We start from the raw sequence: 102,209 nt of genomic DNA on the forward strand, positions 1-102,209 counted from the left end.
ACTGACGGAGGTCTGGGAGGATTCAGCCTCCTAGCTCCTCTGAGGAACGGGATGACTAAATCGTTCCTTCCTATTGACTGACCGGACGCTGTTTCAGAAAACGCCGCGATGGCCGCCACATAAACTTTGAGCGTGGATGGGGCTCTGCCCTTATCCAACAGCTCCTGTAGGAAGGAGAGGACCTCCGTCACCTCACAACTAAGGGGTGAATAACCTCGAGCTGTGCACCAGCTGGAGAACACCACTTCGAGGCATACAGACGTCGTGTTGACGGAGCTCTAGCCTGAGTGATGGTATTTAGCACTCCCACTGCGAGATCAGCGGGTAACCGTTGAGCGCCCACACATGGAGGGACCACAACTCCGGTTGAGGGTGCCAAATCGAGCCCCTGGCCTGCGAGAGGAGGTCCCTCCTCAACGGTACCGGCCACGGGGCGACATCTGCTAACTGCATCAAATCTGGGAACCATGGTTGGTTCTTCCAAAGAGGTGCTACAAGCAGTATTGAACATCTCGTTTCTCTCACCCGTTCTATCACCTGCGGAAGGAGGGAGACGGGAGGAAACGCATAAAGCGGGCAGCATGGCCATCTCCGTGACAGCGCGCTTTCGTTCTTGGAAAAGAACGCGGGGCAGTGAGCGTTTTCGTGGGACGCAAAGAGGTCCACCTCCGCCATGCCAAATCTCTCCCACAACAGCCGGACTGTTTGTGGGTGTAGAGACCATTCGCCCGTAGGGACATTACCTCTGGACAGCCTGTCTGGACCCAGATTCTGCAGTCCAGGCACATGCACTGCTCTCAGCGAGCGCACGTTGCGCTGAGCCCAAACCAGGAGGCATTCCGTCAGCCTGCACAGGTTTCGGGACCCGAGACCGCCCTGGCGATTTATGTAGGACACCACGGACATGTTGTCCGAACGGACTACGACGTGGTGATCCTTGATATGGGGACAAAAGCGCGTCAGCGCGTTCTCCACTGCCAGCATTTCCAGGCAGTTGATATGATGGAGCTTTTCCCGTTCTGACCATAGGCCAAAGGACGGTCTGCCTTCGAGCAGCGCTCCCCATCCCGAAGTGGAGGCGTCCGTCGACACCATCTTCACACTCGGGGAAGTCCCCAGGCTTACACCTGATCGGTACCAGCCGTTCGCTGTCCAAGGTGCTAGAGCCGCAACACAGCTCTGATCGACCTTGAAATGCAGCCGGCCAGACGCCCACGCTCTGCGCGGCACCCGAGCCTTCAGCCAGAACTGCAGGGGGCGCATGCGGAGCAGGCCCAGCCGCAGAACCGGAGATGCTGAGGCCATGAGACCCAGCATCTTTTGATAGTGTTTGAGCGACATGGTCGTCTGACTGGGGTTCAGCGAACTCTTCGCCCAATTGACACTGAGGCCGAGCTCTTCGAGGTGATCGAGTAAAACGGCCCTGTGGTCCACGAGCTCCGCTCGTGATCGGGCCAGAACCAGCCAGTCGTCCAAATAATTCAGCACTCGTATGCCTCTGAGTCTGAGAGGAGCGAGCGCTGCATCCATGCACCTCGTAAACGTACGAGGAGCTACGGACAAGCCGAATGGCAGGACTGTAAACTGGTATGCCTGGCCCTCGAAGGCGAATCTCAAATATCGCCTGTGGTTTGACGCTATCTGTATTTGAAAATACGAGTTTCATCAATGCCTTGTTCAGCTGTCTTAGTTCCAGTATGGGCCTGAGACCCCCGTCTCTCTTGGGCACCAGAAAGTATCTGCTGTACAGCCCCCCCTCGCTTTGAGCTTGAGACACAGGCTCTACAGCCCCTTTGCTCAACAGTTTTGATATTTCGGCCCGAAGTATGTGTGCTACTTCTGTTTTGACCGTAGTTTCGACGCGCGCTGAAAAGCGCGGTGGGCGTCGAGAAAACTGTAGCGAGTAGCCTCTCTTTATAATGCCTAGCACCCAATCCGAAACCCCTGGAAGCGCTGACCATGCATCTGCATGAATGGCTAAGGGCTGGATGCGAAGCACGCTCTGTTGACTGGGCAACGGCGGCGCTCGAGTGTGCTGCGCATCTGAGGCGGGGAGCGCGCTGATCACAGCGGGCAGATCGCTCTTCCTTGACCCCGTTCCGGCGCCTAACCGACTGGGGGGAAGCTGAGCGGGTCCCGTGGGACTCGATATATCTGCGAGTAACCGTGGGCTGCATGTGTGCACATTTACCACTTTCAACTCGCTGTCTGCCTGTGCAGAATGTACGTGCACGGGCCTCGTTTTTACAGAAGCCCCGCACCGTATGTGACATAGAGTATGTGGGCACTGGGAAGTAGGCACGTTTACTATGCGGCGCGCTCGACCGATCTGTGTCGATCTTATGTGCGCTAGCCCTGTGTGCAGGGCTGTGCTTACATGTGGAGATGGGCACTGGGTAGTGGGCATCGTCACTGCATTTATAGCACCATAGGCCGTGGCCGGACGAGCGTGCACGGGTTTCGTTTTTACAGAAACCACATGATGCGTGTGACATAGTAATTGTGGGCACTGAGGGTGGGCACGCTTACTATGCAGTGTGCGCGACCGACTTGAGTCGACATTATGGGCGCAGGCCCTGTGTGCAGGGCTGTGCTTACATGTGGAGATGGGCACTGAGGAGTGGGCATCGTCACAACATTTATAGCACCATCGGCCGTGGCCGGAACACCAGAAAAAGCACTCTTTTTGTGAAACATCTAGGTAGCCGTGATAACGGCTTTTGTGTGCAGGCAAGCGGGCACTCGTGCAGGCTTGCACATTGCAGAAGTCACTGAGGCAGTCACAACTCTTGGAACTGCAACAGCGGCGCGCTTGGGTGAGAGCTCGGCCGCAGCGGAACTCGAACACCGGCGCTTTCCCAGCAGTGCTAGGATGCTTTCGGGGCTTCGGGCTTCACCGCAATCCTCTGCCACGGCTCCCGTGGCGCGGGGCGACGGCTTGAAGAGCGAGAACGGGGTCCCGAGCTGCGTTGCTGACGCTGTCGCGATGACGCAGCAGGAGGCGGTGGGCGTGACTGAGAGCTCTGTGGGGCCGGTCTAGAGCGGCTAGCTGCAGAACTGGAGCGCTTCGGCAAGAAGTGCTTGAACGCCTGCGAAGCTTTCTGGTCCTCGGCAAATCTCTCCACAAACTCGTTGACGGAAGATCCGAAGAGGCCGGCAGGAGTTAGCGGCGCGTCAAGGAATGCAGCGCGCTCAGACTCCTTGATGTCAGAAAGCGTCAGCCACAAATGCCTATCAGCCACCGTAGCGGAAGCCATAACCCGTCCCATGGCCTGTGCAGCGGACTTAGTAGCGCGGAGGGAGAGACCGAAGCACTCCTCAGATCCGCGAGACAGATCGCTTCAGATCCCATCTCATCCAGCTTGCGGAGAAGATCGCCCTGGAAAATCTGCAGCGTAGCCATGGTGTGTAGCGCAGACGCAGCCTGCCCAGCAGCAGAGAATATCCGTGCGAGCAGCGATGAAGTCATGCAGCAGGCTTTGGATGGCAGCGCCGCCTTAGTCCGCCGTCCAGCAGAGGGCGGGCAGAGGTGCGCTGCTATAGCCTGTTCCACCGGCGGAAGTGACAGGTAGCCTCTGTTCTTAGCACCTTCCAGTGTGGAGAATGCTGGCGAAAAAGATGAGCGGATTCTCGCCGAGAATGGAGCGTCCCAAGCTTTCGCCACTTCTTCGTGAGGCTCAGGAAGAAAAGGAGCGTGCTTTGAGCTTGAGGAAGAGCGCTCATCCGGAATATAGCTACCATCCAGCCGGGAACGTGAAGGGGGTGCTGGTGCAGACCACTCGAGGCCGAGGCTCGCCGCGGCCAGCGAGAGTACACGCATCAGCTCCTTGTCGATATCCCCCCGTCTGCTGGGCCTCTGAGCAGCGGGCGCGAGATCCACGGAGCTCGCCCAACCCTCACTGCCCGAAGCAAGCAGAGAGCATGTGTCTTCTTCCTCCGACGCGGGCCTGAGATCCACTTCCTCAGATGACGCGTCGGCAAGCAGCGAACGCTGAGCATCGGGAAGCGATGCAGGGGAGGCCGGCGAAGCGGAGGGAACCGGCGAGCTCGGCCGAGCTGGAGGCTGTTCTGGTAGGCGCTGCGAGCGGCGCTTCTTACGGCGCTGCGGCGCAGCGGATGATGCAGGCTTCGAGAAGGATGCCAGGCGAGTCCTCAGAGTCACCATAGGCATTAACTCGCAATGAGGGCATCCGCCGTCAGCGAGCGCGAGCGCTGCATGGTCCTCACCCAGACAGGAGACGCAGATGACGTGACAATCTCCTTCGCTGAGCGGGGCTCTGCACGAACCGCACGAGGGCATCTTTATAAAGACGCAGCTCTTTTGTGAATGTGCGTCGCAGGGCAAACACACACACAGGATATAACAGAACAAGGATGTAAAGGATATGGGCGCCGGATAGTGCAGCAGGAACGGCAGCGGAAGGCGGCGATGCCAGCGGCTTCAGGATGGCTCGTCCTGCTGATATGCTCTTCCAGACGGCGCTTGCTTCCTCGTGATCCAGCGATGCGTGAGCTTCGCTGAAGAGATGAAAAATCAGGTGAGTCAGCCTTTTCGAGCTCCTTTTATAGGTTGGGCCACACCCGTTTCGGCGGGAAGTGGCAAGAAGGGCGCGAAGCGTAACATAATTTGTTGTTATGATAAAAAAAAAATGTGTCTCTTCATCACTACAGGTCTGATGTGGTTCTGGTCACGTGTTTGCTTTCCATGTTTATGCTGTTACTGATTGTTGCTCTTGTTGCCATAACCTGGAGGCTGTGAAAGAAGCAGAGTGAGTCTCATAAATTAATAAATAGACATAAAATATATTTATAAAAGAGATAAGTGACTCGAGAGGCATCCAACCAGTTCATCGTCTTGATGCAAACACATTTTGACCACAGACTGATTAGACTGACCAAACAGAATCAAGCATTCCAGAGCACTGAATAAAATAAATAGTATTTGATGCTATATGTGGATTTTATTCATAAACCGCTGTTAGGTCTAATTTTGGTTTCACAAATAATCTATCAGTGAACAGTTCTTAGAAGAAGCTTTTGAACATAAAAATCAATAGAACATGTTTTCACTAGAAATATCTTTTTGTGGAATTGAAAGATTCAATGGATGTTAATAGAGTAAAATATCATGGGATTTAATCTTCATATCTCACTTTGACAAAGAGAGGACAAATTAGAGAAGGTCATTTTAACAGCACCAGAAATACAGTAAGTATTTTAGGATTTTATTAACATACTCGTGCAATCCAGAAGTCTTCAGAGAAGAACACATTCACCCAAAACTCATTAATGTTTACTGAGATGCTGATTGTCATGTGTGTTTGTTCACAGTCTTCTGCCTCGGTGGATGATAATTCAGTGATTTACAGTTCTGCGATTACCTTTCATAAAACAGTAAGTGTCTCCTCTTGAGATTTTTGTTAAAGTGATGTGCATTATTGACCGGGATTGTATGTGTGTCTAGTTAAAAAGTAAAAGTTGTTTGTAAATGACTATTTTTGCACATCCATTATGTGACACTTGTGGCACTGAAATGACACACTAAGTGTTGTGATGCAGAAAATGAGATTCTCAGAGCTGATCTTGTTTCTTCACAGCCTTCATCATCAGTGAATCCAAAAGCTGATGTGATCTACAGCTCTGTGAAATAAACTCTCCCTGTGAGTTCTGAATGAAGTTATGAGAAAGTGGAAGCCAATAACTGTAAATAATTGTGAAGTTTCAGTGCTTAACATATGTAATACTGTGAAAGCAAACATAACTTTGGGGGTTACTCACAGTAAATGCAGTTTTGTTAGTTGCAATGAAATAGTTTTTTAAAATAGGTATATATTTAATATTACATTTAATTGTACTTTTATTCGTTTCAATTGCACATAAAAAAAAATTCTGCATGAAATAATTTATATACCTTGCTTGCACACTTTTTAAATATATTTCCTGTATGTGAAGCGCCATCTGCTGGACATTTTTTTACCTCTACATAAACGAGCGATATACTGTAATTTTTATGCATTTCTTTGTTTGTTCAATATATCCTTATAAACATTCATTAAAACACATAGTTCATGCAGTTTTTGTGTCGTCCAAGAATCATCTCACATGTGTGATTTTTATTGTCAGTAGGCTATTTAATATATTTTTTAACATTTTAGCTTTAGTTCTGAAATGGATTTGTCACATCTGAACATCCTGAACTTCCACAATCAGCATCTCTTTACACTTATGCACAATAATTCCTTTCATTATTTGCCATGGTAACCAGTGCTGGTTATAATGTCCTATAATTATGTGTAGGTTACATCGATTATCAGTACATTTATGCTTTTTTTTTTTTAAACACACACACACACACGCACACACACACACACACACACACACACACACACACACACACACACACACACACACACACACACACAGGCTATGGTCTATCACATTTAGCAGCTTTCTTAGCAAACAGAGTCATAGTAACTTTAAATCAATACAGAAAAGCCTACGAATCAGTGACTTTGTATTTATGAAGATGATTCTGTCCACAGAGAGTTAGCTGGTTTAACAAATCGTCCAACTTATTTGATCCTGAGTCCCAAATAAAACCCGGTAGGCCTACTTTCAATATTTCAGAACTCCTAAAAAACAAGTGTGGGATTGTTTCAAGGTTCAGAATGTGCATCGTGAAGAGCGCATTTGTAACTAGGCTATGTGCAAGGCTTCCAGGATGTATTTCACTGCTAGTAAGTTCAGTAAACTCAGAGTAGCCTGCTTTCCTACAAAGGACTCACTTCAGTGAAGAAGATGCTGCTTTTTAGAAAATGCAATGGGGAGTGACTGTTTTGTTTAGTCAAATATATGTCTCCAGTCAATCAGCAGGTGTTGTCATATGCCTGAGCAATTGCCCTGGGAAGATTGAGACTTTTCAGTATGATGCTTGTGATCATTGCTGCTGTGGATAATTGTGAAGGTATTTTTCTGATTTTACTTAGCCTAATGTTTAAGGTTAACAGTGGGAAAAACAATATTTTGTTTCTAATATTACAGTATTTGTTACACAGCTTAAATTTAAATTTCATAAAATGTTTGTACTAACTGAATAAACAACAACAAAAATAAAAATAATATAATAATAAACTTTTCAATCATTTTGTGAATCATTTATGTACAACCAGCGATTAGGAGTGTGAACAAACTGCCAAATCATGTGAATTCAGTAAATGAAAACTCGTTATGTCATAATGTTTTGAAATTGTAGTTTTTCTCCATGGGCCCATCTGAAATATGGTTAAAGCTAGAACTAGGGATACAGCTGCGGCTACTGGGCATGCTCACATCAATATAATGTAATTTTTTTATTTCCTGTACACTGTACAACAATAATTACTTTTTTTGTATTATGATAAGGGATGGGTATAGGGTTGGGTAGGTATGTTAATCAAACAAAATCAAATAGGTAGGAAATGTAATTTATTGTTAGTTTCCAGACGTAACTGTTTCCCATTGCCACACTAGTATGGGTATGGAAGGTAAATGTTGCCAAAGGTCCTTAAAAGGAAAGCATGCCATGAAATTTGTCCTTGTCAACACACGCTGTTTGACTGTGTTAACACAACAACACACTGTTTGAAATTATATATATGTGACACGTATGCAAAACACGTGCATCATGTTTATTCCTAAAGGATGTGTATATATGCAAACATTAGGTGTTATATTTGTTTATGAGGGATCATACAACAGTACATTGTTTGTGATGTGTGTCTTGTGTCACGATTTGTCATGTCTTATTTAGTTGTTTAGTTCAACGTTCTTTCTCAGGAAGAAAAATCTTAACTGACATTGTAATATTAATTCATTTACTCTAGCACAGTAGTACTTTGCAGTTCAAAAATAAACTTCTGTATGTCTGGTCACTAGTTCCTATGTAACAGATGACACAATTTAGTATTTGGCTTGCTTCTAAATAAGTGATAAAAACCAGTTTAAAAAGTTGTACAAAATTCACACTCATCTTTGCCAAAATAAAATATGCAACACCTGGGGCAGTCTTGTGGACTTATTTCCTGTTGTTTCACACACTTTCCATGACCCCAAGAGTAGTAAAGAGTACTAATTAATAACACTTTCAGTAAATCCTTTGAAACTGGTTGTTATTCATGTTTGGATTGAGTTTTGGTTGCGATTAGACCGTTTTTGACAGCCTGTGTCACCAGCACATAGAAACAGAGGATCATTTGGTTGATTCAAAGTGTCATTTCAGTTAAAGGTTAATTTATCACATTATTAATGGCTTTTGCTCATATGACCAAGTACAGACAAAACAGATCATTTAAATTCAGAAGCATCAAAACTTCTGACAGCAGATGAAATTTTTTTGATTTGTGACCAGAACATAACATTGCTTGAAATCTAGAGCAGGGGTTTTTCAACTCTGGCCCTTGAGGTCTGCGTTTAGCTCCAAAATCACCTGTCTGAAACTTCCTAGTAATGCTGAAGACTTGATTAGATTGTTAAGGTGTGTTTGATTAGGGTTGAGCTCTGCAGAAAAGTGGTCCTCAAAGCAGTGGAGGAACCAGGATGATTTCACAGGGATGGCCACGGAGGGGCTAGAAACCAGTCTGGGGTGGCACAGAAATATTCATTATTTCAATATATAAAATGTGTTTCACTGTAAAGTACAAGACTGTTTTAGTACCTAAAACAAAACTGCATACAATTAATTTCTAATTAAATGTAGTTGATATATTTGTGAATTAGGTCAAGTAATGCTGAATGAATATGACAATTTTTGTTCTTTAATGTGATGCATATATAGCATGTGCATGCACATTTTGCAACTTTAATCGTCTTTTTGGTAATTTCATGACTTAACTGACAACAGAACTAGAAATAGTATTTTGTGTGTGTGTGTGTGTGTGTGGTTTATTTATGATAAGCAACCTAGAGTCTGTGGCTGTGAAGAGCGTGCGCCCTTAGCACAGTACGCCTGACAGGACAAGAAAGTTTGTTTTACTGACAGTTTGTTTGACTTGCTCCTGCCGCTGAGGTGATGTTAAAGTGCGCATCTGAAAAGTGTCCGGTTTAATGTGGTCGTCTTAATAAATGCACTTCTTATCAAGAAAAAAAGAGACAAAAACTGCAGTTGTGAATGTGGTGGGGCCAAGCTTGGTCACCCCTGGCTCCGCCCCCTGATCTAGAGTCTATCCTCAGCTTTTAAAAAGATGGTGCAGTACATTATTAATATGTTAATAGACCATATGAAAGGAAAAGGGAAGTACAGGAGTTAGTACAACCACATTCATTCACATACAACTCATATACAAAAAGAGAACCTTATACAATGGCTGCATACACGATGACAAAAATATTCTACATTTCAGTCAAGTGTTGGTTCATTTTAGGTGAGAATTAAATGTTTTGCTGTGTTTGTTACTTTAAGTGATTTATTGTTAATCCTAGACATACTGGTGTGTGTGTTGTTTGTTTAGGTGTTGAAAGCTACAGCGGTTGCTCAGACCATGTATTAACTGTTCAATGTCAATGTCACCTTTATTTATATAGCGCTTTAAACAAAATACATTGCGTCAAAGCAACTGAACAACATTCATTAGGAAAACAGTGTCAATAATGCAAAAATGATAGTTAAAGGCAGTTCATCATTGGATTCAGTTATGTCATCTCTGTTCAGTTAAATAGTGTCTGTGCATTTATTTGCAATCAAGTCATGGATATCGCTGTAGATGAAGTGTCCCCAACTAAGCAAGCCAGAGGCGACAGTGGCAAGGAACCGAAACTCCATCGGTGACAGAATGGAGAAAAAAACCTTGGGAGAAACCAGGCTCAGTTGGGGGGCCAGTTCTCCTCTGACCAGACGAAACCAGTAGTTCAATTCCAGACTGCAGCAAAGTCAGATTGTGCAGAAGAATCATCTGTTTCCTGTGGTCTTGTCCTGGTGCTCCTCTGAGACAAGGTCTTCACAGGGGATCTGTATCTGGGGCTCTAGTTGTCCTGGTCTCCGCTGTCTTTCATGGATGTAGAGGTCCTTTCTAGGTGCTGATCCAGCATCTGGTCTGGATACGTACTGGATCCGGGTGACTGCAGTGACCCTCTGATCTGGATACAGACTGGATCTGGTGGCCACGGTGACCTCGGAACAAGAGAGAAACAGACAAATATTAGCGTAGATGCCATTCTTCTAATGATGTAGCAAGTACATAGGTTGTTATGGGAAGTGTTTCCGGTTCCGGTTTACCTAATTAATGCAGCCTAAAAATCCTTTAACGGATTTGGATAATAAAAGCATATTCATATGTTATGTGTATGCCAGGTTAAAGAGATGGGTCTTTAATCTAGATTTAAACTGCAAGAGTGTGTCTGCCTCCCGAACAATGTTAGGTAGGTTATTCCAGAGTTTGGGTGCCAAATAGGAAAAGGATCTGCCGCCTGCAGTTGATTTTGATATTCTAGGTATTATCAAATTGCCTGAGTTTTGAGAACGTAGCGGACGTAGAGGATTATAATGTAAAAGGAGCTCATTCAAATACTGAGGTGCTAAACCATTCAGGGCTTTATAAGTAATAAGCAATATTTTAAAATCTATGCGATGCTTGATAGGGAGCCAGTGCAGTGTTGACAGGACCGGGCTAATATGGTCATACTTCCTGGTTCTAGTAAGAACTCTTGCTGCTGCATTTTGGACTAGCTGTAGTTTGTTTACTAAGCGTGCAGAACAACCACCCAATAAAGCATTACAATAATCTAACCTTGAGGTCATAAATGCGTGGATTAACATTTCTGCATTTGACATTGAGAGCATAGGCCGTAATTTAGATATATTTTTGAGATGGAAAAATGCAGTTTTACAAATGCTAGAAACGTGGCTTTCTAAGGAAAGATTGCGATCAAGTAGCACACCTAGGTTCCTAACTGATGATGAAGAATTGACAGAGCAACCATCAAGTCTTAGACAGTGTTCTAGGTTATTACAAGCAGAGTTTTTAGGCCCTATAATTAACACCTCTGTTTTTTCAGAATTTAGCAGTAAGAAATTACTCGTCATCCAGTTTTTTATATCGACTATGCAATCCATTAGTTTTTCAAATTGGTGTGTTTCACCGGGCTGCGAAGAAATATAGAGCTGAGTATCATCAGCATAACAGTGAAAGCTAACACCATGTTTCCTGATGATATCTCCCAAGGGTAACATATAAAGCGTGAAGAGTAGCGGCCCTAGTACTGAGCCTTGAGGTACTCCATACTGCACTTGTGATCGATAAGATACATCTTCATTCACTGCTACGAACTGATGGCGGTCATATAAGTACGATTTAAACCATGCTAATGCACTTCCACTGATGCCAACAAAGTGTTCAAATCTATGCAAAAGAATGTTGTGGTCAATTGTGTCAAACGCAGCACTAAGATCCAATAAAACTAATAGAGAGATACACCCACGATCAGATGATAAGAGCAGATCATTTGTAACTCTAAGAAGAGCAGTTTCAGTACTATGATACGGTCTAAATCCTGACTGGAAATCCTCACATATACCATTTTTCTCTAAGAAGGAATATAATTGTGTGGATACCACCTTTTCTAGTATCTTGGACAGAAAAGGGAGATTCGAGATTGGTCTATAAGTAACTAGTTCTTTGGGGTCAAGTTGTGGTTTTGACTGGAGGATCTGTCACCATCCCATGTTATTATGACAAGAAATACACACAGCAGAAGAAATCCTGGTTCTCAGAGATTGATCAAACATACACATACACAAACACAACAGAGCAGAATCTGTCAGTAATTGATCATCCTGATCAGAGTCTCTTTACTGTGACTATGAGAAACCTGCAGAACAAACACAATGGAGTTTATTATTGTGTTGTGGAGACTGGAGAACAACCACCCAAGACAATATATGAGCTTTATCTCAAGATTCAGCCTCAAATTCAAATGTCAAATTCTCTGACCTTACACATGTATTTAATAATCGCAAATAAATGTTGTATATGTTTGTGTGTGTGTGTGTGTGTGTGTGTGTGTGTGTGTGTGTTCAGCTCCTGATGTGTCTGTGGTGAGCAGCAGTGTATCTGGACATGAAGGTGGTGATATCAGTGTTAAGTGTTTCTACAGTTCTGGATATCAGAATAAGGTCAAACAGTGGTGCAGATATAAAGATCAGAGATGTTACACAGTGGGGAGGACTGACACATCCCAGAATTCATCAGTGTAGATCAGAGATGATGATGGGAGAAGATCCTTCACTGTGTTGATGACTGGACTGAGACGGACTGATTCTGGCTGGTACTTCTGCTCTGCTGGAGATCTGCAGGTTCCTGTTCAGCTTACTGTAACTAAGGCAGAACCAGACAAAGAGAAAGATACGTCAGTATTCAAACATTTCTCATAGAAGTTTTTTCAGTACATCTGTATTCTTAAAATAAAATAAATGAATATTCGATATATATTATGCTGAAATACATTAACAGAGTTGAATTAACTTGGTGAATGTTTATTTCAGATTTGTCTTATTTTCTGGTTCCTTTTATGCAGTTGAATTAGTCCCACATCTTTTTTGGAGCTCTTTAAATGAAAAGATTTTAAAATGTTTCTTTATTTCTCACAGAGATAATAAACTCCTGACTGTGTGGCTTCCAGTTTCAGCTGCTCTTCTGCTGTTATTGATTCTGATCAGTGTTTTCATCTGGAGATGGAGAAGAAGACCCAGTAAGTTTGACCTCCAATTTTGTTTGTTTGAAAATTCAATTCATTCCATGCCATTTTATCTTTGATTTCAGCAGCACAGATGCTTTATACAGCATATTGATTCTGATAATGTCACGTTATTGTTTCTTCTTGAAGAGCAAGAACAAGACCAACACCAAGACATCAGAGAGATGAACAGCATCCCCACTACTGACACAGTAAGTCCTTTAATTTAGGAGAATGTAGTTATTAAAATATTTGTGTCATTTATCATCAATATCAGTGTATTTTTATAGTTTATCTAAATTGCTTTGACAATTTTCTGAACTGTTTCATGGGATTTTAGAGCTTTTAATATTATTTGTCCGTAAACTAGTAACTCGCCCAAAAATATTTAATATATGCTTCAAAATCTAAAAATAGTAATTGTGTCAGTAAATTGGCCAATGCCACCAAAATGATTGTGTTTATTTGTCATCAGCTGTGCTGTTCAATATGTTTAGATGTTTTTACAATATTTCATTTTTATTGTATGTTTTGACTGGCTGCTTAGTATACAAAAATAGTCAGTTATGCTATAGAATATGCAAATCAGAAACACATCATGGCAGGTGTCATTTTGCCAGCAAGGCAAATTTCACATTTGCATGCACATTTTTACACATTTCTTCCTGAACTCACATATCGTAAACAGGAAATTAGCCACAAAATGACATTAGCTCTATATGCTTCCAAACTTGTTTCATTTGTTAAGAAAAAAATAAATTAATACAGAAACCAGGACAGAAATGAATACTGATTGATATTACTAAATTCATGAATATTGATAGATATTACTGAATTCACGACAAATGCAACAAACTTAATGCATTTTTGTCACATATAAACACACTTGACAGTAAAGCATTGATTTTGAGCTATAGACTCCTGGAAGGTTACTGATAATAAATTCTGTCATAATTTCCTCACCCTCATGCATTTCCAAATGACTTTTGTTCTGTTGAAAACAAAAGAAGATTTTGTAGAATGTTACCAAATAATTTTTGGTAACCCTTGATTTTCTACTTTATGGACAAGCATTTCTTGAATTCCTCTCATGTTTCACAGAAGAAAGAAATCTATACAGGTTTGGAAAGGCATGATGTTGAGTCAATTATGACAGTTTTAATATTTGGGCGAATCTTCCTTTAAGAACTTCATTATTTATAAAAAATAAAGACTGATACTTCTATTTAATCAGGCCCTTTTTGAATTAACATTTTACTTCAGTTAAAATTCATCAGAACTAAACATCTAAAAAGAAATAAGTTGCTTAGAATCCAACATTTTTACTGACTAGGTTTAGGTCACAAGAAGTAAACCCATAGTCCTCATTACCATAGTTATATGGGCTTTAAAATAAATATTAATAAACTATACAAATTTGTAGTTAAAAAAAAACTAAATATGAAGAAACTACAAACACCTTCTATAGCTACAAACATATTCACCAATATGTAATAACAGTAACATTTTGTAATAAATACATTTCTGCCAACACTATTTGTCCAGTGTTAATAACTTCAAGTTAAATTACTATGGTGCTGAATTTACATGTGATGGCCCTCATTATGAAATAATGTTTAAAATTTGGGAAGTGTATGACAATTTCACTGAGAATCAAGTAAATGCATTTAGTTATTGTGCAAATTGTATAATGTGCTTACTCGTTCACACATGTGTCAACACATGTACAGTTTCCTTAAATGAAAGATAATTTCAAATCTGACATCTGGCAAGAAACTATTTGTTCAGAGATCTGAAGGTATTTGCTTTGGAAGAAATAGTATATTCTTAAGGCCAAAATGATCAAAAAATAAAAAAGACTCTCTTTGTCTCCCTCTTCTGGTTAACACAGGGGCTAGCAAAAACTGGGATTGACCTAGAGATGTGTTATCAACCTTGAAGCAAATCCCCCAAAAAGAGCAAAATATAACAAACCAATAATAATAATAATAATAATAACAATGCATTTTTTTTTCTTCTGCTCAAATTCATTGGGCTGTTGATTCATTTGTTGATTTTTTTTTTTTTTGTGAAATGCAGATCTACTCTAAACCTGAAGACCCTGTGATATACAGCACTATAAATGATGAAAACCCAAATGTAAGTAGACCAGACATACCAGTAAATTAATGAAATATTAGACATGAATATATCATTAAACAATCTCTTTCTCCACAGGATGCCAACAGAAGCATAACCACATACAGTACTATTGATCATGTTCCTGGGAGAGAAGCAGTAAGTTTCACAGAAACATTAGCATTTTTTTATCATGTGTTTATTCTGCTGGCATTAAAATTGAAATGATCTCACTCTACCAGAAGCCTCCAGCAGGTGGAACAATATACAGCTCTGTGACTCCACACCAGCAGCACCAGTAAGAAGAACACAGGAAACCTCTGACCAACAGAAGGGGTGGGTGGGGTTGCTTAAATTCACAGACACAGACAATGTATCCACTTTTTATTGCACATTAGTTGTGACCTTTTGACCTAATATATATATTTTTTGAATAGGACCCATATGAAATGATGTGAGGGTCAAAATATGAAAGCATTATTGCATTGAGCTGCTTTATTGTGGATTAAAAGACCTCTCCTGAGAAAATGGGATTCTGTTTTAAATTATGTATAGTTTTAATTTCTATTTAAGTGTCTGTTTCATTTCTTCATTTGCAAAAATCATGTTCAGCTTATTTGTGGAATTTTCTGCTTGTGTCTCTGCTTGTGTTAATAAAAACAGCTAGCTGTAAATATACGCAGCAGTCATTAAGCTTATTAGTAAGGCCTTCATTTGTATGCTTTTATTTTGATTATTATTCTTTATAGCATTATACATTATTTCAGGTCTGTCTTTTGTGAGTGACCAGTGCATAGTTTGTATGTGTGTTTAGACTGAGTTTCTGTTGCATGCGTAAAATTAATTTTTATTTGCAAAATCACTGTTAACTGATACTAATACAATTAGAATGAATGTAATTGAAGAATAGTTTCTCAAAAGGTAAAATGATCACATATCATCTCAATGATTTTGACTGATAAAATGTAGTATGTTAACCCCCCCCCCCCCCCCCCCACACACACACACACACAGATCCCCCTAGTTAAACAAAAATGTAAATAAAAGTGTGATATAAATGAAAGAAGAAGAGCAGGGGGTTCTCAACTCTGGCCCTTGATGTCCACTTTCCTGAAGAGTTTAGATCTACATGAACCTGCCTTTAACTTCCTAGTAATCATGAAGACCTTGATTAGATTATTAAGTTGTGTTTGATTAGGGCTGAGCTAAACTCTGCAGGAGAATGGACATCGAGGGCCAGAGCTGAGAAACTTAAATGGCTCAAGAGGTTTCAGTGCTTCTGTATAAGAGGGTGAAAAAGGGAAGTGAAGCAGTTACTACAAACATAGTCAAACAACTCAAGATACAGGAAGAGAAACTTAGACAATGGCTGCATACACGAAGATAAAAATATTCTACATTTCAATTGGGTTTTGGCTGATTTTGGGTGAGTATTTAATGTTGTGCTGTGTTTGTTTTTTAATGGATCATGTTTATAATTGCACATTTTATGCTAAACTGTTTGTGTAGCTTTTATTGTGTTTTATGTGAAGACTGAAGAAATTAAGAAGTGAATCATTGTTAATTCTGGGCGTAATAATGGTTTGCATGTTGTTTGTTTAGGTGTTGAATACTACGATGCTTGGTCAAACCATGTATTAACTATTTATCCTGGAGGATCTGTCACCATCCCATGTCATTATGACAAGAAATACTCACAGCAGAAGAAATCCTGGTTCAAATTCTCTGACCTTACACATGTATTTAATAATCACAAATAAATGTGTGTGTGTGTGTGTGTGTGTGTGTGTGTGTGTGTGTGTGTGTGTGTGTGTGTGTGTGTGTGTGTGTGTGTGTCTTTGTGTCCAGCTCCTGATGTGTCTGTGGTGAGCAGCAGTGTCTCTGGACATGAAGGTGGTGATATCAGTGTTCAGTGTCTCTACAGTTCTGGATATCAGAATAAAGTCAAACAGTGGTGCAGATATAAAGATCAGAGATGTTATACAGTGGGGAGGACTGACACATCCCAGAATTCATCAGTGCAGATCAGAGATGATGATGAGAGAAGATCCTTCACTGTGCTGATGACTGGACTGAGACTGACTGATTCTGGCTGGTACTACTGCTCTGCTGGAGAGACACTGTATCCTGTTCACATCACTGTAACGGAGGCAGAACCAGACAAAGAGAAAAACACGTCAGTATTCAAAAATATCTCATTGACATCTCACCTCTTCTCCCTTGACTTTGTTTGCCTTTCATTCTAACAATCATTTCCTCATTGCCTTTGTGATTTTGCTTCTCTGTGTTTTTGTATCTTTGCAGAAGTGAATCAGGACATCACAAGAATAATTATAATACAACTAAAGTCTCTGGCAATCCACAAAAGTACTACATCTGTATTGATTAAAATAAAATAAAGATTTTACTAAGGATTATACTAATGAAATACATTCATTAAATAATACAGAGTTAAACTAAGACACTTGTGGCACTGAAATGACACACTAAGTGTTGTGATGCAGAAAATGAGATTCTCAGAGCTGATCTTGTTTCTTCACAGCCTTCATCATCAGTGAATCCAAAAGCTGATGTGATCTACAGCTCTGTGAAATAAACTCTCCCTGTGAGTTCTGAATGAAGTTATGAGAAAGTGGAAGCCAATAACTGTAAATAATTGTGAAGTTTCAGTGCTTAACATATGTAATACTGTGAAAGCAAACATAACTTTGGGGGTTACTCACAGTAAATGCAGTTTTGTTAGTTGCAATGAAATAGTTTTTTAAAATAGGTATATATTTAATATTACATTTAATTGTACTTTTATTCGTTTCAATTGCACATAAAAAAAAATTCTGCATGAAATAATTTATATACCTTGCTTGCACACTTTTTAAATATATTTCCTGTATGTGAAGCGCCATCTGCTGGACATTTCTTTACCTCTAAATAAACGAGCGATATACTGTAATTTTTATGCATTTCTTTGTTTGTTCAATATATCCTTATAAACATTCATTAAAACACATAGTTCATGCAGTTTTTGTGTCGTCCAAGAATCATCTCACATGTGTGATTTTTATTGTCAGTAGGCTATTTAATATATTTTTTAACATTTTAGCTTTAGTTCTGAAATGGATTTGTCACATCTGAACATCCTGAACTTCCACAATCAGCATCTCTTTACACTTATGCACAATAATTCCTTTCATTATTTGCCATGGTAACCAGTGCTGGTTATAATGTCCTATAATTATGTGTAGGTTACATCGATTATCAGTACATTTATGCTTTTTTTTTTTTAAACACACACACACACACGCACACACACACACGCACACACACACACACACACACACACACACACACACACACACACACACACACACACACACACACACACAGGCTATGGTCTATCACATTTAGCAGCTTTCTTAGCAAACAGAGTCATAGTAACTTTAAATCAATACAGAAAAGCCTACGAATCAGTGACTTTGTATTTATGAAGATGATTCTGTCCACAGAGAGTTAGCTGGTTTAACAAATCGTCCAACTTATTTGATCCTGAGTCCCAAATAAAACCCGGTAGGCCTACTTTCAATATTTCAGAACTCCTAAAAAACAAGTGTGGGATTGTTTCAAGGTTCAGAATGTGCATCGTGAAGAGCGCATTTGTAACTAGGCTATGTGCAAGGCTTCCAGGATGTATTTCACTGCTAGTAAGTTCAGTAAACTCAGAGTAGCCTGCTTTCCTACAAAGGACTCACTTCAGTGAAGAAGATGCTGCTTTTTAGAAAATGCAATGGGGAGTGACTGTTTTGTTTAGTCAAATATATGTCTCCAGTCAATCAGCAGGTGTTGTCATATGCCTGAGCAATTGCCCTGGGAAGATTGAGACTTTTCAGTATGATGCTTGTGATCATTGCTGCTGTGGATAATTGTGAAGGTATTTTTCTGATTTTACTTAGCCTAATGTTTAAGGTTAACAGTGGGAAAAACAATATTTAGTTTCTAATATTACAGTATTTGTTACACAGCTTAAATTTAAATTTCATAAAATGTTTGTACTAACTGAATAAACAACAACAAAAATAAAAATAATATAATAATAAACTTTTCAATCATTTTTTGAATCAGTTATGTACAACCAGCGATTAGGAGTGTGAACAAACTGCCAAATCATGTGAATTTAGTAAATGAAAACTCGTTATGTCATAATGTTTTGAAATTGTAGTTTTTCTCCATGGGCCCATCTGAAATATGGTTAAAGCTAGAACTAGGGATACAGCTGCGGCTACTGGGCATGCTCACATCAATATAATGTAATTTTTTTATTTCCTGTACACTGTACAACAATAATTACTTTTTTTGTATTATGATAAGGGATGGGTATAGGGTTGGGTAGGTATGTTAATCAAACAAAATCAAATAGGTAGGAAATGTAATTTATTGTTAGTTTCCAGACGTAACTGTTTCCCATTGCCACACTAGTATGGGTATGGAAGGTAAATGTTGCCAAAGGTCCTTAAAAGGAAAGCATGCCATGAAATTTGTCCTTGTCAACACACGCTGTTTGACTGTGTTAACACAACAACACACTGTTTGAAATTATATATATGTGACACGTATGCAAAACACGTGCATCATGTTTATTCCTAAAGGATGTGTATATATGCAAACATTAGGTGTTATATTTGTTTATGAGGGATCATACAACAGTACATTGTTTGTGATGTGTGTCTTGTGTCACGATTTGTCATGTCTTATTTAGTTGTTTAGTTCAACGTTCTTTCTCAGGAAGAAAAATCTTAACTGACATTGTAATATTAATTCATTTACTCTAGCACAGAAGTACTTTGCAGTTCAAAAATAAACTTCTGTATGTCTGGTCACTAGTTCCTATGTAACAGATGACACAATTTAGTATTTGGCTTGCTTCTAAATAAGTGATAAAAACCAGTTTAAAAAGTTGTACAAAATTCACACTCATCTTTGCCAAAATAAAATATGCAACACCTGGGGCAGTCTTGTGGACTTATTTCCTGTTGTTTCACACACTTTCCATGACCCCAAGAGTAGTAAAGAGTACTAATTAATAACACTTTCAGTAAATCCTTTGAAACTGGTTGTTATTCATGTTTGGATTGAGTTTTGGTTGCGATTAGACCGTTTTTGCCAGCATGTGTCACCAGCACATAGAAACAGAGGATCATTTGGTTGATTCAAAGTGTCATTTCAGTTAAAGGTTAATTTATCACATTATTAATGGCTTTTGCTCATATGACCAAGTACAGACAAAACAGATCATTTAAATTCAGAAGCATCAAAACTTCTGACAGCAGATGAAATTTTTTTGATTTGTGACCAGAACATAACATTGCTTGAAATCTAGAGCAGGGGTTTTTCAACTCTGGCCCTTGAGGTCTGCGTTTAGCTCCAAAATCACCTGTCTGAAACTTCCTAGTAATGCTGAAGACTTGATTAGATTGTTAAGGTGTGTTTGATTAGGGTTGAGCTCTGCAGAAAAGTGGTCCTCAAAGCAGTGGAGGAACCAGGATGATTTCACAGGGATGGCCACGGAGGGGCTAGAAACCAGTCTGGGGTGGCACAGAAATATTCATTATTTCAATATATAAAATGTGTTTCACTGTAAAGTACAAGACTGTTTTAGTACCTAAAACAAAACTGCATACAATTAATTTCTAATTAAATGTAGTTGATATATTTGTGAATTAGGTCAAGTAATGCTGAATGAATATGACAATTTTTGTTCTTTAATGTGATGCATATATAGCATGTGCATGCACATTTTGCAACTTTAATCGTCTTTTTGGTAATTTCATGACTTAACTGACAACAGAACTAGAAATAGTATTTTGTGTGTGTGTGTGTGTGTGTGTGTGTGTGTGTGTGTGTGTGTGTGTGTGTGTGTGGTTTATTTATGATAAGCAACATAGAGTGTGTGGCTGTGAAGAGCGTGCGCCCTTAGCACAGTACGCCTGACAGGACAAGAAAGTTTGTTTTACTGACAGTTTGTTTGACTTGCTCCTGCCGCTGAGGTGATGTTAAAGTGCGCATCTGAAAAGTGTCCGGTTTAATGTGGTCGTCTTAATAAATGCACTTCTTATCAAGAAAAAAAGAGACAAAAACTGCAGTTGTGAATGTGGTGGGGCCAAGCTTGGTCACCCCTGGCTCCGCCCCCTGATCTAGAGTCTATCCTCAGCTCTTAAAAAGATGGTGCAGTACATTAGTAATATGTTAATAGACCATATGAAAGGAAAAGGGAAGTACAGGAGTTAGTACAACCACATTCATTCACATACAACTCATATACAAAAAGAGAACCTTATACAATGGCTGCATACACGATGACAAAAATATTCTACATATCAGTCAAGTGTTGGTTCATTTTAGGTGAGAATTAAATGTTGTGCTGTGTTTGTTACTTTAAGTGATTTATTGTTAATCCTAGACATACTGGTGTGTGTGTTGTTTGTTTAGGTGTTGAAAGCTACAGCGGTTTGTCAGACCATGTATTAACTGTTCAGACTGGAGGATCTGTCACCATCACATGTCATTATGACAAGAAATACACACAGCAGAAGAAATCCTGGTACTCAGTGAAACATACACATACACAAACACAACAGAGCAGAATCTGTCAGTAATTGATCATCCTGATCAGAGTATCTTTACTGTGACTATGAGAAACCTGCAGGACAAACACAGCGGAGTTTATTATTGTGTTGTGGAGACTGGAGAACAACCATCGAATACAATATATGAGCTTTATCTCAAGATTCAGCCTGGTAAGACATTTTGTAATTGTTTTAATCAAATTCAAATGTCAAATTCTCTGACCTTACACATGTATTTAATAATCGCAAATAAATGTTGTATGTGTGTGTGTGTGTGTGTGTGTGTGTGTGTGTGTGTGTGTGTGTGTGTGTGTGTGTGTGTGCTCAGCTCCTGATGTGTCTGTGGTGAGCAGCAGTGTATCTGGACATGAAGATGGTGATATCAGTGTTCAGTGTCTCTACAGTGGTGCAGATATAAAGATCAGAGATGTTACACAGTGGGGAGGACTGACACATCCCAGAATTCATCAGTGCAGATCAGAGATGATGATGGGAGAAGATCCTTCACTGTGTTGATGACTGGACTGAGACGGACTGATTCTGGCTGGTACTTCTGCTCTGCTGGAGATCTGCAGGTTCCTGTTCAGCTTACTGTAACTAAGGCAGAACCAGACAAAGAGAAAGATACGTCAGTATTCAAACATTTCTCATAGAAGTTTTTTCAGTACATCTGTATTCTTAAAATAAAATAAATGAATATTCGATGTATATTAGGCTGAAATACATTAACAGAGTTGAATTAACTTGGTGAATGTTTATTTCAGATTTGTCTTATTTTCTGGTTCCTTTTATGCAGTTGAATTAGTCCCACATCTTTTTTGGAGCTCTTTAAATGAAAAGATTTTAAAATGTTTCTTTATTTCTCACAGAGATAATGAACTCCTGACTGTGTGGCTTCCAGTTTCAGCTGCTCTTCTGCTGTTATTGATTCTGATCAGTGTTTTCATCTGGAGATGGAGAAGAAGACCCAGTAAGTTTGACCTCCAATTTTGTTTGTTTGAAAATTCAATTCATTCCATGCCATTTTATCTTTGATTTCAGCAGCACAGATGCTTTATACAGCATATTGATTCTGATAATGTCACGTTATTGTTTCTTCTTGAAGAGCAAGAACAAGACCAACACCAAGACATCAGAGAGATTAACAGCAGCCCAACCACTGACACAGCAAGTCCTTTAATTTAGGAGAATGTAGTTATTAAAATATTTGTGTCGTTTATCATCAATATCAGTGTATTTTTATAGTTTATCTAAATTGCTTTGACAACTTTCTGAACTGTTTCATGGGATTTTAGAGCTTTTAATATTATTTGTCCGTAAACTAGTAACTCGCCCAAAATATTTAATGTATGCTTCAAAATCTAAAAATAGTAATTGTGTCAGTAAATTGGCCAATGCCACCAAAATGATTGTGTTTATTTGTCATCAGCTGTACTGTTCAATATGTTTAGATGTTTTTACAATATTTTAATTTTTATTGTATGTTTTGACTGACTGCTTAGTATACAAAAATAGTCAGTTATGCTATAGAATATGCAAATCAGAAACACATCATGGCAGGTGTCATTTTGCCAGCAAGGCAAATTTCACATTTGCATGCACATTTTTACACATTTCTTCCTGAACTCACATATCGTAAACAGGAAATTAGCCACAAAATGACATTAGCTCTATATGCTTCCAAACTTGTTTCATTTGTTAAGAAAAAATATTATTAATACAGAAACCAGGACAGAAATGAATACTGATTGATATTACTAAATTCATGAATATTGATAGATATTACTGAATTCACGACAAATGCAACAAACTTAATGCATTTTTGTCACATATAAACACACTTGACAGTAAAGCATTGATTTTGAGCTATAGACTCCTGGAAGGTTACTGATAATAAATTCTGTCATAATTTCCTCACCCTCATGCATTTCCAAATGACTTTTGTTCTGTTGAAAACAAAAGAAGATTTTGTAGAATGTTACCAAATAATTTTTGGTAACCCTTGATTTTCTACTTTATGGACAAGCATTTCTTGAATTCCTCTCATGTTTCACAGAAGAAAGAAATCTATACAGGTTTGGAAAGGCATGATGTTGAGTCAATTATGACAGTTTTAATATTTGGGCGAATCTTCCTTTAAGAACTTCATTATTTGTAAAAAATAAAGACTGATACTTCTATTTAATCAGGCCCTTTTTGAATTAACATTTTACTTCAGTTAAAATTCATCAGAACTAAACATCTAAAAAGAAATAAGTTGCTTAGAATCCAACATTTTTACTGACTAGGTTTAGGTCACAAGAAGTAAACCCATAGTCCTCATTACCATAGTTATATGGGCTTTAAAATAAATATTAATAAACTATACAAATTTGTAGTTAAAAAAAAACTAAATATGAAGAAACTACAAACACCTTCTATAGCTACAAACATATTCACCAATATGTAATAACAGTAACATTTTGTAATAAATACATTTCTGCCAACACTATTTGTCCAGTGTTAATAACTTCAAGTTAAATTACTATGGTGCTGAATTTACATGTGATGGCCCTCATTATGAAATAATGTTTAAAATTTGGGAAGTGTATGACAATTTCACTGAGAATCAAGTAAATGCATTTAGTTATTGTGCAAATTGTATAATGTGCTTACTCGTTCACACATGTGTCAACACATGTACAGTTTCCTTAAATGAAAGATAATTTCAAATCTGACATCTGGCAAGAAACTATTTGTTCAGAGATCTGAAGGTATTTGCTTTGGAAGAAATAGTATATTCTTAAGGCCAAAATGATCAAAAAATAAAAAAGACTCTCTTTGTCTCCCTCTTCTGGTTAACACAGGGGCTAGCAAAAACTGGGATTGACCTAGAGATGTGTTATCAACCTTGAAGCAAATCCCCCAAAAAGAGCAAAATATAACAAACCAATAATAATAATAATAATAATAACAATGCATTTTTTTTTTCTTCTGCTCAAATTCATTGGGCTGTTGATTCATTTGTTGATTTTTTTTTTTTTTGTGAAATGCAGATCTACTCTAAACCTGAAGACCCTGTGATATACAGCACTATAAATGATGAAAACCCAAATGTAAGTAGACCAGACATACCAGTAAATTAATGAAATATTAGACATGAATATATCATTAAACAATCTCTTTCTCCACAGGATGCCAACAGAAGCATAACCACATACAGTACTATTGATCATGTTCCTGGGAGAGAAGCAGTAAGTTTCACAGAAACATTAGCATTTTTTTATCATGTGTTTATTCTGCTGGCATTAAAATTGAAATGATCTCACTCTACCAGAAGCCTCCAGCAGGTGGAACAATATACAGCTCTGTGACTCCACACCAGCAGCAACAGTAAGAAGAACACAGGAAACCTCTGACCAACAGAAGGGGTGGGTGGGGTTGCTTAAATTCACAGACACAGACAATGTATCCACTTTTTATTGCACATTAGTTGTGACCTTTTGACCTAATATATATATTTTTTGAATAGGACCCATATGAAATGATGTGAGGGTCAAAATATGAAAGCATTATTGTAAATAAGTTCATAACTAGCCTGCTTTGCTGCTTTATTGTGGATTAAAAGACCTCTCCTGAGAAAATGGGATTCTGTTTTAAATTATGTATAGTTTTAATTTCTATTTAAGTGTCTGTTTCATTTCTTCATTTGCAAAAATCATGTTCAGCTTATTTGTGGAATTTTCTGCTTGTGTCTCTGCTTGTGTTAATAAAAACAGCTAGCTGTAAATATACGCAGCAGTCATTAAGCTTATTAGTAAGGCCTTCATTTGTATGCTTTTATTTTGATTATTATTCTTTATATCATTATACATTATTTCAGGTCTGTCTTTTGTGAGTGACCAGTGCATAGTTTGTATGTGTGTTTAGACTGAGTTTCTGTTGCATGCGTAAAATTAATTTTTATTTGCAAAATCACTGTTAACTGATACTAATACAATTAGAATGAATGTAATTGAAGAATAGTTTCTCAAAAGGTAAAATGATCACATATCATCTCAATGATTTTGACTGATAAAATGTAGTATGTTAAGATGTTTCAGTGCTTCTGTATAAGAGGGTGAAAAAGGGAAGTGAAGCAGTTACTACAAACATAGTCAAACAACTCAAGATACAGGAAGAGAAACTTAGACAATGGCTGCATACACGAAGATAAAAATATTCTACATTTCAATTGGGTTTTGGCTGATTTTGGGTGAGTATTTAATGTTGGGCTGTGTTTGTTTTTTAATGGATCATGTTTATAATTGCACATTTTATGCTAAACTGTTTGTGTAGCTTTTATTGTGTTTTATGTGAAGACTGAAGAAATTAAGAAGTGAATCATTGTTAATTCTGGGCGTAATAATGGTTTGCATGTTGTTTGTTTAGGTGTTGAATGCTACGATGCTTGGTCAAACCATGTATTAACTATTTATCCTGGAGGATCTGTCACCATCCCATGTCATTATGACAAGAAATACTCACAGCAGAAGAAATCCTGGTTCTCAGAGATTGATAAAACATACACATACACAAACACAACACAGCAGAATCTGTCAGTAATTGATCATCCTGATCAGAGTCTCTTTACTGTGACTATGAGAAACCTGCAGAACAAACACAATGGACGTTATTATTGTGTTGTGGAGACTGGAGAACAACCACCGAAAAATATAACATACGAGTATCAACTTTTCATTCAGGCTGGTAAGACATTTTGTAATTGTTTTAATCAAATTTCAATCAAATCAAATCAATGTATGTCAAATTCTCTGACCTTACACATGTATTTAATAATCACAAATAAATGTGTGTGTGTGTGTGTGTGTGTGTGTGTGTGTGTGTGTGTGTGTGTGTGTGTGTGTGTCTTTGTGTTCAGCTCCTGATGTGTCTGTGGTGAGCAGCAGTGTCTCTGGACATGAAGGTGGTGATATCAGTGTTCAGTGTCTCTACAGTTCTGGATATCAGAATAAAGTCAAACAGTGGTGCAGATATAAAGATCAGAGATGTTACACAGTGGGGAGGACTGACACATCCCAGAATTCATCAGTGCAGATCAGTGAGGATGATGAGAGAAGATCCTTCACTGTGCTGATGACTGGACTGAGACGGACTGATTCTGGCTGGTACTTCTGCTCTGCTGGAGAGACACTGTATCCTGTTCACATCACTGTAACGGAGGCAGAACCAGACAAAGAGAAAAACACGTCAGTATTCAAAAATATCTCATTGACATCTCACCTCTTCTCCCTTGACTTTGTTTGCCTTTCATTCTAACAATCATTTCCTCATTGCCTTTGTGATTTTGCTTCTCTGTGTTTTTGTATCTTTGCAGAAGTGAATCAGGACATCACAAGAATAATTATAATACAACTAAAGTCTCTGGCAATCCACAAAAGTACTACATCTGTATTGATTAAAATAAAATAAAGATTATACTAAGGATTATACTAATGAAATACATTCATTAAATAATACAGAGTTAAACTAAGTTCTGGTAAACATTTATTTCAGATTTTTTTTTTCTGGTGCCTTTTATGAAGCTGAATTAGTCCCACATCTTTTTTGGAGCTCTTTAAATGAAAAGATTTTTAAATATGTCTTTATTTCTCACAGAGATAATAAACTCCTGACTGTGTGGCTTCCAGTTTCAGCTGCTCTTCTGCTGTTATTGATTCTGATCAGTGTCTTCATCTGGATATGGAGAAGAAGACCCAGTCAGTTTGACCTCCATGTTTTATTTGTTTGAAAATTCAATTCATTCCATGCCATTTTATAATTTATTTCAACAGCATTCAACAATTCTGTTAATGTCATATATTATTGTTTCACCCTTTTTTTAAATGAAGAGCAAGATGAACAGCAAATCAGAGAGAGAAATGGCAGCAGAAACATTGACACAGTAAGTCCTTTCATTTATGAGACCTTTGGTTTTGAAGATGTTTTTATGACAAATGTTCAATTGATTAGGCTAATTTTTCAGAACACTTTCTAACATCGCTAAGTTACATAAAATGTAAGTGCAATTTCAGATTTTCTTCAGAGGACTTCAGAGTTATATGTCCAGAAAACATTTAATTCATGCTTCAAAGCCCAGTTATTGTGTCAGGTTTTACCCATTTTATTTTTAGTGTACTTTTATATTGACACTGAATGCTTATTATAGTACTCAAAAATGTTTTTCTACCTAAATGATCACAGATGCAAACACGAAACACACCATGGCAGGTATTAATTTAAAAGTAGGACTGTTTCCAGGAATAGCCATACTTACCCAGTTAAAGACTTCATCACTTGCCACTGTACAGTCGATTTTATCCCTGCTTTACATGTGAATAGAAAATTAACATTTAACAAGTATTTGCTCTTTTGTACATGTGCAAAAACTTGTGCAGAGATCATTCAATATTATGAAAATAAAAAATCATATTCAAGAATCAAGCAAAAAGCAATTGAGAAATATGTAACACTCCATTTGTCTCCCTCTTCTGCTTAACACAGAGGTTAGAAAATGCTAATATCCACCTAGAGAGGTGACACCATCAAAACTAATCAGAAAATATTTTAGAGCTGAATATTATTCCTTACTTCTCATATTATCCATGGAACCTATATTAAATGTACTTTTATCAAATGAGTCGTATGTTAATTTCTTGATTTTTTTTTTCTGTATTGTTTTTTGTGTGAAATTCAGATCTACTCTAAACCTGAAGACCCTGTGATATACAGCACTATAAATGATGAAAACCCAAATGTAAGTAGACCAGACATGCACTGATATATTGAAATATCAGACATGAATATATCCACCATATTTACAATCTCTTTCTCCACAGGATGCCAACAAGGACATAACTACCTACAGTACTAATGATGATGTTCCTGGGAGTGAAGCAGTAGGTTTTACAGCAATATTGGCATTTTATGTCATGTTTATGGTACTGCTGGCGATTAATTTGAAATGATCTCACTCCTCCAGAAGCTTCCAGCAGGTGGAACGGTATACAGCAGTGTGGCTACACACCAACAGCAACAGTAAGAAGAACACAGGAACAGACTCTTCTGACCAAGAGAAACAAAATCAGCAGCAGAGAAATGTTATTTTTAATTTAATTTAATTTGTATTTTTTGGTAGATTTTTGGTTTATACACTGAATCCACTTATGCAGTTGACTTTTTCCTCTTGATTCTCATTTATTTACATTGGTTGTGAACCGATTAGCAAATATATTCTTTTGAACTGATGTGAGGGTAGAAAAGACCTTCAATCAACATATTAAAATAACTCTCCTGAGAAAATGGGATTCATTTTAAAAGTATTTAGTTATAATTTCTCTTTAAGTGTTTCTGTTTAATCTCTTCACTGTAAAAAATAAATAAATAAATAAAAACCTTCGCGTATTTGCAGATTATTTTCCTTGTGGCTCTAGAAACCAAGATGGCGCCGCACATGACTGCTTCAGTGCTTGGCTCTCCAGTGATGGTACTGTTTGTACTGTTTTTGTTCGTTTTTCCTGTATTTTGTTTAACAAACACGATCAGTTTCACCAGGGATGAACTGCTGAACATTCGGCAGAACACACCACATGATATTTTTCCGGATTTCTATTATACAGACGTTTTACTGAACATTGTTATCGGAGGAGCAGCGGCGCTGATCAAACGCTTCAGGACGCGCAGGCGGGGAAAGCGAGCTGGAGCGCTCGTCAGACTCAGGAAGCGCGGATTTCGAACGCCGTTGCCTAGCATCCATCTCGCAAATCTCCGCTTTCTACCCAACAAAACGGACGAACTCCTTCTGCTCTCTCGGACAAATAAGGATTTCTCTCACTCTGCTGCTCTGTGTTTCACGGAAACCTGGCTGAATGCCGCCATACCGGACAGCGCACTCCATCTGCCGGGCTTTCAGCTGTTCAGAGCGGACCGCGAAGCAGAATCAACGGGGAAATCGCGCGGCGGCGGGACATGCTTTTACATCAATGAACGGTGGTGTACAGATGTAACTGTGTTAAAGAAGATGTGCTGTCCTGATCTAGAAATGCAGTTTGTCAACTGCAAGCCGTTCTATTCGCCGCGGGAGTTTCACTCGTTCATTCTGGTTAGTGTTTATATTCCTCCACAAGCTCAGCTTTACAGAAACTCGCTGATCAGATCACAGACACAGAACAACAACACCCGGACTCTGTTTTAATCATTCTTGGGGACTTGGGGACTTTAATAAAGCCAATCTCTCCCGTGAACTGCCAAAATACAGACAGCATCCCAGATAGCAAAAAATATCCACACGGCTTCTTTTTGCCACCGGCGGCTATAGGTGCGTCCCGCTGGCGGGGATGAAACGTTTGCCGCCGCCGGCGGGCCGACTGCTTCATTTTCTTTGGCGGTTGCCTCCGTCTAATGGACTGGCGGCAAGCCGCTTTGAAATACAAGGATTTCTACTAAAATCGACCAGCAGCCATGGTTATGTTTTTAGTTGGGAGTTAGAATGGAAGTGGAACTGACAGCATTTTTTTTTACTACTTTTCACATTTGAAGCGATTATAAAATCATAATAGCCTATATGTGAATTAAATCCCATATTAGTTTTTTTTTTAAAGCCATTAGGGTTTATTCTTGACTCTTGATTCCATGATAAGGTAAGGTTTAGGAAATGACATTTAAATTACTCTGAAACTCTGAAGCGATAGATAGAGTAGCCTAATAGGCTATATGTAAAATTATTTTATGCACTTAGGTGAAAATTGTTTACATTTCTTTGATTTATGCACAATTGAGACATACATAAACCAAAAATAATTCCTTTTGTAAAACTTACTTGGCAATAAATATATTTCTGATTCTGATTAGGTTTTAAAATAGATATTTAATTCATGGTATGAACAATTTAGCTGAATAAATTGATGAAGTTAGACTTTTCACTAATGCCTGGCTAAATCAGTGAACAGTGAAAGACATCTGCAACATGGCCAAAATCTTGGGTAGGTCTATACTTTATAATTTTTTATTCATTTGCAACCATGGTAATAGCCTATCATAAACAGGAAAATCTCTGTTTTGACCTGATCAGAAGGATAAACTAAAATCTAAAATCTCCTCTGGTTTCACAGCTGCACTGGCAGATTTATGAAATATTTAGAAATATTTCGTCTTTCTGCCATTCCAGGAAATGTCGTTTTATGTCTTTCATTTTTTTCCAACCTCGATTATTTTATATTTGTTGAATTTTTACATGTATAAGGGATTAATTTGCAATTGCGACCTGTACAAATGTTTAAGACAGTGTCTTAAAAAAAAAATCTAAACACATTATAAATGTTTTTTTTGGGCGGAGCTAAAACGGTGGCTCGATGACGCACTGGAGCCACTGAGCTCCTGGCCCCTCCCCAAACAACATAACTAGCACACATTCATTAGTTCGCTGCTCAATCGCGAGTTTCTGTGGACTACCATCGTTTAAGTAAGTACATGTTTCCTTAACGCAATATTATGTTTACATTGTTTTTAGTTTATCTTTGTAAAATCTGTAGTCACCTTTGTTCTTACCTTACTAGTCAAGCTAAAGTAAGTTAGCCTTGTTTACAAAGTTGCCGCCATGTTACAATTAACTTTCTGTAATAGCTACTTTGTTTCTTCCAGGCGTTGAGTTTTTCTTTTCTTCTAAGATACGTATGTTTATACGAGTGTGAGTACGTATTTGTTTTAAGTTAGTTTTGGTCAGTCGAATTTGGTCAGGAATCCTGTGTGTTGCCAGATGTTGAAGGGGTTCTTGCTGTCATGGACCGCAACTAGTGCTCGTTGGCTTTAAAGCAGGGCACTCTCCTGCATTCTTAACACACCCTGAGGTGCACACGAACGCATTTAGAGTGTCTGTAATGAGCCGATTTCGTGTATGAGTAAAGAATGCTATGACTGCAACTACCATCATTTAAATTTTCATAAAATTCTGAAATTATCGTACATTACGGGATTTTTTTCATTATTGATCGTACAGAGGTAAAAATTATCGTACAAATACGATAATTATCGTACGTCTGGCAACACTGAGCAGTAGGTAGCAAAATCTACGACAAGACTGATCAATATAACTTGTGTTGTTTTCTAACTAAACAGAATGATGATACCAGTAACGTTAGGTTGTTTTCATTTGTTTGTTCCAACACGCACGCTGCTAGTCTAGTTCAGAGTGTTAGCTAACACATGCTGTTTCGCCTTTTTTACACTGTTCAAGCATGTTGAAATTTGTCTAGCTTCAGTACGTAGCCAAAGCTTTACATCTAGTGTTTTCTTACAAAACTAACGTTGTATATAGGTTGTTTAAATGATTTTGTTTGTCTGAACAAGTAGCTGCTAGTCCAGTAGCTAGAGTGAAAGTGAAAAAGTGAAAGTGACGTGACATTCAGCCAAGTATGGTGACCCATACTCAGAATTTGTGCTCTGCATTTAACCCATCCGAAATGCACACACACAGAGCAGAGAACACACACACACTGTGAGCACACACCCGGAGCAGTGGGCAGCCATTTATGCTGCGGCGCCCGGGGAGCAGTTGGGGGTTCGATGCCTTGCTCAAGGACACCTAAGTCGTGGTATTGAAGGTGGAGAGAGAACTGTACATGCACTCCCCCCACCCACAATTCCTGCCGGCCCGGGACTCGAACTCACAACCTTTCGATTGGGAGTCCGACTCTAACCATTAGGCCACGACTTCCCCCAAAAGTGGCTAGCAATTGTTAGCTAACACATGCTGTTTTGCCTTTGTTACAGTAACTTACACACTAAGGGTTAAGCAATGTTGCTAGTTACGTTACATGTAGAAATGTAACTAGCTACAGTAGGTATCCAAAGCTTTACATCTAGAAAGACTTAAGTATAACTTAAATTATTTGGTGTTTTCTAAAAAAGCAGAATGATATAGGTTGTTTAAATTATTTTGTTTGTCAGATCCAAGTATGCTGCTAGTTCAGTTCACAATGTAGCTACAGTGACTAGCAAGTGTTAGCTAGCACGTGCTGTGTTGCTACTGTACTTCTAGGATTTAAGGGGATTATGATGAGTTATATTTATCTGAAGTTCTGTACTTTTTATGTTTGAGGACAGTGCTGTTCACTTGAATCACTACACTGAATGAGTACATTTTATTTTTTAACAATTTCACTGTTCCACGTTTGGCTGATCTCTTTTTTTTTTTTTTTTTTTACAGCATAGCTACTGTATATTCCTAACGTTAACAATGTAGTTCACATTTTCTTGCAGATACCTTGACCGGAGCATAACTGGTTAACTTCACACAAGAGACCTACTGTTGGACAATCGTTTTGGCTTTAAAGGTAAATGCATTGTTAGTTAGGGTTAGGCTAACCTTTACACCTCATGTTCTGTGCGAGTTCAACAGGAAGCAACGATCCATGGAAGATGTTGAGCGTTGGAAAGCTACAGAATTCAGGCAGTTCCTCTTGTACACTGGACCAGTCAGCTTAAAAGGCCTTGTACCAACTCAAGTCTACAACAACTTCATGCTGCTTTCATTTGGCATCACCATCCTACTGAATGTGTCCCTGTGTGCTGACCTTGCAAACTATGCACACAGAATATTGGTTCTCTTTGTTGATCACTGCAGCAAGCTTTATGGAAAAGAACATGTGACATACAACATGCATGGATTGGTGCACCTCAGCCAAGATGCCAAAAAGTATGGTGTCCTTGATAACATCTTGCACGAGATGCTTCCCATTTGAAAACTTCCTGGAAAATAAAGACATAGTTGTTATACAGAATGTCGGCATTGATGAAATGGAAAACACTTTGCTCATCTACAAGAGGTTCCGGAACATGGTCGATTTCTTCACTTACCCTGTAGAATCTTCCAAGCTAAGCATTTTTCATTTATCTGGCCTATCAGATACACTCCACTTTACCCATATAGCAAATGTGCAGAAGAAATATTATCTTCTTCCTTGCCCGGATGGAAAGGCTGGTTTTCCGTTGATCCACTTGTAAAAATGACTGCTTTTTTGAAGGGGTGAGAATTTAATTTATTTTGCCTGGAAATTAATTAATTTTTACTTTATGCACGTTTTTCTTCTATTTTAGATGCTGTTTGCCATTGTTCAGTTTATTGATGAGGAGGATCAGCCATTTGCAGTGGTTCCGCAAGTGTGGCTCAGCGAGGGCATGTGCTATTGGCCCCCATTTAACCTCCGCAAAAAAGACAAAGGCAACAATTTAGCCATCCGCTGCACGCCTCCACACAGCACCTGGGAGAAACATCATTTTAAGTTTATGAAGGGAGCAGGTAAATGGTTCTGACTTGTGCATTTGATTTTCCTGCTTTTCATCTGTGTATTTTCTTTGTCTGTTTATGGTGGACAACCGACTTTCATTCATTATTCCCTGCTCTAGAATCTTGGCAAGAGGCGATGAGATATTTGGTGCGCTTCCAAACAGGTTCTAGCGTTGAAACGACGGACGATGACAAGAAGAGAAAGAGAATCTCAAATTCCAAGTACAGACCCCAGGCCTCTTCTGATGAAGAGGAGTCTAGTCTTCCAGATGCACCAGCAGTGCTGTCGTTTGGACAACCTCTTTTGAGCTTTGAAAACATTGTTCCTGGTAACAAGGTTTCAGTGCTGCCCGATGCTCCAGAAGTTGCATCGATTCCAGAAAACCAGGAAAATGTTGTGCCATCTGTAGACTTCAGAGGTGGTATGTAAAATTGCTGTGATGCTTGATTTGTGATCCTGCCACTAAACTATACCCTTTGTTAGATTTTCAAATTTCTGTTTCCTCATTCTCAGAACCAGGTTTCTCCCCAGAAATCCAGACTCCACTTCACAGAGCCAAGAGTTTGAGTACAAGTAAGTGATGTTATTTGTGACGTTTTTTGTCTTTGAAACTATTGCTTCTATTTAAGATAAGGAATCCTTTAATCATTATCTTTTTTTCATTAGGACACTTGACTGGTTACTCGCCGCAGCAGTTTCTGGATGAAAGGTGTCGAGGTGTGTTGTACATTACATTAGCATTGCACAGTTCAATTATAGTTTCATTACTGAATATGCAATACTCTGCACTGAAGTTAAAGCTGTTATGTTTGCTCTTCCAGCTCCTCAAGTACTAAGCTTTACACCCCCAGCAGCAAATTTACCCTGGCAGCATATTGGTGAAAACGCTGGAGGTATGTAATATGTTGCGCTAAACTAAGTGTTCCATTTTAAGTCCAATTCATTAAATGTATGCAATAACTTCAAACATATTTTTACGTCAATGATTATCAATAGGAGAAAGTCATCGCTCTGTATTTGGCCCTTGGACTCCCCTGGCATCTCGTGTACAGCATGAAGTTTTCAGCTATGAAGGTATATTTTAGGCTTATGTCTTAGTGTCCAGTGTTTTAAAAGTATTGAAAATAGTGCCTTTAGGTGTTTTTTTTTTGTTGTTGTTTTGTTTTTTAATGTAGATTTCCAGAGACTCCAGAATGAAAAACAAGCCGTGATGGATGAGAACCAAGCCCTTAGGGAGGAGAACCAAGCCCTTAGGGAGGAGAACCAAGCTCTGAGGGAGGAGAACCAAGCTCTGAGGGAGGAGAACCAAGCTCTGAGGGAAAGCACTGCACAAGCAGGTAAGAACATGCACAAAAAAGTCAAACTTAGGAAAGAGTACGTGATGTATGTACAAAATTACCATATGCCTTTCATTTTGTAGCTTCGGATGACAGCGGCTCACTTCAAGAGCAGGTGAAGCAAGTTGGGACAATGTTGAAGACGTTTGCTCGCACTGGGCAATCAGGTACAACTGGCAAACAACACCTGTGGTTGTTGGTTTAATTCCCACTGGGGCCACCTATACATGTAGTAAACCTAGATTTAAATGTCATAGTTTAGTAGTTGAGGGACCAGGACTGACTATTATTTTATTTAACCCCTGTAGGTGCAGATCAGACCTTAATGCTGCGACGTCTTGGAGAGTTTGGCGATGTTGTGCGTAGCATGGACAACAAAATGGACACTATGCTGCAACGTTTCAGTGCCAATGTGTCTGTTGGAGAGTTATCCCTGCCAGGGGATCTGTTACTCCCCCTAGACACCCAGGAAGATTTGGCATTGCTTGACAACAGTTTGAGGCAGGATAAAGAGCTCCAGGAACGATTTGTAAGTGTGCTGATTTCGTTTATAACTCCTTTTCTACAGGAGCCATCCGGAAGAACCCGGCAACCCAGGATGCCACTGATGAAGCCGTCCAGGTTAACGTTACGCGTTACCTGAAAGGAGCATCTGACCGTGAAGGAGAAAAAAGGCGCCGCACAGCTGAGAGGGACCCACAGCCGACCCCTTAAACCTAGGCTGACTACTGACACCCCAGCATCACTGACAGCTGGAACCCTTTCTTTATCCTGCAGTCCGTAACATCAAGACCCCTAAAGAAGCCAGAAGTGTCAGACTGCACTCACCCAATTCACACTGTTCACTGTATATATTATCATAGTGCTTAACTCTTATTATATTGTTAAATATACCTTGTAAATCCTTGTGCCACAGGTCAGCATTCCAGTTATATCTGTTCTACTACTGTTTTTACCTCAGTATTTTATATATATACATATATATATGTGAAGATGTTTATCACAGATGCAAGAGACATCTTGTACCCCAGGTCAGCAATGCCATTATAATGGTCTATTCTACTCCAGAGCTTTATTCTAAATTATTACCACTTATCTTATTGTTAGAAATGGCTTGTAAATGTGATGTTATACCTGAATTTTTTTGGTGTCCTGCACATTCTTTGGTACCAGATATACTCATTACTTATGTTTACTGGTAATTCTTTTCATCCCAGAGCTGACCTCTTTATATTATTAACAATTATTGTAAGTGTTATAATTTGCTTGTAAACTAAGGCTGTTTTTTTAACAATTTAATTGGAAACCTGCATGTTCTTTTGTGTGTGTGTGTGTGTGTGTGTGTGTGTATATATATGTTTTTTTTCTTTTTTTCTGTTATTTATATTTCAGTGATCTGACATCATGTTTCAATGACAGTTACTGTACTTTGAAATGTGGAAATAAAACTTTAAATGGAAATTTGTCTGGTTTGATCAATCATTATTCTTGATAAACTGCATGATATATATATATATATATATAAGCGGCGACCGATCGCTCGAAAATAGCGTTTGCTTCCGACGGGCCGCGGAAGGGTCGCCTTATAACGGCGGCGGGACCCGCGGAACGAAGGCGGTAGGAAGGCGGCTGTCGCCGGCGTTGCACCGTCAAACGTGTTTGCGATTACGCCATTCTGACGCTTCTACTGCCGCCGGAGCGCCGCCGGCGGTCCGCCGACTCATTGCTATCTGGGATGTTACATGTCCCACCAGAGACAGTAATATACTGGATCACTGTTACACCACAATAAAGGATGCATATCACTCTGTTCCACGAGCAGCTTTGGGACGTTCTGATCACTGTCTGGTTCATCTTATACCGACCTACAAGACTGAAGTAGTGATGTGTCGTTCGTGAACGAATCGTTCTTTTTGAACGAATCTTTTAGGTGAACGAATCGTTCTCGTTCACGTAATCCACTGACTCGTACTTCTCGTTCAGTGAAGTTCCTCCCTTCACAGCAGCGCGGCGCTATAAGCAGCGCATGCGCAGCTCAGTGAACCGGGTAACAACCATTTCATCCTGTCAAAGAATTACTCAACCTCGAGCCAATAGCCTTCCAGTATGAGATGTGACAGAGTATGTGATTTGTTGAATGTAGTGAACGAATACGCCCTTAATGAACAGTTTCATATGAGTCTGAACTAGATCTGGAGATCTTATCGTTCGTGAACGAAATGACTGAACTGGTACCCATGTCGTTCGTGAATGAGTTGAATGAGCTGATACATGTCGTTTGTGAATGAAATGAACTGGCACATAGCTTATCTCGTTCGTGAACGAAATGAATGAGAGTAAACCGGGTTAGTCTGCCATTTAGCATGTCAATCTCGCAAAAATGCAAAGCGCAGTTAAGTACTGTACTGTGCACATACGCTTGTTTTTATATTTAGCAACTCCACGTTTAATCCCCGATTTATGAATGTGAATATATAATATACAAACTGTCTGACCAAACAATTAAAATGCTAATTAGGCAAGAAAACCTTGTGCTTTGTTCATCTGAACAACTTAATTAGACTTTATATATTGAATGCGATTATACACACATTTTAATAAAGCCAGATCAGTTTTTGTAACAAGTGAATACGTTCGTTGACTTAAGACAACACATAATACATTTTTTTTTGCCATCTGCTGGCTTATTTTGTGTAATATGAAGAAATGGTCACTGAACGAATCAGTGAACGATTCTGAACGAATCATTTTGGTGAACGAACTGAAAATGAACGAATCTCTAAAAAGAATCATAATTTCCACCACTACTGTGAAGAGATGGACCAGCGAAACAGAGGAGGATTTACAATCTTGTTTTGACATCACTGATTGGCGTGTTTTTGAAGCTGCTACCACCGATCTGGACGAACTCACAGAGACTGTAACATCCTATATTAGTTTCTGTGAGGATATATGCAAACTCAGACACCTTCGTCAGGCCAAAGAGGATGCCTACAGAAATGGGGACAGTGTCTTGTACAATCAGGCCAGGAACACACTGAACAAAGAGATTAGAGCGGCTAAAAAGACCTACGCTAAAAAGTTGGAAGACCAGTTTACTTCCAACGACTCTACTTCAGTTTGGAGAGTACTGAGAGCCATCACAAACTACAAGACACCACCCCCTTGCACTGAGGCTAATCAACGACTTGCTAACGACCTGAATGAGTTTTATTGTAGATTTGAAACCCCCAACACCCTCTCTGACCATCTCCCTACACAACCATTAACACCTCCTGCAATCCCCCTCTCCATACCTCCTGCTCTTCAAATCTGTGAAGATGATGTGCGCCAGGTCTTCAAGAAAAACAAAAGAAGAAAAGCACCAGGCCCAGATGGCATTACACCAGCCTGTCTGAAAATCTGTGCTGACCAGCTGGCCCCCATCTTTTCACAGATCTTCAACAGATCTCTGGAGTTGTGTGAAGTGCCTTCCTGCTTCAAACGCTCCACCATAATCCCCATTCCAAAGAAACCCAAGATAACAGGACTAAACTGGTTCTGGCTTATCTGAAGGACATCACTGGACCCTTACTGGACCCCCTGCAGTTTGCGTACCGAGCAAACAGGTCCGTGGATGATGCAATCAACATGGCATTGCACTTCATCCTGCAACATCTGGACAAAAAAGGGACTTATGTGAGGATCCTGTTTGTGGACTTTAGTTCGGCTTTCAACACCATCATCCCAACAACCCTCCAGACCAAACTGACCCAGCTCTCTGTTCCTAGCTCTATCTGTCAGTGGATCACCAACTTTCTGACAGATAGGCAACAGTTAGTGAGACTGGGGAAATTCATGTCAAACAGCTGCTCCACCAACACTGGTGCCCCTCAGGGATGTGTTCTCTCCCCTCTGCTCTTCTCCCTGTACACCAACGACTGCACCTCTAAAGACCCCTCTGTCAAGCTCCTGAAGTTTGCAGACGACACTACAGTCATCGGCCTCATCCAGGACGGTGACGAGTCTGCTTACAGACAGGAGGTTGAGCAGCTGGCTTTCTGGTGCAGTCTTAACAACCTGGAGCTGAACACGCTCAAAACAGTGGAGATGATTGTGGACTTTAGGAGAAACCCCCCTGCACTTTCCCCACTCACCATCATGAACAGCACTGTGGCTGCAGTGGAGTCATTCAGATTCCTGGGAACCACCATCTCTCAGGACCTGAAGTGGGACAATCACATTGACTCCATTGTGAAAAAAGCCCAACAAAGGTTGTACTTCCTTCGCCAGCTGAGGAAGTTTAACCTGCCACAGGAGCTGCTGAAACAGTTCTACTCAGCCGTCATTGAGTCAGTCCTGTGTACTTCAATTACGGTCTGGTTTGGTTCAGCTACAAAATCAGATATCAGAAGACTACAGAGAACTGTTCGGACTGCTGAAAGGATTATTGGTGCTCCCCTGCCCACCCTCCAAGAACTATACACATCCAGAGTGAGGAAAGGGCTCAGAAAATCACTCTGGATCCCTCACATCCAAGTCACCCCATCTTTGAACTTTTGCCATCTGGCTGGCGCCTCAGAGCCGCAAATACCAGAACAGCAAGGCACAAGAATAGTTTCTTCCCCCAGGCTGTCTACCTCATGAACAGTTAAATGTTTCCCACTTAAACTTATGCTTATGCAAAAAATGTGCAATATCCTTATATTTATTTGTTACTCCATCCTAGAATATTCCTGCATCTCACTCAATCCTATTCCATTATCATTTATAACACAATTGTTTATACACTTATTTATTTGCCAATTTGTAATTCTCCTTTTTCGTAATGTTTTTTTTTTTTTGGTCTGTGTGTTGTTGTCTCTGTGTACTGGAAGCTTATGTCACTAAAACAAATTCCTTGTATGCGCAAGCTAGGGGTGTAACGATTCACTCGTTTTCTCGATGCATCGATTACAAACCCTGACGATTCATATGCATCGATCTTGAAACATGATTTTTGAATCGTGAATCGCCGATCTTGGACAGTAATCGATTCAAAATGCTAAGAATCGAATGAATCCCGATTTCTATAGCGATTCAATGCTTTCAAAATTTATACACATTAAATTACTACACGCACGAATTAATGGAGACCTTGAAGAGTGTTCGTGAATCGTGCCTCTTATCTGTCCTTCACACGCTCCACTGTTTACCGCCTGAGACTGTCACAGGATTGCGCTCGCGCTCCGTTCGTCTGTGACGCAGCTGACGTGTGATCTATAGGACTTGTGGCCAGTAATGCTAACGTGAAGTAGTTTCACTTTTCTGTAGTTTGTCAATGGCTCTCTGCATCTTACCGACGGAGTTACCGGAGCCGTCGACAGCTGTATTTATTGCATGGACGGAGCAGGGGTGCGTTCTCCGAAACTACCTTAACGCTACGTCGTTCTTAAGTTGTACCTTAAGAAGTACCTTATCGTTAATACGTGGTTTCCGAAACCTTCTTAGTTAAGTATACCTTCTGTAAGTCATGCGTTCGTAAGGTTGGTCTGGAGCGCTCTTAGCTATACCTTATCGCTGCTGACGGTTCATACCGCTAGTGGCCACCACTACGCAAAAAGATTTTTTACATCGCAGTTTAATTACACATAGAAAATTTTATATGAACTTTTAATATAAAATCTGATTTAGAATTAAAATTACATTTTTACTTTACTTTAAAATTATACACATAAAATACTTAAGTTGTTATAGCCTACACCCCAGTGTATGGAAGTGTTTTCATTAATAAAGTTTCCATACACTAATGGTTGTTAGCTTTTTTAATTACTATCCTAAGGCACATCAGCTGGCGAACCATTTGACAGAAAAGGCTTAGGAGTCTATATAAAGAAAGATGAGTTTACACAAACTTTATAGCTATGGCAGCGAGACAGCGAGTACTTGTTTTAAATCAAAGACGGCGGCGTCCGCGGAGCCAGTTAGTGTATGTCAACTACTTTATAAGAGAACATTTTAGTCCACTGACTACCATGTCAGAAGAGACCATTGTAAAAAAAAAATTGCCTGCCACGGGAGCAAATTCTGCAGCTCTTGCATCTTGTTGGCCCAGATTTGTCAAGACAAACTCGACGGAGCTACCCCCTCAGCCCCGAAATTCAGCTGCTGGCGGCTCTTCGTTTTTATGCTGTGGGGAGTTTTCTGGAGGTTGTTGGGGATGGATATGGGCTGAGTAAGACCTCAGTGTGGCTGGGCGATCTCTTTTTACGGACTTTTTTCCCCGACATAGTGAATGTCGGTATGTCTCTCATGTTTGCGCTTTTATTGAGGAAATCATCCAATTACACAAATGAGCGATTTACGCCAATAATGTGATACGGCTGGTGGATAATCAGCATACGTTGTGGAGAACATTAACACACTTATGGCCGTGAGGGTTTGGGATTGTACACTTGCTAAATTATAAACACATACTCATATTTATTTCTGCATGTACGTATTTCAATAAGCCCCCGATAAATGCAGTTTGTACTATTTCTAAAACGCTTCTTTATAAAGAACATTGTTTTCTCAATACTTTACCTATACCGCTGTGAAGGAAAGAGCGCACAATCGATCATCGAGGCGTCGATATCAACCTATTCAGCACCTCCACCATGGACAGCAACTGCTAAGGTCGAACTTAAGAAGGTTTACCTTAAGCAACATCCTAAGGTATAGTTCGGAGAACACACGTAGCAAAGGTATACCTGTAGTTAAGGTGTACCTTTTGAGTATTCGTAGCGCGCTAAGAGACAACGTTATCGGAGAACGCACCCCAGAAATGTAAGTGTCTAAATCATACGCACAGTTCCACTGAATGATAAATGTGTTTAAACAATGCGGATGAACCGAATATACGAAGGAAACTTTTAAAATTAACCACATCATTAACAACGACCTTGAAATAAGAGCATGAGATTTATCTGATAATCAGATGCATGAAAGTAGCCTAGCGTTTGTTTCATTAGCAAACAGACATCTGGCGCGTTTTCTCTCAGAATCATTCGCTGATGGAGAGGAAAAGTTAAATAGAGATGAAGACGTTTTCACACTGAAAGAGAAGCGATCTCGCTCTCATAGACGTGCCAGGCTAAATCTGCAGCTAAACTGAATAAAAGCAGAATGAACTGATGAAACCCACAAACAATTTATGAATGATGCAGTGCTAATTGACATTTATTACAGTACAGAAACTATAAAGTATATTTTCTACCTTATTCTGTGCAGAAAATTTAAATAATTGCTAATTAAATGTAGCCTAGTATATAAAACAATCATAAAATTGCCATTAGGAAAAAAATATCGATTACAAATGATTGATTATTGTCCAGCAGTGTATTTGATTTATTACAGCTAATTAAAAGTAATTAAAAAAGAAGATAATTCCTTGTAAAAAAAAAAAAATAATAATAATAATAATTATTATTATTATTAATTTTATATAGGCTACATACATAAAATGATTGTATTTGACATTTCTGTCACTTCTGAAATTATGGCTACGCCCCTGGTGTGACAAAATGTTAGCTTATACATAATACTCTTTAAGCTCTTTTTTAAAAACTTGGCTTACATACATTTTTACGTATGCCATGTCGCATCATTAAACTAGCATTTAACAATGGACAAAAGGTTTTTTTTTTATAACCTATGGTTCTCTAACCATAAATGCTACTGTAATTTGCCCCCTGACTAAGCATTTAAAGAATTTAGTAGAAGCATTTAAATAATCCCATGAATGCACTTAAAGAATGCAGAATCGAATCGTTATAATCGAATCGAATCAAATTTAATTGTGAATCAAATCTAATTGAATCGTTCTAAATTTGCAAAAATCATTCTTGAATCGAATCGAAAACCTATGAATCGTAATCGAATCGAATCGCTGCCTTGCCAAAGATTCACAGCCCTAGCGCAAGCATACTTGGCAATAAAGCTCTTTCTGATTCTGATTCTGATTTATGTTAATAAAAAAAGCTAGCTGAAATTTAATAAACGTATTTTGCAGTAGTCGAAAAAAAATCCATTGACTTTATCTCAATGTACTTTATTTGTTTTTTTAAACATGACCACTGAACAAGTGTCAATAGAGCGGAATGTTTCTGGTCTGCCCTACAGTATAAACATACTGCACACTGCATTCTGCGGCAGATTTCAATACGATCAACATTGTAAATAGAGCAGAAGTCAGTGAGACTTGAATGTTGAAGTGTTGTTTTGGACTTAAACACTCATTGTTTTGTGGTTAATTTTTTGTTTCACAATGCACTTCAATTTTTTTTTCTACAGGAACTAATGCAGCCACATGACATTTAGAACTGAAAGTTTAAAGTAGATGTATATCTAATTTTTCACACATAAATTTTTCACACATAAATTTGTCACTAAGCTTATTAGTAAGGCCTTAATTTTTTATGCATTTATAAACTTAACTAATTGTGTTTTGTGCATTTTTATGAAACCTCAAGAAGTGCTGTTTACTGTAAGCTTGTGGGTGACAAATAGCATCTGACTACAGTTTTCATTTCATTCAGATTACAAGAATGATTAATTTCTGATTATTCTTTTAGGAGTCATTTATACAATTTCAGGTTCTTTGTTTTACTTAACGTTACTTTTACTCACACTTTCCATAAAATGGTGTTTTCTGAATCGCAATGGTGTTTTAGTTTTTGCTGCAGGCAAGACAGAAAATACATTCCTCCCTCACAACTCACCTCAAAATCAGCTTTATATAAATTTAGGTAACAAAGATTGAAGTTAAACTGCATTGTTTCAGTTACTTTCTGTGTCTTGCCAATGCTTTGGTGACAGGACTTTGAAATAAAAATCAGTTCAACTGATAAAAGGCATGACTTCCGTCACACCCAGCTTGCCAACTCCATACAAGCTCCATAATCCATTCATATATATATAGTTAAAATCATCACATGGGGCCAAATATATAAAAACAACATTGATTCACTAAGATCAAAAATGGGAGGGTCTGGAGCACAGTGCTCTGCGCCCCGAGGGCAATCTGAAACAAGTCAATTAGAGCTCAGCCTCAAGTTTACAGACCTAATAGAGACCCATTAGTCCAGTGACCTGCACACACACACACACACACAAACTTTTAGCATAGTACTCTTCAGTAACATTCTCCTTTTGTAAGTCACGTTACTAGGCTGACAACATAAAAAAAAAAAATTCTGAGATAGAAAAAAATTAAGATATCAAAAGAAACTCATTGGATTTGTATAATATATTATATATCCAAAATAGATGCTAATAAACGTGTTAACACATTCTGAAAAAAGGACAAAAGCTGTTGCTGGAACAATAGGCTAACCTTTCAAAAGGTAACTATTTGTACTCTATATACTTAGAAAGAGTGCGCCTTAGTACTAAATGCTATAAATAATGTTCATTTCTAATAGATCCTGTTTAGCATTTTACAATGACAGATTTTATGCTCAGCTGTTCATGTTGTTTTTAATTTGTTTTGAAAAATTAGAAGTGACTTATTGTTGGACATAATGTTTTGTTTGTTTAGGTGTTGAAAGCTACAGTGCTTGGTCAAACCATACATTAACTGTTCCGACTGGAGGATCTGTCACCATCCCATGTCATTATGACAAGAAATACACACAGCAGAAGAAATCCTGGTTCTCAGAGATTGATAAAACATACACATACACAAACACAACACAGCAGAATCTGTCAGTAATTGATCATCCTGATCAGAGTCTCTTTACTGTGACTGTGAGAAACCTGCAGAACAAACACAATGGAGTTTATTATTGTGTCGTGGAGACTGGAGAACAACCACCGACTGACTATAGATGCTGGATCTGTGCTCTTTACGCTTTACGCTACACTCACTGAGGCATAATGTTATGGATGGATGAGCGCCAACGGCTGCGTCACAAAAAAATACATGCATGTGATTGGCTGCATTTGAAGGGCGCGAAATAAATAATAAATAATAAATAAATAATAATGTTACATTATCGAACGTTGTGTAGTCGTGGATATTGTTGTGTATTGCTAAATCCCGCGACCACTATGTCGGTCTGAGACAACGAGACCTAGACAAGACCGAGAGGTCCGAGAGGTCCGAGACCAAGACCAAGACCAAAGACCGTCGAGGCCGTGACAAGACCGAGACCACGTAAAAGTGGTCTCGAGACCAAGACCGGTCTCGAGACATACATCACTAGGTGAAAGTGAAAGTGAAGTGACATTCAGCCAAGTATGGTGACCCATACTCAGAATTTGTGCTCTGCATTTAACCCATCCGAAATGCACACACACAGAGCAGTGAACACACACACACACACACACACACTGTGAGCACACACCCGGAGCAGTGGGCAGCCATTTATGCCCGGGGAGCAGTTGGGGGTTCGATGCCCCCAGGTGTATCATTGTTATATTATTACAACATCATAACAACATCTGGAAGCATGTTTGACACAGTTTTTTTTCACCTGAAGTTATAAATTATATCTGCATAAGCAGTGATTTCAGCATTTAAGAAGAAAAAACATTGAAATATCGTGCAGGGCTGTGGCCCTCCAGGAGTTTGACGCCTGTGAATACACAGAATTAATCACAAGTAAATTATGAGCAGTGTGAAAGATGAATCAAGATAACCCATGATTCAGATTATCCAAGGTTTACTGACTTATGATTGAATATTTTAAGTATGAAAAGCCTTTCTGTTTATGCATTTCAGCTGAAAGGTTTTAGAATTAGGTTAAGCCGTAATTATTTTATTTTAAACAAAACACATGTAATTTTGTGGCTCCTCCGTGTCTTTTGTTTCATTTCTGCAAAGACAAGAAGGAGGAGAAAGGGTAGAATATCAGCAGAGCAACAAGGAAATTACTGTTAGTCATGAAATAAACCAGAGATAAATATATAATAATTCCCCAAAGATGATTATAAAAGAAAGTCATTTACAGAGAAAAGATAAAATACTTACTCTTTGTCACTGACAGTGCCTACGGACAAAGAAAAAATTACAAAGTAAATTTAGTTGTGTTTTATTTCATATTTAGTATCAAAACATTTATGATTTATTGAAAAATTTGTACCTGGGTTTGCCTCCGTTACAGTGATGTGAACAGGATTAATTGCCTCTCCAGCAGAGCAGCAGTACCAGCCAGAATCAGTCCGTCTCAGTCCAGTCATCAGCACAGTGAAGGATCTTCTCTCATCATCATCTCTGATCTGCACTGATGAATTCTGGGATGTGTCAGTCCTCCCCACTGTGTAACAGCTCTGGGGTGCGTTCTCCGATAACGTTGTCTCTTAGCGCGCTACGAATACTGTTTCGTGATTTCACCAGAACAGAGAGTATCCGCAACGGATTGAAGGGTGCGTTCGAGTGACGACTGTGCGGTGTGTGCGCGAGGCCGCGAGCCACACGAGAAAACTTTATCCGCGCCAATGATCGCATAGGCAACGAGCACTTTGATCACTTGATTTAAAAAACACATATCAGTGACATGATGGGTTTTAACTTCATTCAGGAGATTTTGGGTAACTGCACAACTGACAGATGACTTTGAGTGCACCGCCAACAGTGTGTGTGTGTAACCATAGCGACAAAACTGTCGGATCCTGCTCTTAAAGGAGAACTGCTTTAAAGCACACACAGGTGCGTGAGGGCGGGTGTCTTCAATTAGCCATCCCATAGCCCTACTCTCTGGATCCATACAGTGGACACACTGGACCCTCAAGATCTAAATGAGGATTTAGATCTATCTTGCTTCCTTTAGACCTGGAATCTTTCCAGTGAATGGACTCAGATCCCCTCAATAAAATTCACACTGGTTCCCTAACCATAGAATAATATGTTCTTTTCAGCTAATCCACTCTGGTTCTAATTTTAATATCCACACTGGTTCTGCGCACATGATATAGTATGCCTTTAATTCTAGTTTTTGATGTATTAGTTTATCAATCTGTTCTTTGTCTATGGTATCTGTGTTCTATGGTTCTTGCACCACTGAACAACATGTTTGATTTCATTGACAGTGTGTTATAATAACATGCCACTGCAGACATCAAGATATCAGAATCTTATAAGCTCTTATTAATGTACAATTTGATGTACAGTTTTTGATGTATTAATATTTCGTATTTGTATTTTGCATTTGTTTAGATGAATTTGTGTCTTTGATATCTGTGTGTGTGTGTGTTTGATTACAGTATTGTATTTAAGATGATGTTAAATAAATGGTCTTTTAAATATCATCTGCATATCTCCGTTGTGTTGACGAAACATTAGGCCTAATCCAAGTTTATAATTGTGTATCTTTAATTTGATGTTACGATTTCATCTACACATTAAGTATAATTTCAATTGGTTAAATATTTCTCATTCTTTAGACAGTTGTCGGAGGAGCAAGATGGTGTTGGAGGTGTTTGATGTTTTGTCAGATGAACCAGTCAGTACCAGTCATGTCAGTCCTCAACGGTACACAAAAGTTAAGGGAGTCTCAATCCTCTAATAGTGCAGTAACAGCCGTCATGCAATTGCTACACATAGTTGATCTCACCCAGTCTGCAAATTATTTACAGAGCTCACAGTCACACACATGTCATGGTCTGTCTCTGTATTGTTCTGCCTGTGTAGTTGAAGTAATACCGTCTAATATGTAAACTGCGGCTGAACCCTAGTATGCTGCTGTTCTTGAATTCATACGAATTCATAAGTTATTGCTTAGCTTCAACACTAGTCTGTTTTTTTTCCTCCGGTCTCAACTTGGTCTTGGTCTTGACTTGGTCTGTCTTGGTCTTGGTCTTGTCTTGGTCTCGATACCCTCTGGTCTTGGTAGTGTCTTGGTCTCGGTTTAGTCGGTCTTGACTACAAGTCTACTTTCACCTGATACATTTACAAATGAATAAAAACGAAGTCAATGATGTTGCAAATAAGTATTTATTAAAACTGGCAGAAAGACATTGCAAGGCTTTTACTGTTAAAATAAACATTTCAGTCTTTCACCAGTTAAAATCTTATCATAAAAATAACATAGCATCACAAAATAACTACATCTACCTGTTAAAAAAATAAGCCTTATTCAGAGTAGAGAATTAACTTTCTATAAAAATGAAAGTCAATCAGAATTTGTATGAAAAAATGTTTTAAAGAAAAGGATTAAAATAAAATTCTAGAATCAACAATAACTTGTTTGATCTTATGTTCTATTAAATTAAGAATATTCCTGCAAAAGACAATTTAATAAATACATACTGAAAGTCCATCAACTTTCTGAGATGTTCACACACATGAGGGTTGTCCCTCTTCTCTGAGAGCTTTCCACTTGTTTTGTCTCTATATGTCCGTCTTGTATCCAGTGAGTGTTGTGATTCCAAGAAAACATCTGCACATAAAAACAAGCAAAAGCATCAGGATAAAGTTAAGTATCGAATGAACCTAGCTCAATAAAATAAATGTCAATAAATACCACTGTCAAGGCCCAGAAAAGTATGAAAGACATCATCAGAATAATCCATCAGTGGTTCAACTGTAACGTTATGAAGTGATGACAATACTTTGTGTATGCAAAGAAAACAAAAATAACAAATTTATTCAACAATTCGTCTCCTCTGCATCAGCGTAGCGCCATTTTGGCGAGTATCTGCTGGACACAAACTGCATACGCTCTTCTGTGTCAGCTGGGTCACATGGACACGCTTTCTATGTTTATTTACTCTTTGATTTGAACAAAAACAGCATATCCATGTGGTGCAGCTGACATAAAAAAAATAACGACTTTGTTGAATAAAGTTGTTATTTTTGCTTTCTTTCCATAAAAAAGTATTCTCGTAGCTTTGTAAAATTACAGTTGAACCACTGATGGCTACAAAGTGGAGATATGAATTCACAACCATCTGACCCTCGAATAGTCAAAAGCCACTGGGTGCACTTGAAATGAATAAATAAAAGCAATAATGTAACCTAGAATGCAGTATTTCAATATAAAATGTAATCTAAATTACAATTTTATCAAATGATTTAAGGAATTAATACATTACCTAATAAAATCAGCTTCAGAGTCTTGAAGCATCAAACATTTCTCCACATCAGCCGCTATTCTTTGCACCTACAAGACATAAAGAAAATAATCTTGTGATTTCTTTAAAGCATTTACATAAATGAGACCAAAAATTAACACCCAAAAAAGCATATATTTTAGAATAAACAAACAAAAAAATTATAATATTACATTGTAGAAATGTACCATCAGTCAAATTAAATAATTTACAGTGCAAAATTACAACGGTGTTATGACATTAATGTTTTACATACATTTTTGAAAATACAATTAATAAATGTTGGAAAAATGCAATGATACTTTTTAAACGTGAAACTACAACAGTTGAACATTTACCTCATGTACTTTCCTAGAGTTTATGTGTGCCTTTATTTTGAATGAAACGTTAATATAATCAGAACGAGTCTCACGTTTCAATGCTTATATTATATATATATTTTTTTTTAATAAAAAAACAAAATTATTTCCTGTTTGTATTTTCTGTATGTCACTGAAATAACATTTGGGACTTTCCTCAAAAACATTAGTAAAAAAGTAAAAACATTTGGGATTTTACTCAAGAGTACAGTAACTTTTGTTTTAAAAAAGCTCTTTTAAGAGTGCAAGACTTTTTAGGTGTTGTTGGTGGTAATGCATAGATAGAAATTTTATGCTGAATTACATGTGTGTGTATATGTATGTGTATTTATAAATCTATAGATAAATTTTAATTTGAGTTGTTCCATACTTATATGCTTCAAAAAACTAGTGTATAAACTAATATACAATATATATGGGCTGTGTTTTCTTTTTTGGATGAGCATTTCATATATAATATGCAGTGGTGGTCAAAAATTTTTAACAAGTATTTTCACCAGCTTAAAATGTTTTTAAGTCAGTTATTTCTATCTTTTGCTGTGGTGTGTCAGTAGGAAATATCAGTTTACATTTCCAAATATTAATTTTGCCATTAATTGTAATAATCCAGTGAGATTTCAAGAAACCTCTTTAACTCAATAACATGTGTCCTGATTTACATGAGAGTAAAACCTGAATTGAAATGTTAATTTACAAATCAGAAACAAGACACACCTTTTGAAGTTGAAATAGAAGACTTTATTGGTTTTAAAATAATGTATAACTTTGAATGTCAAACTCATTCAGAACAACTCCAGTATCTTCCTCTAGGGGGCAGTAATACTGGAGACTCGATGGAAGGATGCGGAAGCGATTTCCGAAAGTCAATAGCATGACTTCTGCATCACTTTTGACAATGAAAACTACTGCAAAATGTTCCATTAGATATCTGCAACAAGACACAGCCTTTGTAGCTGAGATAGAAGATTGTATTTTATGTATCTAAATTATGTATTGGTTTCATTTTCAATAGTATGTGTTCTATTATTGTTATGTGGCTAAAACCACCATCAAAATGTTCTTCTAGGAACCAGTAACAACACAACCTTGGTTGGAATATGTTGTAAAAAAGAGTGTGTTAACGGATTCAAATTTAATTCAGTAGTATGCATCCTGATTTACAAATGATAGTAAAAGATGGCTGTAATTGTTCTTTGTACAAGTAACTCGACACACCCATTTAAATTTACATATCAAATTGTATGTATTCAAATGAATTTATTTAAACTTCTGAATGTCAGACTTGGTCAGGACACGTGCAATATGTTCCTCTAGGTGGCGGTAAACTATGGGGTGAAAATTGTTGCTTTATTCCAAATAAATAGATTATGATCCACAAATAAATGTAACAAGATTCACAAAAATATATCAAATTCACAAATAAATGTACAGAGTTTCACAAAAAAATATAAAACTCACAAATAAATAAAATGAGATTTGCAAATAAAAATATATATATTTACAAATGTGTTTAATGTCACAAACACAACTCTACCTGGTATTTATTTGTGAACCGCTGTCTGTGCATTTGTAAATCACTGCACGCATTTGTGGATCGGTTCCTGTGCATTTGTGGATTTGAAACACTTCTAGCGTCGACGTGCAGATAAATCCACAAATAAGTGGACTCCACCCACCGTTTACTCAAGCCAATCAAATAACGGCCACATTGAGCTGACCAATCGTAGCACGTTATCGCTTCAACCAATCACGTTTTGGCTTAAATCCAGGGGGGGGGGCGTCTTGCCTGATCGGCCATGTTGTGCGTACTTGTCTGTAACGTTACTTGTGGACTTGTGAAATGTCATCAGTCGCTGCCCAAGTACTGTTTCCCTTTTCAAAGTTCACATCTAGCCAAGTCCAGTTCAAATCCCCGGATGTGTTCTTGCTCCGCTCCTTTTACCGAGGATGCATGGAGAGGTGACTTGTGCGGACTTGATACGGGCCATAACCCAGAATTCAGCTCGAACCAGGTTAGCATCAATGGCGGAGGAGAAAACTCACAACTGTAAGTTATACATTTCGAAATACTATTGTTGTTTTATCACAAAATGTAACGTAGTTCTAAGAGTTTTGATGCCAGAATGTTGTTTAAACTTCAAAGCTACCGTCGAATTTTGAAAATTTGCTCAGACTATTTCGTTACGAGTTGAAAAGTAGCCTAACCCTCGGCAAGTCCTCCTAAAAAGTAGCTAGGCCCTGTAACATTTTGTAAAATATGGGGCTGCCTGTGTTGATTCTGTAGTGGATAAACATTTGATATATTTTGCTTTGGGTATATCTAATGGGCAATTGTTTTGCCTGAGGGAAAAGTTTCCTAACTAACGTTTGCCTAACGATACTTATATCAAATGCAAACCTTATTTTAGAGTGCTCTTGTCATTTTAACCAAATAGTTTGCTTGTCTTTATTTAAAATTTTTTTACAAATTCTTTTATAATTGTATTATTTTTCATCAACTTAAATTAAGCATTATTTTTTATCAAGGGACTGCTGAGGAAACTCGGGCCTTGATAGAGTGGCGGGCGGCCAACGAAAGGCTTTTCACCGGGAGGCGCAATTCCTCCAAAAGTTGATGGGAGTGAGTATTCATTTTGAGTGCTTGTATAATTCCCTGCATGTCTGAAGGTTTGGAGCTAGATTTGGACAGTCTTCATCCATAAAAATGAATACGTTATTGAAGTGGAATCATGTAAATCTTTATGGTTTTGTTTTGCCTATAGGCATTTTGTTCCACTTCTGGTTTGGCCATAACTGCCAAACAGGCAAAGAAAAAATTGAATAACCTAAAAGATAAATACAAGGTAATCTGCCTGTTTCTCTACTTTCTGTTACTGAAAGAGGCTTACCAAGATGTGTGTAAAGACTTTCCGGTCATATTTGAAACCTAACATAGATGCATTGGCCCTTACATTTTATTTTGTAAAATGTAGTTTACTCCGTTTACATTGTTTACTCTGAGACTGTAAAAAGAATAGTTCACCCCAAAATGAACATTCTGCCATTCACCTACAATTTTAAGTTGTTTCACACCTGTATACACTATTTATTTATTCTTTTTTTTTTTTTTTTGCTTTACACAAAGGAAGAATATTTGTAACCTAAGAGTTCTGGGGCACCACTGACATGTGTAATTTTTTGGTGCCTCAAACTGTTAGGTTACAAAAATTCTTAAGAATATCTTCCTCTGTGTAGAGCAAAAATAAAAAATGTCTAAAAGTGTGGAACAACGTGAGGTGAGAACATGACAGCATTTTGCTTTATTTCAGGAGCTTAGGGACCCACCCACAGGAAAAGGGGTAGAGGCCGGTAGTGTGACTGCTGCAACCTGGCAGTGGTACACTGCAATGGATGCTGCACTCCAGGGGCAGCACTCAGTTACTATGCCCGTAGTTGTTGCATCAAACCCACTGCCACTACAGGTGGCTCAGTCAGCACACCAGGTTCAGCCCCTTCTGTGGAAGCCAGGAGTAGCCAGCAGTCAAGAAAGAGGCGACGGGACAGCCAGGCTCTTCTTTAGTTTCTAAAAGAACAGGCAGAGAGGGAAGAGGAGAGGGAGAGAGAAGCATTGGCGAGAGAAGAGGAGAGAGAGAGGGCAGCAACAGCCAGAGCAGAGACATATGTCTCTTTTTGAAAAACTTAATAAATTCTAAATTAATGTTGTATTTAATGATAAATGATTTTATATAGATTATTTGAATAAAAAAAATAAAAATGAATGTTTCAATTTCAACCCTGGCAAATCATTGTTATAGCAACAGTGTATTCTTTATATTTACAACAAAAACACAAATAATATAAAATAATGTAATATCCAATGTCTATAGTGGTATACAATTATTTACAATCATGCAGTTAAATCTCAAGAAGAACATACCAACATTAAGAAAATGTATAAATGTATCTATACCCATCTACTTGCACATTTATTCATACCTATCTTTCTAATCAATGTCATAGCTATTTCAACTGTTTATGTTGCTCTTTTAATGAACATGACAACATCTGGAAAGGTTTACTGTCTAGATGTAGTACTGTTCAGTTAGACACCCAGGCAGTTCCACGGGAGAAGAAAGCTGAGCAGCCAGACGTCCTCGGAGATGGTTCCCTGATAGGTCCCTCTCACCCACTGCTGCATTCTCACCATCCTCGCTGTCTTCTTGTCCTTGGCTTTCCTCCTCCTCCTCCAAGAGATCACCTCCCATCACACAGATGTTGTGGAGGATACAACAGGCACCAATCACCTTTGGGGCGAACAGTGGCCTGATCTCTAGGGCCCGCAAGAAAATTGCACGCCAGTGAGTTTTTAACATCCCAAAAGTGCGCTCGATGATGTTCCGTGCTTGTGCATAATGCCTGTTGTATCGGGCTTCAACTTGGCCTGTTAATCAAAAATCGTGTAGAAAATGTGTAGTGTATTGCAAATTCATAACAGTAAAAATTTGGTTTATCGTGTGTGTGTGTCTGTCTGTCTGACATAAAAAAAGTGTTCTTACTTGCGACAGGCTGGCGGTATGGGGTCATGATTGCAATAGGATGCTGCAAGCAAGGGTATCCCCCATCTCCCAAAAGATAGTATCCAGCTGGTGAATACAAAGCCTGCTGGTACATTGGTGATCTGCGCAGCACAAGGGCATCCTGTACAGAGCCTGGATTGCCAATATACACATCTATAAATATGCCTTTAGCATCACAGGTGCCCTGTAGAATGATGGAAGGGAAGATCTTTCTATTTATGTAGCATCTTTTTTGTGGCATTGCAGGAGGAACAATCCTGATGTGGCACCAGCAGCACAGCGGAATGCCTCATGGCCAGCAAGGCCCCCCACCTCATCCATTTCCTCTGCTTTTGGAAAATGAATAATTTTGTGGAGGATGGTCATCATCTCCTCCACAACATTGTGAACAGTCCTACAAACTGTTGAAAGTGGCATGCTGAAGTCATCTGATGTGACCCTGTAGGATGCTCAACAGGCAAGCCAATAAACCGTAACAAGTACTTCAATTTCACGGCTCCATCCATGGGCTTTTTGACGGGGCAGCATCTGTACCAGCATGTTGATGCTGTTCCTGGAGAGCCTGAAAGCTGGCTTTAAATCCTCTCCAGAAAAAAACTTGACCAGGATTGGTACCTGGTCATTGATCTGTGAATACCTGCGAGTGGGACTTTGTTCCTGTTAAAATATATAGATAATATATTAAGAATGTTTTTACTTTTGTTGTATTATGTATTTGTTATATGTATTGCTTTTAAAAAGTTGTTACTATATGTACTGTCGTTGCATTGTATTTATTATATTTTTGGATTTAATATAAGCTATATACTCAGTTGTTTTAAGGATTTTGTCTAAAATTTACTAAAATCTGCCATAATTAAATCTCCCTCTAACATTTGCTCTTTTCGTGAAGTATTTCTTTATACTCTATTTCGGTTTCATTCATTTATTGATAAGCTCTAGCACAACATTCATCCCCGAGTCTAAAAGTTGTAGCCTATATGATTATTATAGATATTAAATTGTCCTGTTTGTGTTAATGCAGTAATATGATGTGCACCTAGCTATATAAAGATGATAAACTATAAACTTATTTGAGCACCACAAAGACAAATAAAAGGTGTGTGAAGTGTAAGCTAGTTAATTTAAATGTTATCAACTGTCAAACCTATTGTACTTGTCAGTTTATTTGGTATACTGAAAAATCTAATGTTGTCTCATTACATCCCTGCAATAGTTTACATAACTTTTTGTGAGATAGTACTTTGTAGTCTGTTGATAGGGTGCCTATATGATACATTATAATAAATTTTTATTATGACTTTTCATTTGGATATACCTAACTAAGTCCACATAAGTATATGGGCAGTTTATGAAGAAAGAATAATTAGAAAAACGTACAATGCTAGAGAGACATGCTAATATGGCACGTCTCTTCGCCATCCTCCGCTGCATCCTGGCTTTTCTTTGAAGGATTTGTCTCCTCCGTTCGGCAGCCTCCTCTTCAGCATCTTGATAAATAGCAATTGCAATGGCAATCCTAAGCTGTTCCATTTTGATTTACACTTATTTACAATTGATTTACACTTTTCAACCGTATTATTTAAATTGTAGCTGAGTGGGTTTATTGCTAGATTGTTCTTAATGAAAAGAGGCAGTTGTTTCCACATATTTTATTTATTTTGAACGACGTAAATATAATCACAGTATTAATGTTACCTGAACCACATATTAATGTTTAATAGTTTTTAAAATAAAAAAGAGACAGTCGTTTAATATTATATTCAATTTCATTATAAATATAAAGTGAAAATAATCAGAGTAGGTAAATATTAGTTTTTTAATACTAATATATTTAATATATTGAAAATAAAAAAGAAGTTAATTCAAGTAAAACATGCATGCTGAGTGAAGCTATCAAGTACGCTGCCGTTCCATTTGTAGAATGACTGGACTCGCGTCCTCCCGTCCTCGAGAGTTCGTTCTTCTGAGTCCAACTTGGCATGTCCAAACTCGGAAGGACGGAAGTCCAGACTCTGCGAACTTGGTATTGAGAAATGCCCTGACTGTCTGTTGTTGGTCTCAAGTTCGGTGTCTATTCCCGCAGTTCCCCTGGCTGTAAGCCAAAACGTGATTGGTTGAAGCGATAACGTGCTACGATTGGTCAGCTCAATGTGGCCGTTATTTGATTGGCTTGAGTAAACGGTGGGTGGAGTCCACTTATTTGTGGATTTATCTGCACGTCGACGCTAGAAGTGTTTCAAATCCACAAATGCACAGGAACCGATCCACAAATGCGTGCAGTGATTTACAAATGCACAGACAGCGGTTCACAAATAAATACCAGGTAGAGTTGTGTTTGTGACATTAAACACATTTGTAAATATATATATTTTTATTTGCAAATCTCATTTTATTTATTTGTGAGTTTTATATTTTTTTGTGAAACTCTGTACATTTATTTGTGAATTTGATATATTTTTGTGAATCTTGTTACATTTATTTGTGGATCATAATCTATTTATTTGGAATAAAGCAACAATTCTCACCCCATAGTAAACTGCACAACCTTTTTAATGTTTTGCAAGCTTTTCTCAATCTGTACATTTCAATAACTTTTGTTGTGCTCCAGTTCTGTGAATAAAACCAACAGCTAAATGTTCTTTTATGAACAAATAATAAGACACACCCACTTGATTTGAGATTTATTATTTATACATTTTCACATGTGAAGCATTTAGATTGAATAATTGTGCTTTTTCTCTTTGTTTTGAACTCTGCAGATAGTTCCTTCCTGCACTTTTACATTATATGGTCTATCAGTTATAATTCCTTAAGGCAGATTAAAACCAATAAAACAAAATGTGTGTTTTCTTCTACATTTGAAAACAATTACAGCACAGTATGTATCTTGTCATTGTTCTTAATCGTTAAAGAATTATTGAAGATTTCCTAGGCTGAATCTCTGACAAAATGTGAATTGTCAAACGTTGAACCAACTTTATATCGGTTACATGTAGTTACTTATTATAGTAAGGCGTCACATCAATATGGGACAGTTGAACACATATAAACAAATTAAATTAAAGTTCGTCAGTTATTTCGACAGATAGTAGTTAGATGACAATCGTTCGCATTGGGCTTTATGATAAAAGTTAGGTAAACACTACTTCAAATGCTCTCAATAAGAAAATTTTACTTCCAAAATCGATGTAAATTTGGCCTAACTATGCTATGATAGCAATTCCCAGTTTCCTGCACAGAAGTTACCAAGGCCACTTGTCTAAATGTCATGATAGGAGGCTATTGTGACATGATATCGCTTATACATTAACTTAAATCAAAGGATATATTTAAATATAATTAAGTGAATTTAACAGGAATTATGAATAAAGCCTCTAATCTTCAATCGTTCTCACGCTGCTCCAGTCGGCTGGAGTTCAGATTTGAATGATGCGTGCGCAATCCCATAATGCCACACTACAGTAAATTAGTGTAAAAAGCAGAAGTGCAAACACTTGCTTCTTGTAAATGAATTAGAGTTGACGTGGAAATATACTGTTAACAACTGTAAAACCTTAAAAATATTTCCAGGACATGGTTTCCTGATGTTACTGTTTTTATTGTTTATGTGTGTGTGTGTGTGTGTGTGATTTGTATGAAATCCAGATCTATTCTAAACCTGAAAATCCTGTGATATACACCACTATAAATGATTAAATCCTACATGTAAAGTAAGTAGACCAGACCTTAATATACCTATTTCAGGGCCCTATAATCTATTTTTCTTGGGCGTGTCCTGGGACCCGTTCTTTGTATTTTGCTAACTTGGATTTGATTGTTGAGGATTTGGCATGATCTTGGATCATTTGGTTCTTTGAAGCTCATCCTGGAGTTGCTGTCAGAGCAACAGGTCTGTAATCTTAAACCTGCTCAGGATTATCTTATTTCATGTTAACAGGATTAGATTGCAGCTTTTTAAGCAGAACTGATACTTAAAATCTGTCCCAGCCACAGCTACTTCAATAAAAGAGGATCCTACTGATCCAGGGACAATTTAATAATAATTTAAATTAATTTAAAGATAATATAATAATGTTTGTATAGTCTTTAATATAGAGAAAGACAGATAAATATAATATAAATAATATAGATAAAAGTCCAGAAATTCATCTCATCAGCAAACATATCATTGTAAATGAATGCATAGTTCATAACTAGCTTACTCTGTCTTCTCATGAGAAATTTAATTTCTTCAATGTAAAAAATATTTTTAGTTTACTTCTACAGTGTTACTTTCTGTTTCTTGCATTATTACAAACACAAGCATATACAAAATGAAATAAAAGGTATTGCAGTTGAATGTGTGAAAAATAATGTGACTCATTTCCCTTGATGGACTGTCATTGATCTGGTCTCATGGTCTGATGTGGTGAACGAGTGGAGCAGAAGTCAGTGTCTTGATTTGAATGTTCAAGTGTTGCTTGTTTTTTGTGTGTTTTTGTGGTTTTGGTTCAAGAGTGATGATTCTTTTATTATTAGCTCAGAATCTCCTCATGATCATTGTGCAGCCACGGTGCTTTTAAACGGTATTTAAACAAACAGTTTATATTTATATGTATGTTTTTATTTGAATTACTTGAATCTCTCTTATTTTTGAGAAAATATAAGATACTTTTTTTTCATCTTGGGTATACTCGGATATAATGTTTCAAAAGTTTACTGCTATTAATTATGTTATGAAATTCTTTGAGGTTTAACATATTTGAAAACATGGACAGTTAAAATTTCGTCTAATCATCAGTTATTTTATTATAATAATATTTGCTTGTTCAAAATTATTTTATATCAACCCCCATGAACACAATAACAAAAAACTTAAAATAACAGTTACATATAACAGTTTGTGTGTGTTGATCATTTTCACTCTTCTAGAATGTAACATTTTGTTCAGTGTTTGTGGCTTCACTCTTCTGGAAAAAAGGGGCTAAAACCATGTAGTGTGAGGTTGCTCACTGCAAACTGGCTACTTTGATCACTTGCTAATGTTTTTGTGGTTTAACGTGATAATTCTGCCCTTCCTGTGAAAGAGGAAACACAGAAACTTCAAGAAGTGACCAGCTCCTCTCATGCACATGCACTCATAGACATGATTTATCCTCTTATTCTCTCTGGGATTTTACTTCACATCTCAGGTAAAACACAAGTCTCTCTAATTAGCATTATTAAACTATTGTATGGCCTCTTATAACCCTAAATTGTTAAAATTGTTTAATATGAATTCATTAGGCTAGTAATTCTTCAGTATAGCTACTTTTCCATAATGCACAGTTTATGCATGTTTATGGCTTTCCCTAAACTTAATCTTGTCTACAGATGGTGGAATTGGGAGTATGAATATCGAAGTGAAATCTGGATCACCTGGAAATATTCCCTGTCTATATGATAAAAAACATAACGAAAACCGTAAATACTGGTGTCAGGGGACATATTGGATTTCGTGTGAAATATTGGCATATACAAATGAGACAGGAGAATATTCCCTCACTGATTATCCAGCCCAGAGTATTTTTACAGTGCAGTGGAAGAATCTGCAGACCTCAGACTCTGGATATTACTGGTGTGCTGTTGAGATCGGTGGCTCTCCAGACGCCGGTTATTATTTGTATCTGAAGGTGCAGTCAGGTAAGAATATCTTTCCAAATTGCATCGGTTCTCTGAGAAACATGTTTATGCATTTACTGCAGTGAAGTAATGTAACTATAAGTAATGTTGTAAATTACTTAACTGTTTTTTGATTATATGAGTAGATGTCTATTACACACAAATAAAGAAAAACTGAAAATGGAGAACATGGGATGGCAGTGACTAATGAAAAGCAGATAGAGCCCAACACAGTGTTAGCATTTTTGACAATACACTCTAAAAAAAATATGTAAATTGCATAAATCGAAAGTCGATTTTTTTTCCTGGTTCTTGACGGACAAACCAATTTGTCAGATGTCCTTATATACATATATGTCTTGCCACTATTGGGCAAACAGGTCTGATCCTTAATTACTACAATTAGCCTGAATAATTTGTAAGCTAGATTTATGCCTATTTTTTCACATTTTCGTGGCACACCACAATGATTTCCGTCATCTCATGTGTTAATCTTTTTTTATTGTAACAATTTATGATTTGCAAAAATAACTGTTGCATCTGTGTAGATTACATGAGCAAAGTGTATGCGCGTTGTGCACGCTATTATGGTCAAGCATGCGCCCTTAAAATAGCATAATGAACAACGCACAACGCGCCACTGACTTTAGACTAGGTTTTTTCTGGTCAGTGGCGCAATTGTTTAATGGAACAGCAAAATAGCACCAGGGATTGTTTGCGCCGGAACACGCCCCCTTTTTTGCGCTGAACCGCCCAGGGAGCGCAAATTCATTCACTAGTTTAGCGACGTGCTTCTGTGGAGGGAAAAGCGCGCTTTGCGCGGGTGCAAAATAGGGCCCATTGAGTTTGAAGACTGTTACTAAAAATGATTACTCAAAAAAATGAATTTGCTCCAACTAATGGATCTGTGGGCCTGGAACCAATTTATGTTATCTTTTTCAGTTCAAATCACCAGCTATCTTAGCACATGCTTAGTGTTATTTAACGTATATCTTATGAACGAGTAAGATTACTTGTACTTGTCACTGAATGAAAGGAGAATGGAGGATCAAACTAGGTTTTTCTTACACAAACAGAGCAGACAGGTTAGGGAATGTGACACCCTTCACTAAAAAACAATCCCTTTCAGCATTTACACTCCTTATTCAGTCCTATGCAAAGCATGCTGGGAAATAGAAAACCACTACCCTAATTGAAATATGCATGGCATTTATCAATGTTTTGGTAACAGATCACCTGAATCATTTTTAGAAGAACAAGAAGGAAACAAAAAGGATAAACAGCTGGAAAGAAGAAAAGATTAAAGAGGTGGAAGAGGCCAAGGGTGGCATGTTTCTAAAAAGTCTTGTTTGTCAACAATGACTCAAGGACTTGATATTCTGATGGCGATGATATTTTATTTTGAGAGATGAGTTAAGATCTTTGAAACAGTTACAGGTTTTTGCTGGAAATCAACTGTTTGGTGCTGTTTGTAGAATTGTTTTGATTTATGCACTTACTGGTTAGCAAATGTTAAGGATGATATAAGAAGAACCAAAGTAAAACTGTAATGCACACACAAACACACACATGCAAAAGAACCACCTCAATTTGTTTTGGATTGAATTGATCTTACAGTTAAATGTAGAATAAAGTAGTGTTTTGCAGTAGCAGTGTAGGAGACATTGTTTGAATTCAGGATTGCAAACTGACAAAAGGAAATAGTAAGTAGTAGTAAAATAGTTTTATGTTGCTCTTAACTGGAAAAATATTATTGAGCCACAAATTGGAATGTGGAAATGGCTTCAAACATGTCAATGGAGAAGATAACGTATAACGCATTTTTGAATATTTCTTTTTCTTTCTCTCTTTCATTAGGGGATGGGATGTAAGATATTTGCTGTATTTACACGACCTTAATTCATTGTGTAATATATTATTATTTGCAAACTGAAAAAATAATAAATGCATTGTTAAAAAATAAGTATTATGCCATTTCGAGGTTTAGGCACTGCAATACAAAATTCTGTGCACATCAGTGTAAGAATATAAATTTGTAGTCATAATGTTTGCTTCTGGAATTGTTCTGAAAACAAGAAAAATATACATTTTGCATTTCATGAACAATAAGAAGCCATTTATTAAAATTAATTAATTAAAATATTTGTTTTGACTGTTTCAGCTCCTGATGTGTCTGTGGTGAGCAGCAGTGTCTCTGGACATGAAGGTGGTGATATCAGTGTTCAGTGTCTCTACAGTTCTGGATATCAGAATAAAGTCAAAAATTGGTGCAGATATAAAGATCAGAGATGTTACACAGTTGGGAGGACTGACACATCCCAGAATCCATCAGTGCAGATCAGAGATGATGAGAGAAGCTCCTTCACTGTGCTGATGACTGGACTGAGACGGACTGATTCTGGCTGGTACTTCTGCTCTGTAGGAGATCCGAAGGTTCCTGTTCAACTCACAGTCACTGAACCCAAAAGAGGTAATTTCAAAAAACAATTCAGCCATAAAAATGATGTAATTTAATGACTCAAACTAACCAAACAAACCAATTTATTTCTCTCCTTTCAACTATTTACAACTATTCCAGCAGCTCCACCAACTCCCTCTGAGGCAGACATGTAGGTGAAACATACTTGAGCATTTAAAAAATCAGTAGCACCTCAAATCCCCCAAAGAACAGCTGAAGGACCAGTGTGTGTGTGTGTGTGTGTGTGTGTGTGTGTGTGTGTGTGTGTGTGTGTGTGTGTGTGTGTGTGTGAAGAGTTGTGAAGAATTGTAAAAAAGCCAAACATTCAGTTTTTCTGCTGTGAATAGACTGTTGCTATGCCCAAAAATTATTTTATGGCATTGTTTTCTTAATTGTTGTTGTGATTACAATTCAAAGTATCTGACTAGTATCAGACTAATTAGGCTAAAAATATTACTTTGGTTCTTGTATTTGTTTGGCTAAAATAAATTAGCTCCATAGTTCCAATTCCAAACATAAAGTATATTTTAATCTATGTTATATATTAGCATTTTACTAATTAATGTTAGTATTTTATTAATTTTTTTATAATAATTTTTTTACATTGTTTTGCAGGCACACAACACACCAATCTACCAACAGGAATCCTACAAGTGTGAATAAAATAATGTACAGTAAGGAACACTTTAACCAAATTATTCCAAAGAGAACTTTTGAGTTATAATTATTAGATACAAAATTTTGACTTTACATATCATGATTACGATTTACCAGAGAATATTTTTACCAGATATGACTACTGATTCGAGACCGGAGACACACAAGTAAGTGTGAACAACATTATTCAGTCGTTCATCATAGTATTTGTATTAACAAACTGTTACATTTTAAAATATTTTAAACTATTACAGCTGTAACCATATAATGTAAATTTTATTGGCGGAGCTGAAAGCCATCCATCTCTAACAGCAGCCTCAGAGACTGTTAATACTGAAATACAGCAAAACAAGTATTTAAGGCATTTCAATGTGCAATTGCTTGAAATATCTCTAAATTACAAACAAAGCTTTACAAGATTCATTTGCAATGCATTAAAAGAGAGAATGTTCCATGTGTTAAATACAAATGTCTTTTTATCACTTACAGGCGTGATGTGATTCTGCTCTTGTGTCTCGCAATGCTTGTGCTGTTACTGCTGGTTACTCTTGTTGCCATAGTAACTTGGAGGCTGAGAAAAAAGCCTGGTGAGTTTTATCGTACTTCTGGTTGACTGAAATTGCATTAAAGTGGTCTATTTGCGGCTACTTAACAAATAAATCAATAAATGGACATAGATTTAAGTTGAAATTATATCAGTTCATTCATATAGGAAATTGGTAGGCTATACAATAAATAGTGTTTTATACTACAATGTAAAATATGTATGTGTATTTCATTCATAAATCCCTGTCAAGTTTAATTTTGGTTCCACAGATAGCCTATCAGTGAACAGTGCCAAAAGAACCGTTTTTTTCCTTAGTGTAAAGAACATTAAAAAATCTATACATCATTCTATAAAGAACTTTTGTGAATTGGAAAGATTGCTATTGACGTCAACGATTCTTTAGAGTTTACATGTGCAATATTATGGGATTTAATCTTCATATCTCACTCTTACAGAGAGGGGTCAAAATAAAGAACATTTGAACAGTGCCATAGTAAGTATTCTGGAATGTAAATTAACGATTCATTCATTTCAGAAATCTTAAAAGAAAACTTACATCCAGAACCCATAAGGTATCTAAATCTGTGTTTGTGTTTGAAGCAAAAGCCCTGTGAAAACCAAATGACATCCAGTCCAGCAGATTCTGCTGTAAGTCATCAGTCTGTGTATCTGTCCACATTTACTGAGAAACTGATTACAAATGAATAATCATCAGTTGTGTTTGTTCACAGTCTTCTGCCGCGGTGGATGATAATTCAGTGATTTACAGTTCTGTGATTACCTTTCATAAAGCAGTAAGTGTCTCCTCTGAATGTTCTCTATTGACTTTTTTCATAAGTGATGTTTCACAGCAGTTTTAGCTGCATTTCCGTCATGTAAAGTGTTGTGCTTAAATGACACACTGTTGTGATAAATAAATGAGATTCTCAGAGCTGATTTTGTTTCTTCCCAGCCTTCATCATCAGTGAATCCAGAAGCTGATGTGATCTACAGCTCTGTGAAACGAACACCCAAGGCTGTGTGTTAATAACAAGGTGTTACTTCTGCTTCTTCTGAAAGAAGTTGAGAAAGTGGAAGTCAGTAATTGTAAATTTAACAACAGATCTATTTTACAGTTTCACTATAAACAGTGTGAAGGTTCAGTGCTTAACCAATGCAGCTGAAATGTGTGTCAGTGTTTTAAATGTATGATGGTTGGCAATTCTGTGAAAACAAAATGAATAATTCAAACTCTAAAGTATATAGTTATGAAGCACATTTCTGAAGTATTCCAGAATGAATTGATGACCGATCAACCCTTTAAAAAGATTCACAATATTCTTCAATCTTTCTTATGCTTTCTTTGAAGTCCAGATTAGACCTACATAAGGTGTAGGGTTAAATACAGTAAATGCAGTTTTGTTGCAAAATTGTTGGCTTTACTGTTGCATACAGTAAAGCCATTCAAATTGTCTATATTAAATAGTTTATACACCTTATTTCATATACAGTATTATTCATATTTTCTGTGTTTGGCGACATCTGCTGGTACTTTTTTTTTCTCATCCCCAAAACTTGAGCGATATCATCTTTGTGTATGTTTTCTTGTCTATTGAAAAAAGTTATAAACTATTTTTAAAACACATTTCATACATTTGCAGTGTCTAAACACGCCCATGAATCTTCTCACATGTGTGGTCTAATCATTGTCACTTTTTAAGGTTAGACACCATGATAGGGTTAAAAAGATATCACCATGCTTCCCCATTAAACTACCACTTTAAGAATTGCATTTTTTTTTAAATACAATAAAGAAAATACAAACAGAAAAAAAATATAATAACCTACATTTTCACAATTTTTTTTAAAAATAAAATCAGGTATGGACAAACTTTGTTATAAAAACCTTTAAAATAGATAATGGAGCTTCAGATGTAATTTTTTTAGTTGTTTTTACCTGTACACATTTTCTGTTGGCATAAATAAGACAGACAGATAGTTTTATATTTTACTGTACTTTGTCATTCTTCTAGTGACATAGGCCTACCAATGACTGCTAACTGGAAGTCTCAGAATAAGGTGGATACTCGTAATTCTGCTCTCAAGAATTATTTGGATGTTTTGTGTTCTGTGAACCTCCTGAAAAGTTGATGAATACATTTAAAGATGCTCTGAATACAGTAAAACGCATTCAATGTTTGTATAGTTTAATAAAGGAAAACAAACTCGCTACTTAAAGAAGGTTATTTTACTATAAAATGTGATTTTTACCTTTACTCTGTTATTTAGTTCATTAGACTGAATAAGTCTCGTAAATGATGTTGCACCTGGACAAAGTAATTCAAACTTTTTTCACACTGAAGGTTTATAATAAAACATCCATTCTAATATTTGTTAGAAAAAATATTGATAAAATAATATTTACACATACATGTTATCTATCTGTATATTCATATTTCATATATACTGTCTTAAATGAATTATAATGTTGGTTTTGTAATAAAATGTAATTTTTTGAGTGGTTTTGCAATAATTTACAAATTGCTGTGTCGGTAGAGTCTTTGAGCCTGCCTTCACAAAGTTATTTTCAATAACAGCAAGACAAGACAATAGTGTCAAACATAACAGCTGGATCTGTCACTAGGGCTCCTTCGATTTTAGCATATCAGCTGACCTATGACCTCTTTGAACACTGATGACCAGATAAACTCTAGCCAATAGAAAACTTTATGGTTGATTGCAAACACGTGCCAATCACGCTCAGCGGGCTGTTTGGAAAACCTGGTGAATGTAAATCTGCAGAGTAGAACCAGAACACAGATTACACTGTCATTTTTCACTTCATATTCACAAGATGGATTTACGATGGCCTAAAAGCAGTGTTGGGAAGGTTACTTTGGAAATGTAATAGGTTACAGATTACAAGTTACCTTGTTTAAAATGTAATAGTAGTGTTACTTTTTCAATTACTTTATTAAAGTAAAGTAACTAATTACTTTTGAGTACTTTTTGATTACTTTTATAAATTTGTGAAAATTAAAGAATAATAAATAAAAGCATATACATCAACTTAAATACAGTTATCTAATAAGCATGTGACGTATTCTGTGTAATAAACTCCTGAAACATTGGTGTTTTTTTGAAACTGCTGTCTCTGTATATGATGATAGTTTTCTCAAAATAAGTAAAATGCACATGAAATGACACAGAGCAGTTCTAGAAATTATGTTTATGTGCTCGCGTACTCCTATATTGAGGCGGCAGAGGTTGAAAACACTGCGAGCTTCAGTAGGCCTATAAATGTGTAGTAAATGAAACCATGACTTTGCCATTAATTTACAGGAGGGGCGGACTGGGAAAAAAACTCAGACTGGAAGATTCAAACTCATACAAACAAATTCATGGACAAAACAATTTTTTGTATGGACCTGACAAAAAAGGTTTAAATCTTTAATTTGGGGACATGCAAAATAATTAAAAGTTCTCTCCTGAACTGCACCTTCACTTCCATTTTTCTCTTCAGTCTCTTTATTTTACCCTGTTATCCATCTCTCTCATGATTGAACAAAACTATACTTTACAATACAATACTCTACAATACTACAATATCTTTATAGAAAAATCCTAATACTGTACACGAGTCATGTTTTTCCCTTACAAAAGTTAAACATGCTTTTATTAGCCTATATAAAAGTAAAATAACATTTTTTTTTTTGCAAATGGATTTGTATTTATTTTTAAATAAATACATTTGGAAAATAATTTTACATTTTTGATTACCACAGTTAACCAATAGTAACCATTTTCTCTGGATTTATAGTTAAATATTAAAATGTTAATTTTCGTAAGGGTTGTGTTGTTGTCTGTCGTAGCTCCCCCTAAACCTATTAAAAAAATCGGATTTTTTTTCAGCTAAATTCCTACTGTAACATTACAACAGATAATAATGATGTCCTTTATATAGAATTTTGAGTGATGACTGATGAGCAACGTGCTGCTGCTTGATTAAATAAATAAAAAAACAAAGACAAAAAAGCATCTTTACAGATGAAACCCAGAACAGGAGTTCTGCTTCTCTGCTTCAGCTGTCCACTGCTCCAGTCTCTCTCTCTCTCTCTCTCTCTCTCTCTCTCTTTCTCTCTCTCTCATTGATTACTCTGCCCTTATGAAAATTAACCATGGTTTTACTACAATTAAAACCAAAAAACCATGGTTACTATAGTTAAACCATGGTAACCACAAATTAACCATGGTTTTGCTAAATTAACCATAGTTTAACCATGGTATTTGTAGTAAATCTGTGGTTATACAAATGGTAGTCAACACGCCAAAAAACCATGGGTTACTACCAGGGACGTGCGGTCAGGGTAGGCAGGGTAGGCAGTGCCTCACCAAAGGAAATGCTGACATTACATTTATTAATTCCAAGATCTTTATTAATTCACCACATTATTAATTGCATTAATTTTATTCCAAATATTATTTTTTGTAACAAAAATTTTCAGGAATACACATAATATACTCATTTTGCCATTGTTTGCTCCTAAAAACCGTTGTTTCATGCAGGAAATTCAAAAGCCATGGCCATTGAGGCAGAGGTGAGCGGTGCCTCTTTGGTCCATAGAACGTAGTTTATATAGATTTGCGCATGCGCAGTCAGTTCTCATGCTGTCTTGAATTATCAACATTGAGGCAGAGACCGAGCTTGCTTCATGTCACGTGATCTACTCGCTCTCACTCAATCCGCGCGCTTCCCGAATACTAGCATCTAGTATACTTGCGTGTCGGTGTGTGCGCCTAGCAGTTTGTAGGAGCGAATAAGCTGTTTTTGTACTTTAAAGCTGTACTGCTGACGCAATGTTTTCTGACTGTAGCCTGGTGCGCCGTCACCAGACCAAAAGTGTGTGTGTGTGTGTGTGTGTGCGCCGTGGCTGTCTGGCCGTTTGCGCATTTTGATGGAGTGACTAGGCTGCCGCGCCGCCTCCTTCTCTGTGTCCCGCACAAAACATTTGTTTGTTGTATAAGTCATAAGATAGATGTGTCCATTAATTTGATTATTATATTTGATTGTGCATTAGCCTCACATGACTGACTTTGGTGAATGCAGGCAGCGATCTGATGATGCCTAAAATGAACTTGGGTTGCTAAATTAACTGAATGAATATATGAACATATATTCCACACATTGATAGGTCACAGCCTACCCATGACAAGATTTCACCGCACGTTACTGGTTACTACAGTTTTACTATAATAAAACCATGGTTATTTTTCGTAAGGGTGAGTCTGATCCAAACCGTTTGGCGGAGGCGCGGAGAGCGCGCGAGTCACAACTAACACTTCATGACTTATTAGAGATTTAATTATCAAATGGCGGATTCGCAAATGATCGCTTTAGTACATTCGGCAGGCAATTATACAATTATGATATTAAATAGTGGGGCAAAATCGGCTGCCAGGACTCCGGGAATTGTCCCGGTTCTCCCGGTGTCCAGTCCGCGCCTGATTTCCACAGACACGCAGAATGTGCAAGTCATATATTGCATTTTTGGGGCTTTATATTCACAGACACTAGTCCATGTCATGTTTTGATTCAAGTGTACTGACCTACTTTTGATTTAGTCATCCAAAATGTGGCATATTCCGTCCGCGTTAGGCATTCCGTTTTTATGACTGGATTCTACGAACCAGACTGTATTTCCGCACCCGGGAAATTATTAGGGCGGTATGTCTCAGAATAGTCAGTGCAATTTAGGAAATAAATCAGTTAAATCTGTATGTGGATGTGTGTAAATATTCAAATGTAATCCCCTTTGTAATCGTTAAAAATTTCATAAGTAACTGTAATTTAATTACTCATTTTTTCTTAGTAACTGTAACTAATTACAGTTACAATAATTTTGTAATTAAATTACGTAACGCCGTTACATGTAACTAGTTACTCCCCAACACTGCCTAAAAGGCATTATACATTGTTAGAACTTGTTGAGGAACTTTGCAAAAGTGAAGATGAACCAAATCATCTATCAAGGGATGATGAAAAATTTCTGATGCAGCCCTAGATTGATGAGTTCATGCATATTTTTTCTTTTATACAACCTTTACCAATTTTTGTGGTCTATGTGCAAATGTGCCATAATTGTGTGATAATTATATATTTAGATGTATGATGCATTGAATGATACATGTATTAGTTTTATATTAGTTTTATACTATATTCAATTTGTCATATTGTTGCACATACAATATTAGTTTTATACTATATTCAGGTTGTATTACATTGTTGTATATTAGTTTTATAATATAGTTCATAGTTCAGTTCAGTTCATACTATTTTGTTGCAATAGGTATTCAGTTGATGAAGACGAGGACACAACTCAACCATCAACCTCTTCTGCGTCTGCATCATCTACTTCAGCTGCAACTTTCAGCGGATTCAGAGATGAAGACAGAGAAAGAGACAGAATTACAAAACAAAGCGAAAGGAGAGAAATGGAGAGCGAGAGAGGGAGAGGAAGAAGGAGAGAAAGAGGGAGAAGAAGAGAAAGGAGAAGCCAACAAAATGGGGGTACAAACTTTTTGTTTTAGCTCATTCCACATATGGGTACACATGGGATTTTTTTTATTTATGAGGGCAAATCCTCTGTAGCACAAGCAGAACAAAGTAAAGGACTCAGCTATGAATCAGTGATGGTGCTGGTGGATGAGAAAATCCTAGGAACAGGCTACAAGCTGTATGTGGACAATTTCTACACCAGCCCATCACTGTTCAGAGACCTCCTCCAGAAGGGCATCTGGGCCTGTGGAACGATTCACAGCAACCGGGTGACAACAGACTGCCCAGAAATGGTCCACGTGGGAGTATGAGGTGGATATGCAATGACAAGCTACTGTTTGTTGAATTGAAGGACACCAGGGAGGTGCTCATGTGCTCCTCACAGCTTTGTGGACCAGTCATGTTCTTGCACTGCCGGGTAAGTTCTCTTTCATATGTTATGGTCTATTATTGTCTATTGCTAGTAGCTATTTTGTTCAAGTACAAGGGTATGTTAGCTATTGAAACCTACATGTTCGACACATAAAACTGAGAGTGGGGCTGTCCACACTGTTTTATCCATTGTAAGCACCGCTCACGTTGTGTTTTCAGCTTTGTTAATACAAAGAACACAACACCTCCAGACAATTTCTCGGGGTACCTAGTGTCCGATTTACAAACGCTGTGGGCGCACCGCTTCACCATATTGCATGGAGTAAAAGTTTGTGGGAACAGGTCACATAGTAACGTTTGCTATGATGTGTGATTGGACAATGGCCGTTTTTGGAGGAGGGGCCAGCGAAAGGCTAATTGTGTAGATGTGTTCACATTTTATTTACTTGGTTATGTTTGACTTTAGATTAGAAATATGTCCTATGCATGCCACAGGCCCAAAGACATCATCGAAATGAGTGAAGATTCGAGGAAGAGATGCAGAATGTGCCTCCAAAAAACACTCATAATCTGCCAGACATGCGATGCATACCTGTGTTTCCAGGCAACAAAAGACTGTTTCAACCCCTGGCATGACAAGCACAATATGTAGTTGGGGTTGTGAAAAGATGTAAAAAGTTGTGAAAAGTTTGTAAATAGTTGAAAAGTTGTAAATTGTAGGAGATTGAGCTTTCTAATATTTTTGTTTATTTTTCTTCTTATTCTATTTTTCATATGTATAGAAAAGTATAAACATATGTGAATAGTTTGAGACTAGGCTTTTTCCTGTTTTTTTTTTTTTTACTTTTCTACAGTGTACTTTGTGGTGTCAGATGTCAGTTAAAGTAACTAAATGACCTTTAGGGGTCAAAAAAGGAGCATCGGTTGACTCCTAGAGGCCTATTGTGTTATAGCAGCAAAAAGTCCCACAGAAACCGTACTCGGTCACTTACGTAACCTCGGTTCTCTCTAGAAGAGTTCTCTCGTACTGCGTCTTAGCTAAGACGCTACGGAAAAAGTCTCTTTTCACGAAATACTGAAGCAAAAAATTATCCTTAATTTAGAATTTTTGTAAAGCGCATTTGCAGCAGTACACAGCCATAGGCGAAACAGCTCGCTCGCTCATTGGCTGCTCTGCGGCAAGTGCACAGCCTATCGAGCGCAGGCTGATGCAATATCAGACCAATAAGGAACCTCCAGGTTATAGAACCTGATAAAAATGTAGACGGCGAGGCCCAACCTGCCGCCATACATATATCCTGCAAGGAGATCCCAGTAGACTACGCCCACTCGTGGAGTGTGCTCTGACGCCCAGTGGGCACTGAAGGCCCCTGGAAGCGTAAGCTAACGCTATGGCGTCAACTATCCATCTGGATAGAGTCTGTCTCGAAACAGCCATTGCCTTGGAACGTCCACTGAACGAGACAAACAGCTGCTCAGTCTGTCGAAAGACAGCGGAGCGAGACACATAAGCTCTTAAAACCCTAACAGGGTAAAGAAGACTCGAGTCTCCATCCTCTCCTGACACCGACAGGGCAGACAGGGCAATAACCTGAGCCCGAAACGGCATGTTGAGGGACTTTGGCACATAACCGTGCCTAGGTTTGAGTATGACCCTTGAGTCATTAGGCCCAAACTCCAAGCACGACTGGCTCACCGAGAGCGCGTGCAGGTCACCCACACGCTTTACTGAAGCGAGAGCCAACAAGAATACCGTCTTGAACGACAGATGCTGGAGGCTAATCGATTGGATAGGCTCAAAAGGGGGACCCTTCATGGCCTCCAAAACCGCCGCGAGGTCCCATATAGGGACTGACGGAGGTCTGGGAGGATTCAGCCTCCTAGCTCCTCTAGGGAAGCGGATGACCAAATTGTTCCTTCCTATTGACTGACCGAGCGTTTCAGAAAACGCTGCGATGGCCGCCACATAAACTTTGAGCGTGGATGGGGCTCTGCCCTTATCCAACAGCTCCTGTAGGAAGGAGAGAACCTCCGTCACCTCACAACTAAGGGGTGAACATCCCCGAGCTGTGCACCAGCTGGAGAACACCGACCACTTCGAGGCATACAGCCGTCATGTCGACGGAGCTCTAGCCTGAGTGATGGTATTTAGCACTCCCACTGAGAGATCAGCGGGTAACCGTTGAGCGCCCACACATGGAGGGACCACAACTCCGGTTGAGGGTGCTAAATCGAGCCCCTGGCCTGCGAGAGGAGGTCCCTCCTCAACGGCACTGGCCACGGGGCGATGTCTGCTAACTGCATCAAATCTGGGTACCATGGTTGGTTCTTCCAAAAAGGTGCTACAAGCAGTATTGAACATCTCGTTTATCTCACCCGTTCTATCACCTGCGGAAGGAGGGAGACGGGAGGGAAAGCATAAAGCGGGCAGCACGGCCATCTCCGTGACAGCGCGCTTTCGTTCTTGGAAAAGAACGCGGGGCAGTGTGTGTTTTCGTGGGATGCGAAGAGTTCCACCTCCGCCCTGCCAAATCTCTCCCACAACAGCCGGACTGTTTGCGGGTGTAGAGACCATTCGCCCGTGGGAATGTTGTTTCTGGACATCCTGTCTGGACCCAAATTCTGTAGCCCAGGCACATGAACTGCCCTCAGCGAGCGCAAGTTGTGCCCTTGATTCGGGGACAAAAGCGCGTCAGCGCGTTCTCCACTGCCAGCATTTCCAGACAGTTGATATGTTGGAGCTTTTCCCATTCTGACCACAGGCCAAAGGACGGTATGCCCTCGAGCAGCGCTCCCCATCCCGAAGTGGAGGCATCCGTCGACACCATCTTCACTTTCGAGGAAGTCCCCAGGCTTACACCTGATTGGTACCAGTCGTTTGCTGTCCAGGGTTTCAGGGCTGTAACGCAGCCCTGATTGACCTTGAGACGCAGGCGACCAGATACCCACGCTCCGCGCGGTACCCGCGCTTTCAGCCAGAACTGCAGGGGGCGCATGCGGAGCAGCTCGATAGGCTGTGCACTTGCCGCAGAGCAGCCAATGAGCGAGCGAGCCGTCTATGCAAATGCGCTTTACAAAAATTCAAAATTAAGGATAATTTTTTGCTTCAGTATTTAGTGAAAAGAGACTTTTCCCGTAGCGTCTTAGCTAAGACGCAGTACGAGAGAACTCTCGTAAGAAAACTCATTTTTTTAGATATCAAGATGAAATTTGAAACAGAACTTTGTTAGACGTATAGTTACTTTTTTGCATTTTTGTGAATTCATCAGAATAAAACTAATATTTCAGTAAATTTTCATAACAATAAACATAAACTTCAAAAAAATGTTATACAAAAAAATATTTAATTTAAAATATTCTAATTCAGCAATAATCTTCTAAGTATCTTCTTTCAAAAGAGACCATCCTTATGTTTATATTCCAAAGTGTTCATGGACTACAACTATTTAAGTTTGTATAGTGCATTTTCTCATGTATCCCCAAAGAGGGGGGTGACAGTTAAGGGGTTAATTCTTTGTCCACCCCACACACAGAAATGGTACCAGGATTAGTGTTAAGACTTTGTTTGAATTTTGCAGAAGATACAACTTTGTTTTAATTATAAGCTTATAATGAATACATTTTGACCTTCCAGCAACCCATACAGAAATGTATTATGCAGCAATAAATCATTTCAAGTCTTTGTGCAATATGACTACACAATTTGCACATATTTTTATGTGGGTTCCCACACATCCAAAATGTACATGTGACATAGAATCATTTGTTTCTCATAATTTTCTGTTGATGGGGCACATTTGTAATTTCTCCACATCGACCTTAAGGCTCAGATAAAAGTGTTGATAATAAAATGTATATTCTGTATTTGCTTTATACTTATTCTTATACATCTGTTTGCTGAATGACTAGGCTAAAGTCAAGTTTTTTTTTCTTTTAATGTCAATCTTTTCATCTCGTCATAAAAAGGTTTGAGTTTTTTTCCCCTTCCTCTGTCATGGTCATTAGATCCTATTCTGAAGAGATGTAATACATTATCATTATCATTTTTTTTTTTTAAGCATTCAACCCTAAAGGTGCTGTATACATTTTTCAACCACTAGATATGAAGCTCTGCATCTCAGACCACAAAAAAAAGCATACTCTTCACTCACAGCTTCACCTTTCGTTAGTCTCGTTACTTAGCCGACAACATTCAGATAGAAAAAAGTTATTAAGTTTAATTCTGAGATAGCAAAACTTAAGATAGCAGTAGAAAATCATAGGATTTATCAAATACATTTTATTTCCAAAAGAGATGCAAATAACAATTGGAACAATAGGCTAACCTTTCAACCTAATTGTACTCATACTTCGAAAGAGTGCATCTTGGTACTAAATTCTATAAATAAGTACTTTTTGAAAGGTCCCGCCCCAGTGACAGCATTCATCCATTTGAAAAGATTTATGTAAGGGGAAGAGGGAAGTCAAGACACTCAAGAACAGAACAACTCAAGATACAGGAAGAGAAACACAATGAACGCATACGTGAAGACAAACACATTCTACATTTCAATCTGGTTTTGGCTCATTTTAGGTGAGAGTACAGTACATGCATTGCCGTGTTAATTTCTAATAGATCCTGTTTAGCATTTTACAATGACAGATTTTATGCTCAGCTGTTCATGTTAAAAATGAGAAGTGACTTTTTGTTGGACATAATGTTTTGCTTTTTAGGTGTTGAAAGCTACAGCGGTTGGTCAAACCATGTATTAACTATTTATCCTGGAGGATCTGTCACCATCCCATGTTATTATGACAAGAAATACACACAGCAGAAGAAATCCTGGTTCTCAGAGATTGATAAAACATACACATACACAAACACAACAGAGCAGAATCTGTCAGTAATTGATCATCCTGATCAGAGTCTCTTTACTGTGACTATGAGAAACCTGCAGAACAAACACAATGGAGTTTATTATTGTGTTGTGGAGACTGGAGAACAACCATCGAAAAATATAATATACGAGTGTCAACTCATGATTCAGTCTGGTAAGACATTTTGTAATTGTTTTTAATCTCATTCTAATGTTCAGTTCTCTTAAACTCTCTCTTTTATTCCTTGTGTATTTTATAATCACAAATAAATGTGTGTGTGTGTGTGTGTGTGTGTGTGTCCAGCTCCTGATGTATCTTTGATGATCAGCAGTGTATCTGGACATGAAGGTGGTGATATCAGTGTTCAGTGTCTCTACAGTTCTGGATATCAGAATAAAGTCAAACAGTGGTGCAGATATAAAGATCAGAGATGTTACACAGTGGGGAGGACTGACACATCCCAGAATTCATCAGTGCAGATCAGAGATGATGATGGGAGAAGATCTTTCACTGTGCTGATGACTGGACTGAGACGGACTGATTCTGGCTGGTACTACTGCTCTGCTGGAGGCGTAATTAATCCTGTTCACATCACTGTAACGGAGGCAGAACCAGGTACAAATGTTTTTTTCAATAAATCATAAATGTTTTGATACTATGAAGTAAAACACAACTAAATTTTTGTTATATTTTTTACTTTGTCCGCAGGCAATGTCAGTGACAAAATGTTAGTATTTAATCTTTTCTCTGTAAATGACTTTCCTTTATAATCATCTTTGGGAAATTATTCTATATTTGTCTCTGGTTTATTTCATGACTAACAGTCATTTCCTTGTTGCTCTGCTGATATTCTTCCCTTTCTCCTCCTTTTTGTTTTTGCAGAAATGAAACAAAAGACACGGAGGAGCCACAAAAGTACTTAATGTGTATTGTTTAAAATAATTATGGTTTAATCTAATTCTAAAACCTTTATGCTGAAATACATAAACAGAAGGGCTTTTCACACTTCAAATATTCAGTCAGTAAACCCTGGATAATCTGAATCGTGGGTTATCTTGTTTCACCTTTCACACTGCTCATAATTTAATCATGATTAATTCTGGATATTCATAAACTGACATTCCCACAGGTACACTGTACATCAGGGTGTCAAACTCAGTTCCTGGAGGGCCACAGCACAGCCCTTTACACTTTAGATTAAACTCTAATTAAACTCACCTGATCCAGCTAATCAAGTCATGTAGGCTTATTTAAAAACTACATGATGTGTGCTGGAGCACATGTTTTCTGTCACCGTCAATATTTTTTTCTTCTTAAATGCTGAAACTACTGCTTATGCAAGTCTATATTATAACTTCAGGTTAAAAAAAAAATAAACGGTGCCAAACATGCTTCCAAATGTGATGAATAATTCTCCCGTGGCTGAAAGCTAGGTTTAGCCTAACATGATAACCCACGGTTAACACGGTGTGAAAAGCCCTAGAGTTTATGAATAAATATTTTACGTTTCTTTTTTGGAGCTCTTTGAATATAAAAGTTTACATTTGTTTCTTTATTTTCCACAGTAATGGACTCCTGATTGTGTGGCTTCTTCCAGCTTTAGCAGCACTTCTGCTGTTACTGATTCTGGTCGTTATTTTCACCTGGAGATGGAGACGGAGACCCAGTCAGTTTGAGCTGCACTACACTTTTATTTTATTCCTTGCTATTCTGACAGCACAGATTCAATCTATATGAAGTTAATGTCAGATATTATTGTTTCCTCTTTTTAAAATGAAGAACAAGATAAACCTCACATCAGAGGGAGAAACGGCAGCAGAACCACTGACATGGTGAGTCCTTTATAAGAAGCAAGTTATGAAAATGTTGGTATAATATAGGGTTCAACATAACTAAAGGCGGACCGAGGTCAAACGCACATTTGACTTTAATTATAAATGCACTTTTTCTTAAGGTGTGTCTTTAATGTCACAGTGTCTGGGTTGTGTTCCCTGGGTTTCCACTAGATGTCCTCCTTTCCCACGGTGTCTGTCACTTTATGAACTGTCTGTTCCCTTATTTGGTCACCTTCCTTGTTTGGGTTAATTGATTAGTCCCCACCTGTCTCCAGTTCCCTCATTACCTTCTGTGTATTTATACCCGGTCTGTCTGAGTATGTGTCACGGAGTCCTTGTTGAATGTTTAATTCATGTCCGTCAGCTCTTGTCCTTGCCTTGTGTTCGTGTCTTGTTTATGTTTGGATGGATGTTTTGGTCTCGACCCCTGCCTGGACTGTTTACTCTATTTGGATTACCCTTTAATAAAAGACTTTCCTGCTATTGGTTCTCTCTCCGTTGTTTCCTTGTATCACCGGTCGTGACATTTAACCCCTGTTATGTGCTCTATCACTTCATTTTTAGTATACAAGACTCTGTCTCCTTTGATAACACAGCCTTTTCATTCTGATCAATCTAGAGATTGTTTAAGAGTCAAATGTGAGAAAAGAAGAGCCTTTGTTGTTTTTGTCCAGCCTTTCTTCTTGTAGCTATTTTCATTGTTGACCAAGGAACAGGGCCCGGTTCCCCGATAACACTCACTCTTAGCGCGCTAAGAAGACCTCGAAAGATATATCTTACCAAAGTTGTTTATGTTCCTAAGTGTGTTCCCCGAAGTGTCCCTTAGGAGGCTTCTTAGCACGCTGCCTCTTACGTCAGACGTTACAAGAGCGCTGTCCAAAGTCAGGGTGCTGAATTAGTTGGCATCGATTGCTCATGAATCGATTTTCCACTTAACGCGAAGGTGCAATACAGCATTAAGAAAGACACGTTCTGTGCAAATGAACATTCCTCAAATTATTACAGTAAAATTTATTTTAACATAGTTTAAGTTATCAGTAGAATATAGAATATAAATTAAATTATCAAATGGTCAGTAATATGTTCACATGATATGTTGATACGGTTAGACGAACCGGGTATCGCTTGCTAATCTTCCACCCTCCTTATCCCGTTGTGCCGCTTCTTGACATGGGTTTAACGACTTCTAAAAATTATATAATACACTTTTATATTAATGGTAAGGTAAAATCAGAATTGATTGGCAAGCAGCTGCAGTTACTTCTGTTTAATGCGGTATTGATTGCCATTGGTTAATGTTTTCAATAAAAAGCAACCTATCTACAATGAGAGAGAGAGTTAGATATAGAATATGCTGGGGAAGCAACGTAAAAAAGGGCACCAAGCTTCTCGTCAGAGGAACTTGAAGTTTTGCTGGACCTTGCCACCAGGTCAGAGATCACACCCCTATGGTCCACTATAACCTGCACGTTTATGGCCGCGTATCCTTTTCACAATAAGTAGCCTCCGCCTGATCAATCACTGATGAATTGGCGATAGGGATGAGTGTGCCATCCACCAGGATGTAATCCCTGGCATGGCGCAGAAGGGCGTTGGTGACAGTGTGGACGCACCTCCACACCGAGGTCTTGATTAGGCCGTAGCCCTCTCCCTCGACCTCGAGGAAGCTCTGTGTAGCAAAAAACAAAACAAAAACAAAAACACGTAGCGCTGCAAGCAGCTGGACTTCGGGGTTTAAAGCAAAATTCCGCCGCATTAGCCTGGCAAGCGCAGGTCTGAGAAAGTCCAGCAGCTCCATAATGAGCTGTCTTGGGAGGCAAATTTTTTTAATATAGCCACGTCAGGCAAAATGTCAAAAGGGCTTAAGTTTTGCAGAATAAAAAAATTTACATGGACTAAACGTCTCCGCGTCCGGCTCCGTCTTTGATTCAATACAAGGACACGTTGGATCGCTGCCATAGTTGGTCGCTTACTGGACACCACCATGATTACCCATTTATAGATCTTAGCCATTTAGAGCCAAATTGTTTGCCAGATTTTAATTATCAAAAGTGATTGCCTGACTGTGGGTGTCGCTGTTGGACAGTGTTTTCTCTACTTCCTGTTGGCCTTCTGTAGCTAATCGTAGCTCCATGTAGCTGTTTTTATTTTATTTTTTTTATTTTTTTTTCTCTAGAATCTTTATCTTACTATCACTCTCTGTTTTTTTAAGTGATAAATATAACTTAATTCACACCATATTTCTTATATTATCGATCAATCTTATCAGGCTTGAGTACCTCAAGGCTCAGTACTAGGGCCGCTACTCTTCACGCTTTATATGTTACCCTTGGGAGATATCATCAGGAAACATGGTGTTAGCTTTCACTGTTATGCTGATGATACTCAGCTCTATATTTCTTCGTGGCCTGGTGAAACACACCAATTTGAAAAACTAATGGAAGCCTGGTTTCTCCCAAGGTTTTTTTCTCCATTCTGTCACCGATGGAGTTTCGGTTCCTTGCCGCTGTCGCCTCTGGCTTGCTTAGTTGGGGTCACTTCATCTACAGCGATATCGTTGACTTGATTGCAAATAAATGTACAGACACTATTTAACTGAACAGAGATGACATCACTGAATTCAATGATGAACTGCCTTTGACTATCATTTTGCATTATTGACACACTGTTTTCCTCATGAATGTTGTTCAGTTGCTTTGACGCAATGTATTTTGTTTAAAGCGCTATATAAATAAAGGTGACTTGACTTGACTTGATTGCCAATTCACTTTAATTACATTACGAAAAAGCCTAGGCTAATTACCACCATATTAGTTCTGATACCACATAAAGTCAACTTCATAAATAGGCCTGTATCCATTGGGAACATAATTTATTATGAGTCTTAAAATATCCATAACATAAAATCATTGTTGAGCCACAATATTGTCAACATACCATAGTTTGACTTGTACTGCGCTGCGCTGATTTCTACAGACTGCTGCACAGTGGCGGAGACTAGCGTCTTGAGCTCAAACAACGCTAAGAGAGAGCTTACGAATGGTCCAGACCAACCTGACGAAAGTGTGACTTACAGAAGATATACCTAGCGTATGAACGTGTCGGGAATCGTGCCATAAGGTTAAGAGAGAGGTTAAGGAATAGGTTAAGAACTACTTAGCGATAAGAACGTTTTGGGGAACCGGGCCAAGGTCGTTAAGAAAACGAGTTATAGTCTATATTTATTATATCTGCTTCATTTGTCAGACTGATTTAAAATGGTAACTGATGAGATCATAAGAATGATCTGTTAAAAGAACCAGCTCATCAGAGGCATTTTAATTTTACACAGGCCTGTTTCATAAATGACCCTTTGATATGTGCTTTGTCATGTCAGAAATATCAGCATTTATTTAAGAATGAAACACTATTCACATATTTTACGCCACTCACATATTTCCAGGACATGGTTTTTCTTGATGTTACGGTTTTTGTGTGATTTGTATGAAATGCAGATCTACTCTAAACCTGAAGATCCTGTGACACACAGCACTATGACTGATGAAATTCCACATGTAAGTAGACCAGACATTAATATATCTATTTTAAGGTGACCCTATTCTATGAGTCTATTTTTCTTAGGCGTGTCCTGGGTCCCGTCCTTCATACCTCGATTAAAACATCTAAGATGTTTTCAAAAAATGACAGATCTTTTAATCGTGATAACTGATCTCTGGCTAATTTGGGTCTTAAAACAAATCTGAGGATTTTATTCAAATATCTGGATTAAGTTTTCTGACCCTGCGTCCCAGTGTACATACTATCTATCTGCCCTAAATAGTATTGAAAATTACTAATATCACATAGAATTTAGGATGGATTGTGTGCACATTGACACAGGTTGAGATTACGGTGCATTCTTGTGTTCCGCGAAAAGGGAAACCACGATCAGCAATGCAGTGATTGGCTGGTGACAAGACAGCAATGTAATGACATAATTAAAGAGAACTGATGACAAACTTAACACATTTCTATACCTTTATAAGGAAAGAGCAAGCAAACAAAACTACATTTAATGATATAATAGGTTTACATTTGTCACACACCTGGACTCATTTTGTGTGTTTTTGCCCCTGTGACCCAGTTTCTGTCTCTATGTGGTTTGATTAGTTCCCAGGTGTGTCTAGTCATTTCCGCATGTGTTCCATGTCCCTGTTAATTTAGTCATTCCATCCACCTGTGTTTTCCCTATTATCCCTTGTATAAAAGCCTTGTCCTTTCAGTTCTGTTTTGTCGGGTCTACTCGTCTACTTGTTACTTGTCAACTTGTCTACTTGTCCACTTGTTACCTGTTACTTGCCACTTGCCACTTGCCACCTGTTATTTGCTACTTACCTTGCCTATGTTTGATTTAATAAATCCTTGTTTCGTTTATCCCTCGGCTCCGTGTTCCTTCCAGCAGCGTAAGCCGTGACAGAAGACCCGACCTAAAAAGTTAAAAACTGCGTGTTCCCCCGTTAAGCCCAGGACGGGCTCCTGATCCTCCATTAAGCCCAGGACGGGCTCCTGATCTTCCGTTAAGCCCAGGACGGGCTCCTGATCTTCCGTCAAGCCCAGGAAGGGCTCCTGATCTTCTGTTAAGCCCAGGACGGGCTCCTGAACCCCCGTTAACCCCAGGACGGGCTCCTGAACCCCCGTTAAGCCCAGGACGGGCTCCTGAACCCCCGTTAAGCCCAGGAAGGGCTCCTGATCTTCCGTTAAGCCCAGGAAGGGCTCCTGATCTTCCGTTAAGCCCAGGACGGGCTCCTGATCCTCCTTTAAGCCCAGGACGGGCTCCTGATCCCCCGTTAAGCCGAGGAAGGGCTCCTGATCTTCCGTTAAGCCCAGGACGGGCTCCTGATCCTCCTTTAAGCCCAGGACGGGCTCCTGATCCTCCGTTAAGCCCAGGACGGGCTCCTGATCTTCCATTAAGCCCAGGACGGGCTACTGTTCCCCCGTTAAGCCCAGGACGGGCTCCTGATCCTCCTGTAAGCCCAGGACGGGCTCCTGATCCTCTGTTAAGCCCAGGAAGGGCTCCTGATCTTCCGTTAAGCCCAGGACGGGCTCCTGATCCTCCTGTAAGCCCAGGACGGGCTCCTGATCCTCTGTTAAGCCCAGGAAGGGCTCCTGATTCCCCGTTAAGCCCAGGACGGGCTCCTGTTCCCCCGTTAAGCCCAGGACGGGCTCCTGATCCTCCTTTAAGCCCAGGACGGGCTCCTGATCCTCCGTTAAGCCCAGGACGGGCTCCTGAACCCCCGTTAAGCCCAGGACGGGCTCCTGAACCCCCGTTAAGCCGAGGACGGGCTCCTGATCCTCCGTTAAGCCCAGGAAGGGCTCCAGCCCCAGAGCTTACTCCAATGCCTGCTCCTCCAAAATTCCCACCCTCCCACCCACTCCTGCCTCCTCCCCGCTGTCGTCTGGCTGCCCCTCTGCTCGCCCTCAGCCTACCATCATTGTGGTGCGAGCTCAGTGGGACCGCCATCCTCCAGCGACGCCTTGGTCGGCGTCTCCCTCACCTCCGCCTCCAGCCTCTGAGGCCTGGACTCCGCCTCGGCCCGTTGACCCGTCGGCTCCACCATGGCTCCTAGCTCCTTCCTCTCCGCCGTGGCCCGGCAGTCCGCAGGCTCTGCCTGGCTCCCTCGTCCCTCCGGCTCCGCCTTGGTCTGGCGTCGTCCATCCTATGCCTCGGGACTCCACTCCTCCGGCTTCGCCTCATCCCTCCGTCCCTCCGGCTCCGTCAGGCTCCTTCATCCCCTCGGCTACACCTCAGTCCTCGGTCACTCTGGCCTCACCGTGGCCTTCCGGATCCACATTGCCGCGTCAGTCACCAGAGCCATCAGTTCCGCCTAGGACCTCCGGCTCCTCCCCGTCACCCTGGCTCTTCGGCTCTCCGTCTCCGCCTCGGGCTCCTCCTCCACTTGCTCCGTTGCCGTGGGTCGAGTCCCTGGAGTCGGTGACCATTCCTCCTCCATGGCTCCTTCCACCGTCGGCCCCACCTTGGGCCGTTATGGCTGTGGCCTGGGTCCTGCTGGGTACCTCCTGCTTCAGATCCTTCCTGTCTCCTCCCTGGCTCCTCCCTCCGTCATCTCCTCCCTGGCTCCTTCCTCGGTAGTCCCTGTCTGCTGGCCCCCTCCTGGGAGGCTGTCCTCCACCGGAACCTCCTCCCAAGTTCCCACCCACGCCTCCCTTTGTTGTTTCTACGGTGCGAGGACGCACCTACCGGGAGGGGGGAGTACTGTCACACACCTGGACTCATTTTGTGTGTTTTTGCCCCTGTGACCCAGTTTCTGTCTCTATGTGGTTTGATTAGTTCCCAGGTGTGTCTAGTCATTTCCGCATGTGTTCCATGTCCCTGTTAATTTAGTCATTCCATCCACCTGTGTTTTCCCTATTATCCCTTGTATAAAAGCCTTGTCCTTTCAGTTCTGTTTTGTCGGGTCTACTCGTCTACTTGTTACTTGTCAACTTGTTACCTGTTACTTGCCACTTGCCACTTGCCACCTGTTATTTGCTACTTACCTTGCCTATGTTTGATTTAATAAATCCTTGTTTGGTTTATCCCTCGGCTCCGTGTTCCTTCCAGCAGCGTAAGCCGTGACAACATTTACATTTAGCAGACGCTTTTATCCAAAACGACTTAAATGAGGGCAATAGAAGCAATCAAAACTAACAAAAGAGCAACAGTATGTAATTGCAAATGCCAAGTCTTGGTTAGCTTAACGCAGTACATGTAATAATAAAAAAAATACCTTTTTTGGGGGGGTTTGTTAGTTTTTTAACATGATTCCCAATAATTGTTCACGATTTCTAGTATTTCTACAGGCTTTACTATTTTTTTTCCTTCAATGTTGTAATTAGTAATTCATTTAATTTTATCTTTGAAGCAGATTTTTTTTTCTCCTGCGCACCTTCAAGATACTCTCATAACAGCTGTCACCACTCAAATTAAAGCTTGAGTCAGATGAACTGTGTAAAAATTACTACTTTATAATTGTTTTGAAGTCTTACATAGGCTACATGGCCTATGTAAGACTTCAAAACAATTATAAAGTAGTAATTTTATCACAAATCTTTCAATAAGTAAAACTGGATGCGCTTATAGTAATGGCTTTACACAACATTTTAATGTTATTTTCATTATATTTACATTAATCTTTCCCAGACACTTATTTCATGTAAAGGGGATTAGGTCTCATCTTAAGTATTAAAAAGATGCGATCTAATCCTGTCTGCATGAAATAAGATGCTCCTGAGCAGGTTTAAGTTTATACAGACCTGTTGCTCTGACAGCAACTCCAGGATGAGCTTCAAAGAACAAAACAAAAAAATCCAAGATTACGCCAATTCGTCCACAATCAAATCGAGCTGAGTTAGAGATGTAGGAAGAATGGATCCCTGGCTGGGATTGTTAAATTGTCTAAAATGTCCAGGTTTTGGCTTTTTCTTATTGATGTGCTCTCTACTACTACTCTATTTGCTTCGCTTCGATGGCTATATAGATCCTGCCTTCTTGCATGCCATTGTTGTTATTTAATGTACAATGCCTGCATACTTATTTGTCATATGTCTGCCATGAAAGGAATTAAATTATTTCCTTATGAAATTAACTCCCCAAGCAAAAACTCAGGAGCTCACAGAAAACAGATACCATTCTGCCATGCAATAAAACAATAAAACTGATCTGGAAAAGAGATCTTCAAGGAGTGCAAACAAAACCTATTTACGACCTCCTTCCTCCCTCTCCTCTCCTCTCCCCTCCTTGCCTCTGACTCTCACTCTTCTCCTCCAAAAGCAAGAATATCCATATGCCGTGTTATATCTTGTGAAAATGTTGTTTTTTCCACTTCATGTTTAGTATCATTTTAAAGGTCTCTGTGCGATTGGTAAAATGGTCTCAATTTCACAAGAATCATTTATATTATGAGAAAGATCAAGAACTTTTGTAGAATTGTGTTCTGCTGAGAAGGAGGTGTGTGTCCCTTTAGGGGTCTTTGAGAATGTTTAACTTCAACCAGGTTTGACCCTTATGTGACAGTGGGAACCTATTGAACCAAAATGACCGTTATGTTTTTACAACTGATTTGAAGATTTCTTTGTTGTCTGGTCTGAGTATTTAAGGGGAGTGACAAAACCGTACGGGGCGATTCTGTAGTCAGATGAGCCCATAGTGTGGAGTATATGCCATATGCTGCATACTATGTATCTTTCTGAAGTCAGGTATATTATTATTTACTCAAAAATGTAATTGTGTTGAACACATTGTGCCCATAGAGCACATTGTATAGTTGTTTGTGTTACTACCTGTGCACATTGTCTAGTTAAGTTTATTCTCTAAAACACCTGAGTGCTTTGCTATACATTTTAGAACATGTGTCTTAAATTAGAATAACTGTTACATGTGTGACTATGTTAAATTTGTTTGTCTCCTGCGTGGATCACGTGGTCGTTGCCCATATGACTACAGTGTCTGTGCAGGAGCAAAGTTGCCACGCGATTACAACGTGATTCGCAATTGCAAATATCCTTTCTAAATTGGCTTCTAATTGTTTCATTATGTAATTGACATGATACCATTATACCTGACTAATAATAAAATATTATATTTGATTTATCCTAAACTCGTCTGCAATCATTATGATTAATAAACTGTGAGGAGGCATTTGTTACCGCAAAGTTACGGCCAGGATAGGTCAAACTGAAGGCTTGAGAATGATTGGAGCAGTAGGCACATCATCGGAGACCTTCTGATTTCTGTCTATCACTGCTGTTAGCAAGTTGTATGAGAAAAGACTAAATAAACTACACTTTTGTCATAAGCAAGCAGTAGGCGGCAGGCAAAACATGTATTAGTCTACCTACATCCTCTGACTAGCATCAGAATGGCGAGTTTGTGATCGTAAGATCCACGTGAAGCTAGCGTGAGACTTAAAAGAGACATTAGGTCCCCAGTGAACGGATAATTGAAAGTATAGTGAGTCCGGAATAATCAAATAGCAAAATTGATACATAATCAAGCTTTGTGATCAGTGTTTAAATAGAAACATTGTCTAAATTTAATGATCACATGAAATTGGATTCAGATTGAGCATGAAGCTAGACTAGGATTTAAACTAAATCCGGATAAATTCAGAAGCGCAAGTAAAAGACTGAATACGCATTAAACCTTCGACCAGGCCGCTAGATTCTGCTATTTGGGCTGGTGCGTGGATCCTTACAGCCATCAGCAAAGTATGAAGAAAAAAAAATAGAAAAAACAAACCCCAGAAATTTTAGGCAATTTAGAAATGAGAAAGTCTGGAGAAAGAAGAAACGCATGGTCACACTGAATTATTATTTTTTTTTTATTTCAATCCCTTTCTCCACAGGATCCCATTAATGACATAATCTACTACAGTACTATTGATCATGTTCCTGGGAGTGAAGTGATGAAGTCTCCATCAGGTGAAGCAATATACAGCATAATATACAGCACTGTGGCTCCACACTAACAGCAACAGAGAGAATAACACAAGAACAGACCAAGAGAAACACAATCAGACTGTCATCACACACCTTTCTATTTTCTTAAGCTTGTTTTAATTAATTTGATCATGGGGTGTGAACCTAATAATTTATTTTAAAATATCTAATTATATTTCTGAAAGGACCTGTATGAATAGATGTGAGAATCAAGACTATTAAAATTTCAAAACATAATTGTAAATGAATGCACAGTTCATAACTAGCCTACTCTGTCAAAAAGTGATAAAATGGGATTGTTTCTTAGCAGTATGTAATTCTACATATTGTTTTATATTCTCGGTTTAATTTCTTCAATGTGAAAATCCTTTTTAGTTTACTTGTAAAGTGTTGCTTTCTGTTACTTGCATTATTATAAACACAAGCATATATAAAATAAAGTATTGCAGTTGTATGTGTGAAGAAATAATATGACTCATTTCCCTTGATGGACTGTCATTGATCTCATCTGAATGTTCAAGTGTTACTTGTTCTTGTGTGTTTTTGCGGTTGTGGTTCACCTTTGTATTCTTTTATTATTATCTTTTACAGGAAACTGTGCAGCCACAGCACTTTTAAACTATATACTTTTTTATGTACTTGAATTTCTTATATTATTTTAGATAATATAAGAGACTGGATATACTCAGATATAATGTTGCGATATTTCAATGCTATTAATTGTGTTATAAAATCCTTTCATATTTGAAAAACATGGACAGTTTAATTTTGTTTAATCAACAGTTATTTTATTAATACTATTTGCTTTTTCAAAATTATTTTATATTTTATTTTGTATAGCGCTTTTTACAATACAATGCAACTTTACAGAAAATTATGTTTCTACAGTATTTAGTAGTAGCCTATGGTAGTGACTGTCAGTTTGTGCACGTTTTACAGGATTTTTAGAAAAAATTAATACTAGACGTAGTCAGCTAGACAATGAACATTATTAATATTATTAATTAATTATTATTATTATTATTAAGATGCAGTCACACATGTAGCAATAATTGTTAGTTCTGTTTGTTGATTCAGGGTTAGCATCATCTGAGGTCCTCTGGGGGTCAGCATCATCTCTTCTCAGGTGTTCTGGATCCAGACTGGAGCTTGTGTAAATCCTAGTTACGGCAAAACATAGAAACAAAATAGAGACATCATTAGCATAGCTGCTGATCCAACAAAGTAAAATTAGTTTAACCCAAGCTAATGAATAAAAATGCACATTTGATCAGATGCAACTACACTCACAATTTAAGAGATACATTATTCGAATGCTTGGCGAAAGAGATGCGTTTTTAATCTAGATTTAAACAGAGAGAGTGTGTCTGAACCCCGAACATTATCAGGAAGGCTATTCCAGAGTTTGGGAGCCAAATGTGAAAAAGCTCTACCTCCTTTAGTGGACTTTGCTATCCAGCGTTTTGTGACCTTAGGGAGCGTGATGGGTTGTAGCGTGGTAGAAGGCTAGTTAGGTACGCAGGAGCTAAACCATTTAGGGCCTTATAGGTAAGTAATGATAATTTGTAACTGATACGGAACTTAATAGGTAGCCAGTGCAGAGACTGTAAAATTGGGGTAATATGATCATATTTTCTTGACCTGGTAAGGACTCTAGCCGCTGCATTTTGGACTACTGTACCTGTAGCTTGTTTATTGACGAAGCAGGACAACCACCTAGAAGTGCATTACAATAGTCCAGTCTAGAGGTCATGAATGCATGAACTAGCTTTTCTGCATCAGAAACAGATAACATGTTTCGTAGCTTGGCAATGTTTCTAAGATGGAAGAATGCAGTTTTTGTAACATTGGAAATATGATTTTCAAAACACAAATTGCTGTCTAATATAACACCCAGATTTCTGACTGTAGAGGAAGTAACAATACATCCGTTTAGTTGCAGATTGTAATCTACAAGATTCTGTGTAGTGTTTTTGTTCCAATAATTAATATCTCTTTCTTATCCGAATTTAATTGGAGAAAATTATTTGTCATCCAATCTTTTACATTTTTAACACACTCTGTCAGCTTAGATAATTGAGAAGTTTCATCTGGTCTCGTTGAGATATATAGCTGAGTATCAACAGCATAACAGTGGAAGCTAATTCCGTATTTTCTAATAATATTACCAAGGGGCAACATGTATATTGAAAATAGAAGGGGACCTAGGACAGATCCTTGTGGCACTCCATATTTTACTAATGATAAATGAGATGACACCCCATTTAAGTAAACAAAATGGTAGCGATCGGACAGGTAGGATCTAAACCATCTTAGAGCCTGCCCTTGAATACCTGTATAGTTTTGTAATCGATCTATGAGTATGTCATGATCTATGGTGTCGAACGCAGCACTAAGATCAAGTAAAACTAGCAGTGAGATGCAGCCTTGATCTGACGCAAGAAGCAGGTCATTTGTAATTTTAACAAGTGCAGTTTCTGTGCTATGGTGGGGCCTGAAACCTGACTGAAATTCTTCATACAGATCATTTTTATGCAGGAAGGTGCTCAGTTGAGCAGACACAACTTTTTCTAAACTTTTAGACATAATTGGAAGATTTGAAATAGGCCTATAATTTGCCAGTACACTAGGATCTAGTTTTGTTTTCTTAATAAAAGGCTTGATAACCGCCAGCTTGAATGGTTTTGGGACGTGACCTAAAGATAACGACGAGTTAATGATATTGAGAAGGGGTTCTTCGGCTACAGGTAACAACTCTTTCAGTAATTTAGTGGGTCTCCTAGTGTTAGCTGCTTTACTGAGCCATTCTGTGCTTCTGTTAAGTTATAGTTTCCCCCTTGTCTGTTTTCAGACTCTTGCCTGTGTTTTCGGATTACCCTTCTGTCTTGCTGTTTCTGACTGTTTGCCCCTGCCTGTATTATTGCTGTGTACCTGGATTATCTCTCTTTGCCTTGCCCTGTTTGATCCCAGCAAACATTTGGACGTCTTTTGACCGTTGAAAAGACATCCGTCCGACACGTCCAGTCATGGTTGAAAAATAGTTCCAAAATGAAAGTTGAACCGACGTCTTTGACGTCTTCTAGACGTGAACTGCACGTCTTTTCTGCACGTCCCTGGACGTCTAAATGTGTCGTCTTCTGGACGTCCAAATGCGTCGATTTCTGGACGTCGTCGTTTAAATGTTTAAATGCGTTGCTGCGTAGTTTAAGTGTATGTATATATAAAGCCTGCATATAAAATAATCTCACACCCACTGTGTAACATCAATTATGTCTTGAGGTTTAACACATCTTGACAAAAGTTCTAGATTGGTCCAGTCAAACATGAATTCTGTCATTTACTCACCCTCATGTTTCAAACCTGTATACCTTTCTATGTTCTGACGATATTGTTTTCACGTTTGCTTTACTGAGTCAATGACAAATAAGAATCTTCAAGATGATTAAAATCTATTTAAAAAATTAGTTTTTCAATGTAATCTTTGTATCCATTTTGGATTTCTGAAATAAGTTTTCAGGCCTACCATTTTCGTCAGAAATATGATTTAATGAGGGGCATCATTGAATAAAAAGTGCTGAAATACTCAATCTTGAAGTCCATTATTATTGTCAAAAATGTCTATTTTCGCAGAATTTGTTTATTAATGTATTTATTAATTGCATTTATTTTTAAATACTTTAATCATATAAATAATATTAAGAATATTATATTTGAACGTGGCATAACCACCTTGCAGGAGCCATTGTCATGTGACAAGAAAATCATAAAACATAGAAAACCCTCATCATAAAATATGTTTGAAATCATTGCTATTTATAAAATCAAAGTAGCGTAAATGATGTTAAACTGTATAGAACCGACATGAATTCAAATATTACATTTCTGAGAATGCCTTCACGTGTTTTCGACTAAAATGTTAAAAGATGGTTTCTTTTTATCATGTCTTTATTAATCATGTCATTGACTTACACAGTTGTCTTATAAACACAAAGATATTTGGAAGAATATTTGTAACCAAGCAGATCTCACAATCCATTAACTGCCATTGTAGGAAAAATGATTATGATTGTAACATGAGGGTGAGAAACTTATTACTATTTTCATTTTTGGGTGAACTATCCCTTAAACACATTACAGTAGTTTGGCTCATTTCTTGTGACCTCCACCCTCAGCTCTTCCTTGAGCGAGCTTCAGGTGTTCTGCCATCGCTGCATCAGTCTCAGAGCCTCCACCTCTTCACAGCAGCTGAGGGAAGAGAATATATTTATTTTTAAAATAAATAAAATAAAAAATTTGAGGTAAATGACATGCACTTATTTTCAAAATATCTTTATGGTCTACAGCTAAAATAAATAAATAAATAAATAAAAAACCTTGGAACAAGATGAATGAATCATGAATGAAACATTAGAAAAAGGTAATCAACATGCATTAGATTTTATTTTTATTGTATAAAAGATGTTGTGTTTTAATGTGTTGCCGTTGAGAAACACCCTTAACTGGGTGTGTAACTGTGAGAAAGTGAACAGGACATTTCTGATAAGACAGGAGGGCTGTGATGTCCCCTGAATAATTAATTAAAACGTACCAATAAAAATTTTGAGATAAATGGCATGCACTTATTTTCAAAATATCTTTATGGTCTACAGCTAAAAAAAAAAAAAAAACTTGGAACAAGATGAATAAATCATGAATGAAACATTAGAAAAAGGTAATCAACATGCATTAGATTTTATTTTTATTGTGTAAAAGATGTTGTGTTTTAATGTGTTGCCGTTGAGAAACACCCGTAACTGGGTGTGTAACTGTGAGAAAGTGAACAGGATATTTCTGATAAGACGGGAGGGCTGTGATGTCCCCTGAATAATTAATTAAAGCGTACCAATAAAAATTACATCAATAAGTAACTTTTAGCCTACTAACTAGGGTTGTGCCGATAGGCGATAGTATCGTGTATCGACGATCGTCAGAGATATCGACATAAGCAGATTTCTCTGTCGATAATCAAGACGATATTAGGCTCATTTTCCTATTAATGTATTAGATTATAATAATAATAACTATTATTTTTATTTGGCTGCTTATTTTAATTCGGCTATCAAACTGCCCAGTTATTTCACTTGAGCACCGCATTTCACACACACACACACACATAGGCCTACACAGTGCGAGCGCAGGACGATTAGAGCCTGTATAGTCGCTGAAATTGTCCGCTTTGACTCGGATAACTCATAAATCCATGAAATGAAAGAGATAGAAAACGACGAGTTGGTGTTAATGGCTGCTACACTGCAACGCTCTCTTATCATACATGAGAGATTAACTCTTTCTTGGTGTCACAAATAAAGTAAAGACAAAATAATTAACAAGGCGGCAGAGCGAACTTATCATCCATAGTGGTTCTCACGTAGTCCTTCTCTTAAAGACTGATCACTTAACTTATAACACGCACTATGTGGTGATGACTTAGGAGTACGTGAGAACCACTATGGATAATAAATTCAATCTGCCGCCTAGTTATTATTTTCATGCACTCCGCACTATAATGTGATGCATGCAATAGTTTCGGCCGTTACAAAGTCTCCATCCACAAACAGACATACATGGTCTGCAAATAAAAGGTATTTCATTGAACTTTAACAAGTAATCTGAACGGCCTTTATATGTGCACTATTTTAAACGAGCCCTCACTAACTGAGTTTAATGCCACAGTTATGTTAGAATGCATCTCATTCTTGTTTCTGTGACGGTGCGTCAGACTCGTCATGAGGCGCGCGGTCCGGAGCGCTGTATGACTGATGCATCAGTTCAACTCAACTTACTCCAAATATATGAACTTACCTGTTTTAAATACTTTATATTTAACGTGTTCGTTTATGCCCAATAGTAGTGTTAAACTGATGGACTCTAAATGAAATCTACTATTGATTTTCACCGTTGACTGATTTTGCAGAACATTTAGACTGATAATTTCAGTGTGCAGATACGGACGCGCGATATGACAGTTGCGTCCGACTATGTATGAACTAGCTGTTTTAAATACAGTATTTTTATATTTAACGTTAGTTTATCAGTATGTTTGAAAGTATATTTTTTCGATTATTGGTGATTCCATAAGCCTCTCTCGCTCACCTGCGCGGTTTAAAACACTCAATGATTTTACAAGGACAAAGAGTCTCTCTCTAGCTCCACCCATCCACGATAATATCATGTATTGTCGATCTCACAGGCTGACGATATGACGATCTGAAAAATGACCATATCGCCCAACACTACTACTAACGTTAGCGAATTTTAGCCATACTCAGTGAATTTCAGTTGACAACGTGGGCATCATTTCTCTCGGTTCCTTCCTGTCAAACAAGTAAAACTCAAGCACGTTAATCAAATAATACAAAATGTACTTATGTATTATTGTATATAAATTACAAAATGTATTATTTTATATAAATTACTTTTTGTACCCAACAGTAGATTTTATATAATATATATCGATACATCTCCCTCCTCGAGTCCTCTTCGAGTCCTCTCCTCGTGGTTGCCTGCTGAATGTTCCGGAACCGGAAGACCGCGAGATCTCGCGAGATAATCTATCCTATGGCGGGATTTTGTAATATCACAAAATATATTACTATGTTTTGTGTTTACATCTTGGCAGCACCGTTTTGGCAATTACATAAAACTCAGACCGAAATGGTGACCGGATATATATCTGTTTTACATGTATATGCATAGATTCCATAAAAATAATAACAACGAATACATAAAACAGGTTGAAATGATGACTAAATTGTAGCATGGCAATCACTTGACCACACTGGGAAGTTTGTGATTATAATTTATTTAAACAAGATAAAGTAAATATATTTACTTTGTATAAAAACATTTTTTTTCCTGCTAGTCTTGCTTGGAGTCTTTTCACAACGGTGACAAGACATGTAAAATATGTCAGTGGACGTCTATTCACAACCTCTTTAAAACCTCTTAAAAACTACTTGGTGCACTTAAATTAATTATTGACGTATTAATCAAGGTGTACGCACAGCTTTTGCATATTCCACAAGGATTTCATAGAGGGTCACGATGGACGTGTAATGCACGTGTAAAAGACGTCAAATAGTGACGTCCTCTCACAACCGATTCACAACACGGGTAAATATTGAACTAAACGCAGCTAAAAGCCAAAGTAACAATTATACATGCAACCCCATAGAACTATAGACATGTACAAACATATCTGAATGCATTTTTAGGAAATGTTCTGTGTTACATATTTCTACCGATTTATGCCATCCTACCGTGACTATTTTTGGCCGGGCACACGACGTCGCCGTCGGACCAATGTTTGCTGGGCAGTGACGATTCGAGGAGGAGATGCAGAATGTGCCTCCAAAAAACACTCATAATCTGCTAGGCATGCGATGCACATGTGTTTCCAGGCAACAAGAGACTGTTTCAACCCCTGGCATGACAAGCACAAAAAGTTGAAAAGTTGTAAACTGTAGGAGATTGAGGTTTCTAATATTTTTTTCTTTCATTTTTCATAGGTATAGAAAAATATAAACATATATGAATAGTTTGTACAAAAGTAAAAAAAAAAAAAAAAATAAAATAAAAGGAAAAAGCCTAGTCTCAGTGTATTTTGTGTGGTGTCAGATGTCAGTTCAAGTAACTAAAGGAGCATCGGTGACTCCTAGTGGCCTTTTGTGTTATAGCAGCAAAAAGTCCCACAGAAACCACATTTTTTTAGATATCAAGATGAAATTTGAAACAGAACTTTGTTAGACGTATATTTACTTTTTTGCATTTTTTTTTGTGAATTTATCAGAATAAAACTAATATTTCAGTAAATTTTCATAACAATAAACATAAACTTCAATAGGTTTTAGACAAAAATATATTTAATTTAAAATATTCCAATTCAGCAATAATCTTCCAAATGTCTTCTTTCAAAAGAGACCATCTTTATGTTTATATTCCAAAGTTTTCATGAATTACAACTATTTAAGTTTGTATAGTGCATTTTCACATGTATCCCCAAAGAGGGGGGTGACAGTTAAAGGGTTAACTATTTATCCCCCCCCCCCCCCACACACACAGAAATGGTACCGGGACTAGTGTTAAGACTTTGCAGTGGTTTGCACTTTGTTTTAATTTTAAGCTTAATACATTTTGACCTTCCAGCAACCCATATACAGAACCAGTGATGAAAACAATAGTTGAAAATAGTCTTTTTCGTATTGATAAAGCATTGTATTCTCTTTTTCAAGCTTCACACAGTAAACTTCACTTAGTGTCTTCCTAATGCTTTTACCATAAAAGTAAGACCTAATGAGCTTGTTTTATTTGACAGAAAGTGTGACCATACAAACTGGCACTGTGCAGGACACGTCAGTAATTTAATTACTTTTGTAAATTACATCTAAGAAATGTATTATCCAGAAATAAATCATTTCAAGTCATTGTGCAATATGAATACAAAATTTGCAAATATTTTTATGTGGGTTCCCACACATCCAAAATGTACATGTGACATAGAATCATTTGTTTCTCATAATTTTCTGTTGATGGGGCACATTTGTAATTTCTCCACATTAAGGATCAGATAAAAGTGTTGATAATAAAATGTATATTCTGTATTTGCTTTATACTTATTCTTATACATCTGTTTGCTAAATGACAAGGCTAAAGTCTGTATTTTTTTTCTTTTAATGTCAATCTTTTCATCCAAATGGGGGATTTTTTTAAATTCTTAATAAAAAGGTTTGGTTTTTAAATTGTTTTATTTATTTATTTATTTTTGTAAATCATCTTTTGTATTCTGGCTGGTACTTCTGCTCTGTAGGAGAGACACTGAATCCTGTTCACATCACTGTAACGGAGACAGAACCAGGTACATATTTTTTCAATAAATCATAAATGTTTTAATACTACATATGAAATAAAACAACTAAACAACTTTTTTTTTTGTCCGCAGGCACTGTCAGTGACAAAGAGTTAGTATTTAATATTTTCTCTGTAAATGGTTTTCTTTTATAATCATCTTTGGGAAATTATTCTATATTTGTCTCTGGTTTATTTCATGACTAACAGTAATTTCCTTGTTGCTCTGGTGATATTCTTCCCTTTCTCCGTCTTGTCTTTGCAGAAATCAAACAGGGATTTTCAAGAAACATAATAATGAAACAAAATACACTAAGGAGACACAAAAGTACTACATGTGTATTGTTTAAAATAAAATAATTACGGTTTAATCTAATTTTAAAACCTTTAGGCTGAAATACATAAACAGAAAGGCTTTTCACACTTCAAGTATTCAATCATGAGTCAATCATGATCTTGTTTCACCTTTCACACTGCTCATAATTTACTCATGATTATTTCTGGATAATCATATACTGACATTCCCACAGGTACACTGTACATCAGGGTGTCAAACTCAGTTCCTGGAGGGCCACAGCACAGCCCTTCACAGTTTAGATTCAACCCTAATTAAACTCACCTGATCCAGCTAATCAAGTCATGTAGGCTTATTTAAAAGCTACATGGTATGTGTGCTGGAGCATATGTCTTCTGTTTTCTGTCACCATTTGATTATTATTATTTTTTCTTCTTAAGTGCTGAAGTGCTGAGGCAATTCTTTATTGAAAGTCATTACATTTGCCAAGTATGGTAACCCATACTAGGAATTGGTGCTCTGCATTTAACCCATCCAAGTGCTCACACACAGCAGTGAGAAGTGAACACATCGTGAACACACCCCCGAAGCAGTTTTATAACTTCAGGTAAAAAAAAAAAAAAATGATACGAATAATTATCCCGTTGCTGAAAGCTAGGTTTAGCCTCACATGATATGATGAGGGTTAACACGGTGTGAAAAGCCCTAGAGTTTATATGAATAAATATGTTTTTATTACATTTATTTTTTGGAGCTATTTGAATATAAAAGTTTAAATTTATTTCTTTTTTTTCCACAGTAATGGACTCCTGATTGTGTGGCTTCTTCCAGCTTTAGCAGCACTTCTGCTGTTATTGATTCTGGTCGGTGTTTTCACCTGGAGATGGAGACGGAGACCCAGTCAGTTTGAGCTGCACTACACTTTTATTTTATTCCCTGCTATTCTGACAGCACAGTTTATATCTGTATGCAGTTAATTTCAGATATTATTGTTTCCTCTTTTTAAAATGAAGAACAAGATAAACCTCACATCAGAGGGAGAAACGGCAGCAGAACCACTGACATGGTGAGTGCTTTATAAGAAGCAAGTTATGAAATATTGGTATGATAATATAGGTTCAACATCACTAAAGGAGCACCGGGGTAAAACACACATTTGACTTTAATTATAAATGCACTTTTTCTTAAGGTGTGTCTCTTAACCCCTGTTATGTGCTCTATCACTTCATTTTTAGTATAAAAGACTCTGTCTCCTTTGATAACACAGCCTTTTCATTCTGATCAATCTAGAGATTGTTTAAGAGGCAATTGTGAGAAAAGAAAAGCATTTTTTTATTTTTGTCCAGCCTTTCTTCTTGTAGCTATTTTCATTGTTGACCAAGGAACGGGTCCTTAAAGGGTTAGTTCACCGAAAAATGAAAATTATGTCATTAATAACTCACCCACATGTCGTTCCAAACCCGTAAGACCTCCATTTATCTTCAGAACACAGTTTAAGATATTTTAGATTTAGTCCGTGAGCTCTCAGTCCTTCCATTGAAGCTGTGTGTACGGTCTACTGTCCATGTCCAGAAAGGTAAGAAAAACATCATCAAAGTAGTCCATGTGACATCAGAGGGTCAGTTAGAATTTATTGAAGCATCGAAAATATATTTTGGTCCAAAAATAGCAAAAACTATGACTTTATTCAGCATTGTCTTCTCTTCCATGTCTGTTGTGAGAGAGTTCAAAACAAAGCAGTTTGTGATATCCGGTTCGCGAACGAATCATTGGATGTAACCGGTGTAACCAGATCTTCTTCTCACCAAATTGAACTGAATCGTTTGAAACGGTTCTCGTCTCCAATAAGCATTAATCCACAAATCACTTAAGTTGTTAACTTTTTTAATGTGGTTGACACTCCCTCTGAGTTAAAACAAACCAATATCCCGGAGTAATTCATTTACAGTACACTGACTGAACTGCTGTGAAGAGAGAGATGAACACGGAGCCGAGCCAGATAACGAACAATAGACTGACTCGTTCTCGAGTCAAGAACCATTTCTGTCGGATGCGTCCGATTCGAGAACCAAGGAGCTGATGATACTGCGCATGTGTGGTTCAGCGTGAAGCAGACCGACACACAGAGCGTCTGAACTGAACTGGTTGCGTCTGAACTGAACTGGTTCTTTTGGTGATTGATTCTGAACTGATTCTGTGCTAATGTTATGAGAATCGGTACGCGGAAAAGAACCGAACTTCCCATCACTACTGGTGATCCGAAAACCGATGCAACCGGTTCTTGACTCGAGAACGAGTCAGTCTATTGTTCGTTATCTGGCTCGGCTCCGTGTTCATCTCTCTCTTCACAGCAGTTCAGTCAGTGTACTGTAAATGAATTACTCCGGGATATTGGTTTGTTTGAACTCAGAGGGAGTGTCAGCCACATTAAAAAAGTTAACAGCTTAAGTCATTTGTGGATTAATGCGTATTGGAGACGAGAACCGTTTCAAACGATTCAGTTCGATTTGGTGAACTGGTTCAAAAAGATTCGGTTACATCGAATGATTCGTTCGCGAACCGGATATCATTTATCTGTTGTGTTTTTAACTCGCTCATAACAGACCCGGAAGAGAAGACAATGCTGAATAAAGTCGTAGTTTTTGCTATTGTTGGACCAAAATTTATTTTCGATGCTTCAATAAATTCTAACTGACCCTCTGATGTCACATGGACTACTTTGATGATGTTTTTCTTACCTTTTTGGACATGGACAGTAGACCGTACAGACAGCTTCAATGGAGGGAATGAGAGCTCTCGGACTAAATCTAAAATATCTTAAACTGTGTTCCAAAGATAAACGACTTGAGGGGGAGTAATTAATGACATAATTTTCATTTTCGTTAACTAAGCCTTTAAGAAAACGAGTCATTGCCCATATTTATTATATCCGCTTCATTTGTCGGACTGATTTAAATGGTAACTGATGAGATCATAAGAATGATCTATTTAAAAAAAAACAGCTCATCATAGGCATTTTAATTTTACACAGGCCTGTTTCATAAGTAACCCTTTGCTATCATAAATAACAATTTCAGAAATTACCCTTAATGTGTGCTGTGTGTGTCATGTCAGAAATATAAATACAAAGTTATGACCAACAAACTGCTAGTTTAAATTATTGGACTTATTTCAGACAATATTTCTGACAAGAATGCAACACTATTCGCATACTTTATGCCACTCACATATTTCCAGAACATGGTTTCTTGATGTTACTGTTTTTGTGTGATTGTATAAACGCAGATCTTCTCTAAACCTGAAGATCCTGTGATATAAATCACTTTAAATAATGAAATCCCACATGTAAGTAGACCAGACATTAATATAGGTACCTATTTTAGGCTGACACTATATTCTATTCTTCTTAGGCGTGTCCTGGGGTCTGTTCTTCAGATCTCTATTCTTCATATGTTTTCAAAAAATACCAGATCTTTTATTCATGATAACTGATCTCTAGCTAATTTTGTTCTTATAACTAACTTCCCTAAATAGCATTTAAAATTACTAATATCACATAGAATTTAGGATGGATTGTGTGCACATTGACGCAGGTTGAGATTACGGTGCATTCTTGTGTTCTGCGAAAAGGAAAACCACGATCTGCAATGCAGCGATTGGCTGGCGACAAGACAGCAATGTAATGACAAATATATAATTAGACACCTGATGACAAACTTGACAAATTTCTGTACATTCATAAGGAAAGAGCCAAGCAAACAAAAGTGCATAAATGTTATAATTGATTTACATAGGGATGCACTGATACCACTTTTTCCAGTACTCGCTCGATACCTATATTTTATTTTTGGTACTTGCCGATACCGTATACCGATACCAATATTTTTATTGCATTTGTAAAATGTTTTTAATATTGAATGCAGAAACCAAAGGAGTATCTATAATGTTAGTTGGTTAACTTAATTTATTAAATAGATACAGTCAAACCAAAATCTATTCAGACACCTTTAACATTTCACATTATCACAGTTTATTCTCTATAGTTTAGAAGATGGTAATAAAATATGACAAGCTCAGAGTTAAACTGTGTCAGAACAAATTCAACTTGATAACGTTGATAGAAAGGTATGTAATGGATTACAATCAACCAGAAAATATTCAGACAGCTGTTAGTATGACAGTTTTTACACAACTATCAATGCTTATCAATACAGGCAACCGTTAGCCTTAATGACTGTCTGTAGTCTCCTGGGCATGCTGTCAGGTTCATGCAAACCTGAACTTCAATTTTTTTCCCCAGACAGGTCTGAATAATTTTTGGTCCCAAATTTGTATCCGTTTTACTGGTAGTCCATTGTATGTAGAATTTTGGGTTATAATTTGTCACAGTTTAATTTGCTATCCTGTCTTACATAAATTAACTATAGTGTCCTGCACCCACTAGTAAAAAAAAAAAAAAAAAATTATATCTGGTCTCTGGTCTAATTTTTGTTTTGACTGTGTATCCTTCGCTTATTTTCACACTTAATTATGCCCATTAAATTGTATTTTACAAGTTTTTGTTACTCACTTTGTTTTGGTGTAATAATGAAGGGAACCACTCATTATAAATCTCCTGTGATATTTACACAAATAGAAGTCACATTTTTCTTTTTCTTTTTACCTGAAATGTGCTGTGATTTATATTCCATAGCCACTCATATAATGAAGAAACAGTCAAGCAAGCAAACCACGCGCAACACGTGCATGTTTTTGTACTGTTGCAGAAGGAGAGGGTCAGTAACGTACTGTCGAGCGCATTAAACACAGGCTGCTAGATTCTCTTTCGCCAGAAAGTCATGTATGCCTAAGGTTGATGTTTAATAATAAATAATGTTTATAGTGATTGCCCCAATATGGTCTTTTTTTACGATTTATCAGCTCGCGCATTTCAGCTATACAGGGGTTAATACTGAATGTTTAACATTATATATCTTAAGTAGACAACCTTAATCTCTTATAACTCCATTCTGCTGTCTGTTGTTCTGTTGTCAGTGTTTCTTTGTCTGAATACAGCACTTATCACATGCTGTGTGGTATCGGGCATTTTAGTGAGTACAGGTCCAGGAGCTCAGTATTGACCTGATACCAATACCAGTATCGGCATCGGTGCACCCCTAGATTTACATTTACATTTAGCAGATGCATTTATCTAAAGTGACTTACAAATGAGGAAAATAGAAGCAATCAAAATTAACAAAAGAGCAACAATATGTAATTGCAAATGACAAGTATTGGTTAGCTGAATATAGTAGCCTACACGTGATAATAGAAAAAAATTAAATGTGGACTTTTCCCAATTATTATATTCATGATTTCTTGTATTTGTACAGGCTTTACATTAGTTTTTTCAATGTTGTAATTAGCAATTCATTTAATTTTATCTTTGAAGCAGATTTTTTTATTAGATTTTTTACAGTTTAGTTCTCCTGCGCTCCATCAAGACCCTCTAATTATAGCAGTCCCAACTCAAATTAATGCTCTATCCAGATGAACTGTGTATCATGTAACCTTTGTAAAACTTCAAAAAAATTATAAAGTATTAATTTTATCACAAATCTTTCAATAAGTAAAACCGGATGAGCTTATAGTAATGGGCGATACACAACATTCTAATGTTATTTTTATTATGTTTACATTATTATTAAAACTGTCCATGGATCAGTAGGGTATTGTTATATTCTTCTATTATTTCATGTAAATGGGATTAGATCTAATATTTTTAAGTATTAAAAAGATGCGATCTAATCCTGTCTACATGAAATAAGATGCTCCTGAGCAGGTTTAAGTTTATACAGACCTTTTGCTCTGACAGCAACTCCTTTGTGAGCTTCAAAGAAACAAAAAAATCCAAGATTACGCCAATTCATCCACAATCAAATACAACTAACTGAGTTAGAGATGTATGAAGAACGGACCCCTGGCTGGACGAATCCCAGACAGGACAAGTCTGGAAAAAGACACGCATGGACACACTTTTTTTTTTTTTAAATTACAATCCCTTTCTCCACAGGATCCCATTAACGACGTAATCTACTACAGTACTATTGATCATGTTCCTCGGAGTGAAGCAATGAAGTCTCCATCAGGTGAAGCAATATACAGCAGCATAATATACAGCACTGTGGCTCCACACTAACAGCAACAGAGAGAATAACACAAGAACAGACCAAGAGAAACACAATCAGACTGTCATCACACACCTTTCTATTTTCTTAAGCTTGTTTTGATTAATTTGCTCATGTGATGTGAACCTAATATTTTATTTTAAAATTCCTAATTATATTTCCAAAAGGACCTGTATGAACAGATGTGAGGGTCAAGACTATTAAAATGTAAAAACATAATTGTAAATGAATGCACTTAGCAGTATGTAATTATACACATTTGTAGTTTACTTGTACTGTACAGTGTTACTTTCCTTTTCTTCCATTTTTATAAACACAAGCATATAAAAAAAATGAAATAAAGTATTGAAGTTGGATTAATTTCCTTTGATGGACTGTCATTGATCTGATCTCATGGTCTGATGTGGTGAACGAGTGGAGCAGAAGTCAGTGTCTTG

General features: G+C 38.1%; 4 protein-coding genes, 4 long non-coding RNA genes and 2 pseudogenes across 10 annotated transcripts; all 10 read left to right on the forward strand.

The window, feature by feature from the left end:
* The first annotated feature begins 5,118 nt into the window (after positions 1-5,118).
* On the forward strand, positions 5,119-5,988 carry LOC132096046 (uncharacterized). Its single transcript, XR_009422539.1, has 3 exons — positions 5,119-5,208; positions 5,332-5,394; positions 5,598-5,988. It is a non-coding gene; the product is annotated as an uncharacterized LOC132096046 (long non-coding RNA).
* Positions 5,989-7,510: 1,522 nt separating this feature from the next.
* LOC132096948 (polymeric immunoglobulin receptor-like) lies at positions 7,511-12,913 on the forward strand (annotated as a pseudogene).
* Positions 12,914-14,784: 1,871 nt separating this feature from the next.
* On the forward strand, positions 14,785-15,139 carry LOC132096047 (uncharacterized). Its single transcript, XR_009422540.1, has 3 exons — positions 14,785-14,844; positions 14,923-14,982; positions 15,066-15,139. It is a non-coding gene; the product is annotated as an uncharacterized LOC132096047 (long non-coding RNA).
* Positions 15,140-16,007: 868 nt separating this feature from the next.
* On the forward strand, positions 16,008-17,074 carry LOC132096041 (CMRF35-like molecule 5; annotated as a pseudogene).
* A 7,393-nt stretch (positions 17,075-24,467) lies between these two features.
* Positions 24,468-24,874, forward strand: LOC132096045 (uncharacterized). Its single transcript, XR_009422538.1, has 3 exons — positions 24,468-24,535; positions 24,614-24,673; positions 24,757-24,874. It is a non-coding gene; the product is annotated as an uncharacterized LOC132096045 (long non-coding RNA).
* Positions 24,875-25,516: 642 nt separating this feature from the next.
* LOC132096037 (polymeric immunoglobulin receptor-like) lies at positions 25,517-86,487 on the forward strand. 3 transcript variants are annotated; one of them, XM_059501154.1, is made up of 9 exons: positions 25,517-25,674; positions 25,851-26,168; positions 26,341-26,668; positions 26,797-26,859; positions 27,078-27,178; positions 27,311-27,363; positions 28,156-28,215; positions 28,298-28,357; positions 28,441-28,706. In XM_059501154.1, the coding sequence occupies exons 1-9, from the start codon at positions 25,614-25,616 to the stop codon at positions 28,498-28,500; spliced, it is 1,104 nt and encodes a 367-aa protein (XP_059357137.1). In that variant the 5' UTR covers positions 25,517-25,613; the 3' UTR covers positions 28,501-28,706. The 3 variants fall into 3 exon arrangements, with proteins under 3 accessions (XP_059357137.1, XP_059357136.1, XP_059357139.1); XM_059501153.1 differs by lacking the exons at positions 28,298-28,357; positions 28,441-28,706 and adding an exon at positions 86,334-86,487; XM_059501156.1 differs by lacking the exons at positions 26,797-26,859; positions 28,298-28,357; positions 28,441-28,706 and adding an exon at positions 86,334-86,487.
* Positions 30,780-36,540, forward strand: LOC132096034 (uncharacterized). The gene is made up of 12 exons (XM_059501150.1): positions 30,780-30,918; positions 32,715-32,788; positions 33,552-33,753; positions 33,861-34,163; positions 34,256-34,315; positions 34,409-34,459; positions 34,564-34,635; positions 34,739-34,816; positions 34,918-35,079; positions 35,163-35,246; positions 35,388-35,437; positions 35,744-36,540. Exons 3-12 carry the CDS (start codon positions 33,552-33,554, stop codon positions 35,861-35,863), a joined length of 1,182 nt encoding a protein of 393 aa, XP_059357133.1. The 5' UTR covers positions 30,780-30,918; positions 32,715-32,788; the 3' UTR covers positions 35,864-36,540.
* On the forward strand, positions 59,405-64,749 carry LOC132095721 (polymeric immunoglobulin receptor-like). Its single transcript, XM_059500833.1, has 4 exons — positions 59,405-59,710; positions 61,851-62,159; positions 64,083-64,145; positions 64,304-64,749. The coding sequence occupies exons 1-3, from the start codon at positions 59,419-59,421 to the stop codon at positions 64,100-64,102; spliced, it is 621 nt and encodes a 206-aa protein (XP_059356816.1). The 5' UTR covers positions 59,405-59,418; the 3' UTR covers positions 64,103-64,145; positions 64,304-64,749.
* LOC132095722 (uncharacterized) lies at positions 62,778-63,377 on the forward strand. Its single transcript, XR_009422486.1, has 3 exons — positions 62,778-62,821; positions 62,938-62,971; positions 63,294-63,377. It is a non-coding gene; the product is annotated as an uncharacterized LOC132095722 (long non-coding RNA).
* LOC132096040 (CMRF35-like molecule 1) lies at positions 74,665-102,001 on the forward strand. Its single transcript, XM_059501160.1, has 9 exons — positions 74,665-74,831; positions 74,972-75,289; positions 75,419-75,730; positions 95,405-95,423; positions 95,576-95,638; positions 96,405-96,505; positions 96,619-96,671; positions 98,891-98,950; positions 101,658-102,001. The coding sequence occupies exons 1-8, from the start codon at positions 74,771-74,773 to the stop codon at positions 98,921-98,923; spliced, it is 960 nt and encodes a 319-aa protein (XP_059357143.1). The 5' UTR covers positions 74,665-74,770; the 3' UTR covers positions 98,924-98,950; positions 101,658-102,001.
* Positions 102,002-102,209: the final 208 nt, after the last annotated feature.

Source organism: Carassius carassius, chromosome 20 (genome assembly GCF_963082965.1).
Source record: "Carassius carassius chromosome 20, fCarCar2.1, whole genome shotgun sequence".
Taxonomy (NCBI): Eukaryota; Metazoa; Chordata; class Actinopteri; order Cypriniformes; family Cyprinidae; genus Carassius; species Carassius carassius.

Coding starts and splice junctions, on each gene's coding strand:
- LOC132096040 (XM_059501160.1), top strand. CDS start 74,771: ATGAACGCATACGTGAAGACAAACACATTCTACATTTCAATCTGGTTT. Junction 75,290..75,418: donor TCAACTCATGATTCAGTCTG/GTAAGACATTTT, acceptor GTGTGTGTCCAG/CTCCTGATGTATCTTTGATG. Junction 96,672..98,890: donor GCAGCAGAACCACTGACATG/GTGAGTGCTTTA, acceptor GTATAAACGCAG/ATCTTCTCTAAACCTGAAGA.
- LOC132095721 (XM_059500833.1), top strand. CDS start 59,419: ATGAATATCGAAGTGAAATCTGGATCACCTGGAAATATTCCCTGTCTA. Junction 59,711..61,850: donor GTATCTGAAGGTGCAGTCAG/GTAAGAATATCT, acceptor TGACTGTTTCAG/CTCCTGATGTGTCTGTGGTG. Junction 62,160..64,082: donor AGTCACTGAACCCAAAAGAG/GTAATTTCAAAA, acceptor GTTTGTTCACAG/TCTTCTGCCGCGGTGGATGA.
- LOC132096034 (XM_059501150.1), top strand. CDS start 33,552: ATGCTGTTTGCCATTGTTCAGTTTATTGATGAGGAGGATCAGCCATTT. Junction 34,817..34,917: donor TGAAGTTTTCAGCTATGAAG/GTATATTTTAGG, acceptor TTTTTAATGTAG/ATTTCCAGAGACTCCAGAAT. Junction 35,247..35,387: donor TGCTCGCACTGGGCAATCAG/GTACAACTGGCA, acceptor TAACCCCTGTAG/GTGCAGATCAGACCTTAATG.
- LOC132096037 (XM_059501153.1), top strand. CDS start 25,614: ATGGCTGCATACACGAAGATAAAAATATTCTACATTTCAATTGGGTTT. Junction 25,675..25,850: donor TGGGTTTTGGCTGATTTTGG/GTGAGTATTTAA, acceptor TTGTTTGTTTAG/GTGTTGAATGCTACGATGCT. Junction 27,179..27,310: donor GATATGGAGAAGAAGACCCA/GTCAGTTTGACC, acceptor TTTTAAATGAAG/AGCAAGATGAACAGCAAATC.